Source organism: Poecile atricapillus, chromosome 4 (assembly GCF_030490865.1).
Source record: "Poecile atricapillus isolate bPoeAtr1 chromosome 4, bPoeAtr1.hap1, whole genome shotgun sequence".
Classification (NCBI taxonomy): Eukaryota; Metazoa; Chordata; class Aves; order Passeriformes; family Paridae; genus Poecile; species Poecile atricapillus.
In genome coordinates, this window is record NC_081252.1 from 67,540,584 (window position 1) to 67,670,988 (window position 130,405).

At 39.5% G+C, this 130,405-nt stretch overlaps 2 protein-coding genes across 3 annotated transcripts in view; one reads left to right on the forward strand and one right to left on the reverse strand.

Moving 5' to 3' along the window:
- Positions 1–1,728, forward strand: part of TNIP2 (TNFAIP3 interacting protein 2) — an 8,113-nt gene extending 6,385 nt beyond the window's left edge. Inside the window, exon 6 of the mRNA XM_058838969.1 lies at positions 634–1,728. Coding sequence (XP_058694952.1) covers positions 634–915 — 282 coding nt within the window. The 3' untranslated portion in view covers positions 916–1,728. The remainder of the gene's footprint in view (positions 1–633) is intronic.
- A 42,351-nt stretch (positions 1,729–44,079) lies between these two features.
- Positions 44,080–121,679, reverse strand: FAM193A (family with sequence similarity 193 member A). 2 transcript variants are annotated; one of them, XM_058838092.1, is made up of 22 exons: positions 121,137–121,679; positions 89,762–89,827; positions 86,929–87,174; positions 84,489–84,655; positions 84,060–84,227; positions 81,983–82,217; positions 78,642–78,766; positions 74,220–74,364; positions 69,402–69,479; positions 67,729–67,841; positions 67,333–67,575; positions 65,254–65,407; positions 64,921–65,100; positions 61,789–62,040; positions 59,654–59,852; positions 58,028–58,300; positions 57,409–57,691; positions 55,428–55,614; positions 53,662–53,892; positions 50,959–51,802; positions 47,921–48,002; positions 44,080–45,140 (listed from the first exon to the last, which is right to left on the reverse strand). In XM_058838092.1, the coding sequence occupies exons 1-22, from the start codon at positions 121,368–121,370 to the stop codon at positions 45,047–45,049; spliced, it is 4,599 nt and encodes a 1,532-aa protein (XP_058694075.1). In that variant the 5' UTR covers positions 121,371–121,679; the 3' UTR covers positions 44,080–45,046. The 2 variants fall into 2 exon arrangements, with proteins under 2 accessions (XP_058694075.1, XP_058694076.1); XM_058838093.1 differs by lacking the exon at positions 69,402–69,479.
- Between the last annotated feature and the right edge of the window lie 8,726 nt (positions 121,680–130,405).

The window sequence follows — 130,405 nt, forward strand, 5'->3', positions numbered from 1 at the left end:
TCAAGCTGCACCTGTGTAGTCAATATATGATAAATGATAGAATTGTTAGATGTGATTAGATATAATTATTGTTTAGAGAACATGGGGAACCATGTTAGGGGGCTAAGGGGGGATCACGAGAAATTCATGCTTGGGTAAAAACAATGCATACAATAGAACAATGTAAGATTAATAATTAATATGTAAGTTGCATAACGATAGAGTATAAAATATGTTCAACTCGAAAACCAAATCGGGTCAGATTTGGGTGTGTGTACCCCTGACACCCAGAGCTCTTTAAATAAAGCACCTTCATATAACCATTCGTGGTTGTGTGTGATCCTGAACGCTAACACCCCTTTCCAGTCCCTTTCTCTTCTACTTTTGGATCAGCATAGGAAGGGTGAATTCTTAGAAGGCAGAGGACAGCCATGACTCTTGGCATCTTTAAAGTAGCACACTGGCTGTATTCTGTGTTTTCTACAAACCTTCTTTACAACAATGTTAATAACAATGCAAAAACTGATTGATAATTTATTTACAAGTCCTAGATAAATATTTGAGTGGTGTTTCAGATAAAGATGATAAAATATCACCCATTGAAGAATATATTTTTATTGCATCTTTTTCAAGAGCTCTTCTTTCTCTTTCTAGGACCCAAGAGACACAAGTAGTCATTTCAGAGTTCATGCTGGTAACCAAAATCATTTGTATGTTCAGACAAACGTCGAACACCTACGAGGCAACAGCCCAGGCCAGACAGGCACAAGAAGAACAAACTCACAGTCTGAACAAGCTTCTCCTCCTAGGGACAATGGAAACTTGGGATCTGAAGGCAGGGCACAGGGTGAACTCAGATGCCCTCATTGCATGAGGCTTTTCAGTGATGAACTCAGTGATGAATTCCTCAAGCATGTTGCTGAATGTTGTCAGTGACCACAGGATGTGAGGGGTGAAAGTCAATCACTACTTTTATAGACATAAAACTTGCTCTATATATATCTCCTACAGTCCTAAAACAGAGTTAATTCAAATGGAGAGCTCTGGGGAATTAGGAGGATGAACAGTATCTACCTCTTGCTTGAGTTTGCCTTCTCTTGGACTGTGTGAAAGGCTTCAAGAGGAAGCAGAGTGTTTTTCTGAAGAATTATTTTTGACAGCTACAAGGAAGGCAAGTGTAACACAGATTCTACTACAAACTAAACTGAAACCTATGGTGGTAGTTTAGCTTCAGAGTGCAGCTTGACTTTATTTGGGTCTAATTTTCTACCGCAGTCTGATGGCTTGTGAAAAAAATTACTGAACTTGAAATTTTCCTCCTCTTCCAAAAAATGTAGGCTGGAAGGAATATTTTGGCAGAAGATAGGAAAAATCTTATTTTGCTTTATCTGGATTAAAAGCAAAAATATTTTGTTGACTCATGAGGCTGAACTTTCAGAGATCTCATCTGAAAATCCTTCTATTTAACAGAAATCAGAAGAAAACATATATGGGCTGGTTATTGACTAAAACTAGCTGCCTTGTTTGCACAGGAAGAAGGTACAGGGATATTTATATTTTCTGTGCCATAAGTATCTATCTTAGAGATTTGTAAATGTATATTTGTGTCATTATTGATTGTATTCCTATTTGACATAAGGATTATTTTTATAATAAAAGTGATTGTGCATTTGCTTTACTACGTTAGTAAAGGTGTCAAAAAATCTCTTGGTCTAAGTATTTAAACATGAAATAGTAACTATACTAAGGGCTAATTAAATGTCATGGTTTCAGATATGAGTTATTTCATTACTTTAGTGATAACCAGATTCTCAGACTATTTTCAAGTATGTTAAAAAAAAAAAAAAATCACTCATCTCTGAGCAGAAGGTTGACATTTCAGAGGCACAGGAACATGTTTAACCCCCTACCCTGTCACACACATGTGACTATGTCAATGCTAACTTAAATTTCTTCTTATCCTGTCTGCACTGGAGAGAGCTTCAACAAATAGCAGGGGACTATTTTGAAAAGGAGTTAGTTAGGCAATTAAAGTGTACAAATATAAGAGTGCCACAGGTTTTTGCAGCCCTGGCTCCAGGTGTTTCTCACCGTATCAGAGCAAGAGCTAAGGATGGGATAGAAACTAAAGGCCTAGTGCGCTCATGACACTTCATAATTAAAGAAAATTTACTTTCTGTAACAACACTCCTGTCTTCTGCTTTGCTTCATTCCTTGTTCCACGCTTCAAGAGGAATGTGGATATTTTTCTGGATATTTCCTGTTGTAGCTCCAAAGGAAGATGGTAGTTTATGCCACTGTTGTCTTAAGTGGGATATTTCCAAAAGCAAGGCCTTGGCCATTGCATGCAGCAATGGTTACTATTAATCTAATATAATTAGATTAATAATCATGTATTCATGTAGATTAATCTATTACTAATATACAGTGACTGCAGCCCTGTGATTCACTACTAGCTGCTTCTTCCCAACACAACATGCACAAACATACAGAAAGTTTTATTTTTTTCTTTTTTTTTTTAGTGGCCATTTTTTACATTGCCTTTTAAGGTCCTAGAGATCAGATTCAGCCCAGAGAATATAAGACGAGAAATGTGATTAAACTTCCTGTGGCATAGGCTAATCTTACTTTTTTGACTGTTCTCATTAGACAAGCCTGGTTTACCGCTTCAGTGTACATCAATATGATAATGCCAGTGATTGATACAGCAAAACAGGGAAGGGACTTGATTTTTGTACTGATTCACACTGGAACACACTAGAACACAAACACAACAGTAAAGTAAGTTAGGTCTTGGCAGTACGTTTTTTTTAATTGCATTGAGATGATGACTGCTTCAATATATATCAGAAGCTGAAGTCTGCTATAGGTTTCCATGTATGTTAATCCCTGTGGGTATAGTTGTACAGACTAACCTACAGAAAGAAATATTAATTTCCAATAAGAAATAGATTCAGGAATTAGAAGAATACACAGTACACAAAGATTAATAGCACCTACTCTTGTGAATTTAAATTCTGTGAATTAGTCCCTAGTCTAAGCAGAGGTTAGTTTCACAGTAATCCTAGGAAAGGAGAGCACTTCAGTGCTGGGGCACTGGCAAGGACAACACTGGACTAACAAACAAAAACAGGTGTAGTTACAGATCAAGCACAGATTAGAGCTACCACATAAATCAACAAGTGCAATAAATGAAGACTGGCATTTGACTACCTGTGGCATAAATCTAGGACAGATCTGCTGGTTTTCTGTACAGAAATGCCTCTCTTGAGAGCTGTGTGACTGTACCTCTACTAAGGTTTTGGGGTTTTTTTCGCCCCAGCTGAAAAAGCATGATGGTTTCTTGTTCTGGCTTAACCAAGAAATGCTGCACTATGAAGAACTTACATACAAACGTTTGTTTCAGATGATGGGCCATAAACTATTGCTCCTAAGAAAAGTTGTCTGTTATGCAGTGCTTTGGCTTTCACACCAAATTCGCTGGTAGGTCTCTTGATAAAACACTACAAAATCTTTACCTGCCCCCTTCTCACCAGGCAAAACATACACACCAAGGCACCCCCAGCAACTGCCAGCACCCCCTACAAGTCACATTTCTCAGCTTGTACACCAGAATGCATAAAACCTGTCAGCTCTGCTACTGCAACACTGAAGTGAAAGTGGCTGTGAGTTTCCAACATTTCTGAGCTCTTTAAATTAAGAAAAGCTCCTTCTGGCCTTGCACTGGTGGTCTCTCCTTGTTGGATGGTTCTCCAAGCAGAGGGTCTTGCTTGGTTGAATAGCAACAGCAACCCAGCTCCTTTCCTAAAAGAAAGCAATAAAGGCATAATGAGTAAGAAAGTAACTGCATGCAGTGAAAGGAACTTTAGTAGCATAAACTTTGTGAACTTTCATTATCCATTTGTACTACACTCGTTCACTGAAACACACATCATCTGTAAAACTGCAGAAAGATATCCTCACACAAGAGACTTGAAATCATACAGAAAACCTGTCTGACTGTATGGATGGGGCTCAGTTCCTTATTTGCTGTATTGCTAACAAAAGGCATCCAAGAGAAATGAACCCTGTTTTCAGGCAAAGTTAATGCCTGTTTAGGCTTCTGTAGATCTCTCATTCAGGCGAGCGCTGCCTGTTCTGCAGTGGCATGCCAATACCAGACAGAAGGCAGACAGAGACACTGCAGTTCCACAGAGGCTGAGAGCTGGCCTCTTCTGGGACCTGTAGGAATGTATCTTAACATATTAAAAGCTGCCAAGATGGATTTTTTCAATTAGCTTCATGATTAGTCCCTTCTCTTAAAATTTCTCCTTCAAATGACTGTTCCTCAGTTTTGCTGTCCAAACCAACCTGAGTCCAGACCCAGGGCAACTCAGATCCTGAGGATCTGTCTCACTTCACCAGCAGTGAGATTTTCAGACTGTATAACCTCGAGCTGTTGGCAAACTTGCTCTCATTTCTCCTGGACCTAATTATAATGCACTTTACTCGAGATTTTAAAGTGAAGTCTGTTTACAAATAACCACGCTGGTTGCCATGCAGAAGTGGGCCCTTTGCACACAATCACGACAGCAGCTGCAGGCAACACTGACTCACTGCACCTTAGAAAATACAAATGCAAGAAGCCTCAGAAGCTGGTCTCTACCCCAAAAGCCCCATGGGAGAAAGGATCAACAATAATGCTCGTTCCTGTAGCATGGGCAGTACAGAGCCTTAAAAGGTTTCTCAATGTGCAACTTCTAAGTCAATGTCTGCTTTGGGCTTCAATGATTTAGGATGTCAGTTTATCTTTGAAAATAAACCTTAAATGATGCCTCAAGATAAGGTGCTCACTAATAATAAAACAATCTACAAGAATAAAATTGGTTCAAGAAGCAGATACCTATGCTCTATGCTTTTTTTTTTTAAACTTCCATTTCCTGTGGCTTTGCTGCATGTGTATATATAGAAAGCAAGGGAAATTCCAAACAAGATGCCACACCATTACACTCAGAACAGCAGTGCTTGTCATTCTAAAAAAGGGAAGTCTCAAATGCTTTTTCTACAAAATCTATGTGAATTCAAATTATGCTGTAGTAATATTTCATAGTACCATGCTCCAGTAGCTATCAGCTGGAACACAGAGGCTGTTTCAGCTAAAAACCTAAAGCATAAGAAATGCTTATGGACTAGGTCAGCCCAGCAGGACCTCAGCAGAAAATGGGATATAAGGTTAAGCACTCCTGCCTTTCTACCTGATGCCTCAAATTCTTCTCTGAGGGCAGAGCACAGCCCAGCACCCTCACAGGAGCATCCCCTGAAGCAGCCTGTCCTGGGGGTCAGGGCTCCAGCAAGGTCAGCTGGGGATTTACAGAGTGCTGCAGGAACTGCTAACACAGGAGCTCCTGGAAGCACCAAACATCCCAAAAGGCACAGTGCATTATTCACCTTTCTCGTTAGTCCACTTCTTACCCCTCCTTTTACACTTGCTGGTAAGAAGCTGTTGGTGCAGGAACACTCCACAAAATGTGAAGGTGTAAGGTGTCGACAGGGGCCAACAGCCTCCTTCAGGAACCTGAGATATTTCCATGGCACACAAGGCCCTGGAATGGAGAACACCAAATCAGGTGGGGGTTAAGAGACAGCTGATTTCAAATGGATGGTTTTGGTGCCTTGTAGAAGTGTGTACATAATCACATTCATTGCTTCACCACCCTTCCCCAGAGCAACCCTGCAGCACATCTGGAGAGCTGTCTGATGGCTGGGCCAAGCTGGCTGCTCGTGCTGACCCCCACCTCCTCAGGGCCACAGGACCTCACCTTGCCTGAGGCTTTCACCCTCTCATTTCCCAAGGAGTGGAAGTGAGGAAAGAGCAGTGGGACCCTCCTCCCCCATCCTGCACTTACCAAATCTCTTTGTCAAATCTGTCTTCATATAAAAAGCATTTTAATTCTTTTTTTTACCTCATAGGCAGAAACCTTGGTTACACACAAATATCACAGGCCATTTATACAGGTGGGGCACCAGGCAGCCTGTTGTGTGCCCCACCAGCTCTTGGGCCAGCACTGGAACACCCCATGCCTCTCTTAGCTTCTTGGTTCCTGCTGCAACCAGGCTTCCTTCAGCCATGTCCCAAAATTCCCCTGCACAGCCCAAAATGGCACATCTGAAGAGAACAGTGACTTTCTCAGCTCCACAGCAGTCTGGACATGGGCAATACCCAGTTACCTTCTCTGCTGAGACAAGATCCTACACCATGGGAACAGTGCCTTGATGGCACCCAGAGCAAGGTGAGGAGCTGCCATCTCCCTCCAGCCGTGCCCCCACAGCCCTCCCTGGGCCGTGCCAGCTGCAATTTCAACCAGCCAGCCACCTGCACCCAGCACCTGGGCCCTGGGCTGGGAGGAGAGCCACAGGCACACAGAACAGCTCTGGGAGCAGCCCCACAGTGGCTGGTCCCACTCACAAAACCCTGTTTGTTTCCTGCCCAGTGCAAAGCAGGAAGGAGGTCTCAAGCTACAACAGGGCAGGGACTCTTTCAGGACTCACAGGTGAGGAGGTGAGAGAAGCTCAGATCTTGGACTAATTGAGCCCAGCTCATACAACAGGGAAAATGAGCAAAGAAAGGAGCTCAGACACCCACAGAACAATCAGCCCTCGTTCTATCACTACCACATCTCAGGGAAATTCAGACCTTCACAGAAGCATGCAAAGGTCCACAAATATTTGAGGGAAAAAACATCACCTACCAAGAGAAAGCAGGACCTGCTGGAATGTAAAGTGACTCACGCACAGCACAGCACAGTCTAATAGAGCATCTTAGTCCTCTTTCCTACCACCTGAGCTTCCTCTCAGTGATGCAAATCTAATTTAGTGATTCTCAGCTCCTCTTCTGACCTCAGCACTGAGCACCTGCTGCACCAGCTGCAAGGCCTGTTCTTACCTCCCTAGGTGGAAGGACAGAGTTTGTGTCACTCCCAATGACAGCAGGCAGATGGGAAGCAGACATCTCTGGAGGAAAAGAGATTTCCTTTGATCCTGGCTGCTGTCACAGGAGTGTCTCAATCCTCCAGTCTCTCTCCCCTGAGCAGTCCTTCCCAATTATCAGAACCCACTTTTGCCCTATCCCAATTCCAGTCAAACACAAAAATGGTTCTTGGGGTATTCACCATCAATTCACTGTCACCCAGAGCCTGTGACACTGACCAGCCCAGCTGAGTGCCTCTAATCATCGAGCTTGGCCCCAAAAGCACCACGCCATTGCCCTTGCTTCTTTGAGTATCTCCTCTATTAAAGCGATGAGTGGCCACTGAAAGGCATTTCAGCTCCAGCAGTAATATCATCACTTTCCCCTGTGGCACCTGGAAGGTTTTACAACTTTTCAGAGCCAGTCTTTTTGCAAGAAAGACACTCCAAAATAAACAGGGCACAGGTGGTGCCTGGTGAGAGGTGAGGTGTCTTGACCCAAGGGTGAATGGTCTCTGACAGCCCTGGAGGTTTCTGCCATGTGCAAACCAGGAATGGAGAGGATGGCTCTGGAGCACTTGCCACTGAGCAGAAAGGGTCTGGAAAGGGGAATAAGGTAGAACTTGTTTTAAAGAAACACCAAGGCAAAGATATGGACTAGACCAGGGTGTTCTAGAGAATAAAGTCTGTAGCTGAGACCAGGAACCAATGTGGGGTGCAGGCAGGCTTTCCCCTCCCACACAAGATCCATCCTTTGATAACCAGGTACGGAATCCCCTAAACTCTCGGCATGGTGACAGCTCCTGGGGACAGTGGAAAAAATTGATGAGCACAACTACCTCATCACCCAAAGAATGAGCGACAGCTTATTTTGTGAACTGTTTTTAGGCTTTGTTTTGTTGCACCTACACACACCAGTTGCATGACACCACACCCCCTCCTTCAAAATGTCAGTCTTCAACTCCTAACAATAACCACTGAGGGGGAAAATAGTGTGTGCTGGCCAGGATAACTCCTGTGCAGTGGGGACTGCACTGGTCTGGCCCTTCTCCTCAACTCAGGTTGCACCCACCTTGTCCTAAGTTTCCTCCTGCTGGTATCTCCTTTGACAGACAGTGGGCAAATATTAATTTTTACCTCTGTGGTTTCCAGGTGACTCTCCCAGGGAAAGTTTACTGGAGCTTTAATCTTCCTGAAATGGCAGCAAGACTGCATAACCACTTCCTCTTAGCACAGCTGAGGAACTTGAAATGTGCAGTTGTTGCAAAAGGGTGTGAGGACACTCTCCCTCTTGCCTCTGCTGTACTCTCCTGCGTGCACCAATATCACTTGTTACACACACTGGGCAGTAACAAGGTTGGGAAACACTTGAGCAGAAAAGGCACTCTGACAGCCTGCAAAGGCAAAATAAAAAAAAAATTAAAGTGCTACCTTTTACTCTTCCTTGCAGTCAGTTTGTGCCTTTGCATCCCCAGAAGCTGCAAACTACCTCGATCAGGCAGCCACCATAATCCATAGCTGTGTAATCATAATATAAAATCACAGTATAATCATAATCATAGCCTGGGTAACTGAATGATTTTGAGCCAAGCCCCAAAAGGATGCCTGCACGATAGGTACTTGCAAATATTTCTGTTTTGCTGCAATTATGAAAACAGAAGTAGCAAGAATAGACAATAACTTGCAACAGGTGTTCACAGGACGGATCTCTTAGGTGGCTTCTGCAACCAGAGGGGCAAATAATGCTCCCAGCATCCACAGGAAAGGACCACAATGCCTCTAATAAGAAGCTGGGCTTGTGTAACTCTTCAGCAGTTTTGAATCTATGAGCAGCCTTCTACAAGCTGGGGTTCATGTTCTTAAAAGGGTTAATATTAAAATGGCTCATGTTTGACTGACTTTCAAAGTTCCAGTCTCCTCTGTGCACCTTTCTACTTAAGGAAGGCAGAGGGGTGTGACTTGTTGAAGTTCTCCTTGTCACTTGTTAAGTGACAACACAAGGACAACTCTGAAGTGCTTCTAGAGATGGTGCTAACACAAACCAGAACAAGCTTTGTGCAAAGAGTGCAACTGTTTTGACACCATTCCAATGAGACAACCCTGTAACTTAAGGGAAAAAGCCCTGACCTAGATACACTAAAAATCTCAGCCCCAAGTGACCTGTACAAACTCTTTGTATTGTCACAGGCTACAGACTCTATTGAGGCTCTTCTTTCCATAGTTTTCCACATTATTGAACTGTTTATCCTCCCCTGGTTCTATACTGGAGTTCTCTTAGCTAGTTTTTGCCAGGATCAGCAAGTTCCCTCCACCTGCATTTTTTGGTAGCCACTGATTTGCTGTGCCCAGGCTAAAGAAGCTACTCTGGGCCTTGATGCTCTTCCCTAGGCTGTGCCCACATTCAGAGATAGCACACTTAACTAATTACAGTGATCATGCAACCTTTTAAGTGCACTATATAAATAACAAAATGCAAATCCCCACCACCTTTGAAAGCTGTATTGACTAAAAATCCCAGCTACAGAACACAGAGCAAGTCTCCAGTACACCCAGCCCCATCCTATCACTTGTTGTCCACTAAGAGGATGTGGTTCAAAACATGCCTTAATTACTATATATCAACACATCATTAACACCTATTTCCAAGCAGGCATGGTTTGAATAGTGAAAGTTCAGCTACAAAGGAGTTTAGGGAGCCCCTGCAGTAGCAACACAACCTGCAAGTCACCAACAAGCTGTTGAGGGCTTCAGTGCACCAAACCAGTACAACCTGCAGCTGCACAGTTGTTTAGCCTGGTGCAATTACTCCAATTCCTGATGCAATGGCTCATGAGTCAAGATGATTCTGATCTACACAAGAGGCTGACAGTCAAAGCAAGTAACAAATTCCAGACTCCAGGGTAAGCAGATCCTTCACATTTGAAAGCCAGAATCCTTTCCAAGTAACATCTGTAGACTACAGGTTTGGAAAATACCACTTTGTGTGTCCTGGAGTTTGGGATTTCCACTCCAGCTCTGTAAGTGAGAAGTCAAAGAGGGAAAAGGATAATATAAACACAAAATAACATATAAACAACAAAAGGCTATAAAAGCTTATGGATTTAGAAGCCAAGACTGACCCTAAAGGAAGGGACTTTTAGGAAATAAACAGCAAAATATCTTTTAAGCATCCATTAAATCAATAATGGAAAATTCTGCATGCATGTAAGAGTACTCCAGAGAAAAGGACAAGGGCATGGAGCCAGTATCTAAAGGAAACACAGAAATAAACTTACTGGAACTTCTGAACAAAGACAACAGGTCTAGGCATGAATTATTTGCCTGAGCCAAATTTATGACTGTCACAGTCAATGGAAAGTTTTCAAAATCCACAGAATAGCTGAGCTTGGGAAGAGGAAAGTCTGAAGATCATGTAGTTCAACATCCCTTATTCAGAGCAGGGTCAGTAGAGCAGGTTGCCTGGGTCTGTGGCCAATTCAGGTTTTGACCGTCTCAAGGATGAAGAGTCCACAGTGTCTCTACACAACCTACTCCTGGTTCAATCATCCTCACAGTAGAAAAGGTTTTCCTTATGTTTAAATGTAATTTTACAGTTCAACTTGTGCCCCCTTGCTCTCTTGTTTTGTCATTGGATACCACTGAGAAGAGTCTGGATCCATCTTCCATACTGCCCCCACATCAGGTATTTATACACATTTGGAAGACCTCCCTGAGTCTTCTCTTCTACAGGTTGGGCAGTCCCAGCTCTCACCTTTCCTTGTTTGATGGATGCTCCAAGGCCTGAACTATCCTGGTGGTCCTTTGCTGGACTCTCTCCATGTCTGTCTCTTTCTGGGCAGCCCAGAACCAAACTGCTCCAGATGTGTCTCACTGGGGCTGAGCAGAGGGGAAGGATCATCTCCCCTGACATGGTGGCAGTGTTCTGCCCAAGAGCTGCCACCCTTAGAACAAGGGACACACCACTTGCCCACCTTCAATTTGCCTGGCAAGACTCCTGGGTTAACCTGAGCTTGATCTATTTGGCACTGGTCACAAAAGGGAGAAATGAGTGGTTTTTATCCTGCCCCTCCTCTCTGACCCAAATCCTGAGACAGATTTGATGATTTATTTCTTAACTATCACATTCTAAGTACTCAAGATCTATATGTAAATAAATAACCCATGGAGGTACAGAGGAGACACTAAAACACTAGACAAAGACCCTTCTCAGGAATCAGTGCTGAATAATCAGAAAACAGCACACTTATCATGGCTTTTAAAACAAACACTTCCAGAAGTGTTTATAAGACAACACAGTCCATTGTTGGTGAAGAGGAAGGAAAGAAATCTTCCACTTAATTTTAGCAGACTATAAAAATTCCTCAATTCAAATGCACAGGCTTATTTTGAAAACTCAGCTAACAGACTGACAGAAAATGAGAGAGGCTTGAAAACCTGGGAGGTCTAATGCAGGAACCCATTTTATAGCTGAGGTCCCCTAAATCACAGCAAGTTTAAATCCTGATAGAACAGTTTCACTACACAGACATTAGACTGTATGTCCTTCTGAAACTCACATGTGTCCACATTGCCTTTAGGACCCTGATATTAAACTGAAAGATGAAAACAAAAGGAAGGATTTGGACTCTGACTAGGAGAAAAGGAATGAAACCTGAGAGAAGTGCAGAGTTCCTGCTGTTCTTACCAAAGTCAGCTGGAACAGAACAAAAAACACAACTAGCACAAGTGGTAACAACAGACCATGAATTTAAACTAGGGATTCATGGGATACGTCAGGTTTTTCAAAATAACCAGGCTGCTGCTAATCATCAAAAAGTTCATAATAAAAAAAAACCCCAATGGATTAAATTTTTAAAATTACAAAAAAGACTTAATCTTGTTTGCAAAGTAATGGATGAAACTCCACAAGCCCAGAAAGGACAAAAACCTTAAAAATTACAACAAACTAACTTCAATATCCCCTCAAAGGAACAAGCAGATGATTTTTAGGTGCCTACCGGACAAAAAAGATGTGATTTATTCTTGACAAGTTCATGTTGGCTGCTACTCATGGTTGAACTACTGACTGTTTGTTTCCTCCTTTTTCAGTGTTAACAACAGCCCTGGTGCACAGAGGAAAAACAGTAGATATAGTGAAATATAATGAGAGTTTTAATGCCTTTTTCACATGACATTTCAGTAAATAAATGCTGAAAAACATTGTCTTCAGGGGTGCAAAAACTGATGTGGGAGAATATGCAGGCAAGGTTCCTAAAATACTCGTCCTGAACATAACAAAAAGATATTTTCATTACTGCTCAAGGATGAGACAGAGAAGATATATTAAATACGCATGCAGAACCAAACACAAATAAGGTGCATAGGTGAAAGGAATCAGAATGGCTTTGGCAAATAGATGGTTTGGAAAAAGTTGGCAATTCAGCAAGTACAGACACAAATTCACATTGTTTGAAGACAACAAACTGCACAATATATGACAAGGAATCACTAATGGGCTAATTCCTCACAAAGGATCAGAGGCTGGATTGAGTCACAGGCTGCTGTGATTAAGCCAGATGTGAAAGTGCAGAGAATAAAGAGGTGTTAGCTGGTGACAGCTGGATGTGAAGAAATCCCTCTGCTCCACTTGGGGTTAACAAAGCAGAGCTGAAGTACCACGCTGCCTCGAAAACTGTACATCAAGAAAAATCTGGGGTGGGGTGGAAATTGGACTGAGAGCCACAGGACTTCAACAAAATAGTATAAAATATAACAGCAGAGCAGAAGATTGAGGAAATTCTGGCTATATCATTGTAGGAGGCAAGGAGACTGTGCAGCCCACCTCTAGTCATTTCAGTACAGTAAAGGTCATTTGTTTCCCTGACAACCCTGATTAGGAAACTCCATGCAGTGTCCAGTTGGTTCCTAAAAAATACTCCGGGCCAGTTTCTTGCCACTGTGCTGTGTACTTCCCTCCTAACAAGGAGCCTTTGCAGCGTGTGCAGCTCTCTGGCAGCCCTGCCCTGCTCTGTGGGAGCATCTCCCAGCCAAGCCCAGGCATTCCCAGGGATGGAGAAATCCCTCTCTCCATTGGGAGGACCACATGAGGAACTGAGGAACATATGCACAAGCTCCTGCCTCCTGCCCTTCTCAGACACAATGTGCATCACAACTTTTGCAACAACCCAGAGAAGGTGCTGTGCACTCCCTGCCACAGCTGCTCACTGCCTTGCCTGCAAAGAACTTCCAAAATCCATGTATATATATATATATATATGTAGCAGGAGAGTGTATATTTGATTAAATCATAAGCATGTGTGCATTTACATCTGGTGGTAGGACAGGAACCCTTTCTGCTGCAGGGCAATGCTCTAAGAGACAGGCTGTTCAGGGATGCCTCTTCCATTCTGCCCTGATGAAGGTTTTCCACCACATACAGAAATCCTCACAGGGGCTCAGACAGACTCTGGAAGGAGACCTGAAACTGACTCACCTGACCTGCAGATGGGTCCTCTCTTAACCTTGACCTTCTGGTTCACACAGGCTTTCTTTCTCTCTCTTATCTCCCCTGGTAGAATCAACAGTTTAACTGAGTTTGAGTTTCAATACAAGTTTTTTGGTTCTGCTAAGTTAGCTTGCCCCAAAACCACCAGCTTTTCAAACCTCCCAGCTATCTCCAGACCAGGTCACTTCTTTCAAACATCTCATCCTATTTTAATTGATTCATTAAATATTTTTATTTGGAAATCACTTGGTTCCATGTTCTGTGAAGCACATGCCTGGGAGCTGCATGACTTGCATACATCCTCTAATCCAAGGACACAAAAAACAGACAAAAAATTTTGCATCCCCATTACACTAGTCAATACCAGAGAAATTATAAAAGCCATGATTCTTCCAGCTTCCTAAAGCCTTCAGCTACACAGACCCTAGCTGTGCACTCATGAAACTGCATATTTAGAAGCTGAAGCCCCTTTGTCAGCTCTACAGTTCCTCTTTGTGCCCACCTCCTCCCTTCTCCACCCTTCCAGGCTTAACCTTTTGTTCCTTTTTTCTTGGCTCCTGCACAAGCCTTTTCACTGAGCACCACCACCTTAGGGTTGACTGAAATATGGGCTCAGTGATTGTGTCATTTGATCAGTTTATACATTCCTGCTCCTTGACACAGTGGTAATGAGGTCACCTCAATATACTTAATCTGGGCTGGGCTTTAATCAGCACTAGTGACTAATGTAAAACAATTGGAAACTAGAAAGAGAAAAGGAAAAAAAAAAAAGTACACTCCCTGTGCCACCCCTCTACCTGTAACAAAAAATTCCCTGATCCCAGTGAGCAAAGCTCCTGGATTTTTAATGCCTGGGGCCAATTTCTCAGGAGTCCAGTCTCCACTTTCTAAATTTCAGCCTCACAGCAGCGGGCTTTAATAGGAGTCTCATAGTGCTTACAGCTCCTACTGCTGCTTTTTAACACAGCTGAGACTGGAGTAACTCAGCATCTGAGAAGCCTCCACTGCCAGGGACTGCTCAGCAGCTCCAGCAGAGCAGTGATGGGGTTTCACCACCCACAGTGTGGGTGAAATGGGTCAGCACACAGCAGGATACAGGCAGGTCTGCAGCAGCAGAATATGGGCCAGCCTTGGAGCTTCCCAGTAACCCCAGCCTGTCCAGTTTGGTGCTGCTAAAAGAGTGCCCAGAATTGCTGCAAACAAAAGACAGCAGAGAAAGGCAGTGAACTTATGGACAAAAAGATGAGTGGAAGGGCTGACGTGGAAGAAAGGCCGACAAAGAAATCCTGTCTTTGGCAGGGCTGGTGAGAACGGCACATCTGGCTTTACCTCCTGCTCCCCTGCACTGTACCCCTGGCAGGTGAAGGTGGCTGTGGGAGCAGGGAGCAGCCAGGATGCTGCAGATACACTGCTACAGCCACATCCCAGCTCAGGGCAGCCTCTGGCTGCAGCCACATGCTCCAGCTTCAAAAACAGAGGTATCACGTACCCAAAACCAGGAGACATCTGCCACAGGGCTGTCTCTTCTGATAGGAAACAGAACACTCACAAGGGCTAAGAAAAATAAATAAAAAGGGCTGGGGGTCAAAAGAAAAGGCAAAAAACCAAGGAGATTTTGTCTGATAGCAAAGAGATGAATGCCAGGCAAAATATTCTAATAAAAGAATAAAAATCAAGTGAAACAGAAGAAAACACAATGAATACGTAATGCTGGCTTGGTATTGCAGCCCAAACACAATATGACTTCACCAAGAGACACGGCAGAGGGGCTGCAAGGTAAGAAAGTCAAGCAGAAAAGAAGTTAAACACCCAACTGAAGTCCAATATCATCTTTGATATTATTTCAGGGCAAGGCTTCTAGAAAGATGATATCTCTCACTAGACCAACTAATACCTTGAATACAGGTCCAGACTGGAGTCCAGAACTGAGCAATGGAGCTGGTGAAGGACCTGGAGCACAGGTCTGATGAGGAGCAGCTGAGGGAGCTGGGGGCTTCCAGCCTGGAGAAAAGGAGGCTTAGGGGGGCCTTAGCACTCTCTTAAAACTGTCTGAAAGGAGGCTGTAGCCAGGTGGGGGTGGCAGGGTATCAGGCTCTTCTCCCAGGTAAACAACAGGACAAGAGGCCTAAGCTGTGCCAGGGGAGGTTTAGGTTGGACATTAGGACGAGTTTCTTCACAGAAAAGGAGATCAGACATTGGAATGGGCTGCTCAGGGAGGGGATGGAGTCACATCCCTGCACATGTTTAAGGAAAGAATGGATGTGGCACTCAGTGCCATGGTCTGGTTGACAAGGTGGTATTGGTCACAGGTTGGACTCAATCTCAGAGGTCTTTTCCTACCTACTTGACTCTGATTCTGTGAAAACAGCTATCCCTCCACTTCAGTTTGGTCTGAAATAGTATTTTATTCCTTTCCACGTAATAAACGCAGCCTGTGCCATCTCTCTGGAACAGCAGAATTTGCTTTACTTGTGGTAATGCTGAAAAATTACTTAAATTTTCCTCCCAATTTTTCCAAAAGGAAAAAGAACTGTTTCAGAGTAGGATTAGTGCTTCAGAACATCTTAAGTTGATTTTAAAAAATTAATTAAAAGCTTCAATAGAACTACAGTAATTTTCTTCTATCACCTTCCAGAACTTTCCTGAACCTACATTTCTTAGCATATAGGTGGACTTTCCAGTACACTTGAAAAGTGACCTGGTGCCCAAAGGTTTCATAGAATCAATGATACCAGCACATATAGTTGATTTTTAAAGTTTATTTTTGTTTCTACATTCCCCCAAACCCAAAAGCAGTTCAAACTAGTAAAGCCAATGATGAAAGTCCTCAGTTGCTGCAAAAATCACAGCATTTTCCATCCCTTAAGTGTAATTTTGGGAAGGCATTTGAAATCTAATTCCATGCATGCAAAACAGATTGGACTGTCAGGATCAGTTTCCTGTTTTGTTTCAGCTCCTCTTCTTATAATCAGAAAAAGTGATTTCTTGTAATCACTTCAAGATTTTGTAATACTGGGAATTATTGATATTCTGAAGCAGAGCTCGGGTGTTTTTCTTTGGAATCAGAAAAGAAACAAAAACAATTCTAGGGAAGACTTTTCTTTCTGTTTCTTGAGAGTTGTATCACTTGGGAGGTGAGAGAGGTAAGGAAGGAAAACAGTCATGGAACTTGGAGAGAACAGTATAATAACAACCATATAAACCCATCCTCTCCCTCTCTGGCAAGTCAGTCATTTTTCTGTAAAAATCACAGGCCCTTGTCTTAACTGATATGCATTGGCACACCACTCCAAGCACAGTCTGAGCTGGAGCTTATAGGCAGAGTATCTCCTGTGAGTCATTCAGGAAACATTAAATCCCTGGCTGTATCCAGGTTAGTTTTAAGCTCCCTGAACAAACCAGGGCAGGGATCAGGCGCCATGACAAAGACAAAAAGCAGCTGGGAATTGGACAGAGAAACCAAAGACATTGTGCTAACTTATAAATCCATATCTCATCCCCACTGTACAGCTTGAGCCTTCTAATAAATTACATAAAGACAACATACAAAATACATCAGAAGGGAACCAAATAGATACAGAAAGGCTTTAACCTAAGGAAAGATCAAACAAGCTCAAACTTCTTAAGTAGGAAGAAAAATGACTGATGGTTGAAGTTTATCAAATCAGGAGTGAGCAATGTGGTGAATGGAAGATTAGTATGTGCTGCTTTTCATAATGCAGGGATTCAGTATCAAGTGAAAAGAAATCCCCAAACAAACCCAACCCAAAAGGTCATTTCATAACAAAAGTTATAAATAGACTTGGGAGCTCACTGCCATGGGATGTTTTGGATGGCAAAAGGATAAATGAATTAAAAAACGATCAGATGAACTGAAGGAAGAAATGTCTATTTGCTTTTAAGCACGAGTGTGGATGACAGGATCTGGCTCAGGAAGTCCTTAAATCACTAACTGACGAAAGCCAACGGGGAATCCTCAGGGAAATAAAATTAGAAAAAGAAAAAAATACACACTCATCAGTCTATTATTCGTTACTGCCCTCTGTCAGAGGCTGCTCCTAGGCTCTTTTCAGGTTTCATATTCTGGAACACACAGAAAGGGAACAAAGCTCTGTACCTCTTCTTGTTCTGGGAGATTCCAACAGAAATTCCATCTTGGCCTGGGGGTTTGTATAATTGATTTTTGTCCTGTTCACTCTAGCTGTATCTGAGAAACTGACACGTGAGAGATAAGAAACCAGATTTGTAGATAACACAATTCATTTTGATGACTGTAAATCATTTGCTGGTGCTCATGTAACATTACTACAGCCCAGCTACCTAAAAAACATACTGAAATTACAAGGTGTCCAACATTGTGTAATGCTCTTCTGGATCCAGAGGTCCTTTTACCCAACTTATTTCTGTAAAACACCAAAAAGTCCAATCCAATTGAAAGGGTAGATATCCCTATGGTAAAAAGCAAGCAGAAAAAATTGGCTTCAGGCCATTCATCTACCTTTCCTCCTTCTTTTAAAATCCCTCAAAAAATTATAATATTTATTAAAAACAATCCAAGACCTGAAAAATTACCAGTTATATTTTCTTTATTGCAAGCCACCTTCAAATCATTTTTCCTGATGCCTTAAGTTTTAACTGAGTTTAGTTGAGCAGAAGAAACATTTTGGTTAGTGTTTGCCATTCAGCAGAGTGGTTCCTGGAACTATCAGCACAAAGCAAGGAGTCCAAAAACCTCCAGTTTTGTATCACTGCTTTTAAAAGGGGCTTTTCTGAGGAATAACTTTTAATAGCTTTACTAATATACTATTGTGAAAAACCAGGCTCCCGTACTTTTTTATATAAAATGAAAAAAGTTTAGTAGAAAGACAATCAGGAGATAGAAATAAAGTAAAATGTACAGATACAGCCGGGTGCCTCAGCATTCAGCTGAGGGCACACCTTACTAACAAAGGATTGTCCCTTAAAAACAGAACCCTACTACATATTCATAAATTCTCATACATGATTCAAACATTCCTCTTAAGTTTCAGATGTTTCTTTGTTTAGTTTTTAACTTGCCCCCTTCCCAATAGATCAATCTTCTTGCATAAATTTGGTTTCACACTCCCTGATAACAGAGGTACAATAAATTCCTCCCTTGGAGGACTGCTGTCTTCATCTGGATAAGATAATCTAAGAATGCAGGGGGGGGTTTCTGACTATATTTTTCAGTCTCTAGGTTATATAAACAAAAGTAGTTTTTGCTTTAATATCATTCTGCAGCCTAATATATTTTATACCACTATTTCTAAGTTTTATCAATAACAGAAAGAGAAGGAACTATATTAATACAACTAAGTTTTCTAACCTTATACATACAGCATTCATTTTAATATTTGTGAAAAGCCAATAATATAATATGTATTTATAACACTATTATATATAGTATTATATTTACTATACTCATCCTTTGGTGAAGGTGCTTGGCAGTAGTGCCCTTTACAACAAGTATACTTTGACTACAGTCTGATTGTCATGGAGTGGTTTGGGTTGCAAGAGATCCTAAAGACCACACAATTCCAATTCCCTGCCACAGGCAGGGACACCTTCCACCAGATCATGTTGCTCAAAGCCCCATCCAGCCTTGGACGCTCTCAGGGAGGGGGCATTCACCACTTCTCTTGCCAATCATGTATCTTGGTATTTCTACAAAAAGACAGAGGAGTTCAAAGGTATCTGTGGCACAACACATCCCTCTCCATCCATTTAACAGAGCTGTACGGAGTCTCTGAATGGACTAGAGGAACCTAAACCTGAAATTTTTAGTATGTTCCTCACATCTTCCACACCCAGGATTTTTTCTGTGAATGCCCACTGAATAGCCTGGAGGAAGACACACGTATTGTGGTTTCCCATCTCTGCAGCAAAGTGAAATTCCCTTTGGTTAACCACCTGCTAGCTGTGTAACATGGCATTTGCTTCACACTGAGCCAAAAGGCAGACACCACAGCTGTGCTGGGTTCACAGAACTCCACCAGTGGAGATTTTCACTGTTGAAAATCCTGGGATTTTGCATCTATTCACTTGAGAAAAGGAGCTGCTTCCTGCAGTTCTGTAAACGCGCCCTCACTTCACCCCATCAGTTTTACCCGGGTACTTTTGACCATGACACGCAGGCGCACAGAACATTCACTTCCTTCTCCGGCTCTTCTGAAATTCCCTGATTTCATCATGCGCGACGCGCAGTGACAGCCAGGACACCGCACAGGAAGCCAAGAAGCTCCCTTGTTAACGACAGCCTGAGGACAACCAGCTGCCTGGGAAATCACAACAAACACTTCAATTTATTCAAACAAGATTTGCAAGCAGCCACGCACGTGCGTGCGCAAAGAACACACATATTTATCATTAAACCTGGGGGGGCAGAAAAAAAGAAGTGTTCATTGCCACAGCTACAAACTTTTCCTACAACATTGTGGTTTTAAACTTTCCATGCCACAAAAACTTGCTGAAATGGGGAGCTCTCATCCCATCCAGCTTAACTTTTATTTAACCATGGATTTTCAAATCATCCCAGGAAGGCAAGTGCAGCACTAGAATCCCATTAGTCACTTCAATACCATAATACCTCCATGTTACTTAAATTGACATATATTGTATCTAATAAATAGGTTAAAAAGTCCTTCTAGAGATTAGAGGAATTGCCTCAAGTGATGTATTTCAGTACTGACCTGGAGAAACCACCAATAACATCAGGAACTGAAATACTGAGATTGGGGCTGAGGAAACCTAAGGGTTGGGGTGGGTTTTTTTGTTATTTTGTTGGTTGGGGGGGGGGGTCCAATTTAAACAACTTTAAACACATCTGCACAGTGAGTCAGAAGAGCAGGAGGAGTCTTGAGGTGTTCACCTTTAAAAAGCAAACTACCAACCACAGGAACCTCATGCAGAAATACCATCTGCTTGTGTTATTACCCTGCTATCTACTGCTGGGCAGCTCTGCTCATGCCTGCTCAGAGAAACCAGGAACAAAATCTCTGCAGCATTACTGGGAACACAGAAGGCCATACACAGCTCTTCATTTCTGGAAGATAAAGTGCACTTCTGGAAGTGTTCCAAAGAGCATCTCTAAACACACCAAGGCAACATAACATTGCAGGGGCAATTTCATTCATCCAGAGAGCCAACCGAGCCTCCTCTTCTCACCAGCCTCCTCTGATTATACAGGAACAGGAGAGGATTTCCCACATTTCCTGCAAAGGAGCGTGGAACGTCACTCAAATCTGTTCCCAAGGTGGGAGTACTGGTGTCCAAAATAAAATCCCTGCGTGTTAAAGGCTGTTACAAAACCATCAACATTCGTGTAACCCCAAAGGGCTGGCGTCACTCTGTATAACCAGGGGGACTCACAAGCAATGTGGAAATTCCATCCTTAAGTCATTGACTGCGACATCCTCTGGCAGTTTTCATCACTGGTACCTCATGTCAGAAAAAGAAAAAAATCTTTCATCTTAGAGTGGCCTCTTTTATGGCTTGTTACTTGAACTCTTACATGTACAGGTTTTTTTTCTCATTCAGTGTGCAGCCAGAGGACCAAGAGTTTTTGGGGTTTTTTTCCTTTTAAGCAGATTCTTAAATTCTTCTGGGTTTTCCCCCAGTCTCCCCATCCAGAAACTGAATTATGTACCTGTGGTCAAAGCTGCCATGTGCCAGACATTGTCTTGCAGTCATGTGGCCAGTCTGCCCCATCACACAGCCATGTGGGTTGTGTCACATCTCCTGAACAGATTTCTGGTGCTGCTTGTCCACTCTCTGACCAGGGACTGCTTGTTGAAAAATGCAGGACCACAGACAGCAGAAGTACAAACCATGAACAGGCTCCAGATCATCGCTCTGAGATCATATTCAGACCATTTTTCTGAGCCCCAGAGACAGAGGTGTGATGGCTTTAGAGATGTAAGGCAGTGCTGAAGCATGAACAAATGACAGACCATGGCTGCTACATTCACTGCATCATATCAAACTTCTCCCACACAAATCTCTTCTTTCTCCTGCCTTGGGATTCTCATGCTTTCACACGGTTTCCTTTTTTCCTTAGTGGCATGAGCCACTAGTCCAAGACAGAAATGTACATGATACCTAACCACCTTTAACTCTGTGGTGGGGTGTTTTTCAGGTGTGGCAACAAACTCTGCAAAAAGTCAAGGGGAAGGATTAGGCAGAAAAAAATAGGAAAAAATGTGTTTACTCTCCTTAAATGCATCACAGCTCTTAAGCTTCTTTGTTCCATGAGTGTTAAATTTAACTGTTTTGGTCCTTTTCCTTAACAGCAGAAGAGAGAATGAGACTTTGGAGCTTGTGGAAGACACTGATAACTCTGGTGGAGACCCCAGAGCAAACACGACACAGACGTGAGCTCCCACCTGCTGCCATGGTGACAAGAGAGAGGGGGATCCACTGGATGTGGAGAACATTGATCTCCAAACATGCTCCATCCCTGAATCAGCAAAGGTGATGATGATGAAAGGTGTCCTCCAGGTCAGCAAGGTTTGCCCATGGGCTCACAGCTTATCACTGCTCAATACTGCCTTGGGAAGGCAAACCAAACCCCACCTCTCCACCTGAGATTGTGACTGTGACAAGCACCAGCAGGAAAGGCAGCCCTGCAACACCCACACAGCTTCTTTCCCAGCTCCTGGAATGAGAGGAGAGAAGTTATACTTCCAAGAAGGTGTAGAGAAACAACAGCATAGACACTAGAGAAGAGGAAATAAACCTCTTCATGGAAATGTAATTTATTCAGCATACTGGAAAAAAAAAATGCAGTGTCATAATGATCAGGCTTTAAGAGGTCACAAAAAATGTATTATTATAGGAAATAAATACTAATTAAAAAAGGGTAGAAAAAGTGATTTGTTATGTGGTCAACACAAGAAGCAGAATTTGGCCTTCCACTAACTCTCTACAGATCTTGAGAATAAAGGAGAGAGTGTCATCCATTCAGAAAATGAAATGTGAATGTTGGATAAATCAGAGGAAAGTTGGAAAATTCAGATAAAGTTGAAAATTCTGAGAAAACCAAATTAATCAAATGTGACAGCACAGGAAGAGAACCTTTCAATAGATAAGCTGGAGTGTCATGCAAAGCAAATTTCTTAAAACCTCATTGTTTTATCAGAAAAAGTTACCTTATTATTCCATGAGGATGTTGTAATTTCTGTGCAAATATTCCTGAATACAATAGAGGAGGGGGAAAAAAAAAGATGCTTGTTAACTTCTGGGCTAGTCAGGGTAGACATGTTTTATGTAACTCCTAGTTCCAGTTCTGACTTGGTGCTAACTTACTATGGTACCTCTTTAGGGTTTTGTTCAAATGGTTCTTTATATAATAAAGGAGAGCTAATGAGTGATTAACGTCCTTTAGTAGCCTAAAGAGCGAATATAACACAACTTGTGTCTTCTATGGGAAACAGAAAAGATAAAATTTTGTTATTCCTGGTCCCATGGAGAGTTACCATTAACATCAGTGATACGTGTCTTTTTGTTAAAAAATAGTATTTAAAATTAAATAATTTGATCAGATTTGAAACTCACCATTGCTGAGAAGGATATTTTCAGTGATCTTTTGTTGTGCTCAGTACATTACTAGCCAATATAGCAGCATTACCTAAAATCAGAAGAAGAATGTTAAAAGGATGCCTGACAGGTAGCATTACCTTTCAGCAGGAAAAAACTCCCATCCAACCATAAAGGCTTGTGGAGGACAAAGATGAATAGAGAACATAACTATGGATACCTGGCACACTCCCAAAGCAGGGCACCACTAGTGTAAGTGGAAGGAATCCCCAGTTCTGCACTGCTGTTACATGAGCTGACATCCTAATAAAAATAAAAAGCCACCAGGCACGGGTAAGAAAAAGATTATGACAGTAGACAACAAATGACAACTTCAAAAAGGTTCCAGATGGCAGCTGAATTTTTGTCCACTCTAATAAAATCCCAGCATGGTCAACACGTGACCTCTTCAGCACACACACAACCTGGACAAGAACTCCTGCCCTTTAGGAGTTCACTCTGATGAAGGTAGAAGCAATACGTCTTCTCTCCTCACCCCAGAAAAAACACCTACCTCAACACTCTAAGAGGAATTGATATGAGCCTAAAGAGCACTGGCTCTTTTTGAGGCAGTCAGTGGAACAGCTTGGGATTTCCTACCCAGCATGTGCATTCCCACTGCAAAGTGCTGAAATTCTTAGGGCTGTGAAACTGTGCCACTTTTGTGATCTTTGAGATGGTTTTGGGGAGGGGGGCGTGTGATAATTCTGCTGCTGTGGTTTGTTAAAGATGGTTTCCTGTGAGGCTGAGCCTTCAGCATACAAGTTTCAAAAGAGAGGAGAAGAAAAAGAAAACCAAAAAAACCCAAAAAAATGACAAGCAAGCAAGACGCAAGCTTGGACTCTCCAGGAAACCACAAAAGAACCCCTCTGAAGACTTCATGAAGTGCTATTTCTGTGCCTTTAACATCTTTTAAGGAGACAAGAATGGAAGAGGAACAGCTAGAGATGAGAGCTGAGCATGAAACCAGAGCTGAACCAATGCTGAACAAACACAGGCAAAAGGAAAGAAAAACTGGGGAATGCCAAAGCCTACTGAAGCCAATGGGAACTTCAGCAGCAGCTTCATGGAGCTGGGGCCACACACAAGGATGAAAATCCTTCTAGACAGGAAAAAAGACAGACACTGAGTGTCAGCATCAGAGCCATGCATGGGAATGCCCCTGCTGAGATGAGCAAGCGATGCATGAACGGTGTGCTGGAATTACCAAGGTGGTTTGAGTGACTGCAGGGTTAGGCCACCACAACCAGACTGTGGTTGAGGGATGCTGTTATTTTAAGCAGGTCTGCACAGCGGGGAAGACAAATGAGGTGTGGAAATTGTTCGTGGGATACTATTTGTGCATTAGCTATATGAGCCATCACCACAAGGGTTTGGAAACCAAATGGTCAAGAGCAGAGATTGGCCTCAACCCCAGCTGTAGCAGACATGCTCTGTATCTGCTCCAGCTCAAAAGCTGCCACTGATGTGCAAAGGTATGCCACACATACCTTGAAAATAAAACATGGGAGTATGGCTCATCTGCTTCATTTGCTTAAAACTGGACAACATTTCAAAAAAAGATCAGCTAGAAGAGCGAAATTATGAGAAAGCTTTCCCCTATAATTTTCAAAATATTAAACAAGAAAAGTTCACCTAAATAATGAAGTAAAAATATTGTCAGAAAGTCCTCTGCAGCAGGTGACAGATCTATGCTGTAAGAAATTAAGCATAGAGCATTTTTCAGCATAACTAACACATTTCTTAAACATCTATTTTGAACATTATAGTCCTGCAGTTATGTGACTACAGTTCCAAATAGATTCACGTTTTGCATTTGAATCACATGAAGTTTTGTTTTAAACTCATATTCATAACTGTATTAAGGGTAGCACGGTACCCTCTGCTTTTTGAAAAATCCTCTGCTTCAAGTGAAACAAAGCTATAGCAGGGAGAGAAGGAAAAGTACCTTTTCTTCTGGTAACAGGAAAACCCTCCTTAAGATTAATGATTAGCCCATACTAACACAGACACCACTAACTTGATACATGAACAACCTCTGTTTCACTATTGCTACAAAATTTAGTCTGCATTCAAATGGGTCTCTGGTTTGAACACAAAGAGGAATCCATTGGTAAGATAGGGATGTCCATGCTCTGACACTGACTGACTATTGCTTTCAGCTAGTCATTTAACTCTATTTACTCTCCTGTTGACCTTACAAATGTCATGCCTGCCCTCAGCTTCAATGTGTATATGAAAAGTGCAATCTAAGAACAAAACAATCTTATCGGACCACTTCTTTATTGGTGCTTGTTTACTAGCATGAACAACACTGAAAGGTTATTAGGGTTCCAAGTACAAGCACTTTCCAAGTTAAGAAATGACTCTTCAGCAAAACATCAGTTCAGCTCTTTCACACCCATGCTACGGCTGCATTTTTATAACCATATCCAAACCAGGAGATTCATTGGAAGTGTGAGTGGACTTAGCTGGGGGCAAGACTGCTGCAGGGAAGGAGACACTGGTACATCAGACATTCTCTACATGGAGGCATGCCCCAGAGAAATAAGAAATCCTAGGAAAAACCCTTTCTCTTTGTTGGTCCATTCTATCTTTCATCTCCTGAAATACAGAAGCTCTGTATTTGCCTCAACTGAGGAAGAGATGAACCCAGGCCAAAGCACAGCTCTATTGTGCCGGTAAGCAGAGAAGTCATCTGGGTTTGGGCTGCCTCTTTATTCCACTCTCACTGTGGCTCAGGTCTATCTCCCATGGCACTGGTATGTTCTCTGGCAGCTGCACTTCCTTGGCCCCTGAGGAGGAGTCGTAAGAGACAGGACAAAGCAGAAGCACACTGAGGAGCAAGGCTCTACCTCTGTGCTCCTCTGCAGACACTGATGTGCTGAGTGGGATCAGAGATAGACAACAAACGTACCCCAGGTGCCAGGCAGGAGTGGAGATACGAGATACAAGCTATGAGATACACAGCTAATCCTCCAGGGGATCAGACAATGCAGTGTAGCTCAGAGGGTGAAGTTGGCTTGACAGTGGAAGGGATAAAGCTCAACTTAGCAGTGGGTGTGGAAGAGTAAGTGTGCACACGAATGAATGGAGGCAAAGCTTGCTTTGATAGAGCTGGGTATTTAAAGCTACTCTGTGCCCAACACCCTGTTACCACAATACTGTCACCATTAATGTACACTGTGACTTCTCATGTCATGCTTTAAGAAGTCAGAAGTTTAATAAAATAGATGAAAAACATTACTCAAAGAAGAGGAAAGGAAACAATGGTTTGCATGTAAAGCCTCAGTGCCCATATAGAACATGGGACAAACAGATAAGGACAGAGCATTCTTTACACTACAGATCAGAAAATGACCCCAAAACACTACTCTGGAAATTTTTAGCAACAGAAACAAGAAAAAAACCCAACATAATTATGATTTCATCAAAACATACATGCCCTTAGATAAGTGGTAAATGGAGGAAATTGCAGCAAGATATTCTTGTCCTGTCAAAGCATGTTAAAAGCTCTACTACTTGTTGAAAAGGATTCCACTAATCACAGGCTGTTTCCATCTTCATGTGTGACAGGCTGCATGCAATAACATGACACAGCAAGGCAGTCCTTCCCAAGCTTTTATAGCTGCCACCAGACTGATCCATTTTATTGCAATGTTTTCACCACCATCAAGCCTTGCTAGACACACTCTGCTGGATATAGGCAGGTGCAGTAAAAGAGAGAATAAAGCTGAGCAATCTGCTCACAGCAGCTGTATAGCCCAGGGACACAGCACATCTCTAAGAAAGAGCCTCTCAAACTATGTACAGTAAAATCCCCTCACAGAGAAGTTACTAAGACACCTCAGCCAATGAGCACATTGTAACTTCCACAGATATGGAGAAGTGCTCAGGGGAAGTGCACACTGAACTCCCAGCAATTGTTCTAGGATAGTTCCTCTTCAAGTAGTCAGTTTTGGAGCTATCACAGCCTGGGTGGAATTCACCTGAAGAACCCTGGACATGAAAAAAAATTACTTCTAATCATCAATAGTTGCACATATCTGAGTAGAGATGAGGATGTGGGAGGCGGGAACTGCAATCTTCCAGCTTCTGAGAAGGGGAGGAGAAGGAAGTACAGGGCCAATGCCAGCTGATTCTGCTCCCTTACTTTGGAGAGAGGAAGAGTTTCCTTCCATTCTTCCTCATTGACGACTAAATCTAAAATCCACTGTGGGACATTCAAAATCCACTGTATGGAAAAACACTGAAAAAAACAAACTCAGCTTGAAGAAGGCTGAACAGAAGTTCTCACAGAAACAGAAACAGAATGTGTTTTTGTGCAAGTGCATTAAGTAGGTGAAAGAAGTATTAAAGTAAATCAACTGGAATTCATTTGAAAACAATCATAAAGAGTGACCAATCTCTAAGAGGTAGACCAGCATCATTCTACAAAACCCATGTCACAGAAGTTGAGTATGAAAGAGTCAGATCAGAAATGTCTGTATCTCCTATGGTGTGCCTCACTCACTTGTGCCAGAAAGGGGTTATGAAAGGTTTTTTCTCAGGATTCACAGTACCCAGGAATTACATTCCTGACATTTCCTACACAAGTGGAGCAGCTTCTTTGCTTCACAAAAAGGTTAACATTGTGACACCATAACCTGTTCCACAGAAAAGGAAAATAAAGGAACAAATAGTAGCCAGTGTCCCTACTCTCTTCCCAAGACTCTCCCTTTCCCACCCTGTGGGTTTGGGCTATCTCTGAAGGGATTGTACACAAAAAACCTTGCAAAACAGAAGAAACTGGAAGTCTGTGTGCAGGCACAAAGCTGTGATATTTTTAGGAGCTGAGGGGGTGGGATAGTTTACATGATTGCACTACTGGGATGAACAGACAGGTGGATGGATGGTCTGATACAGGCCACCAAAACCAGGAGAAAGTTGATGAAATCAGCTGTCATCAGCTGAAAGGAGAAGCCTTTTGACTGCAGGCCCTGTTTCTGTCAGAGATAGGATAAGTGGACAGAAACTCATGGTGTGCCAGGGCAGCTCAGGCTGGACATCAGGAAGAATTTCTTCACTGGAAGGGTGGTTAAGCATTGGAACAGGCTGCCTAGGGAGGTGGTGGAGTCACCATTTGTGAAAGCATTTAAGAAATGACTGGATGTGGCACTTAGTGCTGTGACTTAGTTGATGGTGGTGTTCAGTCAGAGGTTGGACTCCATATCTTGGAGGTCTTTTCCTACCTTAATGATTCTATGACTCTCTCTGGGGGGGTTCATCTGCCAGTATCTGCCTGGGGAGGCAACAAGCAAGGGTGTAAATAATCCCAGAGAGATATCCTGAAGGGCACCTTCTTCATAAAAGATAAAGACAAGTCAATTAGGAGAGGCACCTCTCTAATCTGCTACTCATTAATGTAGATAAACTAGTTAAAGCGGAGAAAGTCGATTAGAGCCTTGGCTGCAGTAGTCCTGAGGGTGATTTAAAGATCCTGAAAGAAGTGAGGATTGTGGGTAGCAGAATAGCAATCTTGAGCTTTGGAACAGCAGATCTATGCTTGTGCAGGGAACTGGTAGGCAGGATCCCACTGGAGCTATGGCAAAGGGAGCTAGGAGGACAGCTGATCTCCAAGAAAAACCTCTTAAAGCAGAACAGACCATTCTGATGTGCAGGAAGTCAAGCAAGCATGGCAGGCGGCCAGCTCCGCGTACGGGGAATTCCTGACTGAGCTCAAACTCTAATAGGAAGTGTACAGGAGGTGGAAGTGGGGACAGACTACTTGGAGAACTGAGACAATGCCTGAGCACATAGGAAGGCAGGAAAATAAAAGCTTATCTGGAGATGAAACATGGAAGGTGTGCAGAATGCAACAAGAAGTATTTCAGCAGTAAGGAAAACATTGATCCAAGAGAAAAGAACACAAAAACCCCCACCAAGGTATGAAACATCTGCTTGGCTGGGAAAGTCTGCTCTCAGGTCTCCCTAAAGGTAGGGGCAGAGTCTATGCAAGTGCAGCATGACCCTAAGTAGAGAAAAAGTGCATTAGGGGCCACTTCAGCAAATAAAACATCACAAAAGGTAGTAGGAAGCTGGACTAGATGACCTGTGGATGTCCCTTCTAACCTGAATTAGCTATGATTAAAATTCCCAGAGATCACCATTAACTCTTGCTATCCAAATAAGAAACAAAGTGTCATTTCACCCTGTCACAACTTAACCACAACTATGCCAAAGCTAAAAAGCTGGTGTATTTCAAAGACAGAAGACATAACAATGCTTACCCAAAATGGTGACTTTAATTTCACTAACAGATCTTATCCATATACACTACTGCCAGATACTGACATCTCTGGAGTTATGTTTTTAGACAGCAACATCTCAGGTGAGAATAAGATGGGGCCAAACATAGTGCTGCCCTCTAAACCATATCAGAAAAGCTGATAACATCATTGCTTCCCTCATTACCAAGGGGTTTACATCAGAGATTTGGTGGCTGAAATTTAATCCTATTATACTCTAATATTAAAAGGTCCCCTTAGAGTACGTCAGAGCAACCATTAGAACAAAATAGATGGGGAAAAACCCCTACAGGGGCACCTTCCAGTGGAGCACAGTAATAGCCAGTTTGAAGGAAAAATACAGACAGGTATATTAGCTCTGTGAAGAGACCAAAACAGAAAAATATTATAAATTTAAGTGAAACATCAGTATATTATCAGGTCTCTGTAAAGGTCCCTTCACTGAACTATCAGCCAGGCAAGTTCTTTTACATGTTCCAAATTCATTGTTACCTTGCAAACACAGAAAGCCACCGTTTTAATTATGATTTTTAAATAAAGCAAGGTCAAGGACTAAGGCAAGCCTGCTGCAACAATCAGCTACACAATTAGTCCCAGAGCTACAGCAGGAGGGAGCTGAGCAGTAACAATCTGCGCCTTTGGAAAATAAAGCTTTTGAAGTTTAAGCCTTTTTCAGACCCTTCTTAGAAGCCGAAACATTCTCAGCTGAGTACATGCACTCATAGATGTTCACATTAATGAACTGAAAGTGTCAACTTCCCATTGGTGCGTCAGATGGACTTTTTCTCAAGCAGTGGAAACAATTGTTTAGGCAGCCCTTGTGTGGGGCTGCAGACACCACCAAGCTGCTAAAGTACCTTTTATAATAAATGTGAAACTGTGAGAAGAGACCATTCATTCTTTACCTCTGAATCAGGAAGTCCACTCATTCAAGCAATCACCAGTTCCTGCAGCAAAACACATAACATTGACACCATCTCCACTACTCCTCCTCCAGTACTCCTCCTCCAGACATCAACTCACAAAAAGCCACTCAGAGGCTTTCTCAAGCCCACCTGGAAAACTGGCAGGGGCTTTTTGCAGATGTACTTTATGGTACTCTAAGGTCAGCAGCTAATTTCTGCTAGGGAAAGCCCATTGCCATTAATTATTTCCTTAATGTAACTTGCACAGAGTGAGTAGGTTATAAAGGGAAAGACCTGACACAACTATGATGCAGCCAAATTGAAACAAAGCTCCCCATCAACAAACCAGCCAGTATTAACAAACATATCACACCACTTGCCAGGTTAATACAATATTCCACCACAAACAAACACTATGGATGCAATGCCTACACCATTATCATTACATAGGGGAAAAATCTGCCACAGGAACATGATCTCTAGACTGATGTAAACCAGGTGCTTCACAATGGCAATGCTGTTTTGTTTCACTTTGAAACTCTTGCAACGCATGGGTTAATCCCCAGTCCCTGCCCAGAACTTCCTTAGAAGCCATAAATAAGCTTTATGTCTCTGTTGGTAAAACCAGAGACATGAAAGATGAATCTGAAGACCAGAAAGTAAATGAACAATAATAACAAATAGAATGCCAATTTACTAAAACAAATAAATCAGTGAGCAGATTGCCCAGAGATGTTTCACTATCTGTTCCGAAAGGTTTTCAAGGTAAAACCAGATAAAGACCAGAGCAACCTGATCCCACCTCAAAGCTGATCCTCCAGCAGGAGGCTGGACTGATGAATTTCCCAAGTATCTTTTGCCCTGAATTATTGCTATTGCTGCTACACAGCTTTCCTGGGTTCAGCCTCTGACTAAAGTGATGCCTTAAGTTTTAGCTATCATGTCTTCCAGATTCTGTACTGTGTAAAATATAATTCTGAAGTTCATATAAAGTGTTAGCAAGTTCTCTTCACAGCTTATTTAGACAAAACAATGCTGTTCCAGCCCAGGAATCAAGGACACCATTGCAGCTTCAGGCCCAAAAAGTATAAACAACAGCAAATTGAGGAGAGCAGTCTGGGAGGATGGGACTTCATAACCTGAAGCTGTAACTGGACAATTAACCCCAGTGTGTACATGGACCAAAACTTTTATAAAAGTGTGGAAACGTGTGACCCGTGGTCCATCTTGGGTGTAGCCTCGGCCAGGCTCTTGTACTGTCCAAGCTGTATCATTTGAGGGCCTTTTTAATAAATGCCAAATTTATTCCTTTAGCACTGTCCAGCCCCTGTTCTAGGTAGACTCTCCAGGCATCAGTTTTTGGCAACTTTGCCAGGACAGAAAAACATTTGAAAAACCTCTGGACAAGAGGAAGACCCAGCTCCTGCCCCTGACTCTTGCTGGCACCCCCAGGGGGCCCCAGCTGTGGTCCAGAGGGTATCAGAGCCCAAGAATCCTCGGATCTGGAACAGAGGCACATGAGTAACTGAATAAAGGTGGTATTTTGTTTGTTTTAGCACCTGAGTTAAGTGTTAAGGGATCCCTTATGGTTTTGTTTAGTGCAGAAGGATCCCAGTGGATCCAGACACAGCTGCTTTTACGTTCGTTTGTCGCTCTCCATCTCATCCACTAGTGGTGGGAGGGGACGCCCTCTGAAAGAGCAGAGTTTTAGCACTGCAGTTGTGAGTTTTGGCCTTTGGCCAGTGGTGGTGCAGTGATGAATCTCTTCAAGTCTGGCATGCTCAAAAGCAGTCTTCAGAATCAAACCACTCCTTGTAGGCTCTCCAGCCTTTAAATATTCAAGTGAGAAAGTCATTAACCCTCCAGCCCAGTAAAACTGAACCATGAACTCCATCATCATCTATTGCCAGGCAGCGCAGCAACTTTGAGAGCACACCAGCAAGCTGGGCCCTTGAAACAACATTGCAAAGGTGCTAGAGAGTATCTAGAAGGATGGACAGGCTGTAACACACGTGTGCTAGACTTGACTACCCTGCCAAATTTCAGGGCTCACTAGAAAGCACAATCCCCAAGAAGTTTGCAGCCCAGCCACACTTCACACCTGTCCTTGGGCTGATGTACCAGCACGGCAAGCAGGGTGGCAGTGGGTGGCATCTTGCAACTGGTGTGGCCTCAGTCTGTCTCCTGGAACTGTCAAACTAGACTGAGTCATTCAGAATCAAAATTTGAAAGTGAAGCCAAAAACCTCTGCAAGATGCCTTTCCTGATTACTAGTGGCCACTGGATGCAGACCTTCCCCGACTGCCACCTTGTGTCTTCTGAAAGCACTGCCAGCAGGAGCAGGATGCTGCACCAGGACTTTTCTCTAGAGCTATCAATCTTTGCTAAACATTGATTTTCTTAGCCAGCACAGGGAGCAGTGCACTCAAAACTTAAGCCAGACTTGTAAAACAAATCTGTCATCTGTGTTTTTTTTTTTAATCGGTTCCTGGCTAGCAGCACTCCAGGCTAATTGCCTTAATGAGTCAGAACTCTCTTTGAGAATCCATTGGTTGTCACATTTATTTTGACAAGAATAGTATCAAAATACATTTGCACTTTTATTGGTACATGAAATTTCACCACCTTTTTTTTTTTTCTCCCTGGAGAGTACATCTAAGTTCTGCTCAAAAACCTCATCTGTCCTTTGAGCCATGTCCACTGAAACACCAACCATGACATGCCAGGGACAAAGAACTGGAAATTATTTAAAATTTGGACAATATTTAAGATATCTCTGATGCCGATCCCTAAACATCTAGTGTTGGCAATGGAAAACAGCAGTGGAAGACTACAGTGAACATAAAACAGGAAGTCCCCATGGCCACAAAGCACAAACTTCTGTACTGGCCACACCACTCTCACTTACAAGCAGAGTATGCCCTTTCCTGGGTGACTTTCCCAACAAGGGACTGCCAGAATGCCACCATAAAAGGGAGGAGGGGTGTTTCAGTGACTCATCCTAGAGGAAAAGCAGGCCATAACTTCCACACTCCAAAAGAACAAGTACCACACATATGATTTTTGTTTCCAAGCAGTGAAATTCAGATGAAGTATGTTTTGAAAGCTGGATATCCAGTGTAACCAAGCTTCTGCCTTGGTTACACAGAAAAGGGCAAATCAAATTGAACCTGGGTGAACATTAGCCTGAAAAGGCTATTTAACCGTTCCAGTTAAACTAAGTCTCATCACAACCAAAAATAGTTACATCTTTTAAAATCCTGGCAAAGTCCAGTTCTAGCTGAAACACAGCAAGTGATATGGCTGATAATCCTCTGCATTTGCAGTGACTGTTCAGTGATCCAAGAGCACCACACACTCCTTATAAAAATCAGGCATCCAATATCCTCTCTTGTTGGTTATAAGGAGGATTATTTTCTCACCTGAAGACCAAGATATAAGAAAACTAGTAATTTTTTTTTTCCAGACAGTGTCAAATTTCATAGCAAATTCTCATTAAACAGCTTTAAGAAGCAACTTTTCTTTCTATCACAAGTTATCCCATGTTATGAATAAGGTGTAGTGATTGGCTAATGCAAATGAGGAGGAGTTATTAAGTATGGTGGGAAGTTCTGTTAAGGTTTACAGTTCTTTTGACATGTACTTTTGTGGTTCCAATTTGGTTTTTTGGTTCCAATTTTCTGTTCTCCCCTCAATCCTCCCCTTCCCCCTTCTGTGGTTACTGCCTGGCAGGGTAACACTGCACAGCCATCAAGATGTGAGAGAGGCTCCACCAGTGAAAGGCAGGAGGACTGACAGACCTTGGGAGGAGCCAGATCTACAGCTATGGGAAAAGCCAGGGACTGTGGGAGTCGATGGGAGGACATATCAGGACTGTTCATGAATATTAATGTAGCTGATTCCACCTTGAGTATATAAAAGGTGGACACGCCATTTTGAGGGCGAGCCCCTGGTGAGGAGTCTCACTACGCTCTCAGAGCTTTGCTTTGTAACTTTAACAGGTTCTAGTTATATTTTATTTACTCATTCCTGCCCGGGGTCTGAGTCATTTATAACATCCCACCAGACCAAAATGCTTAAACATACTCAGCCAAGCTCTTCACATATACCCATTATCCTTTCTCTATGTTTGCACATACTATTTCAACTCCCTCCACACTTCTCAGCAGGAAATGGCATGTACTAGCTGGATTTGCTGAATCCATTCTGAGCTGATCACTGGAAATTAGCTCACTCCCATGCAAATAAGTACATCTGCTACGAGACAAGGATCCTCATTCAATGCAAAACTTCCTGTGGCTGATGAAAGCTCTCATTTTCTATTAGCAAAAGTAAAGTGAACCAAGCAAGTCATGTGCTTTCCTGAAATTAATTTCTAGCAGATAGAAACTATTGCAATTCTATACAGTCCACAATCACTGCTGCAGATCATTTATACCCAAGCTAAACTACCTGAGGTCTTTCACATTTAGAGTTTTTTAGGTATAAAACGTGTAAGCCAGATGATTCACTTCCTCATGCATCAGATGGTGATACTGCATCAGGTAGCCAGTCCATGCAATAATGATCTCAAAATGCAAGCTACACCATTAATTAGCATTTAATGTTCCCATCGCTTCACTTATTAAATGTTTCTGCTGAACTTCATGACACCTTTCAGATGAAAATGCCCTCCACTGGCCTGTTCTGTGATCTGTAGACCAAAGACCTTTCAGGTGTACAAACAGAGTATTTAATAACAGCTACCATTATTTTAGAAGTACAAAACTGATACTCAGTTTTAGGGTCACTTCACAGTTCCTAGTCCCAGCAAGAAATGTGGTCATGGACGATGGAAAAGAGCAACCAGATTAACTCAATACCCCATGATATGGTAAAACCAAAGATTGATTTACTTAAGCCAGGAGCAAGAGGTGAGACAATCCATAGAAAATTGAGCACTAAGGGTTTGGACTGGAATCTGGCCACAGCTGTGACATACATGCTTCTTAATTCATGAGAATCTACCAAAGGATTAGTACAGAAAATTAGTACCAAAAAGATTAGTACAGGAAATCCACAGCTCCTATCCATCCCAGTGACTGCCTCCTCCAGCAGAGGACATACTGTTATTGTGGCAGGAATGAATGAGAGAAACACCAGACCCCTCCTCTCTCCTCTCACCAAATGCTGTTTAGAGAACAATGAGGAGTTTTTTTACTTTGTTCTGAGCCCACCAAGGTTACTGACAACAGCACAGGGCACTCCTCTGCTTTTCAGTGATGTCACTGCTCACACATGGGAAGAAACACCTAGAAGAACCCAGAACAGTGCTGGCACTTAAAGCATGCACAAAGTAACAACTGAACAAATTAAGCCCCGTAAGATTAACTCTGAAGTTCTGCTGTCAAAAAGCCTGAGGAGAACATTACTGCTTACACAACCTCACTGCTCTTCAGATATTTCCAGGGAACTGCAGCCACAAGGTCTGTAGGAGCAAGAAAGATCAATGTGATGATCTGGGAGGTAGTGAGAATAAATGGATTAGAAGAGAACACATAGTACAAAAATCACCACAAAGCAAGAGTATAATGCTTCACAGTGCTTCTCCTTTCTTTTATGCAGTGACAGTTCTTGTCTAAATCCTCATGACATAAGACAGGCTTATAATTCAGCCACAGACTTAGGTCTCTGAATGTCAGTGTTCAGTTTCAAACTCCATTTCAGAGGTACAATGAGCTGAGGTAGCTCTGGGGCAAAGCTGTTTCATCTCTGTGCTGATGCTACTTCTGTAAAATGGAGTCAAACTGCAGTTGCACTGTATCTTCCCTGCCTCACTTGTTCCAGTTGTACATCAATGTGGGACCATCAGTGTCAGCCTGGAGACATCTCTACCACAGTTCAGATCCTCATCAATAATCCTTCTAGGAAAGACCAGTTCTTAGTGCAGTGATGAAGCTACTGGATTTCATGGACTACAATAAACCAGAAATATTGTCAGCTGGTTAGGGCAAAAATCATTTAAGAAAGTGATTAAATTAGAGTATTTCACCAAAAGAAAGTAACACATTTCCAAAGAGTCAAAGACACAAAACCTTGTATAATAATTTACAACAATCTTTTTTACATGCTTTACAAACCCAGTTAAAATGTAAAAAGGAATTGCTAAAAACCTTATAATGAAGAAAAATTTTTTTAAAGCTACTTCAAAATAGCAATTTTTTCCTTCTTCATTTACTCTCAGCTACCTAATTTCAGTTATCATACAAGATATGGCATCTGAAGTTGTGCAGAGTACAATACTTGCTCAGCATAGCCATGGAACGGCATATCTTACTAAGTTTAGGTCTATTAAACACTACCACAACAGAAAAAAAAAATAAAATAAAGAGGAAGTAGGTAACATCTATGCAATGCTTAAGCCTTACACAGTTAAAACAATGGTACCTTTAAGACCAAAACTATTTTAGATCATTACATTAAAACAGGGCATCAATATTTATACATGTAACTGAAGTAATATGCTTGTTTTTCAAACTTATGCTGCATTATCTCCTGCAATCTAACACACAGACTGCATTCCAGGCTATACCCCAAAAGAATTAGGTTTTGTGGTGGTGTTTTTTTTTCCTCACAGTCATTTCAAAACACTAACACTTCCACAATTTCTCAACCAGCTGCACTGTTTCCTTATTGGGTGACTTTTGTTTGGGTGATTCTGTATTACAGCAACATTCAAGATTGCTTAAGTCACCAACAGCCAAACATTATGAAGTGTCAATTGACATCAAAACCAAACCCAAAGCAGAGATGACAATCTCCGAATTGAAATACATATGGGGTGCTGGGTTTATTTTTTTAAAAGAAACTATGCAATAAACAAAGTCAGCTGGCCAGCCTGGAGACTGCAATCTGAAACTGTATTTGGGTTCCAACTGGTTTTAGTAAATGCTTCACCCACATCTTCAGACAACGTCAGGCTCATGTTGCTGGTATGAGAAAAACAAACTGGCAGCAGGTCATGCCAGACCTCCTCTCTCCCTACACCACATCATTTAAAGGACTCCAACCCAAAGACAGACATACCTTTGCATGGAAATGACTTCAACTTTTTAAGACTTCTCTTCCATGTTTATTCTATCTGCATGCATTGTACAGATTAGCACGTCCTAGTCCAAGGCACTGCCAAAATTTATTGCCAGTGCCTAATCCTTTCAAGCCCCTGACTCCTACGCCTACAGCGTTCCAAGGCATGCAGCGATGACACTCCTGTTGCACAAGTGTAGATTAGTGTCCAAAAAGGCATCTGCATGAGGAAAGAGAAAAAAAATCAGGCTATACTGGTTAACAGTGACAAAAAAAAGGACACAAAGTTCAGATCACATGAGAATACGCCAACTCTCTCCAGTAACTCAGCTGTGACCAGTCTGGACTGACCAACTGGTAAGATGGGCTAAAAATGGATTTCAGAAGAGTGATTACAGTAATGATCACCATTGGTGGTCTCTATGTGAACTGAAATGAAGAAACATCTTGGAAGAGATTAACAGTCTTGATGTGGCAAGATGACTGACTCTCATGCTGCACAGTCAGAACACTGACCAGCTTAACTCTTGCATTTCCACTTACTCATCTCATTATCTCCTTATCTAGCATGATATCCTCAGCTGTAGCTCTGCAGCAAATTTAGTAAATATCTGAAACTTCTTTTGACTTTATACATACATTTACGTAACTCTTCCACCAATTTTCAACTACCTGTTATGCTTTTCTACCACTTAAAAAAGCAGTAAGGAGCCAAACAAACCCAAAAGACATTATGGAGAAGCTGACTGGTGTCCTCACGGCTGGTCCAGGAATTACTTTGCTTCATGTTAAGCAAAAGGTCTCAGAGTAAGGAGCATCAACATAACAGACTTAAGCCCTCTACCTCGCTATTCTAGTCTTACCCATTCAGTTTATTGAGCCAGCTCCTCCCAGAATTACACTTCAATACTGCAGGCAGTCCCAGTTTTTTTATTACTATTATTATTTTAATAACCCTCCCCTCTCCCAGTCAGTACACAATTTCATGCCTTTTGACTCAAGAAGCATAACTCATGATACAAAAAGGGTAAGATTTTCTGCAAGACTGCCTTCAGAAAGCTTCCCCACCTGGGGAAATATACAAGCATGACCAATGTAAATGACAAAAAGGCTCACAGGCAGCTGAGAATAATAAATAAAAGAAAGAATTTCACTTTAGACCACAAAATGGCTTGGGCAAGTGATACGCACCACAATTACATTACTGAAAAGGTTCATTAATTCTTCAAATGGACTTTTCAAACTTGAAGTCAGAGTCTAAGAAGGAAAGAGACATCACCTTTTAAAGCTTTTAAGATAGACTGATGGCAGAAAAAGGAAAAGGTAGAAGGCCCATATAAGATAAATGCCAGCAAACTGCATTTTCATTCTCTCTTCAAATGGAAAAGTTTTTTTACTTGCTAACTAGAACACAGGGACTTTATCTGCAGACTGTTACAGAAAGTAAGAGTATACCAAATAAAGAAATCTCAGAAGTGACCTTGCATTAAAGGATAAAGGCAACAGTATTGTTGCTATGTTAGGTACTAGGCTACCAGGGAACTCTTCCCCTCCCATTTTCAGTCCTTCTAGCCATCACATCTTTCAGTCAGCAAGTCTACACAACTCTGACTGCTTCCAGCCTTGAAATTTCACTCACAAGAGCAAAGAGCTCATAGCCTGATACAAATAACATATATAAGTGGAGAAACTGATGTAATGTTACTCAAAACTTGGATTTCTCCTTTACTCTGTTAGGACTGTCCCAAGAGGACCTCTCTTGCAAGCTGGTTATATCTAACTTGCCCTCAACTTAATACAAAACAAACCATCCAAAAAACCATGAGAACCTCAATTTAACTGCCTTTAGCAATACTGTAGAATTTATTTAGTAGTCAAGCAATAGTTAGACAAAAACTTGTATCAGGTCTTGAAGACAGACTGTATGACACAAGGTACGTATATGTGAAGTCAAATATCAAATATTTGACTTCAAGTGACTTGATTCCTGTGTTTTCTCCCTTTTGGAAGAAGAGAGCTTTGCTGTTTATAGTTTTCCAGCTGAACCACTCCCACAAGAGATGATACAGATGAGTGGATTGAAGCATAAAATCTGTTGAAGCAAAAGCAGGCAGTAATACAGACATCTGGTCTGATGAGCTTGGCATTGCAGCTTTTTTACTCCAAACCCCTAGATTCAAATCTTGTATTTCAGCTACAAGCAAAACAACCTTGGACAACATCATGCTGCTTGCATGCAACTCCTCTGCCCCCCTTAAACCAGCACAAGCCATTGTAGCAACTTGAGTGAACAGGCTGTTTAGGGGAAACAAGAATGGGAAAACAAGTCCAGACATCTTTCCCTCAGGAAAATCAAACTTGTGTATGCTGGTTGAGTGACATATTTGGTGTGGAATGCATGCTAGTTTATGCAGTATCAGTGATAATAATTTGTGAGTATATCAGTATAGATTTTTATTTATTCTTCCATTTAATGCTACATGGCTCTTTCTTCACAGATATTGCACCTGCACATTGCTTCCTCTCTTCATTGACAGCAAGCTGGATGTAAGTATTATTTACAGTGAAAACATTACATTGTCATGTTGCAAGTTAATGAATCTGAAATTGTCAGCCTATGGGTATTACAGCGCTGTCTGAGATCTTCATTTTACTTTTCTGTTCAGCTTCCAGAAAATAATGGTGAAGGGAGGTTAAAAGTTGATATGAGATTCCTGAATGCTTCTCACTGGCAGAAGGTTTGTCTTTGGGCAATTTCTAGAAAAGAAGTGTCCAGTGGATCCCTCTATGCAGATTTGTGGACAGCTGTACTTCTGCAACACAGACATACTGGAGGGAAAAGGTAGGTTAAAGAAACATCCAGACTACACACCCTCTGCTCTCCTGGCAACTCTGCCCAAGGCACAAATAACAACACAAAAAAAAAGACTGCATATTTCTCAAGAAAAAGCAATGTTAAAGGCTATGGACCTGTGATTCAAGTGTGAAAACCCAGTTCAAGCCATTCTAAAATGAGACAAACTAGTAGAAGGTTTTAAAACATCCTTGAGAAGAACCTATCAGAGAGGGCACAATCAATAGAACTCTTTTGGTTTTTCAGAGAGATAGAAATTGACACCATCCATTTCAAAAATCCCATTTATACTTATCTCTATAAGCAAACCAGTAAAAAGCTCAAAAGTAGTTACAGGAAAACATAGGTTTACCTGGCATGTTTTTTGACGTGGGTATGTTGATCCAGAGTACATCAATGAGTTTCTTTCACATCTCTAAGCACTGAACTAGGAGAAGCCCAACTCTCCTAAAAGCAGCAGCAAAGGTGATACTAAATACACAGACCTGTGAAGAACAGAAATTAGTCATTCTCACCACCCCCCCCCCCAAAAAAAAAAAGGGTTGGCATTGCTACTTCTTTGTTCAGTGGGAAAACAGAAGAGAGAAAACAAAATTTCCTTTCAATGACAGTTCACTTACATCAGGTGTTTGTAGCAGCAGTACAAAATACAGTATTTTTCTGATTAACAAAATGACAAATAGGGTAACAAGTGACAGATGTTGTTGGCCATTAGGAAGGCATTGAAAATCGGGAAAACTGGAATTCTTCTTAGAAATCTTTTCTGGTGGGCAGGAAGAAGAAAGGAGATTCTCAAATCAATACTTCCGTGACTTCACTTCAGAGAATTCCCCTATCAAAGGTTTGAGTCTCCAGATTTCTTGGAGGTAAATTGAAAGAGCTAAAGACAACAAAGACACTACACACCTAATCTTGCTCAGATGTATGTTACAACAGAGCAACAGATGTTCTTTGTTTTTTTTAGAATAGCTTCTTCAATTGCAGGTCACACATCTTCATTTGTACTGGGAGATGTGTGAAACTGTAATATTAATGTAAACATTTACTCCAGTAACCATGAAATTTCTCCATTATGATACTAAATTGATACTAAAGTGAAAACAACCTAATCTTTCTCTGAAACCAAAGGCAACTTGCAAAGCCTTTTTGAACAGCAGTGAGCACAACAAACGCCTACACACTCAACAGCCACTATATGAATTAATTTTTAACACATGAAACTTCTTTTCAGCCTATGGTGAAATCTGTGTAGCCAACACACTGAACCTCAGCTACAGTTTTAGGTTCCAATGATGCCACACCAAAAAGACATGCTGAAGATTTTTGAATTCTCAGTTACATTACCTCAGGAAGCAGCAGTAGTGAATGCCAACCAAAAGTAAGACATCTCTGTTTAAGAGTTGTCTTAGAGCATCCAAAATCAAACTGTTCAAGGTACTTATTTTGTGCAGTTATGCCCCCTTCCATTAAGGAAATGCCTGATAGCAGCACTGGTATCAGCAGACAGGCATAAAACAGATATGCCACCAGCCACCTCTAGAACTTTGGTTCAATCTTTCATGCAGGTTAAATTTAGTAAGGAATACAGGCTTAAGCTACACTACAGCCGTCAAAGCAGGCCACTCTCAAACTTGGAATTATTTCCCCTTTCAACTCTCATGTGAACTCCTAACCTACTCAGTCATGATGTATTATTTACAGAAGTCTCCTCTGCTCAAAGGTAGCTTGAAATATAATTTATCTAAACTACACAAATACCAATGAGGATGATTTATGCTTACAATAAATTGTACCTCAACAGACTTCACAAAGCTACTTCCTTAATATAGGCATTAAGAAATAAGCTCATAATTCAGCAAATCCTTAATAAAACCATTTAATGAATGGAGTAACATTAACTAATTCACTTGCCCAAGGCAACAAAGTGGTAGAATTGAAGCCAGTACTTTTCATAGACTCATGGAATCATTTTGGTTGGAAAAGGCCTCAGAGATCATCAAGTCCAACCTTGATCCAACCACTGCCACATTACCACAAAACCATGCTCCCAAGTGCCACATCCACACATTTTTTGGATACTTCCAGGGATGGTAATTCCACCATCTCCTTCACAGCCTGTTCCAATGCCTGACCACCCTTTCAGTGAATCAATATTTCCTAGCAATGAACCTAAACCTCCCCTGGCACAACTTGAGGGCATTACCTCTTACCATGTCACTGGTTACCTCCCCTCAAATCTCCCAGACTAAACCATGTTTATCTTCACTTAATTATGAAATTATTATAAAGAAGTATGATTTGCCTTTAACTTCTCATCAAGGTGCACAACATCAGATCCATGGAGACTCACTCTTGGTGCTTTCTGTTTCGAGTGTGGGAGCGTATTACGTGTACCAATACGCCACGATGGAACACATAGCAAATACCTTTGAAGGCTATTACAAATGCATACATACATTCCTCAAATGCAAAATGTACAACTTCTGTTGTCTTCACACAGGATCTCAAGAAAAAGAAAAGCAGTCATACTCATGTGTCACTCTTTAAACTGCTTTGTTAGTAGAGAATAAAGCCAACTTTTTTACCCAATTCCTAGTAAAAACAAATGTAATGAATTTTCTAGCACCATTAAAAATCCTTTCAAAGTATTCCAGCTCTAGAGAAGGTATGATATGCAACAATATTCACCCATGTGACATCAAGCAGATTTCCCAACCCTATCTCAATTTGTTGAGATCCTTGCCATAGTGATGACATGCACTGCCATCTTGTGTTATGGTTTAGAACTGAAGAAGTCTGAGAAACTGGGTTTCACACATGCTTCCATCTTCCACTTTAACAGCAATTTCTTATTTCTTCCCCAGCCACTGTTCCACATGAGGAGTCTCTCCAGTAATATGTTATATATATATATAAAAGGTCTAACTCAGGCTACATCAGCCTTCATGACTGCAAGGAACAGAGTTCATTCTTCTCCACTAACTGGTGCAGGTGTTTTCAAGAGCACACAGTTTTTTAGTTCTGCTGGGACAGCTGGTGCTGAGTGGCACGGATATTTACCTTTTAGGTTTGAGCTGCTATTCCTCCAGCACAATCAAACAAAACCATTGACAAACACTGCATTGACAAAAAATTTGAGCCTAAGATATTAAACCCTTCCTCAACTTTAATCTGAAGAAGAATTATATTATATTATGAAAACAGGTATTGTTCTCAAAATCTTTTCTGCAAGAAAAAGGGTTCATTTACCTACAATGGCTGGGTATAAACTGAGCACCTATATTCTGTACCAGGAGCACACACTGGGATAGGAGCTCCAGAACAAAAAGAGGGATGTCAAGTTGTAGATATTTCAGTGGTCTGCAGCCAACCCAATCCTGCTACATCCGTGCCTCACAGGGGACATGAAAGTAATCATCTGTCAAACCTTCCCAAGTCTAAAGCTGAGTGTAATTACATTGTGCTTTGCAATTCAGTCCCAAGCCCAGGGAGTGGATCACAGAAAAATATGTGTTAACAAGTAGAAGAAAGAAAACTGTGCAAAAGTTCTGGGAAAGGACATTAATGGGCTTTGAAACTGTATTGTACTTTTAAGTGTGTGCTGAGTGGAAGATCCCTTTTTTTTAAAAAAAAAGGAAGACTGCCTTACAATTTGGGTATGGTGATCTAGAAGCAAAAAAGCTTCTGTTGTCTCTATTCTGAACAGAATATCAGGGAACTTCTCTAAATGTGCTTTCTTTACACAGCTCCAACTCACCCATCTTCTCTCTTGCTGGACATACTATGGAACAGCAAACCATTACTATATTGTTAACCATTTACCTGACAACAGCATTGAACCTACCTACTTCACTACTGCACTGACATCAAAGTGGAAATTTTTGTATTACCTTTTCTCACAAATTATCCAAAGAAGTAGAAACATTACAGTAATTCACAGAAACTTAGTTCTAGCAATCAGGAGGCATCTTCCTTGACCTAGCAGATAATTTTTCCTATCATGTGAGTTGGCAAACAGAGAATATATTGAAGTTGATAAGCGTTTACTGACCAATTTTGACACAAGCTGGTATTAAGTTTCCAAAATTTTTTTTTGTTTCTTTCTTCCCTTTCCCCACCCATGCAGAAAAAAGCAAGACACAAGTCATCTGCCATACTAATGTATTCCATCTTTCAAAAAGAAAGACATGATTTTAATATTACTTAACAATATGTTAAAAAAGTAGCCAGTTAGGCTTCAGTGTTAATACAATTATACACTCTATAACAGATTTGATAGTGTGAGTACTGTTCTTTTTTAAATTTTCTCATTCTGCAAGTATTCTTACACAAGCTGGCTACAAGTCAGGAAGAAAAAAATCAAAACACAAATAGCGTAACTTGTACACTCTTAAACAGTAGATTGTGAAAGAACTGAGGGAATACTTGTCCCATAAGAGCCTCTTTTTCATGAAGTCATGTCAGGAGAATTCTGGAGCAGATGAAAGCACAACTGACTAGGTCCATTCCTTTGTCAGGAGTCAGAATGACAAAACATAGCTAGATGCAGAAGTGACAGGAGCCACTGCAGATGATGCAACCTAGTATTTTGGCCTCCACCCAAGCCTAAGCAATTTAAAGTCTCTGAGGCCAAGGCATTCAGAAGGAGATGGAAAAGAGCTATTGTTCCAACTCCAACGGCATACAGCTACAATCAAGTAAGTCTCACTCACAGACTACAAGCACACAAGCTAACAAATTCAGGTAGAAAGTGGCAATTTTTCAGTCCGCAAGAATTATCAGGCCAAAGGGTTCAGTGCAGATCCACACAGCACTGGGGACAAGGCAAGGCAGCACTGGCTCAAGACCAGATAAGCTCTCAGCACAGCAGGACAGGTAAGTGGAGTTGTCGTTCATTGATTCCTGCAGGGTTCCCTCCCTGTATTGTGTCATTTCAATGTGCAGCAAAGGTGGTTTTTTTTAAGCTAAAATTGGACCAGTTGATGGAAAGTCTCTGCCTTGTCTGTCTGGCAGAATCCAAGCAGAATCTGAAAAGAAAAAAAGCAATAAAGTGAAACCAATATACTTAAAAATCAAACCACATGTGTTACACCTCTTTTGGAGAGAAGCTCTCATTCAGAAAGAAAAAACCTCTTAATAAAACCACATACGCATAAAAAATAACCCCACTTGTCCATCACTCAAATACACCATAAACCAGTTACTTTTAACACCACTGCATTATCAGGATTAAGTGAAGGAAGCAGCAAAGAATGATGCACATTCAGCAGCTCAGAAGCAAATTAAATGTCAACTAGAAACAGAAATGGTATTGCTATATTCATCAAAATTTTTGAAAGGGTAAGAATGAGTGGTAGATGGTGTGTAAAGCAGCATCACCAATGGCATGGGACACTGCTGCTTCTCAATACAGCAAAACTACATCAGAGACAAAGACCTAGGGAAAGGAGGTCTCTATAATACAGCAGATAAGTAGCCCACATGCCAAGAAAAAACACCCCTACAACAAAAATCCTCTTATTTGCTTTCACTGACCACAGTTTATGGAATAACTCTAGAAAAAGTTGCCACACGCAGGCCTTTCAGGGGCTGTTAATCTGAGCTGGAGAACTTCATTGAAGCAAGGTGCAGCTTGCTGAGGCTAAAGGCTGCATGACTGCATCAGAGCAGTGCAAACCTCCTCTGGAAGGTTACACTGCTTCAGTAACACGTGAAAGCCAAAATGGGGGCAGACAGAAGAAGCACAATAAAACAGGTATAGTGGAAGGTTACAATCAGACTTATTTTGTTCTGTGCTAAAATCAGAAGCAGTGTGCAATATTAATCATGATGTCAGGGTGTAATTAAAATATCCATCTATTATATCACTACAAAGCAGGAAAAAATGATGAATGAACTACAAATGAAAAATATGTATTCAGCTGGCCTGTGCAGCTCATTGCCATGCAGGGTTACTAAAAAAAGCCATGCTACTAGCCCTCCAAGTATAATGCTGGGAATTATCAAATGGTAGAGAACCTAGGCATTAAAGGTGCCTTAATGCCATTAAGTAGCTGTTTTTCTCCCCTAAAACAGCACCTACCAGTGCTTTTCACACATCTTTTCTAAACAGGTGTCCATAAAGACCTAGACAGTTACACACACTTCCTAACAGATGACAGTTAAGGAAGAGAGTCCACCAATTAGTGAACCGATTACAAACCAGCGTGCTTTAGAGTGCTAACTCTTCAGCTGGAATCACATTTGACAAATTTATCCTCAAAACTCAACTGTACCGCTACAAGTGTAGGACACTGTTTCATCCATCCTATTGAGAGCAAATAACTGATGAACAGAACTTCTCTATTTACTGCAGATGCTGCAAACTTGAAGGAAGTTAAGAATATTCCATAACAAAGACTTATGCTATATCAACACTAGCAGTATCTACCAAATGCCATATTTCACCTATAAAACCTACATTGTGATTTTTAAAAACTCCTTTAATTGGCACCACTCAGAAAAATAATTAGAGACTAGAGACCATGTATCTGTGACAATTTCATTATCTTTCACACTAACTCCATAAATAATTGGGTACATGCATTTTGTAGCAATAATAAGCAGCAGTTGTACTCAGTTCTTCACAAGATCCTGACACATTAGATCCCAGGGGTGTAGGCCATGAAAACTACATAAATTTAGAAAAGAAATCTATGCTAAAAGGCTTTTCTTGTAACAAATGGCTTGCGTTGCTTTGTGAAATACTACTGTTGAGTCCTAAATTATTAAATTGCAGGAAACCAAGTTATTTGTGACATTATGGATTTGGCTACAATAACAAAAGGTTCGCTCTATGTATTCATGAGGAACCAGCATAACCAGACGCCATTGAAGAACAAATCTGAACAGATACCAGTATTATGGAAGAACATGTGCTACACTATTTAAACTATTTAAATGAGCTGTCTCCTCATATCTGAGGAATACAGAGGTAACCAATATCACAGAATATTCTGAGTTGGAAGGGACTCACAAGGATCATTGAGTCCAGCTCGCAATATGATGCACAACTCTCAAAATCAACTGAAGCGTACAGAAGAAAAAATTTTCACAAGCATAGAGGTTTATATTATGCTTTTACTGTCACTGTTCTAGATCAGATGAATCAGGCTTTGAGCAACTTGTTCTAGTGGAAGGTGTCCTTGCCCACGGCAGGCAGCTGGGACAAGATGGTCTTTAATGTTCCTTCCAGTGCAAACTATTCTATGATTCTAGGATAAGTGTCTCCTCTCAAAGACTGGCATAAGACAATATACCACAGTTACACATCTCTAATTCATGTACAGTATAAAATTAACAACTAACAGCTTTTGTAAACAAGGAAGAAAATAAAACAAACAAACCTTTCAGAAGCATCTTTTTGGAAAGTTAAACCTAAACACTTTTTCTTTTTTTAAGAACACTAATCAGTATTTGCTCTGTGTGGCCAATAAAAGAAATATTCACACAAACTTTGCTTATAAATAATGGTAATTCAGAATATTCTGAACGCCTTGATGAGAACCTGGGGGTCACATAGATAACTCTGGCACTCGCTTCTGAATTTGTGCTATTCAGCTGTGCCCACAGATCACAGCTTTGGTGATTGTTACAGTGTTCAGAATGCCAGCTGTAACAGGATTTGATGTGTTACAACACAGGCTTTTCTGCCAGGAGTTAGTTATTAACTTGTGGGTTGGTGTGGTGCTCTTTTTGCGTGTTTTACAACCATGACATATGGGAAGAAGCAACAACAGCTTTATGCACAGGGACTACAGCAATTTACCTTTTAAAATACTCCACTTCTCGTTCTGTTTCATCCATTTCCACGCTGTCTAGATCAATGTCTTTGGGTAGAAACACATCATCTACAAAGAAAAAATTATGACACTGTTAGATTCCATAGGGAAGGGGGAAGGAGAGAGGAAAAATTTGCATAAAAGATGTCTTTGAAGAACTGAGTGAACTAGACTATTCATATTTACACAGACTATTCATTATTAATATTTACACTGAATTAATACACACTTATAATTAAAAAACACACTTCTTAAAACTCCTCTGTTAGTATCTCTGCCCAGACTTGAAGGAGTAACACTGGTAAAAAAAGATTTAACAGTGAATGTACTGATTGCATAGGCTGCAAAAGATACCATAAATCTGGAATACACATAAGAGTAACCAAATTATACAGAGGGCTTGATTTATCAGATAGCTGTTTAATGCCTGAAATTTTTGGTGTTGCTACTAAAAATGTAGCTCTAGTATTGTATGTAATGTATGTATGTATGTAATGCATGTAATGTATGTATGTAATTGTATTGTATGTAATGTAGTATTTATAAAGAAAAATACTTTGAAACTTCTGGACTGTACAGTTGCTGCACTCCCTCTGGGACATGATGATCAGGCTGTGACTGCAAGAGTTTAAGTCATGGTAGGAACCATTACATTTTATAAAAAGAAAAAAAATTAAAAACAAATATTTAACACATTAATGTTGTGAGTTGAATTATATGGCCTCAGCTATAGCAAAGAAGTCACTACAGAGCCTTTTGGTATATTGTACTATCTGAGCATATGGTTCTCTTTCAGACTTCAAAAAGAAATGCATCAGAAACCACTGCAGAAACCAATTTGAACATTTTCTTCTTGAAGTTTCTTTTTCACTGCATATACACTCGAGTCTCATTTCTGAAGCAGCTTTACAATACATTCCAAAAAACAGGTGAGACAAAGAAAGTAACCAAAACCACCAAGTACACACCTGGACTACAGAGCCCTTGAGATTATGAGAAGAGACAATTCATAGTAAAGACACTCGTGGTAGTTTTAAAAGTTGCATGTATTTGCTATTCAACTTACTTCTGAGGTAGCAGAAGGCCCTACAAACACGGGGCTCCCCCAACACTCTTAGTTTCCTTCAGCCTTTTTGTAACAAGGAGTAAAAATACTCTGCCAGAAGAAATGTCTTTAAGAAACAGAGATCTCACCAAAAGCAGTAATATTCACTTCTTTAACACTTGAAAACTCAGTTAAAACCCCCTAGTTTTGCTCCCTCTTTTCATGTTCTCTCAATTACCCCAGATCTACTTGTTTTTTTCTCAGTTCAATTTTTGTTTCTTTGCTGATTTGGTACATCAACCCTATATCTTAAAAAAAGTTATAACTATATTAAAACTCGTATTACAGTATCTTCTAGCTCTCAAGTCAGAACTACTTAAAGTAAAAATCCAGTTCCAAGTCTACAGAGAACAGCACAATTTTTTCTTGACAAATTCAGAAACACGTCCCTGTATTTTTTCACATTTAAACATTAACTTTGGGAAATTGTAAGTACACTTGACTTAAGTAGGAGAAAAAAAAATGGTGGGGGGCAGGGAAGAGGACAAGATACAGGAAGGTACCCAAGTCCTCCTACAGTAAACACCCTCTTCCATATTTTCTCCTTCAAATGTCTCCTGTCTTCCCTTTTTGCTCCCAGTTCTGGAGCTGTGTCTTGCTCCAATCACTGGAGTACATTCTTCCTGGTAAATTAAAAGAGCCCAAACACAACACAACAGAGTAGGCACAAGAACTAAGGTGTCACAGAATGCTTCCACACTTTACTGCTGCTCAACTTAAATAGAATGGAAACATTAGGCATCAGATTTAAAGACAAAGATCATGGGCTGACCTAACCCAACAACAAAATCACTAAAAAAACCTCTAGTACCTCCTGTAACCAGGAATTAGCTTTACATTTTTGTAACAAAGTTTTACAAACATAAGCATTCTGAAACACTGGCAGAGACTGCCAAGGCATGAAGGTCTGTCTTGCTGTGCATCCCAGTCAGAAGAGCAGCGGGAATGGCTGTACATTGAATTTATGCAACATTACCACTCAGCTAGAGGTGATGCCAGGGGAATGACCAGGTTCTCCCAGCAGACAGATGTCCACAAAACTGCCATCCCAACTGGCAGTCCCAGCATGGACCAAGGATGTGCAGGAATAAAGAGAACAGCAGTTTGACTGTCAAAGCGCTGCCAAAGCCAATGGGCCAGAACTGTGTGAACTTCTCAGCTCTGGTATTAGCAGTTGCATGTGTTTAGGCAAACAAAAAATAAGCTGGAAATAAAATTATTCAAATGCAACTTGCTTGACATAACTCAATCTTCTACAGTTTTATTATTTCTGAGAAATAAAAAAAACCTGTTTACTAGAATGAGCTAATATGGAGAACACAGTCAATTTTATCCACTAAGTAACATCCCACTACAACTCTTCACTCTGGGAAATAAAAAACAGTAAATTAATTTCTGTATTGATTTACTTACCTGTTGATGTAATTAATATAAAAAAGTAATTATTTCCACTGCAAAAAACACATATTTATGCATGAATGACCATTCTTTGACTGCAGAAACCCCTTATTTCCTTTGCCAAAAGAGTAAGACCGACTTCTTACTAAACTCTTAATGCTATGAGAAATAATCTTGCTTTTAAAGGAATTCAAAATGGATTTCAACATACTACTGAATTAAACAATATATTTATTTTAAGCAAGAAAAGAAAGCCAGTCTCCTGGAAAGCCTGACAAAACCCCCTACAAAACCTAGAACATATGCTTATTCATTTTTGAAGGCATCCTACACTTCTTTACTAAAACACTATCCATCTCTTAATTGTTGTAATTTCGACGACTTGAGTTTTCCTGACACCAGTTTTTCAGTTTCTCTGATTTACACTGGCAGGAACGCCTGAAGATAAATATGTCAGACTTCTGGAATTAAATGATAAGAACAGAAAATAACCCAAGTTCTTCAACTTTCTTACACACTTACCAATGGAATTGTTGACTTTGTCCCCTTTTTTCTTCTTGTTTTTCTTGTTCTTGCCTTTTGGTTGAGGAGAATCTGCAAGTATTAGCTTATTATTTTGCTGCTGTTCACTTGGTGATGGGGATTCACTTGTTACAGGTGCTTTCTCTTCCTTTATATGGTTCAACTGTTTTTTGTTGTTATTGTTTAATTTCTTCTCATCTTTTTTAGGTTCTGCAAGTGTTGGGAGCTCTGCTGCTTTTGCTTTGGATTCTATTTGGTTTCTGTTTTTAGTCTGAATCTCAGCTGCTTTGGGGAATTCAACAGGCTTTTTCACTTGTTCAACACACTGTTTGTTCATCTGTTTTAGTTTCTGTTTGTTGTTTCCTTCTTTATGTTGATGCATAATATCAAGCAGAAAAGAGAGGGGCTCATGCTGCTTTACAGTGCCCTCTTTCTGATAAAGCAGCCTTGAGTCTCTAGTGTTTACAGGATTGGACAGTTCACAGCCCGTCTCGAGAACTGGCCTCTGTTCTGTGTGATTCACATGTCTTGACAGTGAACCAGCTGAGGTTTCTAACTTTTCTGATTGCTCAAGGGTACCATTCTGAATGTCTTCAGGTGCGTTTGGGACAGGTTCCTTCACTGCCTGGCAGTTCCTGGTGAGCAGCTCTGCCTTCGGACAGTCCTTACTTGTTCTCTCTTTCTTCTTTTTCTTTACAGCCCGCAACTGCTGAAGCTCTTGGAGCCGTTGTAATTCCTGTTTCAGTCTCTCTTCTTCCTCTTCCTCACGTCGCCTCTGCTCCTCAAGCAACTGGTGATGCTCCCTCTCCCTGGCTTCAGCTTCAAGTCGAGCTTTTTCTTCAAGCTGCAAAATAACATTAGGTTTATTAAAAGTGACAAATATTTTGGAAATTAAGAGTTTTAGGGATTATTACTACTTTTCTTTATGAACGTGAAAAATCCTAAGATGTGAACATATGAACATACTTAATCTGTATGTCTGCAGAGCAGACAGATAAATATACAAAGGCTGCCCTTTTAAAAACATCGCAATTCTTTCTCTATTCACATTTTCTATGTTCCTGTAATTCATTTGACCATTGTTAATACCACCTGTTGACCTTTTCTCCCCTACAGCTAAGCCTAAGTCCAAGTTTTCTATGGCCACAAAACATTCAGTTTCCTTCTCCAAGACTTCATGTATTTCTAAGGTAACTCAAGTTTGCATCGGGTTGTATCATTTACCTGTTCTCTTGCTATGATAGCAGAGTTGCTCTGTTTCAGAGATGAGGAATTTTAGGAAGAAAAATCATTAAAAACACTAGGCAAATAATAGTTACATTAGAAGCTGTCAAAAATTCTAAGGATGGCAGTCTTCCATTGTCAGCCATTAGTTCATTAGCCAAAACAAAGACATAAGGGATTTTGCCAGCCATTACTGCCAATGCCTAAAACTCTGCTGTGCAGCATTGATCTTGCATCATTAGCAAAATGAAACTAAGTCATACAATGAGAACAACAATGACCATCTATTTTCTTGCACATTTAGAGGCGCCTGTATGATATTACTTTTTCACAGTTACAGAAGTCATTCAAAAAATGAGAATAACTCATGAGAATGACCCCTTGGGAATTTTCCACTTCTTACGTTCAAACTGCACTGTAAAAGCAAAGTGAATTTTGCACTGCAATTTTACGAAGTTAATTTTATTTATAAATAATCCACTAAACCCTCAAGATGCTGACGGGTGCTACAACATGAACATAAAGAATTTAACTTGTGAACATGAGGTCTTTCAAACCCATGGAAGCATTTAAGAAATGCAGAAGTAGTGCCAGAAGAAAACCCACAAACAAGAAAATATTTACAGTGGGATCACATAACACGCTTACTAGAAATCTAAAACATTCAGTAACCAATCACACTGTGCCTTGAACTTTATACTTATGGCTGATATTTGAATTGCTCTAAGAAAAGGTTTCCTGCCTGTTCCAACTTTAATAAAAAAGGGTATTTCCTCTGTTATTCCTCTTTTGTATTTCCTCTATATTATCCTCAGCAAATACTGTTTCCAAAAAATCATTTCAGTGTTACACATTGCAGTTGTTTAGAAATCTTCCTTGCCAATGTTCATTTGAAAGCAACCTGTAATTTTTCTTCCCTGCCCCCTCTCTGCAGCTTGCCACTCCAGCTTGGGATAACCCTTTGTGTCATCACGTGGCACAGCACTTAACCTCTGTCAATCAGGACAGCAAGGTGCTCAGTGCAATTATTCTAAAAATACCAAATCACAACTCTTCCTCTCTCATAAAAGCACTGACCTATGTTTCCTGGCTTCCTACAGATGCTTTATCAAAACCATTATCCCAGTACAGAAACACTGGCTTTCTAACTTCCATCGCTTTTAAATGTCAATGCTACAAAACAGTAAAATTTGTAACATTTCTGATACTCAGAAATAACCTTCTGAAGTGAAATTCCAACAATAAAGCTGACTTGCACCAAACCACATAACAATGGCATTTTGAGGAATCCTCCCAGTCTAGTACACAATTCCTCAGGTAGCACCAGAAAAGTTGTGTAAAAACAAACTGGCAGTGTACCACAAGCTACACAGAAAACAATTACAGCATTAGGATAAATCAGTATACTGTGGCATACTTAAGGGGAGTGCATAGATTCAAAAGTGTGACGTCTAGGATAAACATACTTGTATGTCTTACCTTTCTTTGCTTATGCCTGGCTCGCTTGGCTGCACGAGAACTGCTTACTGGTTTGGTTTCAGAGCTGTTTATAAATTGTAGCAAGTCTTCCACCTTTCGATGGTCAACAACACTTTCCCTTTCAGAGATCTGATCTGGTTTCTTCGGCTGTTCCTCTTTCCTTTTTGTTAAACGTAAACGAAGCTTTTCTCGCATCTCTGCATAATTTCTACTGGTTGGTGCAGCTGGAGGCTGAAGGATACATGACAAATATGTAGTGACTGAATGGAAAAATTTCACTGACTTAATGCTTTTGAGATTTTGAAATTTCAAAATACCCTCCCTTCAAATAACATGGGAGGTCCAAACCTGACTATCAAACTCATTGTTTTAAGTGAACCTAAAGCGTATTTAACAGGCAACAGACCTGCCAGACTTGGTGCTGGCTTCTGAACTACATTTCCCAACTGAAAGAACAGCTGATCTTGAGGAGGATGGCATGAGTGAGAGACAAAAAATAACCTCTAAAAGCAAGAAAAAAATACTGTGACGTTTATTTCCACATTCTCCTGTGACTGGTATGCTGTACTTGAAAATTTCAAAGGAGCAAACATTTGCTCTGTTTTTATTTCCTGTGAAAGCAGTTTCAGAGGTTGGGCTACACAGGCCTCTGGGCTGTACCTGTGAAGGGCTGATTATCCCGCACTGAATCCTGCCAGCACACCCTCCAGCAGAGTCCCATCAATAACTTAACACTGCTGCAACTGGAATCCTTGCATCATGTTCCGAAACTGTATTCCCAGCTGCTGCTCCTGCCTCTCAACTCCTTACTGCTTCTACCCTCCTGTTGCTTCTCTGCTCCTGTACCAGACCTGGTGCCCATCTGTTGACAACTACACCAGTTCAACTCACTAAACCAGCAAAACAAAGCCTATTAACTTAAAAATCCTGTCACATTCTGCCACTTCAGCAAAATGACTGACTTACTGTGCAGTCAGGTAACTAACAAACACAAATCATGCACGGACATGGTGAGAACATGCCAGGAGAAATGGGACCCTCTCCCTGGCCCCTTTAAGCCACAGGGCAGGGGCTTTTAAATCACTTGAAGAACTACCATGAAACTGACCTGATCAAATATATAGCAAATAAACTGAGCTTTTACTTCAAATAGGAAATATGCCAGTGACTCAATTTGTACCACTGAACTTATTATTAAAACAGGCCATACACAGATTTACAAGTTAAGAAAAAAAATAATGTGTTATATCTTAGCTAAGAATCTGGAGTTTTTTCTCTTTTTTTTTCTCCTTTTTAAAAAACTGTATTAAAGCGAATACTTTGAGGATTGCTGTTTCTACAGCTAGCAGACTAGTTCATAAACTGCCATAAAGATTTAAACTAATGCCCTACATAAAGCATACTTTTACCCAACTTCATCACGTTATTTGTAACTACAGTACTACACAGAGGAGCAAAAGAATTTTGTAAAGGTGCTTAAATGGCTCAATGCCCCTGTTTGCAGTTTCAGTCAAACACGGCATCTATTATCCAAGTCAGTTACTTCCTAAATCTCCTAGCCATTTTTATTGCTATTAAATGCTTTGAACTGAAAAGGTTTATTTCAATCTTTCATTTCCAAGAGGAAAATTACTTAACTCCTTTTACAACTTCTTGAGTGAGCTCCAATGCCATTCCCTTAGATACAGTCTGATAAATCCCATGAAACCTATGATGAGTAAGTGACAAAAAAGCAAACAAAAGCAATTTAAAATACAAATACTTACTCCTCCATGGCCGAAGAACTCACAGTAACAGCAGTCACAGTATTTTCCTTCCTTCTGATTTGTGGAAGTTGAGGTACTGGAGCTATGCTCTGAACAGCTATCTTCATCCTGGCTCTCCTCTCCATCATACTGCTGATGATCATATGTATTACTGTTCTCACAGCGATGGCCCTCACAATCAGGATCACTGCATTAAATTTTTTAAAAAAAGTGCTTATAAAACTCAAATGATATTAAATAAAGTATATAATGTTATTATGGATATAATAAGAATAATGTTTTTAAAAATATATATATACACGTTCCTGGCTCTACCAGGAACAATGGTTTCCAAACTGGGATATCAATCACCAGTGATGCATCAGATCCTAAAGCCTCCATCCACTACCTTGCAAATGGAGACATTCAAAACCAAGCAGTAGGATAAAATGATACAAGGGAAAGTGATCTATAAAAAACAAATTTAGTGACTCCCTGAATAAGCAGCCTAGAGAGTGAGTTTTGGAACTGCTCTTCCTGGATTTAAACAAGTAAGCATTTTAGAAGTAGTGACTCCAGATTTTTCATATGGAATAGTTTTGAAACTGCTGCCTATCTCACCACTTGTGGCATCAAGAAGGTTTCAAATGCAGTTGCAAATCTCCTGGTTTCAGACAGTTTTTCAAGCTCTTGACTTAAATAAAAAATCCAAGGTCAGCTAAAACCTGAAAGTTCCCATTACTCTGTCTGCAATTTGATTTTGAAGGGGAAATATCAGCACATCTCTTGAATAAGCAGGTACCTGGCAGTTAATTCCCCCAGAGCTCAGTGTAACTGTGCACACAACATTTCTACTGCCCAGGTCTTCTAAAACTGAGGTAATTTTGCTTCAAAAGCAAGTAGTATTAAAAAAATCCCCTCTCTTGTATATCATTAGTATTTCTTCGTTCTTATGTTAGAAAGGTGAAAACAGGCCATAGTCTGCCTTATCTACAGAATATGCATAAATCTTCTTTCTAACTTCACTCCCCCTCCCCAAATGCAGTCATTGCTTCTGGGTCTCTCCCAGTCCATTTTTTTTTTTTTTTTTTTTAACATGCTAAAAATACAATGTTAGCACCTGGAAACAACGATAAAAAGTTGGATTTCTACTGTGTCCATATTCAATTATCTCCCTGCACTAGGTAAGGAAAATTCTTTACAAAACTGCAATAATTTCTCAGGTGTGAAAGATATCTTGAGATATCATCAATAAAACCAGTTGATAACAGAAATAAGGGCATTTTTAGAAGCATTTACTAAACTCTACCTAAATCTCACATCATCTTCCAAAAACTTACAGCAGCCAGGAGACTACATTCATAGCATCTATGATCACAGCCCCACAGGTCACAGAGAGCTTAGAGCAATGACTCAACTGCTTTTCTGTTATGCCTCCACCCTTCAGATACATCAAAGGGCTGGCAGCACTGTCAGCCTGCCACAATACATAACACTACTAGAAGACAAAAGTCCTTCCCACCTCCAAGACCTTTGAAAACCTTCAGAAATCACAACTTCCTTCCACACTAAAACCTCTGTATCAATGATATCTTAAGAAGTCTTAAGTGTAGTAAGGAAAATCACTATGTGACTGCCATGTAATGCCAAAATGAGAGAAAACAGCTATGTTATACAAGAAGCTTGAATCTCAGCAGCAGCAAACATTAATCAATAACTAAGAGTAAGAAAGAACAGTTTGACTTGTATATCCCAGGTAACATTGCTAAAAGAGAGCAAACATTTGTTTTCAAGCCTCTAAATTCAGTAACTGGACTTCACAATGGAAATCATATTTATGAAGTCTCACACCAAGTTACATACTAAGTATCTGCACTTGGTTTCATTTGCTGAACACAAACACACCTTTCACACTGCAACCAGTGGCAAAGGACAAGGGGTATCTGTATTTTCATTTCCTTTCTATTGTACAAAAGAACAGTAAGAATGACAACAAACTTACCTGCAGACACTTGGTGGGGCACTTACAGAGCTGTCTGTGGTTGAAGTAGGAGGTGCAACTGTAGTAGGACAAAGACCTGAATGAGGATCCACAAATCCAGGGGCTGTTGCAGCAGTTTTGGGGAAAGAAGGAGCAGCAAGATTTGGAAGATGAGGTGTAGAGGCTGGAGACAGTGCAGCAGGAGAAAGTGAAGGAAGGGATGCTAAACTGGTAGGACTATTTCGTGGTGCAACTGGTGCAGAATGTCTGTGGTCCTCTTTATTAATATTGTGGAACACTTCACCTAAATTGAGGGGGAAAAAAAAACATTTACAGAGTTAAAATAATTAGTAAGTCCCCAGAACTATCCATAAAGTCATAAAGTACTGTATATTCTCAGCTTCTATGAAAGTCAGCAGTATTTCAACTAATTTCTATTACCAATTTCAAACGCTAACATCAAGGTCTTTCACAAAGTTCTTCAACCCACAAGTACAGAGACTAACTCAAGAGCAGTAACACCAATTAACAAAAATCATCAAGATGCATAATGTTACTAAATTAAACACTTATATAAATCCTTATGGTTAGCTAAATGTACTTGAGCCAGTTACTGAAGCTGTGAGTTACAAATCCTCACCTATTGATGAAGGTCTCTTGGATGATACTTTGAACTGGTTGCTGCTTGACTGCACTGTAGTTGCTGTGCAGGAGACAGAAGAAGTGGCAGAAGAGGTTGCCATGACAACTTTATTAGCTTCCATAAAGGCATCCTGGAAATTGTACAGACATTTCTTCTTTGCAGCATTTTTTTTCTCTTTGCTGTCAGTAACTGCTGTGGTTTCATTGCTAGATGTAGTAGGAAGTGCTTCAGGTCTTATTTCTGAGAGTGCAGGTGCTAAGATATCACTCCCTTCAATTGAAACACACAGAGTAATTAAGAATCACATAATTACTGAAGTGTGTTTAGAGGATTTAGAAACGCACATTTAATAATTCAGATGCAGACACAGGATATATTAATACATTAGTATTAATATATATTATATTAATAATATATCAATATAATATATAATATTTTATATTATATATTAATAATATATATTATAATATATTAATGTTGGCTTAGTAGGATTAGTGAGGGGAATCCTCCTTTCCCCCTCTATCCTCCAAACAATGTCGCTGTAAACAGAATGTGCTGGGAAGTCTCAGAGCAGAATCACAAACCCTATAGATAGAATTCTAAGAATGTTACTGAATGTGTTAACAAGCAGCAAATGTGCTACAGACATCTTCATCCATTTACAATTTAAAAATTTTAATTGGACATTCTACATGCTAAATATATAATCTCTACTATCTGAAATCCACGTAGGCCATGAAAAAATAAGATGAAAAAGCATATCCTTTTATCAACACAAAATGATAAGTCATTTATTTGAAACTCCAGTTAACAGAAACACCTTTGTGACAGACCTTCCAGGTGAGTCTGCCACCAACCAACTCTTGAAACAACTACCCACAACTACATTTGTAGATAGGTGAGCTATCCCTACTGGGGAAGTTTTCTGGATGTTTTTAATGCCTTTCTTTTTAAGTACCACTGTAGTAGCTTGAACAAGTTAGCAGCAGATGAGTCTGAAAAAAAAGCCAACACACAAAACCCTCAAGACTCCTTTTTTATACAAGTCAAATAAAATAAAAAAGGCTTTTTAGTATTTACTAGGATGTGAATGGAAAGATTTCTCTCTCTCTCTGATTTTCCTTTTATTCTCTTTCACTTTAACCATTAGGATTTCCAAATGCTTCCTGGCTTAAATTAATTTTTTTTCTTGATTCATGCCTCTGTCTTTCTGAATGACAATGCAGTTAGCTGTCTGCATTATAAGAAGTAGGACACAGTGTCTTGTTACCAGTGCTCTTACTACCCTGTAGAAAAACAGATAAGCTTTTTAGAGAAGTCTAGAAGTTAACTTAAGTTTCCCTTTACTTTCCATTTTTTTACAATACTAAACTTCTGAAGAAAAACATAACTCTACAATGACTATAGGTGAGAACCAGCATGCTATTTGTTTGACTTTAGCATCTTCTCCCTAGTACCTAAAAATTTATTTTTCAATTTTAAGCCCAACTGGAGTAGAAGTGGCAGCAAATCTGCCAGAATCCCATCTCATAAAACCATGGTGATAAAACCCACCATTCCTAAAAAGAAACATAAAACATAAGGCTTTTAACTAGTCAGTGTGAAGTAGTAACAAACCCTCACCAGGAATTGTGTCAGGCAAAAATGTAGCAGGATTCCAGTTCTTGTCATTCATCACCTCTGAACCCCAAAGACTTATAAACTTAGAGCTATTCCAATCTGGAGTGCTCCCAAAACAGCTTGGATAAATATGATCTTGGAGAGATGCATTGAATACTTGATGCTTGCTTGTATGATTCTGAACTGGAGCTGGTGGTAATGCCTACAAGAAAAACAAAGAGTATTTTTCCCATTAATATTCTGTTTGCTTACACAGTCACTCCAATAGCAATATTCAAATCATGGCGTTTTAATTGGGAAAAGCATTACCAAAGCATTATAGACAATATTGTTCAGAATTATAAAAAGACTTATCTGTTGATAATTATACAGACTGTATGTACATGTATATATTTTACACTCACAAACCACTGCTTTTATAATCAACTAACTGATGAACACAAAATATCCAAACCTTGAAAAATAGTGGTATTAATATATAATTAAAACTAGTATTTGTATGAACTTAGAATTTGCTAGGAATTACTACCTTTCAAAGCATAAGCTGCCTAAACAAACTAATCTTCTCTGACATGACAATCATGACCACAGAAGACAAGTGTCAAAAAGGGATTACAAACATTTCAGTATTGAAAAGAAGGAAAAGAGAAAAAGAAATAAAACACATAAAACAAAAGTTGATTACTTGCTTTCTTTTTGATTTTCAAGTATTAAACGGTTCCTAACTCAAAAATTAACAGGCAGGGAATACACCCTTTCAAGAACCAGCTGGGGAAGAAAAAAAAAAAAAGGGAGCACATGATTTTTCTCATTTTACAGACAAGCTGTTTTGAGGCTCACTCCGTTTCCTCTGGCTGAAATTGTTTATACACATTCTAAAATGACCTTTCTCCCAGAGATCTCGTACAACATAAACATTATATTCAATTACTGCCACCTTTAAAAAGGCCAAGGAAAAGCAGGTTTGCTCTTTTTTTATACTAGATTTGATGCAAACTAAAAGCTATGCAGAAGTAAATACAAATATTAAAATATTAGTTGAGTCCAATTACATTTCAGACATGAAACTTATGGCCAACCAAACTACTTACATACCTAGTCTCCCTTTTTTATAAAGGATTTTCATTATCTGCCTAATGGTGAACATGGGAGGGGCTGGAATAACCTACATTAAAGAAAATTCATACACATGGATGCAAAGAAACACTTGACATGGTTTCAAAAGAACAGCAATGGACTGCTGCTGGTACATTGCAGCTACAGAACAGAGGTAAGGAAGGGACACCCAAGACAGGAAAACCCGAAGTGGATGTTAAGAAGGACAAAAAGAGCAAGAGTCATCTTGGTGGACTGTTCTACTCTCCTTTCAACCTTGAACATTGGATCAGATGACGAGATGATGATGTACCTAATGACAAAGGCTTTGCCCCTCTCAGCAGCACCCAAAGTTCAGCTGCTTTAAATATACGCAAAACAACATCCCCATTAGTAGGAATGTTTGGTTTTAACTCGTTATTTCTGAAAAGTCGTCACTTGCTCTCAATTCTTGTTCTACACTTTTCTCTTGTTTATTACTTAAAGAGTTTAAGGTCAAAAGGATTTTGCAGAACCTGCAGAAACCCAAGTTCTCTTGAACAACAAAAAAACCCTTAAAAATATGAAATAAGATTCCTACGTCTCTTGTTTTCTCAAAAAAACTCAAACCCCAAGCAAAAAAAAAGAATAATTTACAAAAAATTTTAACTACAAATCTCAGAATATTATCACCAAAATGGAATATTAAATTTCTCTCATATATACGAAATGAAGATTTAATTAGTTCTCTTACACTGACTGAAGTCCCATCACTCCTTCCACCATGCAAGACTCATTTGACTCACCATGCTTTCTAATCACAGTGAAGAGACACTATCAGTCTTCCTGACAAAATACCCTCAGCCATTCTGTATGAACCTTCCAGCAGAGTTCTGAATCTTACTCCCTGCCCCTCACCATTCCTTTAAAAAGGAGTATTATAACCAAACCACAATTTAAAGCAACTTTTCATTGTTTCACTGATACTCAGTCACGCTGGTTTATACAGTTGTACAGAATTTTTCCTGGGATGGGGATGCATCCATCTCCTTGGTCAGGCTTACCTTATTGTGTGTGAAGGGAGAAGCAGTGTACAAGGTGGGATGGATAAGTGGACGAGGCAGATGAGGAATTGTATGCAATGGTATATGTCCATGGATGTGAGGATAAAGATGAAGTGCAGGATGTGCAGGTTTTTCAGGATTCATAAACTGGTGCCCAGGAGGCAGGCGTCCAGTTGCAAGTGCAGAGACTGTTAGTCCTGAGGCTTCTTGTTTGCAAACGTGACATTCACAAGCATTTGGACCTTGGTCAGCCTGTAAAAAACCCCAACAAAACCCATTAAAAAATTCAATCTACTCAACAGACATAAAATCTCAGTAATCCATGGTATTATTTCATTTTGCATACATCAGTTAATATTTTCAGAGCATCCACAGAATTTTTTTTCTAGTACCGATAGAAAAGCCTCATATTGAAGTAAAAGCACTAGTGAATAATCTTTATCTAACTTAAAAGAATACCCTAAAAACTGAGAGATTTCATGCCATACAGAGATTTAATGTCCACTATCAGTGACAATAGGTAAAATACTGATAAAAACCTTGACAGCATTTGATCATTACTAGGCAATCACTCCAGCACAAAAAGAAAAAATCAAACTGGATTAATATTTTCCACAGTTTTCCAAGCATATAAAAAAAAATAGGTGTAGGAAGTAGTGGTAAGAGTTGATTGATAAAATTGGAAGCAGTCCTCAGCTGCATTAGGCAGAGCACAAACAACATGTCAAGGGAGGCAATCTTTCCACTGCTCAGCACTGGTGAGACCAGTGTGACACTCTGTTCTGAGCTCTCCAGTATGAGATGAACACACTGCTGTCAGACCAGTGAAGGACCACAAAGATGGGAGCATCTGTCAAGAAGCAAATGGAGCACCAGGACTGCTCAGCCTCAACAGAGGAGACTCAGTGGGATCTTACCAGTGTGTGCTCCCTGGCTGGGTGGGGAGGGGAAGAACGGAGGGCAGCACCAGGCTCCCCTCAGTGGTATCCCATAAAAGGATGAGAAGCAATGGACACGAACTGAAATACAGGAAATTCGACTCAAACCACTCATTTGTGAGAGTGGCTGAACACGGGAATGTAACACCTACAGCAGTAGAGCCTCCACTCATGGTGGTACTCAAAACCAACTGGACACTTGCTGACCAACTATCTCTAGATGATTTTGCTTTGACCAGAAAGGCTGGTCTGGATTATCTGCACAAGCCCCTTCCAAACTCAACCACTTGGTAAATGTGTGAGGCTGGCATTTCTCGTAAACATTTCACAATCGTACCAACCATGAAAAATCCACACTTCAGAAACTTGTATTGATCTCAAGGTATCATCAGCATCTGTTGTCTCAAAAAGAATTCAAGACTTTAGAAAAGCAGCCTGGGAAAGAGCAGCTCCATTTCTCTTTCAGCTCATTACATTTTCCTGTCACTGTCACTTGACATTTCACTGGTAGATAATTTTACCAGAAGCAATACCGAGAATACTTCCCAGTTTCTTCTTTTTCCCAGCAATGTGGCAGTTCATAATTTTCCAAAAATGTAACATTAAGTATTAGCTTTCTAGAGAAGAACTGACAGGTAATGCTCTTCTTAAATATCCCTTCCTCTGAGAAACAAGTAACTCAGCATTATCACTTAAAAGCATTATAGCCTTTAACACGAGGTATATTTTAACAAATAACAGAGACTTCATAAACCAAATACAGTGACTGACTTAATTTTGTGCATAAAGAAAACAAAAAACCACCAATTTTATAATAAAAAAATTAGTACAATCCAGAAATCAACACTAATCTACCAACAAATGAAAAGGGAAAAAAGATTTCAAACAAACAGATGAGACCCAAAACCCAATTCTGACAAATCAAGTACTGAAAAGGAATCCAAGAGAAATAGAGATAATTAATAATAAATAATAGAGATAATAAATTAGCAAACCCAAGAAGCAATGACAAAAAAATCTCACATTCACATTACATGTACCAGTGAAATGGATCACTAAAATACAACACCACACTACTCAGCTCTGATTAGAAGATCGGACTAAAAAAAGGAAGTCATTAAGAGTTTTTCAGAGTCATTCTGAGAATATTCTTATTCCCCAAAGGAAAGAAAAAAAAAGAAAGGCTAAATCCATATTTTTATCTTGCATTTTAGTTTGCTTCCCTAAGGCAAGCAGGCTTATATAATCTCACTTGATTTTCCAAAACAAACACTGAACCTTTTCACCAGTTTCAAACTAGTCTAACAAGAGGTCTCACCTCAAGTAATTTTTATGGCATTGGTCAGCCATACATAAAAAAAACCCCTTGATATACTTGCTGAAAGAAAATTAGTTTAACACATGAGAAAATACTTTCAGTGGAAGGTCTTAAAACATCCTAACCAGAGAGTAACATCTGCTGGGAGATGATTGTTGTCTAAGCTCTCAAAGGTGCCCCAATATAGACTCATGCAGTAAGAAGAAATAAAAGTGACAGTCTCTCTCAAAGCGATGAGCCTGTGTTGTAGCTGCAGGGTGACTCAGATGGAAATCCACGTGGTTACAAAGACAAATCCATCAGATACTTTGCTTTGCTGCTCAGCTGTTAAACCAAACACCACTATTTGCAGAGCATAGTCTAGGCATGGTTCTCTAGGTGGTCTGATGACCTTACAGTCAAGAGCATCATAATCTTAAACCATTAAAAACAAACAAACCAAACATCCCAAGACCCATGACATTAAGTAATGTAACTGATTTAAATACACATGGTTTACACAGGGAAAGGAAATCCTCAAATATGAAAGAAATATATGTTAAGTATTCATAACATCCATGCCCCACCCAAATTAATTAGAAATACCATAATACTAAGATTTAGCAAAGCCCAGGTCGATCTTCCAAACAGAAATGTTTGTTAGTTTATGTTTCTCATTCATACAGGAAGGAATAAGATTTTTCCCCTTTTCCTGAAGCAACTTTAAATATAACTAACATATTTCAGGTTTTGACTAAAAGATTATTTGACATGACAATGTAATAATTAATATTTTAGGTGTCATACTTACCTACTGATAATATTTTAAATTTCTTCTCATTCAACAGCCACATTTCAGAAATTAATCTACTACAAGATGCTTTCAGATTACTGTACCTGTTGACTGGGGTAAGAAGGTGGTGGACTATCCATTTTTGTTTCATCTTTCCTTAATGTCCTTTTTCCTAGAGACATTTCCTCCTTTTGAGTCCCTGGTGGCTCACCACTGCTCTCCCCATCTGCTTCTTCATCATCTGCTTCTGAGGAACTGCTGCTAGTACTGCTTACCTGAGGAGACTGGACAACATTAACTCATTAACATGAGGACATCAACAAGGACAAGCATTTCTCCAGTGAGCACATCCAAAAACCAGAAAAAACTAGGACACAGTAAATGCTGTAATGCATTTACTTTACATTTACATTTATTGTAATGCACAGTAAATGTACCTCATCTTTCAATGCCATGTTTTCGCCGCTGCCGTTCAGCTCACTGTGGATTCCATTCATGTTGGCTACAACCTCTGCATCATCATAATTATTCAGTGGGTAGATATCAGCAAATTTTGCTGATAATGGTGCAACATCATCATCATCACTACCACTGAGGGGAAAAGAGGCTTATATAAATCACAGTACTCAGTTATAGTGAAAGCAGCTACAATGCCACGATGAAATAATTGAGAGCAATTGAGATGAAAGTTGAGAGCATCCATTGTATAAATATTCCAATTAGGAGTCAACAGATGGTATTCCAAGTTGTTCAACTGAACTTACTTTTTCAAGCAAGTAAAATCAAACAACCTGACACATAATCCTACTGAATGTAGCAGTCATATGCTTGAATGACAGACTCAATTGAAAGTAAGATTCTCTGTTGGTTTTGGGTAAATTATTTCTCAAACACTGTTTTCTGACCAAGAATCTATGGAATTAATAATTCCAGGATATTGATGACCTTTAATTTGACGAAAAAAGCCTTATGCCAGCATCTTCCTAAATTGCCAAGTGGGAAAAACCCACAATATAAAATCTAAGTTTTTCCACACATTAAATGTCACAACAGTAAAAAGGGAACACTGAACACATTCACAGTAGCTCTTAAATTTCTCAGTTGCAATTAGTTTGTAGACAATCCCACATCTGCATGCTTTTTATCATCTGCTCTAAAATACTTAGTGGATTTTTTTTGCCTTACACAGAGATAGTAAGAGGACCTGCACATTTAATTACTCATTCCAGGGAAGTGTTGCAAAGATTGGTTAGCTCATGTTGCTACAATAATCCAGAGCTCTTAGAAGAGCTCTTAAACTGTGCACTTTTATCTTGTTGCATTTTATAAAATACTGAGCCAAGATTTTAAATACATGATGGCACCATTAGGCATATTTCAAATGTGCAATGAAGAAACAAAACACAGCAGATAGTACGAGATATAAAATGGCACTTCCCCAAGGAGCAGTGGTATTTCCCTAAAAATAGGCTTCTTACAGTAAATAATACTTGGATTCAACTGAACTAGCTTCTGAAGAGATAAACTGAACAATTTTTGACATTTTAGCACCAAAATTAGTGAGTTTATATAAATGGCAAACACACATTTCAGAATATGTAGCTGTTTTCAAGTACTCCCTGAATGGCTTCAGAAACTACAGCTCCGTAACGAAATATTGAACCATTGGTGGTAGTAGATGTTTAGAGGAAGTGGAACTTAGTGGCTGACAGTCACCACAAGCATCCCACACATCTGCACTGTCCTCATTCATTGCAGTGGATGAGCACAGAACACTACAGCAAATTCCCTTGACTGTACCTACAGCAGGTATTTCATTTTTTAGTGTTCCCACCACACAAGTAACTCAAGTTGGGGGTTTTTAAGTATTTCTTTAGAATATCACATAACTGAGGCAACTCCTGGTTAGCTGTACCCATACTGAGTACAAAAGCCAGCCTACCAAGCAGCTTTAACTCTTTAAAGGGCTGGAAGGTCACCATTAGACTAATGTCTGAATATGACTTGGACTGTAGTGTAAGAAATTGGGTGGTAGATACTTCTGATAGGGACAATAATCTTTGATGCAAGACATATTAACATAGGTTCAACAATCCTAAAAGCCATATAATAAAGGCTTTACTTGGAACTAGAGCGATTCACATGAAATTACAATCCTTCAAAGAAAAGAATGCCAATTCCCTTGCTCAGTGTAGGGCAACATTTTAACAAGATGCTGTAAAGTAGATCAATATCTTAGGTCCTTGTAATTCCAAAGCAGGAAAGCACACATTACAAAAACTTCTAGCAATACCGGTAAATACAGTTTCTACAGAAATTTTCAGAAATTTGACAGCATCTATTTTAACATATGTATGATTGCACAACATACAGCTGGAGTTGTGGCCAGCTGAGTACAGTACCATTATTAAACTTTCTGAGGCAAAACTAGCATTACATAATGATAGCCTGCCAATGTCATTTGCTTGCTTGAGATCCATTCACTATAAAAATTTAAAACAGAAAAAGGAACTTACAAAGTTGGTGCAGAACCATTATCTGCGAGGATGAGTCTGGGATGTTGCTGAATTGTGATAGGTGAGCTGGAACCCGATCCTGAACTTGCTGAAGACATACTGGGTGGGCGGATCTCAGATAAATAATCCGGAGCAGAATCAATTTGTAGTGGTAACTGGTTAATGTGGATATCATCCGTTATGGGAGAATCCATGATGCCACATGTTAAAATGTGTGAAAGGCTGCAGTCATCACAAGTACATCTGTTCAAGAATTAAATTACAGATTTTTATGACCTTGCTTAACTGGCATTTATTTAAAGTAACCACACTCTTTGTTCCAATAATGTTTTTGTTTTTTCCTTGAACAGGAAAGTAATGATTTATTATGATTTCATACTAAAAACATCAGCTCACCTTCTTCTATAATTACAGTTGGGACAGTCAGGCATGCTCAAACGTGATGACAGCATGTGTCTCATTGTGTCTGTGAAGTTGTTCTCCCCAGATAGTGCTTTCTTGTTATTAAGCTGAAGTAAATGGTAAAGGCAGTGTTTTAGTAGTGCAAGTCTTCCCGTTAAAAATTCAATGGCACAAAATGACAAGTTACATAATCAAAAAGGGTTCTTTGGGCAAAATAATTTAAAAGCAGAATATTGCAGAATAATTTCATGAAGGTGATGCTTTGACCACAAAAAAGGAAGTTCAAAGTTACAAACGACAAACATTTGGCATCAATGATCTTCAAATAAAGCATGTCTCTACTATGAAATAGGAAAGTGGACACGTCCATCTCCTTGACTCATTCCTACGTACATCTTGCACGGTATTTCTACTGATGCATTCTGAATTTGAGCAGTTTTTGTCTTGTTTCATGATATGCACAAAAGAACACTGCTGACAAATGGAGAAAGCAAACTGACCCTTAACTTGCAAATAACAAAAAATTAGGACTAATTTGGTAGCTACAATGGTATAGAAGTCAAGAGTAGCTGCCCAAAAGAGGACTTGACTGCATTAGTGAAAAAATACAATCCAAATAATCTCCACCTGGCAGAGGCCTAATCCTGAAAGCACCTAATTTCATTAGGTACCTACAGGCCTTAGGTGAAACAAGGATGTGCCTAAGCTCCCACTTCTATAGATGCCCAGACCTGATCCTTACCTAAGCAGCCATGGTCTTACAGCTCACTTAAGGCCAATTACGATCAAGGAAAAAGAGGATTCTTCCTCAAGTCCTCTGAGGAGACCTGTATACCAGATGTTCTGGAGACGTGGTTAACACATGCCAATGTTCCTTACAGGAAAAAGTACTTACTGATGACTGCTTTGAGACATTGCCAATTTGAGCTTAAGTTTAAGTTTATTAAAATGTACTATCATACTCTCTCTGGCTCATGACTAGCGTTTCTTTCTGCATACTGGTACAGGAACAGAGAGGCTCTCCATCCAGAGTCGACTCTATCTGAAGCCCACTGTACTCTTATGGAAAGTATGATGCACACTTGAATACTTCTAGGCTGCAGAAGAGAGTACTGAATCTTAAACAGCAGTTTTATAGTAAGGTAGAGACTTCTACTGGACCCTCATTGGTTACAGCTTAAAAAAACAAGAACACAGTTCTGCTCAGCCCTTTCCCCAAAAAATAGATGCAGGAGCTATCTCCAGAGTTTCAACAGGTGGAATCACCTGCCCTGATACTGAAGCTCATACTCCTGCACACACACAGGCATTTGTTAAACTTTTGAGAACAATACTCCCTACCGTGTATGTCAAGACAGCTCCACACTCAATGTATTGGCTGTTTTGGATCCCACTCTAAGGCAACAAAAATTCCCCCTCTTTTTGTACAAAGATTTTAAACACCTGGCATTCAGTCCTAGGACTACGGAGAGAATGAGTTACTTGTAGTAACTGAGATTACATACTTCTACCTGCTCTTTTTGGCTCTCACTTTTCTGTATTTTAGTTGATCAAATTTCATGCCTGGCATAGTTGCAGAATTAGTACAGCATACTACACTCATTTTGCATCTTACAAATATATGTGTAGCATTTGTATGACTTAGAATGGTACAAAAAAAATCCTACCTGCTCTTCAATAAAACGCCTCTGTTTAAAAAATTCCCAGTCTTCCTTTAGCATGCGTTGTTTTGTTTTCATTGCCATCTAAAACAGAATTTGAGGAAAACTCATTGATTTAACAATAGAAAACCTACTTTGTTGTTAATTGGCTTATCTGTTTCATTAAACCGAGCTTATCTGTACTATTCTGCAAGCACTTACACACTTAGTCAATATATGTTTTATTTGCTAATTAGAGTCATTTAAACAGAAGATTTTATTTTCACTTACAGTATTTTTCACTTGTATTGTCCACTCAAGTTTTTCACTGTTACCCCTTATGTTAATATTTATTTTTATTAAGTAGTTTCATAATATTTTTAATAAACAGTGATTGGTATTAAATACTCAACATCTCAGATTCAGTACAATCCATTAAAATCTAGAGATACTGGACTTACAGCAAGGCCTCAATGCAGGCTCAAGTGTAAACCCTGAAGTACCAAATGTGGAATTAATCAGCTGAAGAGTTAAAAGAATCAGAAGTAGTGACCTAGACTATTTATTCCCCAAAGTTTTTTATGCCTCTTGATTTATCTAAGGCTGGAGAAATACTTTGTAATTACATGTCTTTGAAATCATATCACCATAAATACATACAGAGTGTGTAACTTCTTGTACATAAATTATTTTTTTCTCATTTTGTAAATAAATTCACTGAGTGAACACGAAAGGAACTATAACACAACAAAATGCAAGAATGAAACTCCTCGTGTAGTACCTTACAACATTTTAACAGCATTACTTCATCAGTGAGGAAAAACAACTACCTGGGTTATCTTTTACAATTATTTTTTTAAAATTTACCTAAACAATAATAATCATCATCAATCATCTTATAGAATATAAGAAATTGCTTCATAAAATAGGTTAGTGAGCCAAAGACCAGTAGGTTACACTATTAGCAACATTCTTTTTATCTTCAAAAGCATGCCTCAAGAAATTAATACTTGATAAAAAGTTTAAAGTCGCACTACTAAGCTAAGTATATTATTGCTATTATCATTGTTTAACTTAGAAGATGAAGTTTTAAGCTGGGGATCTGAAGCAGTATTAAGTGGAAAAAATTTGCCTAATTAATTTCTGAAACTATCAGCATCATATTTTTATCACTACTGTGGATTTGGATTTCCTTTGCTCCAGTAAGATAACGCTAACACCAAAAAATGAGTTTACCATGTCCATGTGTGTTTAAAAAAAATACGGGGAAAAAAAGGCACTCATGAAATATTCTTAAATCACTCATACCATTTATTAGACACACTAAAAGGTACTGCAGAGCCTGTGGCAAGCAACATCAGAAATTTCATCCTCAATGAACTATCAGCTCCTGAGAACCCTTGAACTATATTTAAAGCCAGCAACACTCAGTGGTTTGGGTGCCCTGACACCTGAACCCTCACCATCAAAGTCAGCCTCTTCCATTCACTACACTTTGTAAAAGAAGACTTTTAATGCCAGAGAACGACATTTAAAACAGCCAGTGCATTAACTGGGAGCTGCCTGCTCAAGCCTGCCAAGACACTGCCACAGCAAACAGTATGGGATAAGTCCTGGTACCTGAGCATTAATGGGAACAGGAGCTGACACTCACATTTTCCTACTTTCACCTTTGCAGCCTTTCAAATACTCCATGTCTGCAAGTATCTTAAGTTATTGATTCCATAAATAATAGAAACCCACTTCTCTCCCTCCTTTCTTTTCCTCAGAAAATATTTATTTTACCAGAGCAAAGCAGCTGCAATACAACCACATGAATCATGCCCAAGAACTCTTCTAGGGAGTGGAAGATAAATTCAAATGCCATCAGAAGAAAAAATTGACACTTCAGTCTTGTACATCTGGATGGAATATGCTACTACTGCTGCCCAATAGAGAAGAGAGGGCCTCTACCACCCTCTTCCTTCCTCCCTATTTATTTGAGGCTAAAAAGTATTTGAGCTCCCTCAGACAAGCAAGACAGACAGGTGAACAATTATTTTTCCATTCTGAAATGGATTTAATCACAAAACAAAGTCAGCAGTCGGGTCAGAACAGAAATACAACATTAAATCATCTGCGTATGGACTCTGATGTCCATATATATATCACAAGATGCTTGTTCCTTCCAAATTTTGAAGTCTGCACCAAATATAAATCACATTTGAGCTTCCCCCAAATTCCATGTGTGAATCTATTTTCTTAGACTATTTCACTAGAAATAATAAAAATAATTTCTATCACAAACTCTCAGCACACAAGAATAGCGACTGCTTCAATTATCAGCACAGATACCATAAAAACAAAAACCAATTTATTCCCATACTATTTTGTCCATTAAGTTGACCAGGACAGTAAAAAAATAAAAATCACACATTAATATGGATAGACAAGCAGTAAGCTCTGCCTGGGCAAAAGCATTTCAGTTAAAAAAATAAAATGAAAATAAAAGGAAACAAAAGAAAAAAAAGGAAACCCTTTGGCACAAAGCACATATGACTGTCTACCCATTACTTGTTGGAAAAACCTGGGACCTCCTCAGGTCCATGTAGTGTAAGTTGGGTGAGGAAATTTGGATCTGGATGTACAGGCTTCATACACTTAAAACTCTCCTGTACTCCAGATACTCCAACGATTTTCCTCAGATTTAACAAATTCTTAATAAAGGCACTGCTACAGATGGTTTCTTATTCTAAACTTTATCACAACATACAAACATGGCCTACCAGTGTATTAAGTTATGTCTGTGCATGATACAGCTGTCTTATACAGTCTTACACAATAATATTTGTATTGCTTGCAAGAACGATTCTCTTTTTTGACCAACAAGTAACATAACATACTAGAGTGAAGGGTCCATCAATTACCTTTGCTGATGCACTGTTTTGGGTATAGTTCCACAATAAATGAGAACCATTTTAAATCTCCTTTCCTTTTTAACCTTCCAAACACTATCAACAAAACCCTACCATTTTGTTGAGCCAAGAAGCAAGCCACTAATGAACATGCATTCACTGTTAAGATCCACAGTTCCTATAGCACCAGGGCTTTCTGATTTCTACCTTGTTGAAAAAAATAGCACTGCAAATTCAGGTATGACGGTTATACTGAATAATGTATTTTTCATAAACAGTATAAACACAGGTTATTAACAACACAGAGTTTAAGGCATGAAAATACTTTTTCCTACAAATAAATACCAATATAAATATCAGTATCTTCATTAAAATTTGATGGTTTAGGTTTTACAATTGTTACTCCTACATGGCCCCCACCTTTGCAGGTACTTCTGGTCATTAGAAATTAAGTCATCACATTAAATTCCCTCAGCTGGGAGAAGAGTGCCTGTTTGCATAGGATATAGGCTTCACTGAGCAAATTTAAAAAATGCTATAAGACAGGACTTGTGGCAACTGCATGGTCACTTGATAAAAAGAAATACAGAAAAGTCAGTTAAGAGCTGTTTATCAAGTGGTGCAGAACAACCAGCCAGAAACCAAACATGAATGTGACTCTACAGAAATGCCATATTAAAAAAAAAAAAAAGCAAATGAATGATGGCAGTGAAGTGGGCTCCCTTCCTACTGAAGAGGCAATATCAGACAGCCATGACACCCCGACATCATGAGGAAGATGACTTCTAATAGCAAAAAATGTGAGATGGTGACATTTTACTGAGCTGCAATCAAATATTTAGGAGCACAAAAGCAGCCAGACCAAGAGAAAACTTTTTAACTCAAAGCTCACAGATGCAGTCCCCAAATATAGCACAAACTCTAAAAGTAAAATTAAAAATAAAATTAGTTATATCCTGTCTCCATCATTAAGGCACTGGAATTAATGGTAAAAGTTTACTTAAATCTTCAACACAGGGAACAACTTCTAAAGGACATTTACAGTGTATCGTAAGACTAAAGTATGCTTGTCATCTACAGTAGCAACATAGCATTACTGAATCTCAAATTAGTTCTCCATATTCCTATTGCTCATAAAACTTCAAAATAGAAGGAAAGTTCCATAAAATTCTCCATCTTTAGTTATTTCCAAGACATTTTTTCTTCTAGAACACTCAAGATTTAATTAAGCAGATTTTCACTCTTTTCCTGAGGTGCTTTCAAAAAATTAAGTTTTTTGAGCATGAAACAAAAGCCACAGGAGAAATTTCTGAAGAGTATAAACAACCACTTACAAAATAAACAGCTATTTTTCTGAAAATTAAGCTCTCAGCAATGTAGGAGTCGGCACAATAACATGATTATTTTCTGAAACGTAGCACAAATTCAGAAGAACAAGCTATCAGAACATATTCTTGATTAAAGGACTGCTTCAGAGGTTTCAAATATTTATGCATTGAGACAAACTGCAGTTCTCATTTTGACAACTGTACAATGATCATCATCACACTATGAAACATGCCATAATTTTTAAAAGCTACCTCTTCCTCTGGATTTCATGTAGTGCACTTATTATTTTGAAAGCTTAGAGGGTTTTGTGGAATGGGTTATTTTTATTTCCTATGGTTCATTTACTGGCTAACATAATTACAAAATGTTCAAAGACCATCTCTAAACAAAAACACAATAATCAGCTTCAACAACTTGAATATGTCATTGTACAATCACCACTAAGTATTGGTAAGTTAGTGCTTTTCTATTGTGAATGACTAACATGAATGAAAAGAGCTACATTTTGTTGCTTCAAAGCCCTGGATAAAAATACCCAAGAAATTATCCTTCACTGAAGGCACAGTCCTGCATGGGCTGCTCCCTACATAACCAGTCTAGAGACTGCTTGCATGACTCTTACCTGTTCATCAACATAATCATCTATTCTTTTCTGGCATTCAAGCCATGCTTCAGCAACTTGGCCCATTTCCTGTTCCAGCTGATGATACCTTTGTAGCAAGGTACTATACATATCTTCACTACAGGAATCGTGTGTTGTTCCAAGCCTAAAAGTTCAAATAGCACTGGTTATGGAAAAGACATTTCACTGAAGAATCATGCTTTTTAAGTTATGCCAGCCAAAAAGAATGTTGTGAAAATGTGATTATTGACACACCTAGGCCCACACAGCTGCTTGCATCCCAAAAATTGAGTATTTTTAGTAGTTTTTCAAAAAATATCCAAACTCTGCTTATTCCAATCTTCTGTAACCAACAATAGCAAGAATGTGGGAAGTGCCACATTGCTAGAGCCTCTTTTCCATGAGCAACCAGATGACGAACCTATTTGTTCAAATTTTGTTGCTTGATATATCCTTCCAAATTCTATGGGCTAAATATACATGTTGACTATCCATTGCAGAGCTACATAATAAAAATAAAGCCAGAAGCTTGTTAAGCAGAACTCTCATGACTAGTGCTAAAAAGATGACTAGATGAGCTGGAGTTGCAGGTGGGACATGTGCTGTGAAATAAGGCAAGTGAGATACAAGCAGTTACCTACTATCACTTGAGCAGCGTGGAATTCAAAACATGGGTATGACAGTCACTGCTGACTGTCTCTGTGAGAAGCTCAGAAATAGGAGACAGACTTACCTCCCTTCCTACTGCTGCAACTTTGCACAGCATAATGCTTCTTGAGTAAATATGCCAAGTCCCAATACATTTACTTTACAAATAATAAAAGACAAAATTGTACTCAGTAACATGCGTTTAAACCACACTGAATTGTAATGACCTGTCAAGTGACACAAATAAACTGAAGCTTTACAACATTTTTCTACTCTAATTAAGGAGAAACTGTGTGATAATTAATTAGTCACAGAGCTTGTGTAGCAAATCAAAGTCAATACAAAAAAAATAGAATCGAAGCATCTCAAAATATGATATTTAAGCCCAGTTCCAGCATTTCAGAGAGGTTTGTTTAGATTTTCATTGCAATAGGATGTCAACCCAACATCAGAATCTCATAGTCCTGCCTGTCACCTGGCAAAGAACTAACCCCTTAATTTTAACTTGGCAATTAAGCATAATGAAGAGCTGAGCAAACAGACAACTCAGTAAGCACCAAGTTACAGCTAACAGTGTGAATTTGCCAATAAATTCAATTTTGTTTTGTTGGTTTTGACCAGGACCTGCAACAGAACCACTTAAGAAGGATGCACAAGCAATTCTGCACACTAAAATTTGGGATGTCCATTGGTTGAAGAATACAAAAAGAAGTTTCAAGGGCTACAGTGCCTTTAGGATACAACACTTCTTACTCTTAGTGAAAACACTGTCAACTCCTGTTACTAGATGACAATTTACTAGTTTTCTTGGCCTCTGTTTCTGGTATTATGTAATTACGTGAAAATCAGATCCCTACTATATAAGAATCAGTAAGTTGTTCTCATAACTGCTCCTGACTAGTACTATTCGTTCACACAATAGTTGTGCACAAAATATTTTTTAAAATATGCTCAAGTCGGAAGCAAAATAACTCAATTTTAAAAAATTTGTATTAGCAATGCAACAGCATTAACACTTGAATTTTTTATTGTGACTCTGAGTAAAGCTAATGTGATACTAGTAAATACACTTTCAACCCCCAAGGCAACAATAAAGCAACAATTTAGTTAACATTTCAGTCCTCTAAACAGAGATAGAAAATGTTCCTTGACTGCACTAAAAAAGGTAATAAAAAGAATAACACATACATAAAATTTAACAAGAATTGCTCACTTTAAAGTAACTGAGACTTCCAAGCCATACCTGTTGACAAGCTAGGTATTTTGATGAAGAACACATAATTTTCTTGGACAATGGCGTTTAACCAAAGCTCTGCAAATATCCTCACCAGTGTCCCATCCCATGCTGGGAAAACAAAGGGGACAGAGAAGCCCCAGACATCAGCCACTTCACTGGTCACCACATGCCATTAAAGCAGTGTGGTGAACACAGGAGGCATGTCAGAGGCTGCTTGTAATCAGAAGTATCTTAACCCAATCAATATTATTTCACCTCTAAGAAACTCTTCATATTGACACCTTCATCAGGAAGTATTACCCTTTCACCTCTGAATGGACTGGATTTCCACAAATACTCATTATGAAAACACATCCTTATGAAATGCTGTGTCTGACCTACAAGCCCTGCTGACTAATTAACTCTTGCTAAGCCATGGACAGCACTTGCAGATGGTCTGCAGACTGTGTAGCTGAGCTGCCTCCTAAACAAGCCACAGATGCTGACTGTGTAGCAGCCAAACAAGACCCTGGTAGTTTACCCCAGCAGATGTCCCCTGTCAGCTGTGGAATACTGACACAGCTGATCTTGTATCAGCTAAGCAAACTCCACCCCCACAAGGCTGCTTTTTCAATCACCCTATGTGAACACCTTTTCTAGTCTGACATCTGAGAAGCATCCTTGGAACTAACCACAGAACAACTACGTATTTCGAAAAAGCCACAGGTATACAAAAAATTCAGTGATGTAAGCAAAGGATGAAAGAAAGGACAAACACCCAAAATCTAAGCAAAGTTGAGATGTTAAAATGCCATTTCACATTTCTCATCAGGAAGAGAAAATAATGAGGCCAATGCTCTTTTGTAAAAAACTCTGGCAATACTTCCTCTACTGCACATAAGTGATTCTCTGTTGACCAAACGTGCAGAGGACTACGCTGATCCCTGCTTTTCCATGTGAGGCTTCTGTGATGGAACATTTCTCCACTAATTTCCAGTGGGAGGCAGAAACATATCTTTCCAAGAGAAATCTAATTCTGTCACTTCAAGACACAGAGAACTCAACAAAATAAAATCCTGAGAGTCCATGAATACAAACAAAATCTATGTTTATCAAAGAAAAACAGGACATACACTATGTAACCTAGAAATGGGAAGCTTGTGCTGAACCTTTCCTATCAAAAAGTGATTCATATCAATAAAACTAGGCAAAACCGTAAGTTCAAGGGTGCTTCACATAAACTACCTAGCAAATACAAATGCACTGGAAAAGAAGCTCGTGCAGAAAGAGATTCTGATTTCATCATCTTTGTAAGCTTTGAAGTTGGCTGTCACCACAGTGACAGCAGAACAACTTCTGTTGCTCTGACTTTAATTGCAGTAGCACAGAACTGGTATACTGAATGAAAAATGCTTTTGTTAAGAAATAACCATAAAGTTCACTAAGACCAATTCTCAGCTCTGCAGATAAAGGCAATATAAACATTTTTATACAGTGAGGATTGCTGGAGTAAAGAGATGCAGAGAGGCCTTGTCAAAAAGCATGGACATGATGAAGGATAGTTATAGAAAAGAAGCCACAGAACTGGAAAAATACACAATTAAACAACATGCTGTTGAACACAGGAAGAAAATCAGCTGCTGAGGCAGCGGGAGAAAAGCTTTCTTTTTTATTGGGTAACTTAATTCTTAATTCTTAAATTGGGTAACTTATGAGACATCTTAGACTTTTTGCTAAGCCTGGCAACAATTCTACCTTTTTGTCTCTTCTTTTTTCCTTTCGAGTATCTACTAGCAAAAGGAGGACTCAAAAGATTTTTTTTTTCCTCCACTGTGCACAACATCTCTTGTAACAGAATTAGTCAAACTGCCCTTGTACCATGGAAAATTACACAAGACAATACCTTTAGAACACATGTAACACAGATCATAAACATGTCTTCATCACAAACAAGACAGAGCAGTCAACATGAACCATCCATGACTGTATGTTAAAGTTCAGACACAGGGTAAAGAAAATTTCTATTAATACCTCTTCCCTAGAAAACCCAAACACTTTGGCAGTACACAAATTACAAGCAGAGCAACCCTACTAAGAAAATATACAGTTTAATGCCTCAGGAGCTTTAAAGCCATGAGACCTACAAGCATATAGCAAGGGGGTTTCTCCAATGAAAATGGAGAAATGGCTTAAAATTCCGAATTCAGTTCTGTGCACTATGGGAAATAGAAGGTAATTAGGCTTTCATTTGCTTGTAAAGCTACAAAAACAACAGCAATGCCTGATAACTGAAAACAGTACTATTCAGTCATACCATCAGTATTGACACAGGATGCTGTCATTTTACTGGGTAACCTACAACTAAGCAAATCAGGCCTGTAATTCTTCTGACAAGCAAGTTATGACAGCAGACTGCTCAATCAACAATACTCTTTCTTCAAGACAGATTGAACAAAGATTTTTACAAATTCAATTGCAGCAGCAGATATTTTTAATGCTGTGGTTGCAAACGGGTTTTCATTTCTTCTTGAAACCAAAAAACAAAAGTAAAATCCTACCTTAGCTGTGACACCAGCGTTGGCAAGCTATTATGCAGGAGTGGCTCAGAAAATACCAGATTTTCAAACAGATGCTTGTTGTGCAATTCCCATGTCACCTGAAATTTCTTCAAATGTTCATTTTCCTATAATGATAAAGCAACGAGAAATAAACCAGGGTTAAGGAAAAAAACCCCAAAATTCTGTGCAAGGCAAGAATTATTTTAAAAGTATAATTTCCAACCTACAGGCTGTATGAACCAGCTCAGATGTTATGCAGTTTTAATATCTAAACCCTCAGAACTGAAGCACTTTTTAATGACTTAAATAACCATAGCATCATTCCTTCTAAATTGACATGAATTTAAGAAAAAAATAATCTAAAAAGTATCAGTCTACATTATTTGAAGTTCCCATTCATTTCTGCACCAAAAGACACATTTTATGATCTGAACCTGTAATTCTCAGATTTTCTTGCCAAAAAAATTGTCTATTTATGATTATTTTTCAGCTTTTTGAACTTATCTAGGATAAGACACATATGCAATGTCAACCTATAATCTTTATTCAAAACTGATATAAAATCTAATAAACAGTTCTCCTCAACTATAGCTTAAAGAATTAAGTTTTCTCAACAGACAAGACCAACAGCTTACTTCTTTACTAAGTGGAACATTTTGTATTTGAGGTTATTGAACACATAACTGTATGTAATTTCAAGAACTAAACCTTAAAACTATTATCATTAAAACACAAGAATTGAAAACACGTATAATATACTTTTCAAGGCAGCAAGTTTTCCTACATACAGCCAGCAGTATGCAGCTTTTCTATACCAGGACTCACCCACACAGCAGAATTAAATGCAAGCATTCTGGCTCTCAGATCAGCAAGTGGGCCTTAAGCACTATAACCCCAAGCACCCAGAAACACCATTATACTCTGGAATGTTAAAGTTTTGTTAATAACAGTGGGTTAAAAAATAAACGAAAGAAACATATTTATATCAGACCTGAAGACAAGACTATCAGCATTTAAAAAAACAAGTTCAAAGTAATATTATTAAGAAGGGTAGGTTGTGGGGTTTTTTGAGTTGCAAAAAACATGTGTACTTTTTCATTTTGAGTTGTATGTCTTCAAAATATTTTAAATTTCTATAAAATGCTGATAATTTCTCAAGGTACACTGAGACAGGTTGATTTCTTAAGGAATTTCCATATTATGCCGTGAACAAAACAATCAACACCTATCTACAAACTCTTGTGTATCAGTTTGTGCAGAATATGGTATTTCTCTCAAAGAATTATCACAAGATTTCTTCTCTAGTCTGTATGCTGGGTACTTGAGGGCCCTCTGTACTGACTATGGTCTTTACAAATTGCTGTCAGTATAATCTGTCATTCCCTGCATTGGTGGGGCACAAAACTTTAGTTCTGCTCTTGAAGTCGGATGGACTCATTTGAAAGGAAGGACAACTGTCCATAATTTCATTGAGAAATCAGTTTCTCATAGGTAGAGGTTCAAGGCATTGTATGCCCTTCTACAGTACACTACATGCAAAGCTTTTGTTCTTAAAAGGAAGGCAGCACTACATTTAGAAATCTTGCCTGCCTGCTATGTATTTTAGCTGAAAAGATTCCTTCTTCCATAGTGTACTGGTATCTTGAGGGGAAACATCCATGCACCCTGAAAAAGCTAATGACCATACTACCAGTACTGAAAGCTATGACATACTACTCCATTTAATAAAAAGGATGAGAGAAGTCTAATACTAAGAAATGTATGACAAGAGACGGTATCCCACATTGTCACATTTCAGTTTCTCAAGGTCACAGCTTAGTAGAAAGATGTTTTCAGTACTGACTGGGCTGCAGAAGGAAAAAGACAAGAAAAATATAGCATATTTTGTGTTTTCTTATCTTTTATTTTTTAAAAGAGAATTTTATTTTACTTTCAATTTTGTCAGGAAAGGGGTTGACAAGGGAGTTCAAGCATCTTATATTTTCTCATGGCTATTATTTCAATGTCCCATACCTACTAGTTTTCATGACTACTAGTTCACAGTAATTGCCAGGAAAAAGGTATAAAATGGTGATTTTCTGATCAGCTGTGTAATTCTGGTACTAATGGGTTCATTATTGGCAGATCCACTTTGAGAAAGCTAAGGTGCACTGCAAAGCTTTTACTTTACAGCTGAACAAGCTGCAACGCAAATCAACCTCGAGAGCAGCCTTCTCCCAAGCACCTTGTTAGAAACAATGACTGTTAAAACAGCCAATAAACAGGAAACAGCAGTGACCTTATGTCTGTATCTAAGTAATAAAGCTGGGAAAGATAATACAGACAACAACAAATACATAACATTGACAACAAAAAACCCATCACATATGCTCAAGGTTTGGAGAAGAAACATCTTGCTGCTTTGCTAATTTAGTTTTATTGACAGCCCTACCTCAGTAAGGAATCTGTGCTTCCTCTCCACTTTATATCCTCACCTATGGCCATCATAGTGGACGTTCCATCTATCTATTTTTTCCTCTCTTTACCTATCCAGTCACTTTTACCTAGCTGGCAATAAAATCCAACTTCCCAATTTTAGCCACATTTTTTTTTTTCTACTTGCACAAAGCTTACACAAGAAAAGGGATGGACAAGATGAGGACCTTAACAAAAGTTGCACAAGAAAGGATTAATAACAAAACAGGATTAATAACCTTCTAAGACCTTAAAAAAATAAAACTACAGAATTTGTTTATGGTATTACTCACCCAATGGACACTTTCTCAAGAAGAAATTTTTAAGGCTACTGTCCATTTTATATCCAAAAATGTAATCCCAAGTCTAACATCAAAATCAGTTGACAAAAACAGCATTTAAGGAAGAACTTTAGAAACAATAAATTACATAGCAGATTAAGTCTGAGGCAACACAATCTTTTCAAGTAGCCATCCTAGATTGTGAGTGAAAAGTTGAACATGGAAACAATTTAAGTTAGTGCTACTTACAGAAGTTGGTGTCACTTAATCATTGTTGTCAAGAGACCATTAAAGATTAACAGAAGTGTTTTCCACACCATGATAGCTAATGTTGTGTAAATCTGCTTAAAGATTTGTATCAGAGTGTGCGCCACAAACAACATTCCTTCTTTGTGAAGATAAACTAATGTCATCAAGCCACTCTAAGAGATACCTACTCCACACTTCTGAATATTTAACTGCAGTTTCAGAATTTCACTGTATCTAAGAACACAACAAGAACCTTACAATTCACAACCACAGAAGACACATGAAAGAGCCCAGAAACAACTCTGTCAGCATTAGCCCTGGCAAGCAGGAGCACAAAGGCTGTTTTTTCAGTCTTACCAGAGTAACTAGGAAGGCGCTGATTGTACACGCTGCCTGACAGAGTGCACTGTACTCTTCAAGTAGGAGTGAGATGAACTGCTGTGCCTGGGGTGGCCCTTCTGTCGCTAACGTTGATGCAACCTTAGATCCCAGGGACAAGTGTCTGAGCAGACGAACCTTCATTTCAAGCACATATTCCCTAGCTTGCTGTTCCAACCGTTGGTAAAGCTGGTATGGATCTCTTTCACAAAGCCTTTATTGTTAGAATATTTGTGAGAAAGGAAGAAATAAAAGAGCATGGAATCAACAGTTTTCATTTTCCTGGACATATTTACCAGTTACCATTATCATCATCAAAAATTACCACAGTAGCTCAGGTTTAGAGAACTACTTTAGATCTCAGAGAACACAGTCTAGTCCCCACTTCTACACTTAAGGGACTGAGCTCCTGCATACCTTTAGGACTAGGATGCCTGCACACCTGATTTAGGACTTTACAATTTCACTTCAACTTGTGAGCTCAAAATCTTAACTCCATTTGCATCCAACCCTGCAGGCACCCAGACTCTTCAGATAATCTTCTTCATAACTTCTCCACACTGTTCTTAACATGTGACAAATTTCTGTCTACAGAAGAAAGCTAATCACAATGGCTGCTTTGAACCACTTCAAATAATTCAATTTCACTCTAAATTTCTGTGCATTGAGTTTAAGTATGTAGAGAATGCCTTGGGTTTTATACAGCACAGGGAGGTGGGAAGAAGAAATGAATGGGTTAAGTACTTAAGAGTTAGGTAAATAGAAGTCTGCAGTTATCTAATCCATGCTTTTCCCTCACCACTCACAAAACAGTCCTTTTTTTTTTTTTTAAATGCATTTAATATTAATACTTCCATTGACTACCTTTGTAAAGAACAGTCTGCATATTAGCACTACAGACTGGGCACACTGGTGCCTGCTCAAACCATAACCTTTTTTTATTTTACACTTTACAGACCATAGGGAACGCAAGTGAAAAATAATCCAACTGGTATTTAAGGTTTCCTTCTTTGAGATCCTGTCTCTTTGTATTTTAATAATCTCTGTCAAAAGTGAAAAACAGTTCCGAGTAATATAAGCTCCTGAGTACGTAAGAAAGTTACATAGTATATGTTTTGATGTCCAAAATTTATCCATTAAGGAGATGCATAACATCAATAACCATTCTAGCTGTGATTCAGTTTTAATTACCAACACACTACACAACATTTAAACATCTTTGATTTCCAAGCCTATATTGCATGTTTTGATCACTTCAATAAACAAAGTGTGACTAATAGGGAGGGACACTATATTACTCTGCTTGTACACAACTCATGTTCAAAACCAAACCGTTTTTATAGAAGCAAAGTGCAATATGCTTATTTAATTATCTATTAAAGCCAGTTCAGGTGTACAGTCATTAAGAGTAGTGCTAGATGAATTTCTCTTTTAAATATGTCTTTACCTCACCAGAATTTAGGTTGAACTAGAAATTGCACGTGAGAACTACAGCTGGGCAGACTGCTCAGATCTCAGTATATTAAGCACATGTGGAACCTAGGAAATAAAAACTCCTTGACTACATATTGAGTTAGAGAGAAACTGAGATGATCCTACTGGAGCTCTTTAAGGTTTGCCACACTATTCTTAAAAGCAAAAAACCCTGGAGATCACTGAGGATTTCATTAAGCCCATTTTCACTTCAACACCTACAAAAGCTACAATTGTGGCTTCTAAAATGAGAATGAAATTGAAATCCACCTCATCTAGTGATCAATGCCCAATGTAACTTTTTTTTTATTTTTATAAAATTTCTTCTAGGTGTTACAATCACAGTAAGATGCAAACACTAACTACTAGTACTACCTCAGGCTAGTTCCACAAGGTAAGATTTTCATGTGGGGCAATTCAAACTTAACACTGTCTTATGAATAAGGCCTTTTAAAGAATAACATTCTGGAACCCTTTCATAATTACACATTTATATTCCTATTGCAAACAGCATATTAATAGCTTCCATGCATTCAAACTAGCACTGAAAAAACCAATAGAATTAATATTATTTGAAGAATACCTATCCACCAGCTCTTTCATTCCTTCTTTATCTGGTACCAACGATTGGTCTTGGTCATCTGCCAAAGGGGTCCCAGCTTGACGATAAATACACCGAACCATGTATCTGACTTCGGACCAGTAATTCTGAAGCTGCTGAGGTTCACGTTCAGGCTCTGCTGAATTTTCTCTGCATGTGAAGACAAAAATAATTACCCTCTACTTGTATGCACCACATAGGTGTACTGATTCCTACTGTCCCAGAAAAAAAAAAAAAGTACATCTGAAAATGTTTAAAGTATGAAACTGGGTAAAGACTACCATCCAGAAATTACTGTTACTGTCAAGACAACTTGTTTCAAGAGTTTAAGCACACACCTACAAACAAGCTACAACATTGCCAAAATCTGACTATAACCACCATGCTGCTGAGCTTGAGTTCAGTTCTTACCTGCGTTCATTACAGGCTTCACAGTTGCATGCTATGTCTGAAGGAGAGGAATTGCTAAGATCTGCAGCAGGCACTGTCTGTGCACCAACAGTTATTCTTCCTCCTCCTACAGATTCCTGCTGTGATCCACTGTTTCCAAGAGGCATGTGCAAAAGGAAATCTTGGCTCTGAAAAACACAAACAAAACCCAAACAGTTTTTAAGGTATAAAATGTTATTAGGTAGACAAATATTAAAGTGGCAAATCTTAGTGCTGCATGTATTTTGGGAGGACACTCAATCAGGCACAAAGAATTAGTCTTCCAAAAGCCTAATAAATGAAAGAGATGGACAGAGATGACCAATGATACAAACAGAGCTTCATTTCTAATGATCAAAGTACACTGGTTAGTTATAATTAACACCTTCATGTACTCCAGCACAAACAATGAACTAAGCTAAAGGAAGGCTTGCATCATCCACACTTATCATAAACCTGCATAAACCAGCACTATATCTTTAGTCTCCACGTAACAGTACGTTTGGCTTCCGGAATTTAACAACCCCTTCTAGCAAAAATCAAAATCTCCTTGTTTGTAACAGCCAGAAATAATTTTATCACAGCAATGGATGTTAGAAAGCTGCTGCCATTGGAAATGGATGCAATCTCCTGTGCACAGTGCTGTTCAATTCTAGCGTGACACAGACCACTCGCCCAACACTGCTGCTATTTTTGTCTCCAGTTTCTCTCCCCTCTCTGTTCTCCAGCCCAGCACATGCCATGCTTCTCTCCTGTGCCCTCCCAAGTCTGCCACCAGATTTCCCTGGCACCAGGCAGAGACCTCTCTCACATCTCATGACTGCTGATGGTTTTTTTGCGCCCCAAATCCTGGATCTGGATGGAGACACAGGTAAGAACAAACCAGCATGCAGTTGCTGCCAAGCAAGCTAATGAGAGCAACAGCAACCTGAACACAAGAACATCTACAGCAAACCTGTAACGTGAACTCACTCTGAGACTTGCAGTCACTGGTAACCATTTTTTTTTTTTTTTAGCTAATTTTGGCTTTTTTCCCAGCTGGCTTCTCTAATTTGACTAGCTACCTAATTGATACAATTGCCTTTTTAAATCAAGCTTCCAATCTTGGAAAATCTATTTTCTATCTGCCTTTAAAAATTCCTCTTTAAAAACAAAAAAATAAACAGTTGCCAAATTAAAAAAAAAAAAAAAAAATTATTTACACCTGGAGTATTTTTAGCTAAAGAAAATGTTTCGGAAGCAAATCCTGCCTCCTTGCACATCTAAGATACTCATTTTCCTTACTAGCTCCTTAAACAAAGCTTAAATGTGTCAAAAAATTTGACTCAACTGAATGATAATATGCCTCAGTCTTGCTGTGTTTTGAACTCTCTAGAATGTGTTTACCACCATACCACCACTCTAATTCCCTTAGATGTAACCTCTTTTGATTAGTTTACTACCATTGTTAATAGCAACATTATTTGTAAACACAAGCTGTATATAAGTGATATACTCAAATTTCCCTCACAAAAATCATCCTTAACTATACTTTTAAGTATTACAAGATTAACAACACCCTCTATACAATCTTTCTTCACAGTGATTTACTGAAGTAAAAACCTGTATGCGCCTATGGGCATGTGCACAACCTGTTAGCTCTCTGCAAGGAGATGTCAGCTGGAATCTACAGCACTTCCAATTATCCCAAGTGTGTGACTTGCCAGGTCAGTCATGAAGTCTTGTTTCTGCAGTATAACACAGTTTATATCTAATGAGGTTTTGCTGGACCTGTCAACGAACTTTTAGTATCTTCCTGCAACACTAAGCACAGCTCTTACATGAGGTTGAATTCACAACTTGAAATATTAGCACCACATATTAAATTGGTACTTGCAGTGCTACCAAGACTAGGAAACTGTTACATTCATGCTATCCAAAGTTGTGCCTCTTTACTAAAAAATAAATTAAAGAAATGACAGCAAAACTTAGATATCTGCAGGGAGGTGTCAGTGCAAGTGCAGTGGCTCAAGAAGTCCACTGAAAGAACAAGGAAAATTCAGATAGTTTACTTCACAAAGTGAGCAAAACGCAGTATGAGCAGACAAAATAGAAAAACATGTAATGAGTAAGGTCATGTTGGTAAAAGTAGAAGAAACTGGATTTAAGTACAGAGAATATGGACAAAGCTTGAGACCCAATGAATTAAAACAAAAAACCACAGTAAAATGAGATCCCAACCTTGCTATACTTAAAACGCCACAAGTCAGAACCAGAACTCCTCACTTTTGGAACAACTTCCCTATTCAGTTTAAATAAAACCAAGTCAAAATCACTTCAAATCCTTTTTAAGCATTTACAGTTCCAGTGGTTCCAAAGCACAGAGTGACATGCAGCCCATAATTAAGCATCTTCTCAGTCTACTGAGGTACTTGGAACTTACCACGAGAGACTGCTCTATTGTAGCGTGCCTCTCCTCCTTTTCGACTGTTCTTCGACAGTCTGGACACACCCACAGTGGAAGATGCAGCATATTGTTTGCTTTTGGAGATGTGGAAAGTGCTGTTTTGCTAGAATTTTTTATTCCGCTCTCTGAAAGCGAAGTATCTTTTCGTTCACTTCTACAAAGAAGACAATGCTCGCCAGTTGTATATGGTGCCCTTTGGCCCAAGCCAAAGGTAAACGGTGTCTACAAACAAATGTTTTGATAGATAACTGGTTATTCACAGAATACATATCAGAAAAGGTGTTCTGATATTTGAAGCAAACAACACAGCCCCAAAAAAAGCCAACACACATATTTTACTAGTCATTATGAAATGCTGAATACTTTGAGAGTCCCAAAATCAAACACAGCAGTCTCAATATCCATGAGGCAAACAATTCTGACTATTAATACACTCCCATTTCAAAAGAAGTGTTTTCAAGGAGCATGGTCTACAGTCTTTCTCTCTAAAATATTTTGGCCTAGATGTAATAATCTAGTAAGTAAAATTAAAAAGGGATATTTAGTTTTACCGTCATCATTTACAGGTAAAAAAGAAAAATATCTCCTCTTTGAAGCTCTGTGACAGTTCCTTTTATAATGCTACCTGAAACAAAGTCACTTTCAGCTAAGCTTATTACAAAGTTAAACTTTAAATCAGTTTCAACAAAACGTATCAGTAGGGTCCTAAAATCCACTATCAGCTATTGAATCAAGTAGATTGGCAACAAGGTACCTCAAAACCTAAATTCTTTTCCAAGATGCTACTGTGCATGTAACTATGGTTCTGCCATGCAATGTTGACTCTTCACCAAGGCTGATAGTCAAAAACAAGTCAGGCAGCACACGACAAAGAGAATCCAATTTTGTGAGACATAAGAGAAGATGACTGGAACAAAATATCATGTAATGGCAGAATCACAGATTTGCTCAATTTTATTACAACTAACTCTGCCTTAATTCATACCATATTCTATGTAGGCATCAAAATAGTTTAATTCTTTCTCAAAGAAAAAACAAACTTTAAGTAATTCAAGCACTGCTCTTGATGCTGCTCCAATCTCAATACTAACAAAAAATAGAACTTTGTAAAGCTGAACTGCACAAACACAGGTGAACAGTTCTTTAGAGCAAAAAAGCTAAACCATAATTCACTCTCTTCTTGTCTTCACAGCAACAACAAATCAATTCTCTATTGCTGACATCTAAAGAAAAACAGCAGAACATTACAGTCTCTGATTTTTGTGTTCTTCACATTTATAAAACTGACAGACTCAGCAATATGGAAAGGAAAACCAAGAATTCTAGGCATAAAACCCCAAGAAACACACTGATTAGCTCCACAAATATCTTCCTATCTTTCAAAAGTTCATGAAAAATTTAACCAATTTAGTAAGAACAGCTAACCTTTACTAACTGCTGCCACTTCTAGAATTTGCACCTAAGCACTAATGCAGGAGAAAGAACACAATCTCTCCAGGAGTCTACTGCAGGTTTCTAGAAAACCTCCTGCCAGCTGAAAGGCCAGGGCTGACCAACTCCTTTATAGGTTCTACAAGCACAAACATTTCCCAAGTTAGACATTCCTCTTGGCTGACCAGCACTCAACTGAAGATCTCATTCATGCCTAAAACACCTGCATGCAGGAGGCCATGGCTGTTAAGCCCTGAAACTTTCCTTCTTAAATTATTTTTTTTTAAGTCAGATTAAGTCCCTGTCAGAATGATGACATCTTCATTACTGTTTTGCAGGCAAATCCTTATGAACGTCATTTGCAGGACATATTCCAACAACCAGGAAAAGAAGAGGACAAAAATGTAAAAGTTCAGAAGCTAAGGCAACCTGACACTTACTCTTTTGCAAAAGTAAAGGTCATGGCAAACACACCTCAGCCACACTGCAGGGACTTCTAGAAGTTAAGATGTGTGTGTAACTTGCTTAAAGCTGCACCACGTTCATTAAAAAAAGCCATGGCAAACACAGGAGGAACAACAATCTTTGCTCTAGCCAGATTCAGTGAAACCTCAATCTCCCCACTGGGCCCATGTTTACGACAGACGTGAAGTTCAAATTAAAGGCCCTGGTTCCTACAGCACAATGCAAATCAAGAATGAAAGTTGGAACCCTCTCTGATACCTGTTATGACTCCATCCTACCAAAATGAAGCTATAAATTCCAGTTTCTTATTTATTTAAAGCATGATGAATGCAGTGACTGTTCATGTGACTATTTCAACGCACGTAAACTCTTGCTGGATTAGGAGAGCTTGCAATTAGGTCACATTTGTATGTCTCTTCAGCATCATCAGAACAAAGTGCACATTTTGTGAAAAGCATGATATTTTTCCACTAGTCAAGCTTCAAAAAATGTGGGATGTATCTCTGCAAGAAAACACCCAGTCTCACTTTGTCTCTGAAACATGTTCAGATATAACATTCATAAATGAAAGCTGGAAGTAGGACAAGCTGGAACAGAAATAACTGCATCTCTGCTATGTATTTAGATTTATTTCTAAGAATAACTTTATTACCATAAAACTGCATAGATCTTTTTAACATCCATGTCCAATTTCAAGAGTACTATAACAATAGAATTTTACTTTATAAAAAAGCTTCCAGTGCTTTTTAAAGCTTGAATAGGAAATCATCAGACTTGAAGTAGCAACATTCCAATCTCACACAGCATTCTTTTTGAAGAGTTTGATTTAGTACCTCTAATACTGCTTAATATCTTCTGCCATTAGTAAATAATTCTGCTTTTATATATACCCACAAAATTTGACTGCACATACCTGAGAAACACCAGTGAATTCTGATCCAACAGAACTGTCTGTAAACTGTGTACCATTTAGCGAAACCTGGAAAAAAAGTAACAACAGATTGGTGACAATAGTTGAGTTTATTGCTAACAGAGCTTTGTAAAAATTAAAAAAAAAAAAACTTTCTCAGTATCTGAAGATTGATACAACAGCTTTTGAAACTGAAATCATTGTTCAACTGCAGAGATGGAAATTTCCTTTTGTTTTATAAAAAGGCTATACAGATGCAAAAGTTTGGATTTTAAACTTCTGCACTGTAGCTGTTTCAGTAGCATCTCTGAGCTGAAATAACTGCTACAGGAAAACAGAAAAGTAATAAGCAAAACTACATCTTTCCTTCAGTATTTGATGGTTTGCATTTAGCTTTTAAACTTGCACTGTAAATCAAAACAATTAACAAAGATTCTTGCCTTCTGAAATTTGAATACCATACTGCTTAGAATAATATGCAGTGTTAACCAGAAGAGTATTCTGCACCAAGGTTCCCAGTGGCATTCAGCTACTCCAGTGCAGCAGCTTTCCTCCTGCCCCAGGTTACAACTCATACAGAAATCTCCGAGATCTCTTCTACACAAGTGCTACAGAGACTACACCAGACAGCAGTGAAGTGCCTTTTACAAGCCCCAAGTGTTTTCTCACAGCACTATTTGAGGACAGTAAATCAAGAGGAAAGTCAAGACAATGTATGAATTCAAGTCAGTGACAATGAACATCTCTAGATCATACCAACTTGAAGAAAAGGCATTTCATTTTTAAAAAGTGGGAAAGGAGAAATAAAGTCAGTCAATTATTTTAGTCCCTCCTTCTTCTTGAGCACTGGTCGAGCTTTTGAATTTCAGATATCAATTATCTCATGCCTCTGTTCCACCTTTCACATGTTTTGCTAAACTCTTTTTTGCTCTCCAGTTTCCCACCTATTGCTGTTGAATGTTAGTGTTTCTAGGACTACTCTAAAGACCAAAATAAAACCAGTCTGTCTGACCAAGAACACCCAGATCTTGTGTTCTGGATTCAGAAAACTTTTCTACCCTGTGCCCAAACCATAACTCTAAACTGGAGTTGTCCTCAGTGCAAAGGAGCATCTTTCAGTTTTGTACATCTTGCAGCATTCCCTACTGCTCAGTTTAGAGACAGGGAGAGTAGAGCAAAGCCACTGCCTTGAGCTGAATTTTTCCAAAGGTAAAGTGGGGGATTGTCAAATCACTGCTAGAGAAAATACAAATAAAAAAATCACGTCTTCACTTCCATACCCTATCCTATTTTTCCAGAGCAGATATTTAAGAAAATACCCTTCATATGCAAGTCAAGCATCTCAGGTCTAATATTATGGGAACAAAAATGCTGATGTGGAAGAAGTTGCCTATTTTTATTTAGGCACTTTCCAAGAAGTGGAAAAAATAAGTGTTGTTTGATTAAAAGAAGTCTTCTTAATCAAGAAAAGATATCCTCCAGTCTGGAGGTTCACTGGTTATTGGCATGCATATACATTCAAAAATAAAGAAACCAGTAAGAAAGTTTAGAACTAAATAGTTATTTGCAGCTAAAAACACTTTTCTAGAGAAAATTAATAAAAAGATAAATTTATCCAAAGAGATTACTTATTCATTAAGGGAGTACATTTACCTTCTTTACATTCAAGACAGTGATAATGAGAAAGACATAAGCCATCACATTGAAACATGCAGGCATTGAGTGACCAAGCTAAAGGTATTCAAATATTACAAAAGCTAAGACAAAAACAATGGGAGGTTTTTGTTATCCACTAAATGTCACAGGAAGCCAAGACAAAACACTAAATATCTGGGATGACTGCTTCATGGAACGAGCTGTCAGAAAAAACATCTCTTGATCCTAAGCACTGTGCAGAATTTGCTTAAAAATATTAGTGTAACCTTCCCCCAGAATTTAATAGTGACCTAAATATCTGCACGAGGAACAAACCCCAAGGAACTTAGAGAGGAATTAGAGAAATAGGAGGAAACAAAGCAAATCATCACAAACTGTAGGTGTACAGGTATCTGTAGGCAATGAGATATAAGACATTGCATGTGAGGCCTAGAGGAAACATAAAAATAACAAAAAAAGAAAGACTTAAGTGGGAATGAATAATGACATGACAGGCAATGAAGGACATGGCTAAAGTAACATATTAGAGAAAATATTAGAAGAATCTTTTAGAAGTTGTCCAAATGAGGCTCAAACAATAGCAAGCTGAAAACAGGAAAAAAAATATAAGACAGTCCCACAAATAATTTAGGAAAGAAAAAAAAAGTATAAAAACTACAACTAAATCCTTTCTTGAGGAATATGAGAAACAAGGAGCCTGTCAGGATCAGTAAGACTACAGTAAGTAAACAAATAGAAGCATAAAAAAGAAAAAAAAAAGCTTAAGTAACCTAAAGTCAGGGCAAAACCACCAGAATAATTTTTTGCATGTTCATGTTTATTAGGGAGGAACTTAAAGATATTCTCCCAGTAAAAGGCATTTATGGAATATGTATTAAGAGGATCTGTTTCAAAGCAAAGGCCTGCTAGAAAAAAAAACCAAAAACAATACAGAGAAAATGGACTAGTGAAAAATTAACAAACCACCAAAAGAGGGTGACATTCAGCCAAGAGTCCTAAGGAAGCTCAAGGACCTCAGAGTTGCACTAATAATTTCAGTATGTTAATGCTTGCTTTGTGCTTCACTAGTACTAGAGGAGCACATTTAAATTCTTTTATTATTTAAGTATTAAGCTTTTCAAAGACAAATTGCAGTTATCCAAAGTGTGTATCAAGAAAAGATGACAAAGTTAGCTAATAGCACTAAATTCTTCATGTAACTAAAGAGACTGGAGAATGGCAGAAGGACCTTCCAAGATCTAGTTACTGTGCCATATGTTGACAGATATAACTCTGTGCAGAGCATTCAAGTGGAAGTGACAAGCTAGACAGTTGTCACTTCTGGCTTACCCTAACTTATTTTATTTAATTTTGAAAGCCTTATTTTTTCATTCCTGAGTATCCTTTTTAATTATTTTAATGTTTTGCATTTTAAAAAGCTATTTTGTGAAGGTAAATGCTATAAGAAAGGCTGATATGGATGATGAGAACATCTGAATTTCCACAAGCACTCTTCACCATAATGAAAAGTGTGTATGTGTATGAAGTATTTCTGCTCTTACTATGAATTTTATTTACAATGGAAAAATATATCGAGAAATAGACCTCGTGTCTCTTGGAAGTTACTGTCACACTAACCCACCTTCTCCAAAATGTTGATTTTCCTGGAGAATAAGGCATGAAACATCTTGGCAAGGCATAATTCATACCAGAAAGCATGAAGAAAGAGGGAATCACAGTTTAAACAATACTGCCTGATTACACCAGAATGACCTTGAAGAACCATTTGAGCAATTAGAAAATAAGCACTCAGGGACTGCCATAATTTGCTCTAATAGCCTGTCACTATTGAAATCAGACCTTCAGGAGGCTGACACATTACTAGACAACATACTCCCATCTGTCTCGAAACTGAAGCCTTGGGAAGCCCCACAAACATCATGAAAGTAAGAGTGATGCAAGATCTCAGGAGAGCTCAGGAAAAGAAAAACACAGGAAGGAAATTTAGATTCAATCCACCATCACTGAACCCTAAACTATTCAAAAGAAATGTGATGCTAAAAAGAAAAAAAAAAAAGAAGATTGAATCCAGTTTCTTCGAGAGAAAGAGCAAGGATAAACTGCACTGATTTTCTCAGGTGCATTAGGAAAGAGATTAGAAAAAAAACCAATGTTACCAAGAGACAATTACAGCTACACTCAATTCTACAAGGCCTTAATATAATAATTGTATTCCATAGCACTTGAATCAATTATCTTATTTTTATACAGGGAGGTGAAAATTTAAGTTTGTAGAAACATCTATCAGTATCTGAGTAACAGTAAAGAAACTTCAGCCTGCTACCCCTCCCAATACCCATCCAGATGTCTTGTCCATGCCACCTGTTCTCCTGCCTGCATTTTAAAGCCAAAGCCCATTTGCCACAGCTTTCCTGTGCTCAGCCTTGCCTCAGGCACTTCCAGCAGTGCACCCAGCACTGCCTCAGCTGCCCCTGGTCACCCATCACCCTTCAGCAGCCGCACTCTCAGCTCCCACTCTCCGCTCAAGACCTCGCTCCTCGCAGCCCCAGCAAAACCCTGACTTGGGCACGCTCCAGTCACAGCTTGAGCTGTTCTCTCCTCTCCCAGACACAGCTAAATTGGTGACAGAACTGCTGCTGGCAGCTGAGTGACACTTACAAAATCCCAACTGACTCGAAGATATGAAGAATGATTTCTTTATGCTTTAGTTCAACAGATAGCAAATGATCTGATTTCAGTAAGTGAAAATTTAGGATTTTTCCCCTCTAACTGAACCTGATTTAATGATAAGCCATTGTAAAAGTCAAATGGCTGGTGGATGAGGGTAAAGAATAATGATAAATGTATCAGACATTCAACAGTAGATAACAAACAAAATCTGATGCTGGACATCCCCAGACTGGTAAGACCTGTGAAGGCACAGGAGGAAGATGATTCTACACACACTGTAGTTGTCTCCATTCTCTAGTAGCAAGCACTGTCAGGGCAACATGCTGGCCAGACCTCTGGCATGGCAAGGATTTAAACACTGCTCTTGAACACAGGCAGGAGTGACTGCAGCCTCTGCAGAGGCAGTAGCCTCTACAAAACATATATTACAGCACTGAAGAGATATTATGATGTAAAACACAGCAGTAAACTATCAACACTTCAACACTTATTCCTCCCTTTTTTAAGTGCACATTATGCCCAGTTAACACTGGTACGACCCAGTTTTTCAGAGGAAGAGCAAACTGAAACAGTTCTACTTGGCAGTGCCATCTCTCTTGTCTATGAGATTTCATATTTTATTTCAACATACTGACTATTTTTCATCTCCTTTAAGAAACCCATGAGCATTTTTAAAGGCATTGGAAATACACTACCATGAGACTAAGCAAAGTACTGCCTGGTTTCTCACAGAAAAGGCTGTTTTGGCCATACTCTGGACACACCATCTGAAAGCAAGAACAAACTCCTGCACCAAAATGCCATAATTCCTGCAAGATATCAGCTACTGCAAAACTTAAGTTTGAACTGCAAACCACAGCATACTCCCAATAAAGCAGAACTCTAGAAAAATATGTGTAATCCATTATTTTTTCATCAAAGGACTCGTTAAGGGTGGTCTAATACTTAGAGAATCCTCTTGGAGAGGATGACCACATCCAAGTACTTATGGTCAATAACAACATGGCAAAGAAATGCACAAGTGTCCTCAATCACAGCATGCCTGGGTGTGCTGTGCTCCAGCTGGGCTGGCCCAAGGTCACTGATGGTCCCCGTCCACCATCATGGAAGTCTGACACCCAAGTGGAGGTGAACAGGAAACTTTTCTTATAGGAGGGAAGACAGAAGTCTGCAGAGATCCTATATTTTGTTTTTAAATAACCCCCAAAAGCACAAGAGCTTTTGTAGTAGGAGAGCTTGACCGCTAAGAAAAACATACTAAAATGGTATTTTTAAAAAGATTAAAGGTAAGGGTTTTCTTCCTAGCACTGGAGCAAGGAGAATGCAAAATTAGCATGTCCAACAGCAGGCAGGAAAATAATCAGTAATGTTCAACGCATCTCCAGGTTCATTAGCATAGCAACATTCAAGCAGGTATCATAGTCTATTATTATTGGTTTTGAGGGGAAATAAAAGTCTTTTGCCATCAGTTATATAAAGTTTAATTTCAAAGATTTTTGAATCAGTAGCTTGAAAATAGGTAAATATTTGATGGGCAAAAGGGGAAAGCTTGGAGGTTCCTAGTCCAAATGTAGTTATGGTTTAATGTGAAGCAGTAGTGAAACATGTCTTAGTGGAATGAATAAAGACGACCAGTTAGTTTAATTAACTATAAAGTTAAAGGATGAACAAACTAAATAGTATCCCTTCCTGATCTAGAAGCAGGGAGTGTTTTCTTTAAGAAATGGACAAATATCTAAATTTTTCATGCCATAATCACACATCTCTAGTGACACTGAACAGAACGTAGCTCTACATCCCAACACAGACTTCCTTGCCACAGAGTCTCAGGATTATAGGAGAGACACTGACAGATAAAGTGGTTGCTGATTATCTGCAACAGTCACCAACAGGGAAAGTTGTGAAGGCTTCATATGCAAAAAGATACTTATTTTTACTAAGGGGGACAAACTACCAAATAAAAACCAGCACAAGCAAAGATAAGGTGATAATAATTTAAGTTCAAATATCCCTATTAAAGCAGCCAACACTTGATCAGGACAATCGAGTAACTTTGCAGACTATCAATTCACTTCACCAAGCAATCTGTCTTTGGCATTAATATTCACAAACACCCAAATTATCCTTTCCTAGCCTAGCCTACATTATTCTAGTGTAGTCCACACACTTGAGATTAGAAATAAAGAAAAAAATACACATAAACAAGTCAGTGATACCACAAGTCAGCCCTTGGTACTCCTTGGAAAAGCTACTGGACTATACATAATTTCAGAGAACCTTTAAACCTTTGTGTCAATTATCAGGGATATAAAAAAGTAAAAGCTGAGAAAGAACAAGCATTCCAAGGGGAGTTACAAAGCTTTCGTTACTCCTGATATCTACATTTTAAAGAAATTTTGATACTACTCTCAAATATAGATAAACCAGCTTTTAGATATGAAATCATTTAGAAGCAGGAGAAACAGAAGTTGCTAGAAGCTGAACAACAGTCAAGAGTGAAGTGTTGATGAGAAGCTTGTCAGAGCTCCAGAGGGCAAAAGCTCTGCACATGAATACAGCCAGCATCCTGACCCAACCCTTACTTACATTGGTATCTAGTGCACAGCACATCTATCTTCAATAGCTAGAGTACTAAGAAGCACATTTGCTGCAGAAGGCCACACGAGATACATCAACTGGCTCTGAAAACCAGCACGTTAGCAATTCATGTACCGTCCTGTGTACATGCATTTGGATGGGGCAGGCTGGCAATCCTGTGACTATGGAGCACACCAGCCCTTTGTCCGTGCTCCCTCCATCATGCTCAGCCAGAGGGAATTACATAGCCAAGGGCTAAACACAGGAAATGGAAGATGGAAGGAGGAAGAGGCACAATGCTGGGTCTAAGAAAAGATTGTTCATCTAACTTGAGAATTCACACTCACTTTGTTTGTTAAGACAAGCAAGAGACAGAAACACGCAAAGCAGAGTGCCAGTGTTACACTCAACTGCAAATCCAAATATTTGCAAGGAGCTAAGAAGGCTGTTGTTGAAGTCACTCAGCTTACCCCTCCAACAGGTGAAATATGATACTACTTCATAGTAGGGACAATATATTAAGATAAAGATATATTTGGCAAGAGACGGTCATCATATTAAACCAAAAATTAGGTACTCCCTATCTAAGCATCTTCACAGAAAGTGCTTATGAGCAAAACTGTTTCTCTCTTTTGAATTGTGCTACTGCCAAAATAAACTTTTTAAGATCCCAGGTTAAATCCTCTTCAGCCTATATAACTAATAGTCTTCTTATATGAATAATGAGGAAAAATAGAAATAAAATTAACATTGTGAGATTTCATCAATTTTAGTGACACTTCTATTGCAATTTTAGTCTTTTTAATGTAGTAACATTGACTTTCAGTGCTCTCCTTAATAAGTAAAATCATACCATTATAGAATCTGACTAACCTGCAAGACAGGTTCTCTGAAGGTTTCCCTTCTTCAACAAGTTGTGTTATTAAAACTTCTCACTTAGCTTTAAGTAAACATAACACTTTTTCATAGTTAGTAAAAACTAGTCCTAAAGTAAATTAATGTCAAGCAAGCTGACAAGCTGAGGGTGGAGAGGCTTAATCTAGAAAGTGCCATTACCTTGCATGTTCGTTATGAAGCAAGTGTACCACGAAAGGATCAAATCCCAAAAATTATTCCTCTCCCCACACCCCCAAGATCTCAAATCTGCATTACTTCTTTTCCAACAGTAAAATCCATGAAGACCTTTAATACTAAGTCAAAATGTCAATGGAGTTTTCAACAGAAACAGAATTTCAAATAATACTTTTTCCAGCTGAAGTCTTTGTTTTTATAGAAGATCAATTTATGGAGAGGAGTTACAGAACTATAAGTAGCAGGCACATACTGTTCAAAAAGACCATTACTTTCTGGTTTAGCAACAGTTATGAGTTAAGAGTGAGGTCTTAAAGAGGGGGTGGGGAGGCTGTCCCCATCTCACCCATTTCAGGAGATATCCTAAATGACAAGATAACAAGATATCCATGACTACAAGTGCCTACTACCTCCTGCTAGAGCTCAAGTCTACTTGGCCAACGAGACTCTTCCCAAAGAATTTTACTAAGACAAAACTATTTACAGGCTTTTCACAGGGGTGGAAAGGAACGATGTTCATCACCTGTACACATAGCTGTTTTTCAAAATGAGACGTATTAGTAGTCTGAGAAATTTAAAGGCATTTTCTCCCCCACAGTTTGTAAAAGTGTTCATCAAGCACTGTCAGCTTCTGGTGGATCAAATACACGGATGAGTTCTAAAAGTCTGCACAAAAAGTATACATAATTAAGTTTTTGTTTGCCCAGACATACACAAAACCTTTAAAAATAGAGCAGGGAGGAAGGAAATCAGACAGCATTGGAGAATGGAGAACTGAAAGAAAAATCAGTTTTCTCACTACTTCAGTTCTGTAAGACTCAAGTCCTCTGAAAATTAAGTAAATCATCACTTCTGGTAGATTTTCACAGAACTGATTATTTACCTACTGCATTTATTTTTCCTTTGGATCCTCAGTGCCAAAATAAAACTTTTCTACTGTAGCACAGTAATCAGAACAGACTCACATCTAAACAGTTATTTAAAATGCACAAACCCATCAAACTTGGAGGGACAAAAATCTATACTCAGAAACACAGCCATCTCAAATGACATGATCTACACTGCAAAGAAATGTGCACGAAACTCCCCAGGGAAAGTTTGTTTTCCTCAGTAGTACCTCAAAAAGACAACTTTGAAGTAATACTTTGAAAAGAACACAGATACTGTTACTCTGTAATGAGTTTTAAGGAAGCAACATCTATACTCTGTGCCATTCCTCCCACGCATTCTTCAATAGCACATTCAGGTTTCTTTTAGCTGAATCAACCTAAACTACATCTTTCAGGAAATGAGCACCTCTTTGGAAATAAGGAGTTCACAGGTTATAGTGCCACAACATGAAAATGTTAGCACACACAAAAAAGCCATGATCTCAACAGGAATTGGCAAGAATTCACAATCCAAAATTAAAAAGATGAAACTGATCTGTATCCTGTTGTAAGACAGAACAATCTACATTCACATATCTTAAAATGGAAGTTTTAAAGCAAGTTTCTACTCAGATAAGTTTTTCTGATCTATTTCACTTTATTGAACAAAGTCAAATGACTTCCTTGGCCATTAATTTGAATGATGCCAACTTTAACTATTCCATGAAACTTACACATGGCTATATTCATCCCTGCCTCAACCACTGCCACAGAATTCACCTCCCCTGTTTTTTTTTTTATTTTAAAAAGTTTAATGTGAACAACTGATCACTATCAAATATATCCTAAGGGGAAAAAAAACTAAGAAATAAAGAGTTCTTTTGTAGAATGGAGTGTACAGATCCTACCCTGCTGTGTTCCATAGATGCTCCTGAGTTGAATTCCACCACTAAAACCAAACCTACACAAGCTGTAATTAAGAAGTGTATCTAAGCACTGCCTGGCACATGATCTCATGAAATTTGTCTTGACAAAGGCCAAAGACCTTCCTGAACTAATTACCGTTGGATGCTTTCTCCATAAGATATGATCTGGCATAAGCCCTGTTTAAAAACTGCAAGCAGCAAATCATCTCTAACAAAAGTCATCTAGGCTCAGAATCAAGCATCAAGTAGTGCTCTTCATTGTCACTGTTACATATCCAGGTGCTTTTATGTGATGAGCCATTTTCTCCTCATGTTCCAAGAAATTGGAAAGGGTTAGACAACAGGCCTTTGGAAGTCAGGGACACAGACAATTACATCATCCTTCCTACAAAGTACTCACTGGTAATTCTGCTGGATACCCAATAACCTCCCACTTGACGCCACTATGAAAGATTAAATGACCAGGATAGGGTTCTTTGTTTGGTTTTTTTGTTTATTAAATTCACAGAATATTGTGCACTCAGACAGAGGCCATCAACACATTCATCCTAAAAGTCATGCTACCAAAATCACATGAAATTTGGCAACACTTCCATGAATACTGTTTTCAGCATATGAACAAATACTGGGTTTTGATAGGCTCAGAGTTCTGATTATCCCTCTCGAAATCACTATCTCCCTAGAAGATTTATCAATATAATTTCATGTTTTTTTCCAACACAAAAAGACAAATAGCATTACCACAATTCTTTATAACCCACTAGCAAACCCATCACTGAAGGTACTCCATGACAAGAAGCTGGAAGATCCATGTCATCTGGGAACAAAAATACTCCTATTACATTTGAAATCCAACAAGCTGAAGTCTCCCTTACTTTTTCAAAAGCAGTGAACAGTGTGTGCATTGCTGCCCCATCCTGAAGATAAAACTGCCCAGCTGTCATGGCCCTGCCCACGTCCCTTCTCAGGGAAGAAGTGTCCAAGCAAGGGTTAATAATGCCATAGTTAATCTGACTGCAGTCTCTGGTGGTTAATGGTTAATTGCCTTCCAGCAGAGAAGGATCACTACAGGAAAAAGCAACAGATCCCTGATGCCATGAAAAGTGCCTATGCTTGCAAATCTCAGCTTGTCATTTTGTCTTCCTTTGAACCTAAAACTGTCTTACCTTACAAAAATCTAAAAGCATTAGAATCACAATTTCTACCATGCTCACATTTATAAACATATACTAGAAAAATATGTAACATCCACCATATAGAAATACATATTGTACTGCAAGACATGAAAGATTTTGCTCTTGGGAGCAGGAGGGGGAAGAGAAACCCAAACTAAACTGTCAAGCTTTACTTTGCAAACTGCAGCATCACTATTTGTACAAATGGCAGCTGCAGCTGATGAGCCATTTCCTAATAGCATCATAAATAGAGGAAAAATTCACTTCCACAGCAAAATAAAAATTATTTTGGTCATTAAAAATATTTTTTAAAAAATCTACATTTAAGCTTAAGGGAGTACATTAAAACAGAACTTAGCATAGAAATATTACAGCTTACCAAGTTTAATAAATAATGACACTTCAGCAAAGAAATGGTGAAGATAGTAAGAATCAAAGCCACACATTTTGAAGTAAAATTTGAATACCAGTCAGAAAGCTGCAAACCATAACATAAGCTTGTGTTTGTCTTCTTTATGTCTTCATTTTCCTCAAAGAAATATGTTTTTAAACAGAACAAAACTCAACCAACTACAATAAGCATGAGGCTATAAGCTCTTAAACTGTGTGAAACCAAGACAATACAGCATGCCTATACTTGTGCAACCAGCTTGGCTAAATAAGACCATTTATTCAGATTAAAGCCAGTAGAATTAATATTCTTATCTTCTTCGTATTTTATGTTGCACTGATCTCAGGTACTGCATGTAAATTAAGAATACATTAGTAGAAATTGGTTATTTTTTAAGATGTACAATTGTGGACATGCATATTTAATTATTTGTATTGATGATTCCGTAATTTTTTCTCTTTCATTATATTCAACCCATTACTCATAATTTACGCTTCCAACTGCCAGAATTTTTCAATTCCCATCTCCAAATCAAAAACTGCACAACATAATGGTGCATTGACACTGAAAAGCATCTTCTTTGGTATTTGCAATCAAAGAGCCTTTCTCAGATTAATTCTCTATCAGCACTGGGAAGTGAACAGGGATTTTGTTATACCAATGGCTGATGCTCATCACTACAACTGTGAAAAGGAAACATAATTCCAAGATGCATCACACTGTTTTCAAGAGACACTGGGAAGGAAGTATTAGTGCTGCCTCACAGCCCTCTGGAGGAGACCTCATTTGGTCAACCAGCCTCAAGAAATTCCAAACTGGAACCAACATGGTGACAGCCAAACTGGGTCGACAGCAAGAGGCCTGCCTCATTTAGCTTAGCAAAGCAATGCAGTTCTCTGCAAGGGTACTGGGGATGGGCAGAAAACAACAATTAAACCAAGGACAGGGAAGCAGTGTCCTGGAATACACTCAGACTGAAGGACAAGATTATCAGTCACAGCACGAAGGATATGAAACAGAACTGAATATATGGACAGTGAAGATCTATTTCAAATGAAGTTGAATCAGCTAGTGAAAGGCATTTTACATTTTTCTACAGATAGATAGAATCAAAACAGCTGCCCCAATCCCTTCACATTTTTATCGCCATTCACATAAAAAAAAAAAGCTTTGCAGCCACCCAAATACATCTGCAACTCAATTGTAATATAAGAGCTGCCTTTGTCTTCTGGGTGTCTTTTTCAGCAGCAGGGGAGAGGAAGGAAAATTTGTCTACAAGAGTTGTTACAAAGCTCTTACATATCTTTTAAAACTGCACTTGAAATGGAAAAAAAAAAAGGATTTTGCATAAAGATATGGACAATTTGCAAGATAAAGCAAACTTGAAAGCCTGAAACCAAAGTAAAATCATAGGAGAAGGAAACCAGGTCTTTCACTGGTGGATGTGCAGGAATTAACTGTATTTAGTGAGTTTCAGCGCAGCATTAAATGCTATCCCCTAGCTGACAAGGGAAATGGCAGCAAGTATACAAAATAACAGAACTAACTTAAGTGCAGACAAGCTTCGACTTGAGTGAAAACATACTTGTTACCTGCAATACTTGCATGTGCAGCTACCAAGAACCCAGGTTTTCCAGGGGGAAAGGGGAGGGAAGGAAATTTTGTTTTAATTACACACATTACAAATTCTTTAGAAGAACATACCCCTTCCCAGATGCAATACTTCCCTTCTTTGTAGCTAAATATGACACAGCAGAACACGGCCAATCCACCTCCTACCAGGATTCTGCCTTTTCTGTTCTAGGAATATGTTCAACATTTTCCCAGTGATTTCACAGCCACGTGCTAAAAAAAGGTACCAAAAGCTAGTAAGGAACACGATTCAAGCATTCATTTTCCCAAGTACAATGGGCAAAGTGTTCCAAGCAAGTAGTTAAAACACCCCAAAATTCTCTCAACTAGCCCTGACAGGTAACAACCATGCACATAAATTTTTTCCTAGTCAGAGTTGTTAGAGCTTTAATCTGTTGTTTCAACTTCAATCCTGAACAGAAATATGCTAAATTAATAGGATTACACAAACCAACTCAACCCCAAGATGTGCCAGCAGTTTCCTTATGAACAGTAGAAAACACTCATCCAAAGGCAAGTTTAAGATGTGGAAGACAACATCTAGGAATTAAGTACCTGATTATGTAACTTCAGTGCTACAGCTGTAGATATCCTACTCCAGGAATTAAGATACAAGAAAATTACTCCACTTGTTAACTGTTAAAGGGCTAAATATACATCCTCCTGACAGCAAAATCTCATAAAGCATTAAGTAAGCCGCATTCTGAACATGGGAGAGGCCAATTTCAGAATGACCCACCAAATGCAATTTCTAAAACTAGCCACGTTTTTCCCTCAACAGGAAAAAAAAATGCCAGGAAAATTACATATGCTGTACTAGGATATGACACTGACAGTACAAGCCAGAGAAATAATTCTCTCATTTCAATTCTGCAAAAATCAGCGTCAGTAAGAAGCAGAGTCCTAGTTTTAATAATTAAGAGCAATCAGCAAAATTACAGAACATGCAGCAAGTAAGCTTTAACATCGTAACTGCATTTAAAGGCTGTGTTTCTAGCAAATCATTACAAAGTTAATAAAACCTCAAGTTAAGCTAATATCCACAGAAGATTACCTCAGTCCTTGAACTTCATTATCCTCAAACTGTTGAGCTCTCAATGCTCACCATACACACACATATCACATCACATCACTTACCAGTTTCTTATGGTCACGTGAAATACACTACTGGAACACAACAGAAGGTTTGCTTCAAGTACCATCATAGGAGGGAGCAGATATTTACTGAATCAAATGAGGAAACATAGAGCTTGAAGTCCTTTGACCCAAATTTACTGCTGCAACTCAAGAATCAGAGATCAGAGTGTCCAAGGAGTCTATTCAGTTACCCCTCACCAAAATGCAGGGGTGTAAATGGCAGGAAGATAACAATAATTCCAACACACATACAAGGAACAAAAAGAGAAAGGTAGCATCTCTGAAACTTTCATCTGGAATGTTCCCTGATCCAAGGATGAAATGGTTATAAGGAGACAGTGAGAGCTATAAGGAGACAAATTTGTCTTGGACTGATTTGTAAAAAATTTGCCTCTATTTCCTATACTGAGGACAATTACAAGGAAAACATACAGTGCACATAATTCTACATTACAGAGTCTTAGAGGTTTTGAGATTTGGGTTGTGTGGTTTGTTTTGGTGGGATGAGGCATTAAGGAGAAGCAGGAGGCAGCTGAGCCAAGACATCTGTGACTGCAAAGTCTTTAAGGCAATTCAAGAGGAGACTGCAAAAGACAAAGCCAAGTAAACAGCTGTATCAGAAAAAACAACCTAAAGAAAAAAATGTATACTGGTCCTGCTTGGGGGCATATTGCTCCAGATGTTCTTTGCCTCTTTCAGACCCAGGAAAATAAAAGCTGTTCAATGGTCATTCACCACACCAACCACTCTTCAGGGATACTACTAGCAACAATTGAGAACAAATAAGAATCGGCTCAGAGAAGCAGGAACAAACTCCCCTGGCAGACAACCCCATTAATTTGAAAATGCTATCAAAGGAGAGCTTTGGCTTCTCTGACCATGTGATGAGGTTCCGTATGCCAGTAGGTGAGAATATAGAAGATTACAAGGAACTGACATACAAAAAAAGCCTTTCCTGGTTGTCAGCTTGAAGGAAGACTATTTTTCATGAGGATCATGAGCAAAACATCAAGAGTTCGAAGATGATATACCAGGGCAAGAGCCTAGAAGTAAGTACAAGTATTTATTCACAAAAATGCATAAAATCCAAGTAACCAATCCATCAGTCTTAGACAAATGCATACTAATGTGCAAAGCATAAGAAAAGGAACTAGAATTCTCTGAATGGGATTAACACTATGATCTACTACTCCACAAGACTGGTAGATTCCACATGATCACACTATTCCATTAGAGTCCCTTTCCCACTGGAATACTACCAGAAAAAGGATCCAGGCAGCTCACCAAAAAACACAACAAAAACCTGAACACACAAACAAAAACTCAAACCAAATAAATCCAAGTGCTGAGAAGTGCTATGCCCTACATCCAAAGGATACAAGCATCACAAATGCACAGAGAGGTATCCTGCAAGTCTGCAAATAATAAAAAGAAGAAAGCACATCAGTGTGATCAAGCTGCAAGCTTACCACAGACCATGAAAAAAGGCCAACAGACAGATGTTATCCTTTCTGAAAGGGAAAAAAAAATCCGTAAGACTTTTTGTTACATGGACCTAATAAGAACCTAGGCACCTACCAGGAATGGCTCAAGGAATGTACATTTTAAACACAGAAAGCAACTGGAGACACATCCTTTAGCTGTAGCAGCAATAAAAAAAGTAGTTGACAGTAAACAATAAGAGTTTCACTGGAAATGAACCATCAATTCAATGGTTACTGAAGAGGGAAAGGAAGGAAGAACAGCAAGGGACAGATTTCACATCACTATATAAGAGCTCACAGATGACAAGTCTATGGCAAGGAAGAGTTAATTCTCAAATGACACAATAGAAACGAACAAATTCAACAAAACCAAGCACAGCAAGAGAATAGAAAACATAGCAAGAAAATAATGACTCAGAAAAAGCACACATAAAGGGAGTAACAAGCTTAACAATGGCAAGAGAATAAGAGGGACAAATATGAAAGGCTAAAGGCACAAAACAGAAGAATTCTTATAAAACAGCTTCAGGGTACTAAGAAATCATTCTATCAGTATACTACTACTACTAGAATTTCTTCATTACTGAATGAAGAGAGAAAACACATGGATGAAGATCAAGTCCTCACCAAAGAGATCAAATACAAGCAGATGACGAGCGCAATTAGCCCAAGTAAATGAGTAAAAATATCCACCCAGAAATCACCTGACTATTGGAAAGAGCCACACTTATATTTTTTTCCAAGTAGGCTAGATCTGATAGCATTCAAGAAACTTCCTCAGGAAATCCTTTGAGCCACCTCAAAATCAATAATCTTGTCTTTGAAAACCGATGGAAGATGTCTTAGATAATCAGAAGCTTAGAAAAATGTGAACTATTTAACCCTCTTTTTAAAACAAAGAAACAACCTCACTCCTCAAATAAAACCCAACCCTCCACCCAAAAAAAATAATTTACAAAACCCCAAAAACTGAGGGAGAAAAAAAGGATAGTGAAGGTAGAAACACCTGAGGAATGGATTGTCTTCAGTTCCCAGAAAAATTAAATATACTCAAACAATCTATTTAAGCACTTAGATGATATAGACAGGAGGAACAGCCACCTTGGTTATATCAAACCAGTAAAACTTTCTTCAGTGAAATATTTACACAGGGAAGGAAGAATAAATGTCATGATTTACTTGATTAATGTCTTTGACAGCCTTCAGTACTGAAACTTTCTCACGACCAAATTAAATAGCAAGATCTTGACAATTACCATGAATTTCAAAATAGATCTAAGTGAGTATATGCAAAAGAGGAGTCAATAAGGTCAGACTGATGGAAAAAACTAATGCCACCTTGGGATGCATAGCTTATATGACACAGGACATAATCCTTTCACCTAATATTGCTCCAGTAAGTCTCAGAGGGACTACTGCAACTCATTCTGAACACAGGTCTTCCAGCCAGACAGGAACAGCTGGAGAAAAGCCACAACAGAACTACCACCAGACACAGACAATATACCTACCAGGAAAGGCTGACAGAGCTGTGGACACCAACCTTACAGACCAGAATACTAAAGAGAGAGGAAGAGTCAGTTCTCTCTATCCAAAGCAAACAGAATGTTTGAATTTTGGGAGAACTCTATGCAATAGAAAATTAACAGCAAAGTAGTTAAGAGTAATAGGCTGTTTGGTGAAGTTGTGGAGTCTCCATCACATAAGTAATTTTAAGAGCAGGTTAAACAAACAAGTAAGAAAAGCAGCATCAGTATTGTCTCCACTGGCCAGAAGACAGATGAATGAGATAAAAATAAGCATGGAAAAACCTTGAAGTTAAGACTTTAGAGGACTGATAAGAGATTCTGGAATATTACAAACAATTTTGGTGTCAGATTTAAGAAGCTAGTTTACAAAGATGGCTGCTTGGATTTTTGTCTACTTCCTAGAGTGAAATTAAAACCCCCAAAACAACAACAAAAAATATCAACAAAAAAAACACAACATAAAACGATCTTAAAGAAAATCAGTGGTATTCTGCAGACAAATCATCCATCTTTTAATATGTATCAAGGTACATAATTACAAATACTAATGTGGTTTAATATTTTAAAAGAAGATGAAAAGCTCAAGAATTAGTGGATTCTACCTAAAATGATTCACAGAAGGGAAAACAGGGCCAAAAAGCTCAACTCCCCTGGGAACTACCCAGCTTCTGATACACCATGGTGGTCAGACTACCTGCCTGCTCAGTGCCTGCTCATCAGTTACCCACACACATACTCTCTCTCACAAATGCACAAGTAAAAGCGTGAAAGCAGGAAAATGGAAAAAAAAGCCAAGTTAGAAGGATAAATCCACACAGCAGCAGTGGGACACACATCCTTTCTGCCTCTCCCACCCCAATTTATGTCAATATAGTGGAGTTGTAAGCCTATCCAGTATAATTTCCAACTAGCCAGGCCAACTAGTTCAGGAGATCTGACCACACGGACTGGTTTTCCATGAAGAGGAGTTACAAACATCCTTCCTCTTCAATACTGTCAGTCAAATTTTGCTTTAGAGGAAAAGAATCCCAACAGCATATCAGAAGGGCAGGCACAACAGGTGCCAGAACGACATCTTCCAATGATCCTTTCATGCTTTAAAGACAGGGATTTGTGCTCCACTAAACTCCCATTAAAGCCCACTAAGCAGAGACACCTACAAAAGAAATAATCATCAGACTTAACACTTTTCTGATCATGTAGTAACACTCATTAACAGATTACTGCTATAGCTGTGCAAACTCTCTCATGTCACAAACATCACCTCACACAATACCCATTTTGGTTAAAAAATTAAGACAAGGATAATTTCTAGCCATAAATAAAGTCTTAAAAGCATCAAAAAAGGCAGTCCATTACATCAACTATTTTTTGTTGATCATGAGTTAATACCAACACTAAGAAAACTTGGCCTGTAACTTCAGAAAGTTAAACTACTCAAGCTAACTATACAAAGAATATATTTGTGGCAGAAGTGTCAGAGGCAGGATTTTTGCAAGCAAAATAAAACAGTGAAGACTAACTTCCTGTTATAAAAACAAGGAAATACGCGAGTAACAAAGAAACCACAGAATTTTTTTTTCCATCAGACAAATTCATCCCTAACTTGGGAGAACAATTAAAACGTAAAAATACAATTATTCAGGAATTATTTTTTAATATTAGGACAATTCCTCACATACCAAGGGTTGGAGTGGGAATGTTGATCTGCTGGAGGTGAGGAAGACTCTGCAGAGGAATCTGGACAGGCTGGATCAGTGGGCCCAGGGGTCTGAGGTTCAGCAAGGCCAAGTGCCAGGTCCTGCCCCGGGTCACAACAACCCCTGCAGCGCTACAGGCTGGGGCAGAGTGGCTGGAAAGGGCCCGGTGGAAAAGGACCTGGGGGTGCTGATTGAGAGTGGCTGGACACGAGCCAGGTGTGCCCAGGTGGCCAAGAAGGCCAATGGCTCCTGGCCTGGGTCAGCTGGGCACACCAGTCAGTGTGGGCAGCAGGAGCAGGGCAGTGACTGTCACCCTCAGCACTGCTGAGGAGGCCTCGCCTCAAGTCCTGGTGTTCAGTTCTCTGCCACTCACTGTAAGGATGTCACTGAGGTCCAGAGAAGGGACACTGAGCTGGTGAGGGGTCTAGAAGGTAAATCCCATGATGAGTGACTGAGGGTGCTGGGGGTGTTTAGTCTGAAGAAAAGGAGGCTTGGAGGTGACATGATGGCTTTCTACAACTCCCTGTCAGGAGGCTGCAGCCAGCTGAGTATCAGTCTCTTCTCCCAGGGAATCAGCAACAAGACAAGAGGAAATGGCCTCAAGCTGTGCCAGGGGAGGTTTTAGGTTGGACATTACAAGGAATTTCATTGTGAAAACAGTTGTTAAACATTGGAATGGACTGCCCATGGAAATGGTAGAGTCACCATCCCTGAAGGTGTTCGAGAAATGACTAGACATGGCACTCAGTGCTATGGTTTAGTTGACATGGTGGTGATCAGTCAAGGCTGAACTCCATTATCTCAGAGGTCTTTTTAAACATAATTGACAATGTGACTCTGTATCCTCCATTTTGTAACATTGTACACTATTTATTTATACACTACTTCACAAGTTAAGACTTCATGGAAAAAGCTCTTCATAAGGATGTTGATCTTCTCAGGACTATCACAAATATAAACAGGTTTGGGAGTAAATTTCTTTGGGTTTTTTGGGTTTTTTTGTGGGGTTTTTTTTTTTTTTTTTAGTGTTTTTGGTACAAAGGAGGTCTAACACTAGTTAGGATCCTCTAGGCTTTAGCAGAGGAGACACAGATTACCATGAACTTCTGCAGCTTAGCTATCAAATCATCAGTAACATCTTATTGACTGAGAGGATGAGCCAATCTCACCAACAGGTAACACCAAGTGCAACCCACTGACTTCAAAGTTTGATTCAAAACCGGCTTCACATTTAGACGAATCCTCATTTCTGCAACCTTAGTTAAAAGCCACAAAGGCAAGCACACATTCAGATTTCTGCCTGAACATTCTACTTAAAGAATAAATTATCACAGGGCATTTCTAGCAATGTTTTAACAAATTTCAAAGGATCAGCACAATCCCCTAAACCTTACACAGTCATTAGATTTTTCACCTGAACAAAAATAAAAACATAGCCTCAGAATTATTTAAATATTGATAGAAGAATGTTCCTCTTAATTTTTTAAGATACAGCCATCAAGCTTACAAAAAACATACAACCAGTCTAAAGAATATTCAATGTGTGATTATCATAATTTCCACATAATTCTGAAAAGCAGTAAGCTAGGTCACCAATGACAGCACTTCCAAAAACATTAAATAATTAATATTTAACTTAGTTACTATGCAATGTTTCTCAGTACAAAGTTCCATATCCTCCTACATAAGGTTTCAAATCTGTAACTAGTGGATACTGTATAAGTATGGCCGCCTGTTTTCCAGACAGAAAAGTAATTGTATTTTTTTTCCTTTGAAAGCATAAGAAAAGCCTTCTTAAGGCTTCTGAAAGCCTTGTTTTATATCTAAAAATTATGGAACTTTAACTTTGTCCACTCTTACTCTTGTGGTTCAGACTCTTATGATGCTAAAAAAAAAGCAACCTAGCCAGCTTCAGGCTGCTGCTGCAAGCTGTCTCAAATCACAGCAGACACCAGTCCAATTCCCTGCAGACTTCCTGAAAAGAAGTGGAGAATGACAGTATAGTGAAGACAAATCTTGGAAGTAGCCAGGAAAAAATGTGAACATAAAATAAAGATGATTACACAGATAAAACTACAAAGTTTTACTTTGACAGTAAAATGCTATCTCTTGCTGGGTGACTAACTAAAACCTTAATTCATCTGAAGCCTATTCTAGTGAAGACTTGGGTTTCAACTACACATTAGCTACAGCCACATAGATAAGTTAAAGCCATTAAAACAAAATTGTGAAAAACTTCTGGTGAACCTCAGCTAAACCACTAGCTTGCCATCTGTTGTGGCAGCAGCTTATTGAAGATAAGCAGCCTGGAAGCATTATGGCAATTAAGAAATCTTTTGGTCATTAACTCCACACCAATTAAACACTAAAGGCTGGCAGAACCATACTGTGGCTCAGAACTGCTTTTTAAGGTGAACTCTTCTGTTCCCAATGACTGGCTTCACGATGAGACACTGTGTGGCAAAGAACCTTTAAACATTTAGTCAGGCACTTCTTTGTCCATTGGTAGCCCACATATATGTATGTTCTCCTACTCAAAATTAATTTCCATGCACACATCCAAACTATTTACTTCATTCCTACACTTACATAGCAATCTCTTTAACATTCAAAAACACCATGTTTCAAAAAGCCTGAGTATGTGCACACACACACTGTCACTCATGCCTCTGTCCACAAAAGTGTCTCTAGGCTTGCATTGCCATTAGTGTTATCCAAATTCAGAGCATCATATCTATCTCAGTGAAATATTCCCTACAACATATTTAAAATAGTCAATTGTTAAGTTTAATATGGTTATCCTTAATTTCTGTTAATATTTATAAACTAACAAAAGTCTGCCTATGACAACATTTTACTCAAGGCATTTTTAAATTAAACTACCAATCTCAGTGGAAAAAACCACCTAGTATTAGAAGTATCTGAACTACCTGTTCAGCCTCAAGAGGAAGAGAAGACAGAGAGTACATCTTCCCAATGTCCATAAGCATCTGAAAGGAGGGCGTCAATCACATGGAGCTAGGCTCTACTCAGTGGCGCAAGGCAACAGGACGAAGCAAGAGGTGGAAACGTGCACAGTAAGTTCCACCTGAACATAGGAAAGAACTTCCTCACTAAGCAGGGGACTGAGCCCTGGAACAGACTGCCCAGAGACACTCTGGATTCTTCCTCACTGGAGATATTCGAGAACTGTCTAGAAACCATCTGGTGCAATGTGCTCTAGGAAGACCCTACTTGAGCTGACAGGTTGGACCAGATGACCCCATCAGTGGTCCCGTCCACGTTCAGTAATTCTGTGTACAATTCAACAGTATCATCACCTTCCTAGCTTAGGAAGACTGCTGCTCTGAGAGCTAAAGTTTACGTTTTGCACATAGTGAAAGAAAGAAACAAACCCAAAACCACCTCACCACCAAAAACCAGAAAACAAGCTTTGGCATTAAAAAAAAAAAAAAAAAAATCTTAGTTTAAAATCTTTATTATTTTAGTCCCAAAATACAGAAGAAATCAAAGTTTGCAGTGCCCACAGTTAGTGCACTGACTTCAACCACATCAACATATAGCTGTTTGTACTAGTTCTCTCTCTCTGAAAAGAGCCTGAAAGAAAGAAGTGGGTGGCAGAGTGTATTCAAGTCTGGCACCCCTGCCTAAAGCCACATCTTTTACTTCTAAGGAGCCATCATTGATGCAGTTTGACAGCACAAAGCTGAAAGCAGGAGTAGTCAAGGTAGAGTATTACAGCACTTTTCAATACTACATGTGCATTACATTTAATATGGTTTCCAACATATTTCAACACTATACATAATGAGATATCCCCTAATACACAGACTTTAGAGTCATGGCTTGCATCAATTAACAGACTGCTTTCAGGAAAATGATTCAATTGACAGCCTTCTTTTCCTTCCCTCACTTTACAATCCTGGTATCATGACAGACATTCAAAACCTGAGGCACATGACCAAAACTTCTTAGTCAAATTCAAAACACAAGTCTACATCATGCCATGCTTAGCTAGTGCATTCAACAGTCTGTCTTTCTCTCTTGAACTCACTTGCCCATTTAAAAAGGCCAAGCATATTTAATGTACCATCAGTAACACCTGCTCTTTTACAGCTTTCTCCCTTCATTCACATTATCTCCTACTTCATCCAAAAGGAGAAAAAAACCCCAACATTTTAGTCTTATTCTATCCTTCCAAAGACCACACCCTCATTCACTACCCACAGACTTCTGTTAACTTACCGAACTTATAACTGCCACCTGTTTCTTCTGACCTATGAGGAGAATAAAAGCAGACCAAAAAATACCAGTCCCCAAGAAAGCAGTGTTTTCTTACATAAAAAGATGCTGCTTCAGGGTCTTGCTCAGATGTCAGTCTAGCTGGCAAATATCCATGCTTAGAGCTCCTAAATGATTGCTGTGGGCAGAGCTCAACACTAACACTGAGTTATGCTGCACTAGCTCTGGCAGCAGCCAGCTGTGCTAAGCCTACCTGAGAGGCAGATTAGTACCATAAATCCAGATCATATATTAGCTTAGATGACCAATTTTTGATAAAAGCTGGCTCAGGAGTTAGATGGTCCTAACACAGCATACCATATGCATTTCCCCCCTTCTCAATAGCTTTACGAGTGTTGTAACTGAGATGCCTGATACTGTAAAACCTGCTTCAGCTTCTGATGCTGTAGAGAAACATGCCTACTACTCTGCTCCTTACCTTCCAGAACTCTTCCTAAGGACTAATTTCAGGGGTTACTTCAGCTATGCCTGCAGATTTCCTAAAGGAGATGAAACCTTAAGGGAGAAGTAAAAAGATAACTACACAAAAACATAATTAATTAACTGTTGTCCACAGAAGTCTAAGTAGTAAAACCCTCTGAGCAGACTTCAGTTGCCAGTGTTTCTCTTCTTAATTCAGAAAATTACAAATAGTTGTGGGTCCATGGAGCCCATTACATTTTTAAAGGACAACGACTAGATTTAATTACTACAGCTAACTTATCATTCATATATTAGTTAATAAACAGATATCAGTCACTAGAGTTTTATACTCTAGTGATGCATGCATATGTTAATACCCCATCTTTAGAAAGTTCATGTTGAGAGCACATGTATAAGTTTGTGACATAAACCAAACACTGCCCATTCTCTGCACAGTTTGGTCTTGCTTTAAGTAGAGAAACTACTATTCCCAAAAAGAGCAACAACTGACTTAGAAATCAAAGTGAGCAAAGCTGACATTGCAATGTAAGCCATGACTAAACACTTTTGGTATTGTAGGCATAATTAACATCTAGAAGAATAAAGACAGGCATCTGAAAATTTACATCTAGAACAGCGAAGTCCCCTGTGCTACCAGCCAGACGCTTCTATCCAGCCTGCTACCGTTCCTCAGAGATGACAAGAAACAGCTATTTAGAGCAGCAAACACTGCCCCAACAGCTGATCACATCCTCCATCTGTCTGCAGCTTAACACAAACCACTGAACTGCTGCCAAATCACTTAAAGAAAAAAAAAAAAAAACCAAAAAAAAAAACCCCAAAACTCAACAAACCAGCAGTTTTTTCCTAAGAGCAGCTGCCATCCATGAACCCTCCCAGAAATTAGTCCTCACTGCCTATTGTGGCCCCTCCTGGACCACAAATAAATTTACTTCCCACAGCCACATTCTAAGAGGAGTATGAGTCCATAAGAGAAGCCCTGAAGTCCAGATGCCTTAAGTGTCAAGTTTGTTCAAGATCCAGGCAAGGAAGTCCACAGCTCTGGACTTCAAAATAATTACTTTTGTGACCTTGTAAAAATTTAATTTACCTGGATGATTGTGGTCTTATGTTTTTAACATCCTTCGCAAGTAACCACCTGTCAAAGCTACTATAAGCCAGTTCAACAGATTAGTGTATGAAAGGAGGACTAACATAAAGATCTACTGTTCATGTGGACTTTGGGATGTTCCATAAAAAAACAACACAGAGCCACCTACCACCTATTGTGGTTTGTTCCCCTAGGCAAGAGGAGGAGAGACTATGCACAGGAATAGTTCATGGAAGCACATAGATTTTCTCCTGAAAAATGTACAATGAAGTAAATCTTTTGTTTCCTCCTTATAAATGAGCAAAGTTACTCTTCAAGATATGACTCAAGGGGGCATGTATCAAAAACTACCTGAGCTCCAACTTCTTTTGTTTTTTTAAGAGGAAGAAACCATAACTGAGTATGGAGGAAGAGGCTAAGCATGGCCTCCTACACAGGTTTTTCACTTTACCTGGCTTCAGGCACTTAAGTTTGTACCAAAATCTCCCCAGGCTTCCTTTAATAAAGGGTGGAGAGAGATGGCTGCTCCAGAGACTGATGCAGAAAGGAATGCCTTCCTCTCAGACGCTTGAGTGGGTACTACCATTCCTAGGAATTTCGAGATACTAGGAATTCTAAGATTCTAAGAGAGAACTACTTCTGTGGCTTTTGCAAAAGAAGGGATTATTTAATAACATGGTTAAAGTTTCCACCCCAAGGAAGTTTTTCACCAGTGCTATCACCAGTCCAACATGAACACCTTCAGTTGAACAGCTTAGAAGAGGCTCACAGGCAGCCCCATTAATTTTCCCCCTAAAATCCACTTGGTAAAACAGTGCCTGGATTTACTTCTGCATCAGTAAAGCAGCTGTACATTCTCTATTTAAAAAAGTAAATAACAAGAAAATATTTAGGAAAAAATATTTACCTCAGGTAAATGCTATGTTGCTCAGATGTATCTTGAATAGTATTTCTGGTGTGTTTCCTCACAGGTGAGAAGGTGAAGGTTAGTAATGTCATAGGCTGCCTTGAATATTTACAACACAAAATTAAGTAACTGTTATATAAAAAAAACCAAAAACATACTTATTCTACTGTATTCTCAGAAATGCCTCAATTTGGGCAGTTCATGTAATTAAGAGTAAGATCATAAATGTTGTTTCCCCATTGAACTCTTCATCTGCAACAAAGAAAGAACTGAACTACAGTATTCTTCTAGACATTTAAGTCAAATGTTTCATTATGTCTAATTAGCCTAGGAAAATTCCACATATAGAATATTCTTTCTCAAAACAGACCAGCCCACAGCTACCTGTCACAGTTAAAATTAAAAAAAAAAAAAATTAAAAAAAGAGGAAATTGTAGGGATTGTTTCCATTACCTTAATAAAACAGGATATATGACCTCCTTTCCCATCAGTCAAGAAGCCCCAATAAACATGAAACTTTCTTTGATTACTCAGACCCATACGAACCCGGAACACTGCCAAGCACATCTATAAAGTTCTGTACGTCCTAAACAAAGCAAGCTGACTTCCCAGTTATTTCTCCAATCACTTCTCCACAATATATCTTCAGTAGATCTGTATTTGTTCAGGACCACCCTTGCTCAACACACGTATCAGGGTCTAAAAATTAGTCTCATAGGCACCAAGCACCACCAAACTGAATTCCCACATCCACTCAGCTCTCCTTGCCAGGCCAGAAGAGAGGCTGACTGGATCTCTCACTGCAAAGGAGAAAAGTGCCAAAGACATCCCCGAGATGGGATACCACCATAACAAGACAAATGCCATCACCAAGAAAGTAATGTCATATTAAATACTAAAATAAAGCTTCAGCTACTGTTTCAATCAAGAAACTTGGAAGAGACGAACTGGACAAGAACCCTGAATATTCTCATCAATATACACCTATTTCAGAACTAATTTTTCAAACTAATCTAGTTACAAATTAAATCAAGGTTTTGCTTCCAGTCAGGAAACAAAAGGGAAGAGGGGAAGGGAGTCACTATGTTTTTTTAGAGTAAATAATTTCTTTCCCTCAATCTCTCACATTTTGCAACAAATACAGCATGGGAAAAAAATCCTCTGCCTTCACACCTGGAACTGAATGTCTCCTAACAAATCCAAAGGAGGATCCTTAGCTTATATGGATTATACCGCTGAAACAGATGCCATTTTTTGGGACACACTTTTGGAACATTTAATTTCACAATTCACAACTGATTATTCTCATTATCAGTTGACCATGATTTTGCAGGTGCAGGAGAAATGGAATGCTCAGGGATTGGATATACGTCAAGGTCATGAGTACACACAGGCACACACTTCCCAGGAGCAGCATTATGAGATCTGACCCAATCACTGGTATATGTGCTTCTGGTGTCAGGTCTATTAGCTGAAAAATGCCTTAACTGAGCATGGGAAGAAGCTATGAAAGAGCTAATAATGTGAATGTTATGCAACCACTAAGCTTGTTTTAAAGTTTGAAATATTCCATTTAGACTGCTTCTAAATTAGCAAGCTAACTCAACCATACCATCTAAAGCAAATCCTAATAGTTTTATCCCATTCTGCCTCCTTTTATTAAAAAAAAAAAGCAGAGCATAAGCTCTTCAGGGCAGGCACTGCATGCCTATTAAAAAAAAAAACAGACTACCTTTAATCAGAGGAACAAATTTACTTCCTCACTGTCACAAAGGCTTGTTTTTTCTTCAAGTCAGTGTTAAGGGTGTTTCTAAGTACTTGCTGCCTCAGCCTGAAGAGCAGAGGTTATATTTCTGTTTTATTAATTGGAGCTAATCTAGTTTACCTGAGCCTTGACAAAAATTGGCCAAAATAAGTTTGCTTTTGGAGAGGAGGAGGAGGGGAGGAGGCCCTACATAAAAGCACAAGAGCTAGCTATTTGCTGAACTTCTGAGCTCCTGACAAAGCTCCTCTTTTGAATGTTTCCTTCCTTTTGATTGTTTGAATCATGGAAGGGGAAGAGTGAACAGGGAAAATCCAAAATCACAAATCAAACACAAATATCACTAAAACACAATGAGCTACAAAGCTGCTAAAGAAACTGGCAGTGTACATTCTGCTACGTATAGAATCTCCATTTAAAAAGCAGTACCCCATAATAAAAAAAAATCTGCTGAAGTACTTTATGAAATTCTAAGCCAGCTCTCAAATGCAAGAAGATTCAATACATTACTACACTTGACATACAATACTTAGAAAAATGCAACAGAATTGTAAAATGCCTACTAAATTATTTCCTTTGATAAGGAAATAATTGGTCAGGCCTGTAACAAAAAGTATTTCTGTAGTTGATCAGCTACTGACATACCAGTCTTCACTCCAAAATACCTGAACATACTAACAAATAGCCAATTTTGCTATAGTCTATGTATGAATTATGCAGTAATTGCTTGAGTTAATCAAATGCCTCTCATAACATCAATAATCCAACTGTCTGTCAAAAATGTACAGGATCAAATTAAGAAAGCCTGATGCAATGCATTGCTGAATTAAAACCAAAATATAACAGAAAGCAAGATCTATTTCTATAAATAAGCATATTAAAAAGAAAAAATCCTAGAGAAGTCATGCAGCAGCACTGGACAACTAAGTGACTTCATTTCCAGTTAAAGTTGACACAGTTACAGGTTTTCAAAACTGAGACTCCCTTGCAATGATACACTGCCAAAGCACACTTAATTTCACTAGCACTCCAAAACATCTGACAGTTCTTCAGAGGACGAACTCAGATGCTATAAAGCATGTGTATGGAATAACATACCTTCCAGGAAGATTCCATTAGGAGTTGCCCACTTGCATCCAGAACAAGACTTAGCATGCACTCCAATGCAGAATTTAGCCTACAGTCCTAAAAAAATCCTCCAGATAACATGTATAAAAACCTCGATTCAAATTTATTTGTTAGCTCTAACAGGGTTAGCTAGAATTTCAGTACTGGCACATGAGCTTTTAGTCTGAACCATAAATACATTCATTTTTAAACTACAGTCAACCTGTTTTATAAAGCAGGTTCAAAGTATATATTATTTTGAACAATTATTGACATACAAGGACGTGGACCACACACAAGCTCATTTCTTTACATGCTGCTTCATTCTTTTAGACAAAAAAGAAACACCTAACAGAACACTACTAGAAGAATATGCCCACCCCATCCAGAATGGCTGCCCTAAAACCAGGTAGGTGACAAGAGCCGGAAACTACATGAGGACAATGAAAACATGAGAACAAGTAGAACACACTATGCTGTGCAGCAAACACTAAATTCATGGGGGGTGCTGATGGTTATATTTCACATCTTTTCAAAGATTAAACATTTAAGTTTGTTCAACAGAGAACTAGCTGATGATTTCTTTTACTCACCAAAGGGAATTTCACATTATTCCAGGTAAGATGAAAGTAAAGCAAATCTGGTAACTATTTTACAGCTATTAGTGTCTTGCTTACTCTCCATCCAGCCAAAACAAACCTAATTTAGAAGTGATCTGTCATATAAAATACAGTTTTCTTTCTCAACTTCATCCAGAAAAAATATCTACTAGTTTTTCACTCAAAAAACCAAGTCTTGTATTGACCATGTACCCTAAACTATCAGATTTTTACACAGTATTAGGGTGATCCTATTTTCACATCAGCAAGAGTCATGCAATGACGCTTTATGATTTCACCTTTGCAGCAAAATTATCAGTGAATTTCTAAGTAGTGGCAAATTTCATGTCATAACCATTGGAAAGCTATTAAAAGTGTCAAGAAAGAGGTCACTGAAACCACTATGGGCAAAGCAACACCAACTTTAAAGGAGTATTATGGGGTATAAGCATTTATCTTTCAAAAAGCTGAGCACAAGAATTTATCTGTCCTCAAAATCTCATTCCAATATGCTTACTGTTTAATTGATCAAGGTCTCTGCTGCAGGTTTAACTAACTGATCTGTTTGTTTAACTGACTTAACTCCCCACTGCCAATAAGCCTTCAGAACCACTTGTACCACACTACAAAGTGAAATGGAAACATTCAGCAAATTGCATACAAATCTAAGAGTAGACGCCAAAAAAAAGATCAAGGAAGAGAAAGTTACAAATGCATTGTCACATGTTGTGTACACTTACAAAAGTACAAATAACATATAAGCAAGTGCAATAGACAGATGTATTCTCCCAAAAATTTAGTGCTGAAAGACTATTTAATTTTCAAGACATAACACACTTTCGGAGAGACTGACAAATTTTATTAGGAACTACCTTGTCTGAAAGACAAAGGAACACAAAATAGGTAGACTAGCAATTATTTTGACTTTAAAGATAAATTTCAGAAAGATCCCATACAGTCTGATGAGAACCAAAGTTCAAGACTAAACATAACCACAAGCCAGAAACATCAAAATACTGGGGGTAGTGGAGCCACATCAATGTCCCATTCTGAGCATCACTTCATTGCTGGTTTTATTTCCCTTGGCATGATGATGTTTAACAATCTACAAACCTGAACCTGTAAAGGCTTATGATCTAAGACATAAAACAAAACAAGATGCATCTTCTTGCTACAGGTTTAGTTAGAACAGCGTTGACTGATGACTTGCAAAGTTGCAGAAGAAAAACCTGCACCCCTCTTTGTCATTAGGCATATCATTCTTCTGGATATATAAGGCCCATATAGACTACTGTCCCAAAAGGAAATTATGCGTGAAGTTAAGTATCAGATTAGAACAGACATACAGAAACAGTTAATCTAAAGTATGGTAGACAAGTATGAAAGTGTATGAACCCAAGTTTTAAGGACAAGGGGAAAAAAAGTCAACCTACAATCACCACATTGATTGTTGACCCAGCAAAATAGATGGGCTCAAAACTATAGGGAGAACAAAAGAAACCCATTTGTTATATCATTACAAGTATATATTATTTCAGACATGCTACATCACAAAAGTAAATTCTTTAACTTTCCTTTCATATGCTCAACAAGTTCATGAGAGCAAGAGGAAACAGAGCAGGTGGTATGACATGCACATAGAAGTCTGAAGATGCTGTCAGCAGGAAATGCTGCTGTAAATATGATACCTGAACACAAGCTCTGTGTTGATAACAAAAAACTTGAGGCAACCTTTACAAGAGAAAGGAACATGAACTTATTTGCTCTTTTGCTACTTAAACTGATAGGACACCTTTTTAAGGGCTTAATCTTTGAGTATTTTTTCTTGGGAAAAAAAAAAATCAGTTACACCACACAATCTGTTCCAAATAAATTTCACCGTAATATGAAATACTGTAACAGTTCTGAATTATGCCAAGGCACCAGAGTGCCAACCACAGCCCAAGCTACAAGGAACCTCCTATACTTAACAACGAAGTTGGCCAATGCAAAAACGGCGTAATGGTAAAAAAAAAAAATTTTAAAAAAATTAAAAAAAATACAGGTGTCTTTATGCTTTCTCAAGGCCTGCCCGCCTATTTCTTACAGCTACTCCATTAAGGTGAGAGCCCGCAGATGGGGACGCTGAAGCTGATTTCAGGACAAACCCCAGGACGACACGGCCCTCGCAGCCAGCGCGGCCCTTCCCCCACAAAGGGTGGGGAGCTGAGGACGCTGCCCAGCCCCGCCGCCCCCTCCCCGCAGCCCCGGGGCCCAGCCCCGAGACCCTCCCCCCCCGGGGCCCGAGCGGGCCGGGGGGATGTCGCGGCGCAGCCCCCCGGCCGCCACCGCGGGTGTGCGGTATCACCGCAGCCACCCCGGCCCCGCTCACCTCGCCGTGTCCCGCCGCGGCCCCGGTGCCGCCCGGGGCTCCGCTGCCGCCGCCCGGAGCTGTCAGCAGGGCGCCCACAGCGGCCGGCGGGGCGGGGGCCGCTGCCGCCGCACCCCCGGCCTTGCCCAGCCCGCCGGTGCCGCCGCTGGGTCCCGGCCCGCCGGTGCTGCCGAGGCCGCCGCCCCGCTTGTTCTTCCGGCGCTTCGCTCCGCGCTTGGCGTCGGCCGGACTCATGGTGCTGACACCCGGGCACGGGAGGAGGGAGCGCCGGGGAGGAGGAGGAGGTGGGGGGAAGGGGCGCGGGGTCGCGCCAGGTGCCCGGGGGTGGCGAGGCCGGGCAGGGCCGGGAGGGTCCGGGGCTCCCCGGGCGGCGCGGGCGAAGCGGGGCTGTCACGGCCACGGGGACTCGCTCGGCCCCGGCGCCGCTGGGCAGAGTTACCGTCCAATATGGCGGACACAAGGGGAAAGTGATCCCCCTTTACGTTGGGGGGCTCCCCCTCGGCGCTGACGGGAACCCGCCGCGCGCAGCACGCTGGGAGGCGTAGTTCTGAGCCTCGCCATAACCTACCACCGGTACTGATAGCGGACTACAGCTCCCAGCGTGCATCGCGACCCCCGCCTGGGCGCGGCGGATGATCTCATGCGTCCCCGCGGAGGCTGCTGGGAGTTGGAGTCCTCCGGTGTGCCGTTAGCCGCGCCGGCCAGCGTTACCACCCCGGTCAGGGGACTACAGTCCCGCCCAAGAGCCACGTGACGCCTTAAAGGGGCCGCACCGCTCAGGGAAGAGGCTTGAGGGGATGTTTTCGGCAAAGCTCCGCGTTAGGGGCCGCCGCCCGCTCGCCCGCTGTGTCCACATAACGTAGGGCTCTTTTGGCATAATGTCTCTGTGCAACCATCCCTCAGAACCACGCAGACAGCACCGCCCACAAAGCTCATGCAAGGCAGGCTGAAATTGGAGGTGAGACCACGCACATTGGGGCTGAGGGCACTGCTGTGCTCCGAAGTGCCGTGAGGCCACTGCAGGAGTCACCATCCCTGGAAGTGCTCAATAAAACGTGTCAATGTGGTGCTTCATGATGGTTAAGTTGCTTGCCACATGGTCTAGTGGTGGGCTTGGCAGTGCAGGGTCAGTGGTTGGACCCATTGGTCTCAGGGGTCTTTAGAAACCTGAAAGATTCCATGATTTCGTGTTGTTCCTCACAGTGCACAGTCATACGCAGGCCCAGGAAAGGCGAAATGTTGTAGCTCTGTGCTTTGATGTGTCTGGGCGGCATGATGCAAAAATCATAGACGTGAGTACATTAAAACTGGTGATAACTTCATAGGATCATGGAATCCATTAGGTTGGAAAAGGCCTCTGCAATTGAGTCCAAACCTATGACCCAACACCACCATGTCAATTAGACCATGGCACTGAGTGCCATGTGCAGTCTTTCCTTAAAACCTCCAGGGATGTGATTCCACCACCCCCAAGCAGCCCATTCCAATGTCTAATCACCCTTTCTGTGAAGAAACTCATCCTAATGTCCAACCTAAACCTCCCCTGGCACAGCTTACAACTGTGATCTGTTACTCTGTCATTTTCCTAGAAGAGACTAATCCCTACCTGGCTACAACCTCCTTCCCTGTAGCAGGGATCGATAAGGCCACCCCTGAGCCTCCTTTCCTCCAGGCTGAACATCCCCAGCTTCCTCAGCTGCTCCTTATCAGAACTGTGCTCCAGACCCTCCACCAGCTCCATAACCCTTCTCTGGATGCAATGAAATGCTTTAAATTTGGGTGGTGTAATGCAACAATCATAGGTGTGAGCACTCCTGGTGATTGCTTAGGGCAGTCTAAAATCTCCTTCTCAGCTTAAAATTGTGAAGGCATTGGGTGGTTGTGATGGTGGATCAGAGGATAGTTCAGGAGCACTGGCATATATGCATTTCATTCACCAATGACCATACACTCTTAAAAGATCGTGGGAAAGACAGCCTCAGGAGTTTTGGGAGAGCAATGGAAGAAGGCACTAATTTCAGCGTGTCCTGATGAGTGGTTGGCAGTGCCAGTAGAAGCTGCCATCCACACTGAAGCTGTTCCAGGCTTAGCTAGCCTCAGTACACATAGAGGAGCTTTGCTTTTACACGCAGACAGCTGTGAAACCAGGAGAACGTGTTTGTTCATTCTGTGGTCTACCAAATGGAAAGGGGATTTTGGGACAAAGCCCTGGTCTTCATAAGTGCATTCAGGGCGCAGCACACACAGCCCTGCAGAAACAGCAAATAGCAGTGGCAAGAGTAGCTGTGTACCCGTAAGTGTACACAGCCTTTTGCCACAAAACAAATAAATTCCAGACCCTGAAGTACAAATTTGAAGTTGACTTATCTTTGTAATATATGGCATTATTTTCAGAGCATACATCTTTCACTTGAAATGGTGACACAGTCTTATATAGGGCTGTCTTTATCTTCCTTTCCAAATTATATTTTCTCTCGAACCCTCTTCATTTAACACTGTGCTTCTGAAAGAAAGATTACAGCTCTGTCAGTCTCTCTATCCCCTATGTATTACAGATAAAAAGCATTATTATGAGAAACTCTTATAGTAAAATCACTCAACCATACAGGAGCTAAAGTAATGCTATTTAGTCTGACACCACAGTATTTAATTCTGATAATCTTATTCCAGAAACAAATGTTTTCCTTTTACACTTCAGAAAATAAGGGACATCCTGATGTTGTGGGGTTTTAAATCCAGCTTTCAATATTAAAATTCACAGTGCAGGACAACAAGTTTTTATAAACTGTGCAGGTCAGGGTCTTTTTTAAAACCTGCAGTTAAATACTCAGGAAAATTAAATACTCGGACAGATTTGCACTGAACTTAGCTACCACACCTTGTTTTTAACTTACAATTAGCTGCTGAGCCAGTAGGTTGTTTTAGAAATGAACTTGCTACTTTGATGGTGGATTTGAATGTTTGTATGAACCGGAACAAAAGGCAGAGGAAATTAATTTGACTGCTGTGGAGACCTATGTTTCTTGTCCTTACTTGAATTAAATTACTTATAACATTCCACCTCATCCCTAAGAAAATAAACGCAATCATTTGAACAAACTAACTTTAATTTACCTCATTGTTAATCTAAAGCATGACATGGCATTTCAGAACCCTTTTGGGAGAAAAATTATTTATACTCTGAAAATTTTTAATATTTTCTAGGAATGATATATATAAAAACTTACTGCATAAACAGTGCAGATCACTGGAGGGCTTTCCCATGCTCTTCCTTTGAACCAACCCAGTTTCAGCAGCATTGTAATTTTCCCTGTGAGCCATTAAGTCGATAAAAGGCTGAATAGAGAGCTCAGGTCACAGTTACCTTTGAGTTCTGCCTTCAGGATGTCAGGGTGGCTGGAAAAACTCAATATGGTTTTACCACCACACTGGAATATTTGTACTGGTCTCCTGTTGCACACAGAATGAGGTAAGGAATCCATACACTGAACTGCTGTTATAACCTCACGTAAAAACTAAGAGACCTGTTAGTCATTACTGTTTCTGAAATAATAGTCTCTGTGCCAAGGAGGTTAAAATTTATGGTTTCTTTAGTTTCAAGGCGTTCTTAATTATGCATTTAGTTCCCAGTGTTGCAGGTGCTACTTGATGACATTGGTAATAGACTGAATTCAAAGGAGCAACTCCCACACAAAGCAGTGCCATGGGGAGTCTAAAGCATATCCAGATTTTTTAGGAATCTTCTGGCCTGAACTGTACCACCTGTGATGCTTCCAGTTAATTTCTAGCAAGTTGAAGTCCCCAGTAAGGATAAGGGCAGTTGACTTGGAGGTGTCCCTTAGTTCCTCAAAGACTTATTCATTAGCATCATTATCTTTCCTGTTGGTCTACAGACGACTCCCATGATGACATTCATGTTATTTAATTGTAATCCAGAGGCTCTCAACTGTGCCATCGCCAACTGTGAGCTCCATACATTCTAACCCTTTTGTTCCATTCAGTGCCACCCCTCTGCATCTTCTTCCCTACCTATCCCTCCTCAAGAGCCTAGAAGCATCCACCATATCCTGTGCTACAATTATTTTCCTCCTCTGAGACAGGTGCATTGCATCAGTGGTCAGTAGACCAGGTGTAGAGTAGATCATCTCATGATCAACAAACTCAAAATTTTTCCAATTACACCAGTCTGGGAACCACGTATTGACCTGATGGATCTGCCTTCCTTGTAACTGGAAAGATGAAGGAAATCAGTACCTGTGCTCCTTATCCTTCTGCCAATTGTTCTAGGGCCCTGAAGTCTCTTTTGACTGACCTCATACTTCACTTTGTTATTTCATTGCTGCCAGCTCAAACAACCAATAGCAGATTGTAATCAAACAGACTTACTAGGCTGCAGAATTTTCTAGTAATGTCCCTTGCCCAAGCCCCTGGGAGACATTAGAATTCTGTATGAGTTGGGTTCAGTCTGGACAACTTCAGCAACTCACACTAATTTGCCTTTGCTGTCCAAAAAGCTGCCATTTTAATAGGAGTTCATTTTTCTCTACAGGAGAGTGAACATGCAGGTGTGTAGGTGTAGGGAAGGATGGATTTGCACAAAAGTGTGCAGCATCGCAGCATATATGTACACTGACTGCCTTTTAATCACCTTACCTCCAGTTCTCACGTCCAATTCCAGAGTATCTGAGCTCCTTCCACGTACGATGGATACTGACAGCAGGTTTCTGGATGGCCATGGAGTCTAGGCACTCCCTCCTTTTCAAAGAAAGTCATGTTCTCAGAGTGAGGTTATCAATTTATTGGCTTTGGCTGAGAGAGTTTCTGGTTGCTTGGTGGGACTAAACTGAAGAATAATGAAAGCAGCATCATTCTTCTAGCAAGGCTTTCTGTAAATCAAAAGACTGCAGGTTTTCCTTTAGATGGTCAAGATTAGTTTCACCCAATCTCCTCTGGAATTTGTTTCACAGCCAGATACCTCAGCTGAGAAGACTTTATCTAATGCTGAAGAGGTTTAGAGCAAAATAAAAGGAATCTCACATGCTGAATAATAAAACTTCATTTGAGGAGCTTTATGACCCCTTTAACTTTATGGTTCTTGGGTTTTTTTCCTAGACAACCTTCACTGGTCCTTAAGCTGTGTTTTTTAAAGTCATAAGCACAGAAGTCTTGTGGAAAGTCAGACTTAGTTTCAGGGCATCCACCATGAAAACAGTATCCCAGGGGAACCTTGACTTGGTGCTTGCTGTAGCTGGGAAGATGTGTGATCCCTGACTTCTTGTTCCCAGTGCCTGTGCTGACAGGCTCCTGAGTTGAGCTGAACTTATAAACAATAAATGCAGAAGCACAAAAGCAAGAAAATAATTTTTTTCCTTCCAAATAGCAGTAAAAAACTGAATGAAGGTCATTTCTTACATTGTGAATGCTAGAACACACGTCTCTACTGAGCTGATCTTAATTCAGCAACTTTTTTCCAAACATTCCTTTGATTCTCAATTTTTCCCCATTTAGAGTAGACTCTCTCAGCCTGTTCTGAAGAATGCCTTTTGAAACATAACCTGCATTGTATAAAGAATTACCTAATTCTGGCCACTGAAATACAGGTTATGTCATGTAATGTTACTTCTCTGCCAGCTGGCATTCCACATAATGAAATGCATTGCCTTTTCTGCATTAAAAAGCAACATTTCTGTCCCCTTATTGCCCTTGTGAAACAAAGAAACATTTTGCACATCACTAAGGCAGCAGGCCAGACTTTACTGGTTCCAGTTTTTTCTAACTAGGGCAAGAGGTTATCCCTGTGTGAGGGAAAGGCTGTGTCTACAGGTTACTGGCACACAACTGGAAAATGTCCTCCTACCAGCAATTCCAGCAGCAGTTCAAAAAGAAACAGAGCAGCTCGGACAAGTCTGCCCTCAGATGCTTTCAAACCTTTGAAATGAAGCGTACAGGGAATGCTGTTTAGTCTCTCAGCTAGAATTTGGGAAAAAAAATCCAATTTCCACCTTCCAGAATAGGTGTTAACCTACACATTCAGAGCTTTGATGGTGTGCTGGGGGAGTGAAGAGGATATTTTCATAGTGTGATCTTCTCTATTCACAGAGTCCCTGCGCAGGAAGAAAATACAGCAGCAGTTTCCCTGCTCACAGTTTCCAGTCCTGCCTGCACAGCCAGCTCCCTGCCTTCAGGAGCCCAGGCTCTCCACTCCCTCTGAAAGCCACAATCACCAGGAATGTTCAATTTTCCTGCCTTTTCCTCTCATCGTTGTTGTCATTAATCCTTAAAATGAAGCATTGTCAGCCATTCACTGAGCTGAGCGGTTTGGGTTGGTTCTGTGTGTCAGGCTCAAATGATTCTAGGAGTCTTCCTCCTGTTTCCAGTACTGCTTTATAACAAGTTTGGGGCTCTTTTGACCCTTTATTTCACCTTTTAAAATATGCCAAATCCATCCATCAGTTTTAATCCAGAGTATGACAGCTGAAAGACCAGAACCTGCTTCCTGGCAGCTGTTAGCACCTACAAGCACACGTCCAGTTTCTTTATGAATTTTACCAACAGAAACATATTCTGCTTTTGCACTCTTTAAAACTGGAACTTTGTAACATTATCAAAATGAACAATGCAAGTTATGAATCTTTCTTATTGTTTATCTTTCTGCTTTGGCTTTTAAATTTGTGATCATAAGGGGGAAAGAGTATCCTGTTGCTGTCTGTTAGCTGTTTCTTCAATAATTTATTTTTTCCTGTCGCTGAATTATCATTTTATTAGCAGATCTCTTCATAACATGAAGAGACAGAGCTCATGGATTACCCAGGTTTCCACCCTATGTCTAAGAAACCCAACAGAGAAAAAGGATAAAAATTTCCTGTTTGCCTCTGTTCATCCCTGAGCAATCAAGTTCATTAATTTTAATTGACATTTGTAAAGTAGTTAAACCCAGAGTAACAGTGAGGGCGTTTATGGGTTCGCATCATCTTTCTTGGATGTCAGGAGAGAGAAAGTCCTAGGTAGGAATTCCATTTCCATGCCAGCAAGATCCTGGGGAATTAACAGCAGTCTCAATCAGCATCTTTTGTCAATTCTGACACAACAAGATGGAGAACTGGGCCTTAGGATGCTGCAGGTGTAGCTTTTAAGCCTGGACAAACCAAGATTAACCAACCACCTTCAACATAATCCTTAAAATTTCTCTTATTATTGGGATGCCCCCCAATCAGTTTCTGAATGACAATGTTTTCCAGAAGATGTCTGGCCCCACCCTTAAAAAAATCAAGTAACAGGGGACATGTGGTCACATGGTGCTGTTTATTATGGCACTGGTTTTTATGGTGCCCTGATCAAACAGAGTAGCAGGAATTCAGACAAAGCCAATAATCCTGTGTTTCCTGTTCTTGACCTTTGCCTCTCTTCCCCAGCTCTTCTGCAATGTGGCAGTCCCTATTTCTGAGCAGAGTCTGAGACAGAAGAGATCCATCTAAAGCCTCTAGCTCCTAGGAATGGAGTCAAACCCCCATGAGTCTGTCATCTTTGCACCCTAAGCTGTGATGCAGACACTGACCACCAAACCATGATGCTTCAGCTACATAACACAGTGGAGGACACAGCAGCAAAACTAAGCTTTGCTGCTTTTACATTTGACACAAGGTTAACCTGGTTCACAAAATGCCACACAATGGACAGATGCCATTTTTGGAGTGGGGGGTTTGGCTGCAAAAGAATATACAACCCAGAATAAGCTAAGAAAGTAATTTCTACAAGCTGTTTATAGCTGTAGTGTGCAAAGGAAACCAAACCAATGCTACCACCTTGTCACAGTGACGTGATTAAGAATTTTTTAATCCACCAATCACCTTCAGTCACATTTGATAGAGGCAGCAATCCCACAGGTATGTTATTCTGTGAGTTTGGGGCAGATTGTAGCTTTCACATCCCAGGGTAGTCCCACCAAAGGAAAAACACTTCCAGTCTCTTATCTGTAAAGGGAGGCAAGAACTCACTGGCCAATCAGCCCATGTCAGCACAGCATAAAAGATGGTGTCTCTTGCCTGGCCAGGTCAAGAGGAAATGAGAGAGCCGGGAAAGGTCAGGAAGGACTGTGAAGACATAGAGTCCAAACCCATGGGAAACTTCATTTCCATCATTTGTAGAGCAGCCTATTTCCATGGAGACTGAGATTTAGAGGTGGCCTCACAAAGATGTCTCCAGGCCCAGGATGTTAGGGGCTGATTTTGACCCAAGATCAAAGATACCAAAACCAGCTGTGAAATTCCAGTCCAGACCAAATTCCTTACCACATAAGAAATATACATAATAAGCATCTGTACTTCAATTTAAATATTTGATGAGATTATTGCAACTGATGGGGCTTGCCCCTGCATTGATGAATCACTTTCACCTTGTCTCCTAAAGCCCAAACCTGGTCTTTTAATCCTCAGAAAATTAACAGTTAATATAATGATGATGTGTTCCAAAAAGATGCCAAGCGCCAGAAATCTCACAGCAGCAAGTATAAATACATCTAGGTTTCAGCTGCAGGTCCTTTAAGAGTTACCTGTTATTCTAACCAATTCACATCATTTGCACAGTGGGGCTTTTTGCTGGATTGATAAGCAGTTCTCTGTAAACAACCATTTCATGCTATTTATATGAATACCGGGTGCCGTAATTCTCAGCTTCTCTTATCCCTACAAGAGAAATTATTCAAGGAAATTCCCAAAAGGGCAAGTCACATTTGGATAAGGCTGGCATCACTCCAAGAATGTGAGATTGCTAAAGAAAGGGAATTTACTTGAGGAAGAATGAGAATATAGCATTATTTACCAGCTAAGAGCTGTTCCTGCAGGGAGCGGAACATCATCAGCCTTGGTATCAGAGGAGGCTGAGGCCGTTCCACATCTCAGCCCCTGATTTAATAAACACTGACATGTTTGCACAGTATGTGCTTGCAAGAGGCATTTCTGTAAGTGCAAGGAGGCAGTTTGTGCATTAGCAAGGCTGGCAGAGGCATTTTCTGTGCCACTTCAGTATCAGAGTTGTCAAGTGCACTATCAAAAGCTTAGCAGAAATGGGCTTGTTAATGTACACTGTTTCAGGGCACAAACCATTAGCAGAAGGCAAGAGTTGCTGGGTTTGGGGGCTTTTGCTAGATTATCTATTGATCTATTTATTTATTTATTTTGAAGTACTAGAAATTGCATGTGAACTGACTTGTACATGAAAGAAAAAGGAACATTTAGCACACATATTTGAGCATACCATTATATTTAATCTCA

Excerpts from the sequence above, each read along its gene's own strand:
- FAM193A (XM_058838092.1), bottom strand. The coding sequence starts at position 121,370 with ATGAGTCCGGCCGACGCCAAGCGCGGAGCGAAGCGCCGGAAGAACAAG. Across the intron at positions 67,842-69,401 it reads GGCGTTTTATTGAAGAGCAG|CTTAATAACAAGAAAGCACT; the intron begins GTAGGATTTTTT and ends CATTTACTTCAG. Across the intron at positions 59,853-61,788 it reads CTCCCTTCACACACAATAAG|GCATTACCACCAGCTCCAGT; the intron begins GTAAGCCTGACC and ends TTTTTCTTGTAG.